Below are 144,179 nucleotides of genomic sequence, written 5' to 3'. Positions count from 1 at the left end.
TTTGATTAAAATTGATCATCAAAATGTGATCATTAGTTGAGTCAATGCTATGATGCATGACAGTAAATCAGCCGATGCAGCTCACACGATGAATTACAAGAAATAACGTCAATCCTTTGTCTCTGGAGTAAGAGACAAAGAGTAAGAGTAATCAGAGGCAGAGACACATCAAAGTAAAGGCAAACTCACGATTACAGGTTCCTATTTGAAAACAAACTTTCTTTCTGTTTTGTGATGGATCAATGGCCCGACTACATTGATTTTTGACATTTGTTTTTAAAAATGAATTAATAAATGTCCATCAGATTTGGAAATCTGCCAATAATGGGTTTTATTTAATTAAAAAGCTGGGAAAAAAACACTTTTTATTCAATTAATAATTGATAAATTGAAGTAATAATCAACAGTTGCAGCCCTAGACTTGCATACTATAAAATGTCGCTGCATACTTCCCTACATACGGTTTAGAATAACATAGATATTACTTTAGCTCCGATATTTACATATGCCTCTTTTAATCAACAACATCTAGCTTTGATCATATTGGCAGTTTCACATGCATCCGTGTGACGAGCCATATAAGGACCTGGAGCAAGTTTACACATGGTGCGTGTCAGCAAGAAAGAGGACAAGGGCATATCAGCTGCAAGGGTATTCGTAAACTGCCTCGCTCTTCTTTTTGTAGATATCCGTTTTAATTGGGTTTCCGTCATGTTTCCGATTGTTCTGTTACAGCAAGAAGCACTAATGGGCTTTTTATTGAGTGGCCTCTCTATCTCAGTGTTTTTCTTTCAAGTCTATTTGATATGCTGCAAGTCTGTGTTGTGTCATAACTGTTCATCCATATAGCTTCGACTCCCTGTATTATTCATTGTGAAAGGTTATTCATTTGTTCAAGCATTGTGCACAGATATATTTTGACAGCTTTGGACCATTCCATTAGGACAGACTGTATGGACAGACGGTCAATAATCTGTCCTTAAGTGGCCCTGACTGTTGACCCCTCCTGTCAACACAGCGATCTGATCCTGTCTAAACATCTTCCAGCTGTCTTCCGTCTTGCTCCTGTCTTTGTGGTCTCTGGCTCGCTAGCCACCAGGTTACATTGTATCCCTTCCTTTCCTTTTTATCTCCGATTTTGTGGAGCTCAGGATTCTTCCTGTCCTCGTGGAGCAAATGGAACAAATTCACGGTGGGAGGAACTCTTGCCACATTGTTTGGTCACAAGTTACTTGAACTCTCTGATGCTGAATCGCAACTGAAATGGCTATAATGTGCCTTTGCTCAAGGGTGGGAGTCATCTGCGAGCGTTGGATGAGAATGTTGATGTCACTCTCTTAGTCGTGCATTAAGTAGGGAGCTGGGGATAAGCTTATTTAGCTTAGATTAAAGACTGGAAGAGGGGGAAACGGCTAACCTAGCTCTCTCTCCAAAAATGAAAAATCCCCCCACCAGCACCTCTCAAGCACATTGTGTCTCTGTAGCGTCCCTGTTACGCCCCCTGACTTAACGATGCCTCTTTTCTAGAAGAGAGCTCTGTTTGTCTTTCAGGTTTGCCACGCCCCTCGGTGATCACTGAAGCACCCACACCTGAGAGTCCTCATTTCATCAGTTGAGCTGCATATCAACCCCCGGCTCCAGTGTTCTTCCTCCCCCGCTTGTTCACTGTTATTAGTTGGTTTGTTTTTGTTCATCAATCCTGTTAAATAAATGTAGCTAATTAGCTGCCTTATCCTCTTGGTTTTTGTTAAACTTTTGTGCCAAGGTTTTACCTTCACCTTTTATGTTACTTCCTGTGTACCCCTCGGCACACTATATAGGCCGTAACAGTCCCTATAGAGTCTAGGGAGGCAAGAGGGTGAACTCATCTGTAATCTGCATATTTTGTCACTTGGGCAGAAGCCCAAGGCCGTGGACAGTCTTCTGTGTGGTATCTTGATGCCGGAAGATTCGTGCATGATCTACGTTTTTGAAACTGTTGCGGCTAACGTTGTGATACGGTGGAGGTTAGGTCAAGGCAACAATAGCACCTGATGACGCTGAAAGGTTTATAAAATAACTGAAGCGTACGACATAACGCCGGCCCCCTGAGGGGTGGGATGCTGTCCTGTTTGTTTGACCCATCCTTCCCCCGCCGTTGGCAGACTTTCTCGCTCTTAATACTACTTCTGTTGTGTCTAATAATGCAGACGCAGAACGGTTAACATTGGAGTTATTTGGAAAGCCTGGTGCATCTCATACTGACGCTAAAGGGTGCCTGGTGCATCCGTATCAAGAGGCGGAGGGCCACAGCACAAGTGTTCATAAACCGGTGTAATCAGGTGTTTACTTAATCCATACACAAACAGAAATGTAAGCACTAGTTTAGGAGGAGTTAAATGCTTGTTTGTCAAGAAATAGTCACACCAAGTAACTCCCTTTAAAGCCACAAAGTAAAGAAACAGGATCCATTGTGTTCATTTGTTAGGTTGGTAGGTGTTTTGAGCTTGGGAGAGAGGCAGGCTTGCTGTTTCCCTCTGCTTCCAAAATGTAAGCTGAGTTAAGCTAATCACCTCCTGGTTCAAACTTTATACTTAAATACAGAAGAAAAAACATTGTATAGACTCAAAAAAAAATAATCCCTCCCAACCATCACCACTAAAACACTAGAACTGTGTGGCACCCTCTGCCTGTGTTGTCTCATCGTGCTGTGTCCTGGAGGTTTCTGGGTGTCAACCTCTATATAAACATCGTAACCAGGGGTAAGATCATAAGCACGCATCCAAGAGGACGCTACGAAAATGGCGGACACAGCGCCAAAAAACGCCAAGCGGATGAAGCTCGTTCCAAAGCGTAAGTGAATCTGAGGCTGGCGAGCAGTCGTGAACCTCCTTGAGCCAGGGAGGAGGAGCCACCTTTTGAATGTTGTATTTATAAACCGCAACCGCCAAATCCTACTCAGTGTGCCTTTAACGCACAGTAGTGATTTCTACCTTCTCATAGAACTCTCGGAAAGATCATGAATAAGCGTATTTCTCAAAATGTCAGAGTAATCCTTTAATATATAATCAGCCTGTCAGTGTCCTTATAAAGACTGTCCGGCCCAGAAGATGCACATGGTTGCTCTCTCAGTACAATCCGTCCAATAGACTCCGTTGACATCATAAAAGTATCACAGCGTGACCCTCTGGAGTCAGTGTTCAGTGGTTATGTAAGTCATCATTACGGTTGAACTGCAAGCTATGGGAAGGCCAGCATTAATGAGTTAATGTCAAGCTCTGTCTTTGTGCTCACCCTAGACTCATTCGCTGCTGTTTCAACATCCAGGCCAAAAGGACCATTCGACACTGTGGCAGACATGCAGAGAGTCCGTGGCCATTTACCCAGCATCACTCTCCCATCAGGCTGTGCTGCTGAACAATAGAACCAGCTTTTAGTTACAGATGATAGTATTTCATCAGACTCTCAGTGTGTCTTCAGCGCTGGAGGAAAAACAGCAAGCGGTAAAATCACAGTATCTATGATTGGGGCATTATGAGTTTCCTATTTCAGCTCAAAATAATGTTCTGTGTTTGGATTTGTAGTAATAATATGTTCATATATCATACAGTGTCTCTTTTTAATGTTTGTTTTTCTCGTTCTGGTGGGAATAAGAGAGTTGTCTGGTGGGATTAGAATCTGCAGAGAGATAAAACTACGACCTCCAGCTGGGCATCATCATAAGACAAATAATCACCAACATAAACATGAACCGTTTACACTCCGCTTTGAGACTGCAATATATTAATGTGCCTGACTTCTGCTTATGATTTACTGTTCTGATATTTATCCATTCATTCTCATTTGTTTATCTGTAAATTAGGTTGTCACAGTTGTGTACGTCATGCATACAATGACGTGGGAATAAATTGACATCCTTCAGATTCATTTCAGTTTACAACAGAGGCTACGCAATTGAGCAAAAGGAGCCTGTGTGGCCTACGTTCCCGGATCAGTATCGGCACGTTTGATTCCACACAGAACTTGTCTCGAGTTCGGACACTCTTGGCAGGTTGATGTGCTGATTCATGAGGGTCAAGGGAAGCGGATGGGATGATAGTGATTGCAGCATGCTGTGCGCTGATGACAGATGCAGAAATAAATGGTTCGGGCTGTTTTCTGTATTCTGAACTCAGACCCTGGGGGGAACCAATTAGTGGAGGCACATTAGCTTCTCTTCTACCTCATGTGAAATAGAATAAGTCTCAATCCTCAAGGTATTGGGCCGTGACATATTTCCTATGCATACTACATGTATATCTCTGGAGGCTGGATGTGTGTGATTGAGGTCGCCATATGTGACTAATATGCTTCATATCTGCCTTTAACCAATTCCCTCATGTCAGATTGCTTGGGATCATCCTTAACCTCGGAGAGAATGTAAACTACTTTCTCTGTTTTCAAAGAGGACACATGACAATGGTGCAACACTGTACTGTTGTGCAAGATAATGTCAAAGGAAGTTCTTCACAGGACATACAAATATGCACTAATCGTTGCCAGAGCAGTTCATCAGCATTATCTTCACATCCTCGGCATCTCCGCCATTGTCACAATACAGGTAGGCTTCAGTGGAGTAATTTGGGATTTGCTCTTGAATCTGAGCTAAACCACTTTTTTTCTGATGATTCAATATATATTTGTCCTTAAAATGTGATTGGGCTGCTGCCTCTCCTCTTGCAGCCTCCCATTTTGCAGGCTTCAGCGATTTGTCAGAGTTGCTGCCCAGCTTTCTGTGTGGTGTCTCTCTCTCTCTCTCTCCCCCTCTCGCCCTCTTTCCATCCCCTACTCCCTTCATTATCTGCTTAAGATATCCAGCATTACAGGCACTGACAGCTACAACTCTATTTCCTCCTCACATTAGGCAATTTCTTAGAGTTGGATGAAAGTCCATCAATCCCTTATGGATTTGGCAGGCCCACCAACAGGAAATAGAATATGACGTGTGGGATTTACAGTGCGTGAATTGCTCAGTTATTGTACGCCAGCATGTTTCTTTGGTTACACAGCAGTCGTGTACACATCGCAGTGAATGTTGACACATTGCTGCCATGTACACAACAAACAAAGCAGAAGACATGCTGCCAAGATGTTAAATTAGGTCATGTTATGGATCTCAGATTGTGCAGCGATACAGCGCTAATGAGAATATTTATCTGAAGCTAAATATCTCTGAGCTACTCATTTAATAATCTGTGAAATAAACACTTTAAAGCACATATTTTACCTATATGATGGCCGAGCAATCCTAGAAACTGCAAACAACCTTTGTCTCCATTTAAAAGCACACCAGAAGTTACATTTCTTGGCAGAAGACAAAAGATGTGCACACCGTACTGTTGACTCTTAATAAACTAAATTTAATAGAGCAACATTGCAAACTCAGAGAGGTCTTTGTCTTGTCAAGTCACAGTGCAGAACAGCCTCATTAGTCAGGTGCTTGCAATCTGCATAATTAATAATCAATCTTCTCCCAGACAAAACCAATCAGAGCAGCAGTAGACAACACTGTCTGATTCACAACCAGAGGAGGAACAATGTGCTTCTATAAAAGGACTACAAAAAAAACTATGAAAAACATATTGAATCTTAAAAGGAGCAATTGTCATTGAAAATAAAAAACATTAAAAGACAATTATAACAAACGGGAATAAACAGATGTATATTATTTATAATATACTAGTCATTAATAAATAAATATACAGATGAAAAGCAACAAGACAAGCCAGAATTACTACCTACTTCATGTGATTTTTTTTATTATTAAACTATATGTAAACAGTAGAGATGTTGGAGAGGTAGTCGATATGTAACCATCTTAAAATCAGTAAAAAGAAAAACAAGTTCTGTTAATCACACTCGGCTTGTCACAGTCGGATCTCGTGCAAATGAAACCGTTGAGCTGCACTTGTTAGATCCGGCTGACTTGCAAGTTTAGTGTTTAGTTGCCTGTTCAGGTCAGATTACTTTATGCAGTGGTGACCAGTCTCTCTCACACACTCTCTCACACACACACACACACACACACACACACACACACACACACACACACACACACACACACACACACACACAGAAGGAATGGGCATGTCACGCTAACTCTGGCATGGATGCTACTGCTTTCATCTAGGGGTCAGCCCACCTCTCTGAATGGGCTCCCCAGCACCAGCTGCATTGCCTCATATGGAAATAACTTGTGACTGTAAAACTGTTGGTGTGTAAGAGAGGATGCTTGTGTCTTTTTAAACCATCAAGCTAGCCTCATGTTAAAGACCTGGACAGCATAGGAGCAGTTCTGTTGCCATGTAGTTTGTACCTTTCCAAGAATGGCTGGGAGGGTTTTGTACTTGTCAGAATTAGCTGTGTTTGCACACAGGTAATAGCTAAACTCAACCATTAGCCTCTGATCTTTCTTGCTAGAAGTGACCACTTGACAGCAGTATCCTCCAGATAACATCGCGAGGCTCAGCTCTTCTTACATTAAAGATTTTTCCTTGAACACAACATCAAAAGATTTCTAATCTGTGATGACAAAGCTGTAAATTCTGAGCACTATTTTGCTCTGCTTTTAGCTGACACTGTTGCTGATACAAGTCCGACATGGAGCTTTTAATGGACTGTCTCGACTGTTAAATGTTGCTCTTTTTTTCTAAATCTGTTTTCCAGGACTATATGTCATGTTTGTTATTTGTTATTGGTCCCACCTGTGCTGTAAATCACAGTTGGTGAAACAATGGTTCAGCATGTGGACTGAAAAATGGAGGCTTGTATAAATACCTAAGCAGGATTTATGTTGGCCATCTGTCAGTTTTGTTTTGGTCTGTGCATTTTCATCCGAAAGGAATAGCGACCAATCAGATTGCAGAATCCAGTTCAGAATATAAACATTGACGTCATATTTGCTCTTTTAATGGATCCCAATGGAGGACACTGCAAATAAACAATTAATGGAATATTTGTACTCCGAAGGGTTTCCAGCTCTGCGCTCTCTCATCATCATGTCATTGTTGGGCCAGATGATCTAACCTTAGCCTCACGATGAGATACATGACATCCGCACACAGCAGCAGTGGCTAAAGGCATGGTGACAAGCTGTCTGCTGCTCTCACAGAGACTGAAGAAGGACATTGATGATAAGGGCCGAGCACAGATGTGTCTTTGTGCTGCAGTTGGGGACGACACGTGGAGAGGGGCCTTTGCAGCCTCCTGCCTCTCAGGGCTCCTTTGGCCTGTGTATAATTGATGAGTGGAGTGAATAAGAGATGAGTTTGTGACTGTCAGCCAGCCTGATGGGGATGGACAGAGCTCAAGTTTGGCTCTCCTCATCTGGCTGATGATGACAATGATGGCGATGATGACTCTGCCCGTGCTTCTTCCACAACACTGTCCTGGACTCTGGCCGGGCCGCGCATCACCGCTATCGTCACCGCTACCTCTTCTGGATGGCAACACAAAGACAGAGGGACGTGCCAGAAAAAGAAGAGAGAGGCAAGGAGAGGAGAAAGAGGCGGGGTTGACGTGTGGGGGAGACGAAGAGAGCAAGAATGGAAGTTGGATAAAAAGGAGGGCAGAGGATAGGAGTGGGGGAGGGGAAGAAAGAAACGACTAGAGAGCGGAGAAATTCACTCAGAAGACATGATGACATGCTGATCAGGCTTAGAGGGGGATTTGGTTGCAGTAGTGGCCTATAAACTGATCGGGCAAAATCATTTTCACCGATTTTTCTTCATTCTTAATCAATCTCTTCACTTTTGTCTCGGAGGAAATGGAGACAGTTTGTGTAAATATTGGGAGGTCTTGTACATAGGACATGTTTGGACAGGAGCGGACTGCCGTGGTATGAATATATTACTGGGGTCGTCCCTGAATCATTTTCTTTCTGTGTCCCCTTTTTAATAACAATTCTGCCATTCTGAGACAACAATTTACATATCAATGTGTTCCTTCAGAAAGGGATTACCAACAGAAATTGAACTTGTTACAGATTTGATGGAAAGAGGCATTCTACAAATGGCTCATTAAGGAATGCAGTTTCTCTCTCCCTGACATGAATGCTGATGCTAAGTCATTGTAGTGTCCAGCTTTAACTCAGCTATGTACAAAGCCGGGTCAAAACTGCGATGGAATGAGTTGTTGTGGTTGACATTGTAAGACATGTGTTATAAGCGTTAACGTATTTGAAAAAAAAAAAAATGCATCCACATGTAGAAGCTTGTTTTCGGCAACTAGCAAATTCGGGAGAAGAGCGAAAACATCTTTTTCATCCAGAAAAGCCTTCAGTGCTGTTCTTTGCTCTTCTATCAATGAAGAAGTACTTTCCAGTTCTGACATGACAGTTGCCATGGCCGCCTCTACGCTAACCTCTTCAGAAGCCGCCATTGTTGCTTTGAACGAACAGTCGCCTCTCTTTGTCGTTGCGTCACACAGCTAAAATGCCCACATTTTGTTCACAAGCTATATTCTGAGCTAAGGAGCAGACTACCACTGGCACACATTTATTCTCCCAAAGTGATAACCCATTTTGACTTTTATGAACTCGTGACCTTTTGTCTGTAGTGCCACCTTTTTTTCTTTACACAGTAATTCTCTTTCCACGGATATCTGATTTTAGATATTTCTGTTCCAAATGGACTCGCACGTATCATTTATAGCTGTCTGTCTGCCCCATCCTTTGAAAATGAAATGGAGACATGCTATGGGATTCTGCTGGTTTACTGGATAGCTGTGGTGGTGCCACGGAGAAAGAAAAGTCTGCCCTTTACACAACCGCTGGGACCGGGTGACTGACATTTCTGCTAATGCCATCACATGAGCCGTGCCATTTCAGGGAAGACATGGACAGATGCCACCCTCTGCTCACACCACTGTGACCACACCGGAAACTCCATGTCTCTCTGTGTTTTCAAGTGAAAGCCTACGGAGGTAAATTCTCATGGCCATCTATGGAAGTGCGCTGCCTCCATAAACGTCATATGTTGAATTCTTCAAATGATCAATGAGTGCAGGTGACAGCACGGAGGAAACGCAGGCGAGTGCAGTATAGGCTCGGCCATTGCGTGGCCTGCGCCAAACATCACATGGTGAAGCTTTTATGTGTTGCACTTTACAGCTTCAAATGAATCTCAGACATGTTGCGTGTCTGAATGTCATTTAGAGCCAACGTTTTGCAATGTGTTGACTTCAGACGGATCCCGTTCGTTAACAATGCATGGTCCCCTTTTACAGCACTCCTTGTGGTCTGAGGGGAGTAGGAGCTTGCAGAGCTCAAGGTCTCTCTCTGATAGATTGTACTCTCCCTCCTCTACTTTGTGTCTTTTGGGGGAAGGTGTTACTTAGATGTGAAGCAGGCGGCTAGGCAAGCAGTGTAGCGAGGGGAGCCGACAGTTTCAGCTGAGTCCAGCGTTTTTCTGTCCGCTCCCTGATGGCTCCCAGATGTTTTTTAAAGCAGCCGCTCTCTCTGCATTTGCTCTCTTTCTACCCCCCCCCCACACACACACACCCTCTGTGTCTCTCTTTCTCCCCTTTCACATATTTTGCCCCTTCTTTCTGCCTGCCCTTCCAATTTTCCCTCTCTTCAGGGATCACACCCTTCACATAAGCGCTTGCTTCACCGTGTCTGATCGTAATCACCCGTCGTCAAATAAACAGTCGTTCTCCACACTTGTTCTCTTTATTTCTCTTTTGCTTCTCCCTCCTCCGCCTTTGCTTCTTTCTCTCCTCCCTCATCCCTCTTCGTTCGTCATTCGTCTGGTCAGATCTTGGGCCTGTGCAATACGTTTCTACTACAATATACCGGACAGTGTTTGCAATGCAGTGTTTGACTACAGAACCAACTGTCCTCACCATCAAATGTGTTGCCCATGCAGAATTCATGTGATTCAAATGCACTCAAGCGCTATTAAGTTTCATTCACCAGGAGTCCAAAACATGGCAGACAATGACTTCAACCATTGTGTTTCAGAACTGAAAGGCCTTCGGTCGGTTCAGGTGCAGAAATAGCAGTTGTGCTCGACCTGTGAGTGCAGCGTGAAAGCACCTCTCCTCAAGCATGAATGAGTGTGTGTGAAAATGTAAAGATAGAGAGGAAAGGAAGAAAGTGAGTGAGGAAGTCGTAAATAAGAAGGCCCCCCCCCCACCCCCCCCACCCTCTTCCTGAGCTCTCTTGAGAAAACAGGAACTTTACTTCAATTTTTTCATTTAATCATTTACTATAAACATGTGCACACAGCCTTAAAGGAATACACCAGATTTTAAAATGGCTCTTAAATTAATTTACCTACAAAGTAATGAGAGAGCATCAATATCCCAAATACCTGTGGGGTCCTGCTCTTTAATAAAGAGAGAGAGAGAGAGCGAGAGAGAGAGAGAGAGAGAGAGAGAGAGAGAGAGAGAGAGAGAGAGAGAGCAAGAGAGAGAGAGAGAGAGAGAGAGAGTAAAATGTACTTATTTCCACAAGATTTGGATGTTAAGTAGAAAAAAAAGATAATCTGTGGCTTTGCTCCAACATATGAGCCATAAAGTCAATGAGGCAACCTACACTTTGTAATCACTTATAGCTCCAAGGGGAATAACAATGACTTTATAATCATTTATAATCATAAGTGACCTATTTCTTTGTTTTCCCTATTTGGGCTTTTTCACATTGCCTTGACCAAAAAAGAACGCTACATCATTTTGCTACGTGTTCCTCCTGCGCAAGATCTTTGATGTCAATGAGTGATGTCTCTAGTTCCAATATTTCTGGGTGCACCGATACCCTTTTTTCAGACCGTGTACAAGTACTTTGAGTACTTGCCAATACAAAGTACCGTAAGCTTCTACTTTAACCGGACACTCGCTAACGTTATGCCGGGCTTGCGATACACTGGTGGAGTACGTCAGGCAGACACTCAGCTGACAACCTCACAGCTAAACTAAGTGATGCGGTGGAGACTTACCGGGTGGTAAGTGGCTGCATGTGTCGGTGACGATGCACGCTGTGGTAACGGGTGCGGTCGTATCGGAGCAGATTTAGGAGTACGAGTACATGAGCACAGTATCGGACGGATACCCGATACTTGTATTGGTATCTGTGCATCCCTATAATATATTTTACTCATTGATGCACTTCAACTCCACAACAGTATTGGGCCTTTAGTCATTACTGCTGTCATGATTTTCAAAAACTGATTGCTGCAACAGTAGAATAATAAGAGGGACGTCGCCTTCAGACGGCCTGACCGCAGTCCCCCCCCCCCCCCCCCCTCCCTTTCTTTCTCTCTCTGTTCCACATGAGTGTTCACCGACAGACAGAGACGTTGACTGTAAACACTGTGATCTGTTTTGATGACGCACAACCCAGTGCAAGCTCAATGATATAGAGAGGGAACTGAGGGCAGGAGCTTCCTCATCAGCAAGCACATTCCTGTGATGTTGACCGAATGGACTGAAAACTCTACCGCATAAAATGTGTGTGTGTGTGTGTGTGTGTGTGTGTGTGTGTGTGTGTGTGTGTGTGTGCGTGCATTAATGGCACAAGGCCTAAAAGAAAAGTAAGTTCAGATGAACAACTCAAGCTGTTTTGCTCCACCCTCATAGTAGAGGAGTAGATCTCAAAGAGGCTTTAGTTGTTGTGGTATCCCTACCTATGGTAGCTGGCATGTTTTTTCATAATGTTATTATGTCTAGTTTTTTTGATGGAGGCTTGTATAAAAATATTTGACTGCATTTGGTTGATGTTTGGGTTCTCCCCAAAACCTTGTCTGCCTTATCACATCTGGACATAATGATCAGAATGTCACCAAATGTGGACTGGATGTTCACAGACAGCCATGGAGACCAATCCCCAAAACATGTCATCTATGTATACCAAAGACTGTTATCGTCAAACCATAGATGACATAATATAATATAACCATATTTTATAATATATGTACATGTCTCGATCATTCTAAATATATTCTGTCTTCATGTTATCTTTAAATAGCATAATCTATATGATGATGCTCTGAGCCAACAAGCATGACACAATATTAGATAGATTATGTACAGTATAGATATATGACACAATATTAGATAGATTATGTACAGTATAGATATATGACACAATATTAGATAGATTATGTACAGTATAGATATATGACACAATATTAGATAGATTATGTACAGTATAGATATATGACACAATATTAGATTGATTATGTACAGTATAGATATATACCGAGGTCCTCTGTATCACATAACTTGACTACTCTTCTTGCATTGTTGCAGAATATATCCAACTTAAAGGAGTAGTCCCACATTTTGGAAGTTACGTTTATCCACCTGCTTGCAGAGAGTTGGAGGATCAGATTATCCCTGTATGCCTTCAGCCTTTAGCTAGGTTTATTGCCTCTTGGCTCGAGAGTCATACTTGTATAGATCTTCTCATCTAACATGCTGATTTCCCAAAAATGTTGATTTTGTTTTACTCTGTGTCCCGGCCACTTCTTTGCTGCTGCTTCTGTTAATGACGTATTTGATAAACAAGCTTGCCAGCCAGCAGTCAGATGATGCCTGTCAGCAGGGTTTTTGGAGGTGAGAGTAGTGCTTCCTGCTGCTGCCGTCACAACCTCACATCTCTTTGTTGCTTCTTCTCATATCACCTGAAAGGCCAACATGGTTTGGGGTCATGCATTTCATAACTGACGTGGTGTGATCAGATTTATACACTCAGTGGCCACTTTTTTAGGTACACCGATACAATTTATTGCAATTTGATTGAACTGATCACTCATACATTGTTGTATTTGTAATTCTACCTTTACATGGTTAACAATGTTCAGTTGTTCCTGAGATTGTTAGAAATGTGTAAATTCATGTTTATTACTGAGGTCCTTTTCATACACGAGGGGGGCAGAACAAACCCCGCTGAGCTCGCTGGATGCTTGCGGGGAGTGACGAGCTTGCGGAGTCACTCACTGAACTCTGAATTCACATAATTTGTTTCGTGTGAGTTGCGTGTCTGAAATGGTGTCAGTGCAATTATGTATGTGTATTCACACAAATATGCAAACATACAAAGAGAAAAGGCTAAAATGTCTCACGCATGCCTTGAGCAATTAGCACTTTTTCTTTCTTTTGATTTGTGTTCCACATAACTTTATTCATATTTTTAATCCTCAACCCCAAAACCGTGAATGAAAAGCAGATATGTTTGTGGTCGTGTTGATTCCACAGTTTTGAGCAATGTGATGGGAGAACTCCGTAGGGAGGAATTTTCCTCTTCAAAAGAGACGGGCATGAATGTAATTATCACACAACAATGCTTATAATTAGCAGGAGTACAAGCTGGTGCACTTTGGCACAATGACGAACCTTGCTCCAGATTCTTTGAATCATATTGCTTTTTCTTCTTGTTCATTATCATATGATGAACTGTGGACCTGTGCTCATACTGCTCGCATATCACTCTGTTTATTTCTCTGGCACAACTGATAACCCCCTTCTTGTTCACTTCATTCCTTTTTTTTCTTTTTTGCATTTCTTTTCTTCAAACAGAGCCCTGCTGTTTTTTCTGCCCTCTCTCTCACTGATTACCACTTACCGTAAAGAGTGCTTTACACAATCTCTCCCGCTCCATCCCTGCTCCTCCCTCTGTCCCTCCCTATTCTTATTAAAAACTCTCCCACTTTAGTGTTGCCCTGGCCCAGGTCCCACTCGCCTCCACTAAATGATCCAAGGCTTCTCTCCTCCTTCCCTCAGTAACTCCTCTCCTCATCCACCCTCTGTCCTTCCTTCTCTCTCTCTCTCTCTCTCTCGCTCTCGCTCTCGCTCTCGCTCTCGCTCTCGCTCTCTCTCTCTCTCTCTCGCTGGCTCGGCATGTAAGGAATGACGCACAGCCCTGCTGTCAGGGAGAGATAGCAGACCTGACTCTGGCTGTGACGTCACCAGGTTATCTCCAAGCTGTCCTTCTGCAGAACTGCTACACAGGAACAGACACACACACACCTACACACACACACACACACACACACACACACACACACACACTTGCATTAGTATTTGGCTTAAAGCCGTCAAGATTATGGTGTTTCTGCTTGTACAGTATATGAGAAAAATGCACACACACACACACACACACACACACACACACACGCTGTCACGTTTCACACCTCCAACCTCCAACCAATTACCAGTACGCATGTGTTAGCGCCACTCTCCTGCACGCCAGTCACAGGACATATGTGTAAATCCCTTACAAATATATATATATGAAATCATTAACACTCAAGATTGATCCTTTTCCCATATGTGCAGCGACAGTGAAGTGCTCACAGTGATTCTTGGGCTTCTAATTCACCACCCTTGAATATATACAGTAGGAACCGACATGCTGCATATGCAAAAAGGATGACTTACTTTATACTACAAAATTCCTTTTCTTTCTTTCCTATATTTCCAAAGCTTACTTTTATCGTCATGTTTCATATAATCATTATCATTGACCTTGAATTGAATCTTATCAAAAAATAAATATCATTAATCACAAAACGAACAAAACAAAACAATTTTGAGAACCAGTGACTAATCACTAATATCCATAACTTTTCTTCAAATTGTTTGTAGTACTTCTGACACATATTAAACATATCTACATGCAGTGGTATTAGTATTTAATATTGTTTTATGTATTTATTGATATATTGCAACTAACAATTTTCATTATTGATTATTATGAGATTATTTTCTCAATTAATTGATCAATCATTTTGTATGAAAAGACTTCCCATCACAATGTCCCACTACCCAAAGTGAAAGCTTTAGACACTTAAATGGGCGTTGTTATATTCTAGTGAGCCTGCATGTGACATAGGAGGGAATGACACAACACACATGTTTTCTGATCCAGGCAGTCCACAAGACACTGAGTGGGTTGTCTTATTTCACAGTTTGTGGGTTGGTAGTAGGGATGGGCATTTAAATCACAAATATTATTCAATATTCACTGGGATCTATTCGATATTTATTCGACCCCTTTTTCATTATATGTCTCCTTTTTAGAGCCTGGTAGCATGGCATTTATTATTTACAACTGAATCAAGAGATTAATCAATGATTAACCAAACATTGTTGCAGATTTTCTGATGAGCAACCAATCTATTAATTTAATCTGTATCTTTAGCTCTAACACTAAATAAAACATATGAAAGAATAAACAAAAGTCAATCATTGGAGAATAACAAAGAAATGTTAAATAGGAACCAGTGTGTGATCAAATTGTACCATCAGAGAATACATGGTAAGCTGTCAAATGAGGCCCTGCTCCATAATGGAAAAGTATCCCAGCTGTTCGACCATTATTGGGGTTATTTTGGAACCAGTGAGCTCCATTGCTGCACCATCTCCTCCAGTAATGAGAGGAGAGCTGTGCTGTGCAGTGGACCCAGACCGTCCATGATGGATGAAAAGGGGCGTACCAACCGATGGACAGATGTTTGAGTAACACTCTCAGCTTGTAATATGTTCTATTGGATACTAATGAGCATTTACATTTGTAATTGTTTGTTTCTTGTCCTTTCTGTTTCCCTCAACGAATATAATTTTTCCAGTTTTGTCCCAAAATATGAGATATAAAACAACACCTTTAATAGTAATGGTTTAACAAGTCTAAGTGGGTCAAAATCAAATTTATTCAACGTTCTCTTGGGGATCAGTCCCTTTTGTCCCATCCAGTTTAAACCTTCCCGAATATGTCCTGCTTCTAATACAAAGTTATCAGCTTTGTTCCTGTTCTTTGTTAATGTGGCAGCATTTGTCCCTGAGGTGCTGTCAAAAGTACACCGGCTCCTCAGAGAGCTCTGCAGGAAGAGAGAGAGAATAAAATTTGCAATACCTGATTTCACATTTACAGTTAGCCTTAGCGTAAAACACAACCCCGGAGTCCCAAACCGATTGGAACCTTTACTGAAAAAACAGCAGAAAAAAAGGGCAACTCTCAAAATTCATTTGAAGTGGAAAATCAGGCGAAGTTCAGTGGGTTAGGGTGGGATGAATGAAATTGGACGGCCTGCTTTTTTCCATTTCATTGAATTCAAATCAGGACATGAGGCCAACTCTTAGATGTGTCGCAGAATTTGGCATCGCCAGTGATGGAGGAGACAGCTGTATCCAACAGCCCCCACCTCCATTAGAACTAGAAAACGCAACCTCCCACCACGCTGCTGTGTTTCGATCGTCCTGTTCTTTGTTATAATTTATGGATCCTTCTCCGTCATCTGATTCATATTCTCTGCTGCTTTCTCTGAAAAGAGTAAAGAGTGTTCCAAATGTCATGTTGCTGTTCTCATATTGCATACAATTGGTCTCTCTTTGTCATCATCATCTTGCCCAGCATTTGGCTGAAAGGGATTTGCAGTCTTTCCAAAATCGGGCCAGCCAGAGACAGGCAGATGTTTGGACTGGTGTCTGGGTGTGGCCAGGGACTGTATTACAAGACAATAGAAACCGCAGGACAGGCTTCCCCAAAGTAATGACGTAGAGCAAGAGCTCTCGTTTGTGTTCTCTAGCTTACATCAGCCAGCCATGATGCAACATGGCAAAGGATAGACATTGCAGTGTTGCAGAATAGCACTTTGAACATGAAGCTCAATGTGACAAAAACGGAAAAAATGTGTATGAATTAAGAAATGCTGGTAGCCGGTTAGCTTAGCTTAGCACAATGACTGGACACGGAGGCTCGCCTGGCTCTGTCTGAAGGTAAACAAACCTGACTTCCAAAGCTCATACATTATCACATCAGTTCCTGTTTGTTTAATTAGTTCTCAACATTATGAACTCTTCCTCTAAGGTTTGTGTAAATTGTAGTTTTTCTTGAGGATCTGTAAAGTTGAGTTGTTCATTAATGATCTTGGCAATAGTATCTTTACAACAGTCTCAACTTTGGAAGTGTTTTCCGAAGCTTTTCATGATCTTTATCCACAGATAGAGTTTGAAAAGTTAAAAAATGTATAAGAATATATCAACAGCTTTTTGTTTATTTAAAAAAAAAAAATCACAACCTGTCACTTAACTCTTAATCAAGCTCTCCATTCGTTCACCATGTGTGTCTTCAGTGTATTTGTATTTGTTCACTGTGTTTGTATTGTGGTTTGCTGCAGTCGAGCCATATTTGTGAAACACACACGGGATGAATGAAACAACTCTTTTACATGAATCATGTGCACTTGTGGTCCAGTTCTCTTTAAATATGCAACATGCATTGGTCTCTTCCATTATGGTCTTTATCAGTGCACCACTCATTGATTTATAGGACCCTATAAGTAATTCAGAAGCATAAACAATTCTCCACAAACAGTGCATGCGTGTCTCAACTGACAGAAGGGAAACGGCGAACTGATTACATGGAGAATGGATGGGAGGAACTCACCTGAGAATGCTGATAGTCACTTCTGATTACATTAAAGCTCTCACCGTCATAATATATTCATCATCTTAGTAGAAGCGGATATAAAGACGTGACACTGAAAATAGATTTATGGACTCAGATGAGGAATGCTTGTTCTTTCATTTTTTAATGCTTCACCTCGAGATTCAAAACACACTCTGAGCACTTCTGTCAGGATGGATTCAGGAATTTCCACAGAATTAGATGCCAATCCCAAAAAATAATCAAAATATAACAATCCAAATAAAAAGTGCTCAAGTTTGATCTTCGGAGTTAAATGGTAATTTTATGAATTTATATCATCCAATTGTCCTGTCACATCTTATAATGTGCAGTGCACCTTTGATGTTACTGAGGATGAGTTGGATTCTGGCTCTGAATTGTGAGATACATACAAATAGCATTATTATAATGCATGCAATCATATGTGATCTTTACTCTGTCTGGCCCACATGAACCAAAGAGAATAATTTAGGGTGGAAATGGGAATAGCTTCAAAGATGCACAAGTGTTCTTTTCATATTTCCTGGGCTTTTTCTTCCCGATTGGTCAAAACATGTGACGCAGCACCGGGCAATGTGCGGTGATAACACTCCTCTCTTTTTGGGCTCTCACTCGCTCCTGCTGGCCTGATAGGGTGATTCATAGCTCATCTGATAGTAAGTCAAAGGAAGGACAGAGCAAGGAGAGGGACGGCGACCACAATCCCTCTCTGGCCTCAGATGTGCCAACAAGTCTCCACTTCCCTCCTTTACGATGTGAAGTGAGAACTGGGCGATCTGAAAAAGGGAGTCTGTCTCTTGCGCTCCTGGCTGTTAACCTGGCAGACAGATGCGAGAGTGAAAAAGTGGTTCTTCGCAGTGATCAGAGGCGTCCCAAAAGACTCAGACAGTGCCAGAGCTGGGAAACAATCTCTTAATTTTCTCGACATCAGAAGAATGTACTGTCTGCAAAAGAAACGCCTCTAAAGAGGACAGGAGAGAGATTAATGCGGAGCTTAAAATGGGAGACAGATAATCGTGTCCTCAGTTTGCTTTGGCAAGGTGCTTTCCTTGCTCAGCCAAAAAAATCAAACAAGTCAATGAAGTATAGAGACAGATACGCCCCAAAACCCCAGTCAGTTTCAACTTACCTCTAACTGGGTTGTATCTTCATTCAGTTGCCCAGTTCACTTCATGTTGACAGATTCAAAACCATGTTCAAACATTGTGTTCTGACAACAAGCTATTATTCCAATTGAAGAAAGATGATATTTCTAAGGGTTTTTATTGACTATTGAAATGTCGCTGTGCTTCCTGTGCTCCTGCTGTCCTCTGTCTTGTAACAATACTTTTATTGTTTATTACAGATTGATTCCATATACTAGTGATTCAAACTACTGTGTAATTGATTCACAAGCTTCTAAATTATGGTTTTAGTACAAAGTGCAAGCGTGTTAATATCTGTTCCAAATGGCCACATTCGAGGGCGTGACGAAAAGCCTGCCGTCATAGAGAATCATTCAGTGAATAGTGTAAATGGGGATAATGGTCCATACTTTTGGGCAAACTTGTGTGTGCACCCTCAAACCTCTGCAGCTGCGTAATTGGGGCTGGCGCGCAACCGTGCGTGTGCTTTTTGAAAATTGAAACAGCCATCAGCGGCTGTGCCAACTGTTGATGATTGACTAGATTGTCTGTGGAACCCAAGATCAAATCACTTTCTTTACACGTTCTTCCAAAACCGAAGTAACTACAGAAATGAGGCATTTTTAGAAATACAAGAACAATTTAAATAAAAGACTATGTCAAATGTAAATAATGTACGTAATTGCTACATATACCACAATATATAGAGAGAATATAAGTAAATAAAAAAAGACATATAATACAAATGTGTATCAAACACATACAATGTAGTGTTGTGGTCAAAGCTCGCTGTGACTTCCCAAAACTTCACACAAACCTCTAACAGAATAAAAGATTGAAGTGATGACATTTTGGACAAACATGAATTTAAACGTAACTGGTTGGTGGAGGCATGCAACTGCAAGTTTATAAAAAAATCGTACATCTCAATGACAACTGAGCAAACTTCTTCCACTGTTGAAGACTCTAGGTGGACATTAAGTATGGGTTTGTTTGTTCTTTGATCCAACTATGTAAACGGAGGATGTCTGAGTAATTTAAACAAAGAAGCCAAGAAGTTTTAAATCCTGGTTTTGTTTACATTTCGAAATGTTTACCTGAAATTCTACGCGTTCATGGGCTGCCACCCTTCAGGTTATCCAATGATCTGGTAGATAATCCCCTGGTGTTGACAGCATGACAGTAGAAGGCCGGAACCCAGAGGTTGCTGTGATAGATTACCGTGGTGCCCTCTACACTGTTTATCAGACCTCTTCCTTTTTACTGCTTGCATCTATCAGGCTCACAGTAGTTAAATACTGAAGATAAAAGCATATAGCGCAGGGCCCACATAAAAACAGCCACTCAGTTGATTTATTAGGTTGTCCTCCACCAAAGAGCTGTGATTCTCAGGGCCACAGTGCAATGACTGCCCTGTATAACGGGCCTTGTTGTGTTGTATCCACGGACACTTCAATCCACTGTGCCTCCTGGCAATAATCGTCACCGCCTTAATGGCTCTGTTTTTCGGCGTCGATGCATTTACTCATGTTGGTGAAACGTGGAGCTACTTGGAACATGATGTTCTTTAGGTGGCTGGCTGATGTCCGCAGCCTAAACGCCAGCCTGTGGCACATGTTGCTTCACAGTTGGCTGTGCCACAAGTTTATTTTCTATTCACTCTGAGAAAAGGTTTTCTGGATTTGATAGGACTTGAGGAAACGCATCTCCTGTGTCCTGTCCGTTTGGTTGATCTGAAGCTGACACTACAGCGGTTGTTTAAAATGTGTCGCCTGCAGTTCTTCTTCTCTATTTGATTGACATTTGGAGATAGCAGCGGCTGATGGAAAGGTTGTGTTTGTTCACAGTGAGAGAGACGGGAAAAGATAGACGGAGAGATTGAGAGAAAATGGGAGAGCAGAGCATCCTGAACTACGATAACCTTAAGTCCTCCTCTGATGACACATGCTCCCATCTCTGACTGGGTTGATTATGGTGACAGCAGCCTTTGCTCATCTGAGTCGAGCCTCTGCATCACATTCCTATGATGAAGACACTGGAAAGGAAACACAGTCTTTGTTGTTGCTCTGGGAGAAATGCCTCTGTGCATCTTTGCCTTTATTATGTCTTGCTATTGAAGACGGGGCTCTTTTCAACAGAAAGAAAGATCTGCTTTTGATTCCATATTTATTAAAACAACGTAATAAGCAGGTTAAATCCCTTAACCTGAATTATTTATTTCAGAAAAATAAATAAAACATAGTAGAACAAAACAATTGATCACAACACCCAATTAACATGGATACTAGAATTGCGTAAGCTTCTAACAGTTGTACAGTTATAGTGTTTTTAGACTTTTTCTAAAAACTGACATTAATCTGTGAGAGAATAACCAAACAGCAACTTTATTTATGGAAGTCTAAGAGGAAGTGTGCCGTCTGACTGGAGTTAACTTTAACAGGCTGGCGACAGGAGCGTTTGAGAAAAAACTATACTATGGACTCGCTGAGAGTTTTATGATTTTATGATGACCTGCTGACATTACATTATTACTGTAATTTTCACTTATCTGATTTGATAAAATTTCTATAATCTCAATTATAATGTGTGAGATGGTTAGTGATTACTATCTACTGTGATCGCATGTGAGTCTAATGATCTCTTATAGATGCTGACGTACATATTTAAGGCCAAAGCCTGAGTTAAAGGAGCTGTTTTTAACATTCTGAGCGTTAATATAGCGGCAAACAAGTATCATCTATGTAAAGATATAGTGGAGAAATGTCTACCTGAGTAGAGACTGAAGTCATCTCCCTTTGTGTGTGTTGTTATCCGAGCTTCTCTGTGTTGTGTTTACATAGCCGGGCTGGCTGCGCGTGCATGTTAGTGCATGTGAGCGTGCCCAGCGTGCGAGCACCCGCCCTCCAGTTCCCTGTCAGGTAAACACTGTTAGTTCCATCAGCACTTTTTCCGTTGTTAGTGCCGTTAGTTCCGTTAGCTGTGAGCCGACAGCTCACGTTGTCGATAGCCTTTGAGAAGCTTCCGAAATGCTCCCAATCTGGGATCTTGCACCTTAAATGAATGGCGACAGTAAGAGTTTGTGTTTGGCAAATATGTTGAATAAAGCCGTATATTAAATGTAGTATTCAATCATGTGCATCACTGTTTTTTATTGTAGCTAGCTGGCTCCATCACATGACTGAAATGTTCTGTGTGTGTGTGTGTGTGTGTGTGTGTGTGTGTGTGTGTGTGTGTGTGTGTGTGTGTGTGTGTGTGTCATCATCGTTGTGAATATTTAGGTATGTGTGAGAGATGGTTTTGTCTTATTTTTTCTAGATTTTTTTTCCTTTGACCATTTAACCACGATGGTTTCTTGAGATTGAAATGTCAGCCAAAAAAGCATGTCACACAAACTTATACTTAAATATTGAAGAAAAGTAAGACGGGACTAAAAACAATACAAGAAATTATAAGACGTTAATGGGGCCATTCATGTGTACTGCATACACTCATTTGTGCACTTGACTGTTTTCGCATGCAAGCATGTCTCAGTCCCAAGAGATTCCTCACAGCCACTGGCATTTTGACATTGCATCATGTCGTTGAACGTTCATGCCCGTTACATTTAGTGGAATATGACTCTTGCATGCATTTTATTTCCATCTTGTTGCTCTTCTTATTGAGGAAATGTAACATACATCCTTTCAGCTGCAGTAGATGCGGCAGAGGCGATATGTGATAAAAATCCTTCATCCTGACCACAACCACCACTGTCGTCACCAGCGCTGCCACAGTGTTTCTAAGAAATAGATCACCTCCAAATATTGTGTTATGTAACCTTTAAACAACTGCAGATTTCTCCCTCTACTTCGTTCTTGAGAGCCACGGGACCACAAGCGTGCCTGGAGGCCAGATGCAGATGATGGTCTGTTAGTTTGCGGACCCATGGTCAGGCCATCGTGATGACATTAACACTCCAAGAATGTCTGTAGCACTCACTCGCAACCATCTTTCCACCCTCAGCTCGAGCAGTGTAGGCTAATTCTCCCCTGCAGAATGTGGATTGTTATGAAGGATTGCTTGTACAGTATGTTTGTTAAACCGCAGCACTCACTCTTTAGGTAGGCCTGCCTTTTCTTTGTGGTGTGTGGAACTCCTCAAATTCTTTATATAGTAGGATATACAGTATAGTATAGGCAAGATTTTTTCTTTTTTTTTTAAACCTTTAGGATGAAGCAAAAAAAATGTAAGATTTTCCTTTAGTCACCAAGCACTTTTGATTTGGGGTTTAAACATCTACTGAGTTATGTGTGACATGGTGGCAACAGCAAGCTATCAGCTAGTTTGGACCACTGGAGCAATGCCGTGCAGCATCGGGGAGTGTAAGTGAGGACACACGAAAAGACATTTTTCATGCATCAAAGAAGTCCCCCTGGATATGCTCATGACATGCACAACAGCTTCAAATACTTTGAGGGGGGGTCAAGCTCACTTCCATTGGCTCAATCTCACCAACTGATTCCAGTCTTCTCCTCCTTCCGCTCTTTCTCTCACTGACTGTTTTTGTGATTGCAGCCGCGATGTGACGAGGGTTTCATGAAAGAAATATTTAGACAGATCATAAGCTTGAGCCCGGGCTTTGAAGCCCACGATGGTGGTGTTGACAGCAGCTACTGGAGCGCCTAATTAGGCTGCAGAGACTGCACCTCTGTGAGGGCTTCTCTGATGCAACTTGGAAGGCACCCAGCTAATGCTACCACGCTGTAACAGTGTGGAGATCAAGGTTGCAAAAAATACCTGATTAGTGTTTATAATGTGTCACTTGCATCTCAAAGCATGGATGTCCAGTCAGGCTGTAATTACTGACCTTTTTTTGTGAGCTTGGAGAAGTTGTTAAGTTGTTTACACTGATCTGAAATTTGAGGTTGGCAAGGGTGCAAGAACTGGGCTTGTCATATTGCTCATGTTAAATGTACAGCCTGCTGTGCTGGTCATAAATCTCGGCTCGGAGTTTCGTCTTGATAAAATATCAGAGGCAGGAAACTGGAATGGCTGTCGCCTGTAAAGCCAGCTTTCTGTACGGAGCCCCGCTCTGCTGGGCTTGTATGAATTAAACATGGACCAGGGCCATTATAAATGACGGGGTCAGAACAGCCAAATAGGGATGTTGGAAAAACAATGCGACCAACAGAATCTATCATGTCTGCCAGCTCAGTGAAACTTTGTCTTGTAAGGCCAAGTCAGCAACTATAAGACTGCAGCTCCAGTGATCACTCTTGTGCTGAAATGAACAGAGCCTCATGACAGTAATGGTTGAAGAGGGGAGGAGTGCAGTGACGTTGGCTGTTTACTGTGGTATTGCTTACTGGTATGTTGTGAATGATAATCTGCTAGAGGCTGCTTATCCCCCTTTTATTAATTCCCACAAAAACAAAAAAAAGATGATACACTCCAGTATATCCCTGACAGGCTGTGCCCTGTGTGCTAAAAACCTTGTAGGTCACCTATATCATGTGTGGTTAAATATATAGATTAATGTTAGACTTGAATTTAGATATTTCCATATTGACTATCAGTCTTAATGTTTTCTAGGGTTGCAACCATAGACTGTGTAAGATATGTACTTATTCTCCTTGGCGTCACCCATAGGTTTCTGAGGTGTGTGGCTCCGACCACATGGAGCAACGTGGAGGTCTATTGAGGTTGACTTGCCTTGGAGCTTAAGCCTCAAGTGGCCGTTCGAAGAACTTCACATTTTGGCACTTCATTGTTGGCTTCATTATTCAGCACTAGAAGTTGTCGCTTAGTTGCAACTAACAATATTTATTTATTATCAATTAATCTCCACATTATTTTCTGAATTAATATTTTGATTATCTATAAAATGTCAGAAAGTAATGAGGAATGCCCATCACAATTTTCCTCAGATGTTTTGTTTTCTCTGACCAACAGACCACAACTCAAACACATTTATCATTATGAATTGCTAAAAGAAACAGCAAATAATTGCATTGAAGAAGAAGAAACTTAAGTATTTTCTTAAAGACTTAAATGTGAGTATTTGCTTTGTCATAAATGTAAGTAAACTGATTATATTTGGGTTTTGGACTGATTTTGGCCAATGCCAAATAATCAATAGTTTAATTTGACTTTATCTGTACATGTATATATTGATTGGGTCAAGCTCAGCTCATGTCCAAGGTCTTTGTAATATCTGTGCATGTGTTATTGTTGCAGCAGCCTTAAATGCACTGTGGTATTGTTTCCTCTCTGGACATCGGTTTCTCACATTCGTCCAGCCTCTCCCCTGCTGAGGAGCAGGACTCCGGGTGCCAAGAGTCTAGCAGCTACATCCAAATCTTCCACCGGATAAAACTCAGACTCCCTGTTTGTTTCAAATGCCTGAGCTTTGTTATCTGTTTTAGGAAGAGACACATTGATGAAGTGGACCCTTGAAAAACAGTGGAAGTTGACCAGAACGCATCTGTCTCTCTAGTCGTGGCAATAAACTAAACAAATATATAATTAACACGCAGACTGGGGTGATCCTTACTGAGCTTGGCTGAGCAGTAAACACTGTTGGATCTGTTTAATCCTGAGACATAAACAAACTACAATAAAGGAAAAAAAATCCTTCATAAGATGCCACATAATTTACCAGCTAAGTTAGCTTGACTTGATCTAGATCCAGGTCTATCTGTGGCTTTTGTTAGAGCGTTTTGCTTGACTTTAATGTGCAAAAGTATAGGCTGATTCAAAGTTAATTTCATCATGACCAATACGTTTATGTTTACTCCATCCCTGAATCCACCAATAGAGCTACGTTGCAGAGATTGTGGTTTTTAGAGAAGAAAATGTGGGCTACCAAGAGCTACTTGTGTTTGAAAGATACCTGTGTTGAATAATAACTATTTTGTTTTACAATAAAAATGCATACACATGGAATATATTTAAGAAGTCAACAGAATAAAACAATGAGGAAATCAATTTAGTCTGGGTCAATTTACCTTTATGACTCTGGGAGCATTTTAATATATATTTATTAGTTACATACTAATACAATATATTTTTATTTACAGTATAAATTGTATTCAGTCAATTTTATTCAATAACTTTAACTATATGTCAAATCAATTTTAGGGTACATTAAAAAACATAAATTAGATTGGTGTGTGTACACAATCAAACGCACACCTTTCCTCTCATGTTTTGATCTGTAGTTTAGAGTTCAGATATGATTTGGATAAGATATGTCCCTGAGTATAAGTATAATAGAATATAATAGAGTATAGAATAATGTGTAACTGGTCATGTAGTTGCATCTCAGACTGTAACTAGCTTTCATCCTTTACAGTATTTACAATACATGCTGGCATTTCCTCAGAAAGGTGTGCTGAAGTGTCTCAGAGCTAACAGTAGAAAGCTCCATTATAATAATAATCCACCAACAACAAAGATCTCTTTCATCCCTTGACTTTATCTTCTCTGTTTTTATAAATCCAGTCTCGCTCTCTTACAAAACACTGTTATAAACCATCTAATTGTACATTGCTAACCAAACAGATTCCTTTGTTGATTGTTGCACAGAGCAGACACACAGGCCAGCTGGAAAGTGTCTCTTCTAGACTTGGCCCTGAAGACAGAGGAGTGGAAACATTGGTGGGGTAACAGGGTGGCAGGGTAGCGCTGTGTTAAGAGATATCTTCCCAAACCGAAGGAGTAAGGATTTGATTTTCACTCCACCGCAAATGCAGGATCCCGTTTGTAAATGACTAGAACCATTCTATTGTGGCAAACTATTGGATTTAGATGATTTAATGTCTGATCATATTAAAACTACATGAAGACATCTACAAAGTGAAAAATACTGAAGGTGGTCCAAAAGGTTGGTCAGGCTAACACATTGTCTTAGTTCTTATATCTTATATATTTTATTCCAACTCTTATTTTCCTTTTCTGCTGTAACATTGTGTTATATGTGTATCACACTGTGGGTGTCCTGCAGTGTTAGCATGACTGTATCTCTCACATTCTTCCTTGTCAGATAGACTATCGTCTAGTGTGGTCTGAAAGGTAAACAGGACCCAGGGGGGTCTGGGAGTTCCAGTCTGTATTCACTCCTCAGTGTCAGAGTCAAGTGTCGGCTAATGGAGCCTGTCAAAATTCCTGTAGCCTAAAACCACCTGCCTTGAGAGGCCTTGTGTGTAGATGTCAAGTTACTGTAGTAATACCCACCAGCCCGGCAGCAAGACTCAATACTGTGCTGTCACACTTGATTTATACACTAAGTGGAGAGCGATAAATGCTACAATTAATCTTAATTAAGTCTTGGTAATCCTGACAGAACTCTATTAGCTGCGACTTGTGTGACCTCTAAATTGAAAATGCCTCTGTGTTGACTTGATCAATATGGTAACAGGTCCGCCATAATTTAGATATGAGAAGCAACTATGTGGCCGTATTTTTATGTTGTTTTTTTGTTGTTTTTATTTGATATTCTGTAATTATTTGATATTCATTTATCATTATTATTGAGTGCTTTATCAATGTCTGGGTAGATAGATACTTTAACTAGTCCATCATCAGAAAATGAATTGGCAATTATTTTGATAACCAATAAATTGTTGAATTGTTTTTCCCAACAAAAATATCATGAATTACTTGTTTATGGCGACAAAAGAGCAATTTCAAGATGTGAACTTGGCAAATTGTATTTTAAGCATTTTTTAGTATTTGGTGAAATTTTATAGAGAAAAAGAAAATAATAATTGGCATATGAATCGATAATGAATATAGATGTTAGTTGTAGCCCTAGTTCTGGTACTAACCAGTAGGATTCATGGCTGCCTTTATGTTTGAGGTGAACGAGCAACTTGGCTCAACCAAGGACTAATTATTCCCTCTGCTGTTAACTCAAATACTGTTGCAGTTTAAGGTTCGATATTCAGAGCATTAACATAGCAGCAAATTGTTATTTGCGATGTAAAGATATAGTGGAGTAATGTCTGCTGCTACCAGTTACAGCTGAGGCACTGCAGAAGCATCGCTCCCATCCTCGGGTTCACCCTCAGATAAACACTGTTAGCTCTGTTAGCACTGTTTGAGCTGTTAGCATTGTTAGCTGTGAGCCGACGGCTCTGCTGTCACCATTTTGAGAGTCATGGCTTGGCAATTCTTTCGCTCTGATAATTGAATTTAGCTCCTGTAAGATTCAGGAACCAAACTATTCCTTTCTTACCTCACTTACAACAGCGAATAGCTGATGTGTGTTCTAAAGGGATTATCAACTTTGTGCTCTGCTACCTACTGACTAGCATCTTTGTGTAATATCAACAACTCTTAGATATTTTGGGACATTATTATTCAAAAACGTATGTAGATAGAATCACAAAATCTACAAATTTATAAAATAGAATCTTATCATTTAAACAAAAGTAACAACTATTATTTGCATTTGGAATATTTATCAATATTTACCATATGTCAACAAGATCACAAATGAATATTATTGCACAATAACGAACTAGTTAATTATTTAACAGTATTTCAACGGTAATTGGGAGAAGCTATATCATTCAACATCACTGCAGTGAAGTGCCATTAGCGTATTGTATACATAACCCTTTTTCTTGTGTATTCATGAATGAAAGGACTTCTAGTTGCCTTTCTAATTTTTAAAGTGCTTTAGGCAACATTCACACACATGCTGCCATACAAAGGGCCACCTGCTCATCAGATTCTAAGGCACACTAACGCACAGCTTAGCCTTCGGGAGCAATATAAAAGTCAGTATCTTGCCCAAGGACATGGGGATTGGAGGAGCCGAAGATCAAACCAGTGATCTTCCAAAATACAATCTAGATCTGCTCTACCTCCTGATCCACACCCACCGACTCTTACAACTCTTTCTGTGACAATTAACCCATGAGTCAGATTATTTCCTCCTCAAGATTTATATCGTCTCTCTGCTCCCGGTGTTCACACATGCAGTGTTCATTCATGCTGCACACACACTGCCGGTCGGTTGACTGAACCTGGCTCTTAACTTGCATCACCAGCAGCTGTTATGTAAGCTGTAGAGTACAGCAAAGTAGCTGGTGTATGCTCAAAAAGTCGAGTAGTTGTAGCTGGATAGTTTGCGTTTACAACTTCAGTTAATTGTATTTGATTTGTCCTGTATTAATTGAGGCGAGGTTAGCTGAGCATACATTCTATTTTACAGCAGGGCTCTGGTTACAGAGTGGGAATTAATGTCAAAAGAACAGACAAAACATAAAGTTGTTATTGCTAGGTATGGAGTGATTATTGCACATCTTGTAGTTATGGAATAGTATACATGTTTTGATTTTAGGTGGTTTTGTAGATTACTCCATGATGTCAGTGTGCTTACAGTAAAAGCTATATATCACTTCTAGCATGGGCTCCTTAAGCATCAGACAATTATTGTAGTGAGTTAAGTATGGACCAGAGTTCCAAAATGGAGATAGAAGATGGCAATTTTCCGACTGGGGCTTTTTAGATGAATAAACACCAGTGGTTATTATGTCTCTCAGTCAGGGAGGACCAACCAACCTTGCTCTATAAAATGCAGTGGTGAGTGTTGCATTTATCTCCAGTAATGAACCTGACCATGTCTACAAAATGAGAGGAAAACTCCTTCAATAATAATTTTTCTACAACTCAGAGAAAGCTGCTTCTGTTTCTTTACATAAAGGCCAACTTCTTTTACCAACAAGTTTGTTTGTATGAAAAGTAAACTTCTTATCAAACCAGGCTATCCTCAGTCTCAATATTGAAACTTGCAATGAGGAACCCCATTGTCTTTGCACCTTAAGGTTCAATGACTCTCTGTTTACCATATCTCTAAGTATAAATCTAAGTATACCTTCAGCGAGGTCAAATGTCACAGTCAGCCATGCTGTAGTGTCTCTGAAGCAGTAAGGCAGACACGGCTGACAGTTTAAAGCTCTGACAGAGTTTAGCTGCCCATTAGAAACATATATCTCTGTATCTGTGGATATGGGTAGTGCATGAATGTTGTTTTATTTGCCTTAACTGCAAATTTAAGACTAAATAGAGCAACTTGCAGTTCATTAAAGGAAAGTTGTACTTTCACAAGGGCTAATTAGACAGAACAGCAGCACAGTATAAAATAGCATCATCTGTATATAGATGTGTGTCCTTCTTTAACAACTATTTGAATAGATATTTCATGTGGGATGTGAGCAAGACAGGAATGAGCACTTTTAAATTCGCAAACCCGCGTGCTGTATTGACGGTAGAGAAGTCAACAACTCCTTGGGGACACTTTGACAAGAAACATCCAAAACAAACTTAAACTCTGTTGCATGCAAGCTGAAGCTAAAGTGTGCAGTGTTCTGTTACTTTATGGCAAAGAGGGAGCTGTCAGAATTTCTGATTCTGATTCACAGCAGCTGAACCTTTTTAATGTCCGGGTATTGTAAGTCCATTTGCCAAGTCAAACTGACGGAAAAAAAACCCGGGATGAGTATTGTTGAATGGGAATTAACTGTTGGACAGAATATTTCCAGAACTAGCAATGGTGTCACAAGTGCAAGTATTAGGAAACTTGCCGGAAGTAATGGGATAGGAAGTGTGGAGGGGCCAACTGGCCCCTAGGGCAGTCACCAAATATTCTTAATAATTTGTAAAAAAAAAAAAAAAAAAAAAAGAAAAGAGATTTAAATATGAAATTAACATTTGATGGTGGAAAAATAAAGCAGCACTACCACGGCTTCCTGCCTTGCGCGCACTGAATGCTACGCATGACGGGAGTAACAAAACGTCTATTTCAATAACTGAAAGGAAATGTAATGTTAAGTCAAGCTGAACAAGGAATAATTCAACAACAACCGTAATGATGGCAGAGAACTCAGCCGTAGAGCCACCACGACCATTTCGTTGCATCATGTAAACAAACCATGTTCTTATCAGCTGTACCCTCGAGATCAGACTGGAGAAATGACTGGTGCTTGGTGTATAAACATACAAGTGACCTCACTCTACTTTTCTTACTACTGCTCTCTCTGTTCAAGATTGTAATACATAAAAGGGTTTGGTAGTTGTAGCGCTCATGATTAGACACAAATTAAATCAATGCTCCCTGTGTTCAATCAAAAGGATTGATCAATACATTTGCCAATGAATAAACTGAAGGATCAGCTGAAGTGTAACGTCCACTTGATTGATGGACGTTGACCTCCTCTTATTTTTTTAGGTGAATACTTGTGTATATGTCCTACCTCACCTTGGGTCAGCCCACGGTCAATGACTGAAGTCACATAATGTCAATGTCTACAGAGCACACTACACACCAAGTGTTTCTCCTTCCTCACGCAATGGAAACTCCGTACAGCTTCTCTGCCAGTCATGATGGATCAGCAAAATATTCAGCCAAGGAAACTTGAAAAGTGAGAGTGTGTTCTTCCCAGATGGTGTGCCTTCTGTATCAGCCAAACATGATGTGCGTGTGCCCTCAGCTGCACATATGAACATCTACAGATTGCTCTCATGCACATGCAAATAAAGCTGCAGGCTTGATTTGTCACACACACTCACGGTTACATACATCTATCCACAAGCATGTGTTTCCTGAACAGACTTGGTCTTCAGATTCCTGAGCGGTTAGTAAGGCTGTAGGGTTATCTGGCTGCTGAGGCCAACATCCGAGCACAAGGAGCACTTTCCTCTTGCACCGGAGAAATAGCAAGCTGTGCTGGGTTTTCTTGCCCAGCGCAGATTAGATCAGTGCCAGGACCTGATGGTTTGGTCTGTCTGAGAGCTCAGAGTCTTTGGCTTTTACCACTTGGACTATGTTTAGGCCCCCTCCCCAGGGAACTGTCCAGTTGAGGCCAAGCAGAGTGGAGGGCTGCAGGGAAAGTCCAAGTCCAACACACACACACAGGTCTGAGCACCAGACAGGAAATGACCTGTGCCTTTGGAAGTCATTAAACCCTTAATCTGATACCACAGGGCTAGGACACACTTCAGCAGCTCCCATCGCACTCTCCTGTAGATATTTTATTCAGTATTTCCAGTGAATGTTTCGGTCTTTTCTGCATTAGAGACTGTATTTGTTTTATTTGATTTGTCTAAATTATTAAATCCATTAATATGTTCTATCTTAATGCTTAAAAATCCAGCCCATAAGTCAGATAAGAATGATCTTGTCACCAGCACACTTCAGAGAAAACATTATCATAATTATGTCAAATATTGATCAAATAGAAAGTATAAGAATAACTTGCACATTAAGTCAGAATGAGAATTTTATAATTGTTTCCTGATGTTTTCCATTTCTTTAACTTGTCTTTTCATCTCTTTTCGGTTGTTGTGTGACAACAATGTTATTTGTGTCCTCTTGAAGTCGCTATATGGCGCATCCCAGCATGCACATGAAACTGGTAGGATAGTGAGAGGAACAGTCCAGTGCACAAGGAAGGCAAAAGGGGGGGGTGTTTAAATTTTTAAACATATGCCATTTTAGCACTTTAATTATTGAAAGCGCCCAGTGAGCCGTGAATAACTTGTGCATAATGCAGACCCAGAGAAATGTTTCAGCACCATATATTCTGAGAAATTTAGCTCATGTCTGTACTCAGTGTACTGTAGTACTTATTACAGTTTCCTGAGAGAGAGGAAAAAAAGAAGCAGTCCGGGGTTTGGGGCGTCACAGGGTTCAAAAGTCAACGAAATATTTTGTCAACATGAAAAAAAGATTCTTAGAGAAGACGACTGTGACTTAAAACTGATTCATTCATAAGTGCTCTTGTAGAGTGAAAACCATTGTAAATGTGTTGAAGCTCATACATTACAGAGGACACACAGGAGGATCTTTAACCTCACTGTAGTCCTACAGATTCAAACAAAATACTTACTGACTGTGATGGAATATTTTGCAAGGAAAAGTACACAATGTTTAAAGTGCAAAGTTATAACATTTTCTATATTTGACTTATATCCTGAGAAATGTATTACAGTGTTTCAGCTCGGGGCAACGCACACCAAAACATGTGTACCCCTCGTTCTCAATCACTATTTCAACAATAACACGTATCTCCGCAGGCTTTGCCTTTAAAGGGTAACAGGGATCTGTTGGTACAGAGTGACTGTGCACACGGTTCTTATAAACACTCCTGACACCAGCTCATGTTCAGTGTATCCCGGGGCACACGTGCCTTCTGTAAATTGAACCAAATCTCTTTTGCTCTCAACAAAAGAGAAGTCAGACAAAGCTTCTCATCCAGTAACAGCGAAAGAATACAGGAAAATAGTACAGCTTTGATTCAGGAATTTAAATTTTGGTGATTTTATGCCTTCAAAAATAGCAATGAAATCTGAAGTTTCGTGGTTAATTAAACACACGTTCTCTCTCTGTGCCAACTCTGAATCTCTGTTTAAACAACGTCGGTCTGAGAAATCCCTACTACCAACAAAGCACTGCATTTATAGATTAAATGCTTTGGCTGAGCTGCTGCTAACTGACAGTATTATATTTGTATCCATTAAAATAGCAATCTAAAAAACCTATTTAGGGGTTTAATACTTGACCAACTGAGAGAAAGTGACTTGACACGAGAACATGAAGAAAACAAATGTAGGAAAACGTGGGGAGGATAAAGTGCTTCGACAAACACGAGAAGTGTTTGCGTTGTCACCTCCATCAGTTTGACATTTTAGACAAAATGTTCTTAAAGGTTTCCCTTTTCCTGGGCAGCACCTTTTGGGTTTTGTGACTCAGTAATGCTTGGATTACATACAATTTGAATGTGGGGGAAGGTTTGCTGTTTCTCAAGGAGGAAATGTGAAGTAAAAATATAAAGGTGAGGTATATGCCCTCGCTCTGTCTTCTACTTCAGTCCACCTCTACTGCACATCTGGATTTGCAAAGCTCATTAGAACATTTTAACTGCTGGGGTCAAACTTTCACTTATGAATGCCATGATATTAAACATATCTGTTTGGATCTCTGAAACTATAACAGGGTGTTAAAGAATTATCGAGACGTATTTCATTCCAGTGTTATGAGGTACATAATTAATAGTCTTTAAGATTCTGCCGTGTTCAAACCTAATGCTTATATTGTACTCAGCAGAGGCTCATGAGCGGCAAAGATCCTGTACGACTTTTCCCTGATGTTTACAACGCTCAGGCTTAAACCAAATGACAACTGTAAGCTGTTAGAGAGGTTTCTCATTTTTGTCAGTTTACTTAAGGCAGCCTTTCCTCCATTAAATGACGTCAAATAGCCACTGGGAAGACTAAATAGGGCTTTTTAAAGTCTGTTGCCGTCTACACAACTGCCGTCACGCAGTTCTAATGGGACACTTTTAGTCCCTCCTACTCAGTTGATAAAGGGAGAAAAGAGAAGGGGCGGAGATGCTTTATATTCTCAATTTAAGAGGCAAAAACGTTGCCTTAAAAGTCTCTGTTCAGTGTATCAACCATGTAGGTGTTTCTCATAAAATGTTATTGATAGAGAAGGGAACAAGAGTGGAGAGTGAGAGTTTGTAAATGAAGGCCTCAATCTGCCTGCTTCCTCTTGAGGGACCACACACTTTACAGATCACTTCCTCCTCTTCTCTGCTCCAAGACAGGCCTGATGTGTACCGACGCCATGCTCTGTGATGGCAACCAGGATAAACGGTACAAACAGCGGGGGATACATGGCAGCTTAAAAGCCTCTGTCCCAAATAAAAGTCACACAAAAAGCAGAGAGAGGGGCTGTCAGAATCTCGAGATGAAGACCAGCCATGTGAGATTGGAGCTGATCGGACAGAGCCGGGATGAGGCTGAGGGGACAGGAAGTCTGCTGTGGTGTCCTGTCTTCTCTCTGTCTCTCTGTCTTGATGCCAGTCTGTTGTCTTTGTCTGTCTGCATTTTTTGAGCGCCAACCCTCCAAAGGTCAGCCAACATCGAGCTGAAATCTCATTCCTTCTTTTTCATCACAGGGCTGAATCATGTTTTACGGTAAATCACCTGACAAGTGATTCAGAAAAACTGACTTATTAATGTCTGAAGTTTGGAGGGTTTGGCCCCAGGAGAGGAAAGTTGACTTGCATGCTTCACTGAAAGCCCACAGCTGTTGGATGATTCTGAGTACTACCCTAAATTGTTCCGTAGGTTTTCATGCTTGATAATTGTTTGTGTCAGGCCTCTGAAAAGACCAACAACATGTTTTCCGGATTCTTCTGTGAATGAAGTCCTCCCTAAGCCGCCCCTTGTACACCTCACTGCACGGAATTTATTTGGATAATCCGCATGTAAGGTAACATGAGGCTGTAATGTCAAAAGACAACATTTTCTAGAAATGGTGACCGTCATTCACCATAAACCGCTTTTCAAACCTGCATTAACGAATGTTTTGGTGACTTGAGGCAGCAGAAACCAGCTGTGAACACAGCTTTAAACACTATAATCAACAACTGAAAACTTTTTAAGTTGATATGGCAAACATGCTAGCAAACCCTTACACATCCAACATCCAACAGACACAGAGCAACATTAGCATTTTACCATATCATTTAGAAAAAGAAACTCTAAGCATTTACATGTGTCTGTTCAACAGGTCTCAGATTATTTATCAATCAAATTTTGTCGCTACAAAGTGAAAACTTGGGTCTCTAAAATGTCAATCGCTCAAAGCCTAAAAAACAGGCTTGTTTTTAGCTTGACAGTCATTTCAAGCTAAAAACAGTCGAAGCATTTTTGACTTCATCCAGTTGGCTTGGAAAGAGTTTCATCAGTCATGGGATTTTGTCATCCCTTAAAGGTCCTTGTGATCTTTCAGTTGAAATAAATCATCTCAGTTTCTCCCAGCAGTGATGTATGTTTCAGGGTTGTTCCAAGTAATTAGTTATTTAAACATACAGAACAAGGCAGAAGTATGTTGCAGTCAATACAAATCTGACTGATTGTTTGTGATTATGCTTTTGGAAAAGGTTGTCCATTACCCTCATCCTTTTTTCCCGTCTGGAAAGTTGCCGTGAAGCACTTTACCCATGACCCCCTGTTTCCTTAACAAGTGAATAGAGCCTCAGGATCTGTTTCTGGACCTGAGCTCCCAGCAGCATTCCTCATGTTTAGGAAAACATGTAAACTGACGTCGAAAAAATAGAAGTGAGCAGTCAGCTCCCTTGGCCTTTCTCGCCTGGCCCAGATGCCCATATGAAAGCTGACTTTTGTGTGCTGGACAACTCTCATACAAGGTGGACGGCCGGTGTTTTTCCTGGCATGTCTTGAACAAACATGGACCAATTACACTGGGCTGCCTGGTGTGTGGAGCCCTGATCTACAGTTTTATTTTGCATTATTTGAGAAGGCTTAGGAAGTAAATCTGTACTCCACAGAACAAGAGAGACAGAGATATATAATACAAGTTCCTGCAGTATCCCTGTGTTAGCATAAATCCCAGGCTCAAGCAGATATCTAGTGTCTAAGACAAGCAGCACGTCCCACGCCAGCTAGCTGCCACATGGTCTGAGCGGGCTGTGGTGGCAGAGCAGCTTTGAAAACTTTGACATAAAATATTCAAAACTCATACATGCAACTCCCCTGCATATATATGCAATACAATTTGTGGCCCCTTTTCCACTCAAACCTTGGAATTACATTATTCATCTGAGACAGTGTTTCAACTTTCTCTCTTTCTCTGCCCGCAGTGCTCCCACCCACACCAGTGAATTAATAAGTACCCGTCTTCTAATTCAATCCCAATATTCTTCCCTGTCATTCTCCAAAAACTGAGCCCTACTAGTGTTCACACGTTCTGTCTGTGTGTGCACGGTGGGGACATATGAAACCTTTTTATCTAAGCATGCCACGTTGATGTATGACGAGTTTGTCCATAACAAAATGTATAATTGTGTCATATGTAAGTAGCAATACCACGCTGTAAAATGACTACTGTAAAAGAATAGGTGCTGCTACTGTGAGTGTTCTAGTGTAATGTATTATAATATTGGATTATAATACCGACGCATTAACGTGTAAGCAGCATTTTACTGTTGTAGTTGGGAGAGGGGGAGCTAACTTGAACTATTTTGGGAAGTGCAGGTTAGTTTATTCTATAAAAATGCATCATATTTTATGAGCTCATCGTGGGTTTTTTTAGGTAAAATTTTAATTTGTATCTTATAGGTGGAAAATAGTATAGTAATTAGACTTATAGTTTGAGCTTTTATTAGATAACAACCATCAAACTAATAAAGGTTTCTCCTGAAATAGGTTTGGCACATTTTCTTGATTTGTTTAGTTGTTCAATACAGTTTTCAACAAATATATTTTTCATTTGAAGTCTGTCAAAAATCTTACAGTTTGCTTTTCTATTAATGAGACGTTGAGCTGCCAAAATATGATGCTTTTCCTGTCATGAAAACGAACAACATTTAAGATACTGAATCAAAACCAAAACAACTATTCACAGTCTCCGTACATAGTACAGAATTTTTATTGGCATCAGTTTTCAGAAATCCATCTGCTATATCTGTGTGTGTGTGTGTGTGTGTGTGTGTGTGTGTGTGTGTGTGTGTGTGTGTGTGTGTATTAGTTTGCATGTGCCTGTACTGTATATAGACACCTGTTTTGGAGTGACATTTTATAACCCTCCTTTTAGATGCAGTATGTTACAGTTTGCCATGTCTAGAGAGTCAGCAGTTTTATTTACCAACAAACACAGGAGACAGAGCCTTTCCTCTTCAACAGTAGACTATAGTGGATTGTTTTAGTTATTGGTTCATCTGCAGATCATTTTCTCGATTAATTGGAATTTCCCGAAGATGATGGTGCAAGTTAATACATCAATTACCTTGTTTTGTATGACCAACAGTCCAAAAAACAAAGATATTCAGTTAACTATAACGTAAGACAATGAAAAGCAAGTCAAATCAAAATTGTTGCAGATTAATCTTCTGTTGATCGAGTAATCACGTTATTGTTGCAGCTCCAGATCACGTATTCTTGTATTTGCCATAAAACTAGAGGAGAATTACAGTTTGCATTCATTATATTGACTTTGTGTCATCATCTCTGGCTCAAGCATTTTATTTCAGTAGATAGAAGATTAATAACATTGTATCGAGACATCTAAATCCTGTAGCTATCTTGTGCCAATGAATCTCTGGGTTGTACATGATTTAAATTGGAATATTGATAGGAACATTTTGCCGAATGTTGAAATCATTGACCCAGACTCATACATTATGCAGTTGGCTCTGCTGTAGGTTCCTGCTCCGTTATTGCCGTGATTGTGTAATACAAGAAAGCATGGACTAATTACAGTTAGGGTAACAACGTACGGTCAGATCCATGTCTCTAAAGAGAAAGGAAGCTTTGTTGATTCCTGCGGGTGTCCAGCCTAGAAGGCCCCTGTTCTGTGGACAACAGTGTGTACACACACGGGCAGATAAATGACTGTGTCAGGAAGTGTGTGTGCACGTGCATGTCTGTGTATATGATGGCGGGAGACGGGTGTCCACAGTACCTTAGTGGAAACTTGGCCATGAGCCGACCGTTGCCCATGAGGGCTGGTAAAAACGCTGTGATGGATCTCACTCTGCACACAAGTGCCAAACACAATGTAAACTTGTTTCCATCACTCTATTCAGCCTCTTCTTTCCCTCTGATTTAGTCTTTCAACTCTGAATCACGCTGTAACCTCATTACAATTCCTGCCAAAGTGTGATCAAACAGACAGCTCCTCTTGATGGATAATTCTATTTCAGATTATTGAAAGCTGTTTACAACCAGATTTGCCTGAAGTGTAGATCAAGTGTGAGTTAGGTCATCGGTTCATGTTGGATATGAGTACAGCATGTAGTGGCTGCATGGTGAGGGGGTTTAGTGGTAAACAACTCTGCAGGACATTCACACTTCCTGAGTATACATCATATCTGTCAGGCGTAGTCCCAGAGGCCAGCGTAGGTCATCAGATGACTGCCCCCCCCCACCCCTCCCCCCCATGCTGCCCTCAACATCCAAACCAGATGTTTGATTAATTGCTCCTCATGAAAAGATTCCTCTTTTACAATGGACCGTGACATTGCCAAATAGGGTAAGACAGTTACGTGTGCATTCCCCAGTCGTAAAAATTCTTACGGGTATTTCAGAATGGCCTCTAGACGTGTGTGTAGAGACGACCAGGATTTTTTCATCCACAATGATCTTGGCTGGAGATGCTGCTTGCGGTGGTTGCTGAGAACTGTGGTGATTCATCTTCATCTGAACCACAAAGTGATGCTGTTCATGGGGGGAAGATGCAGGTTATGATGAGTTTAATTCATGGCCATTGACAGTTAGCAGGAAAACGGAAAAAGGACAGCTGTTGGCTTTCACAGTTAACAACACAGGTTTTGTTCCAGATATTTCACATCTGGCATAACTGTAATTTATTTCTTGTTTCCCAGCCTATAACATAACCTGCGTCATTTCACATTGTATCACCACACACTGATATAGTTATTTTGGACAACCTTTTGGCCCTCACATAATGGATTTGCCTCTGAATTGCAAATGACGACCAACAACGTCACACCATAAGTGCACCATGGTATCCTACAAGAAAAATGAATGTTTGTATCCTGTTTTCTGGCTGACTTCAACTCCTCTCTCCTTTGTCATTCTCGTATCTTCTGTTTGTAGAGGGAATGTTTCTGTTCCTGTCATCCATGAAATAAACCAGTCAGATGAAGCAGTATTGTTTAAACTCTTCCAAAGAAAAGTTACCCATGGGCTTTGATAAGATGGAAAAAAACCCGAAGATGTTGTCGCAAGACTCTGCTCCCACTTGGAGCCAGCAGCTGCCCTGTGTGATGCACTGCATTGAAAGAGCTGTCTGGCACTCAGTGAGCATGTGCTGAGAGGTGACGGACAGGACCTGGCCTCCTCCTGCTCCTATCGCTCCCTGTTAGCGCTTCTACTCCTCCCGTGCCTCCTGCTAATCACAACCGACAAGGGATACACAGGGACTCTGTCTACACCGATAGATAGAAGGAGTCCCGCTGACCTGTCTCAGCCGGGAATGAGCACAGGTAGAGAACATCAGCATCACAGAAATGAGTCCTAATTAGCTCCTTCTCTGTTTCGAAGGTTGCAGCAGGATTTCTATAAATGAATGAAGGACGTGGGACTGCAAAAGCAAGAGCGTGGCATGATAGAGCATTGTCTATTAGAACGCTCCGACCTCATTTAGATGCTGTGAGAAGACCAGATGTTGAAAAGCTTCAGGGCTAAAGAAAGTCGAGAAACAGACTGACTACACAGTATGTGCGTCAGCTTCTTTGTGTTTGCATCAGCAAACGTGAGCGAGATTACATGTGCATGCTTGGCTGTGGATGTCTAAACTGTATATGTGAGAGGGTGGGATCCCATGAGAGCATTGCACATGAGGGTACACATGTGTGCCTCCTGAACTGTGATGCACTTTTTGCCTACGGAAGATCTGTATGCTGAAACATTGATCGAGACCTTCCACTGTGACGCAACACATCGTCGGTGACACTTAAAGTGGGATGAATATTTCAATGACCCGGTAGAGTGGGGGCATCAGGAGTCAAGCTGGAGGGCACCCGCAAGAATTTCACTGCAAAACAGTTTGCATAAAGAGGTCCCATTTCTCATCGGCATCTATATTCTTCTCTCTAGTTAAAGATCAGTTCATGGCAAGACAGTTTAAAGCCCTCAGTTTGGCTCGGCCACCAAAATCACAAATCAAAAAGCACCCCATTGGGATAAAATATGGCCTTAAATGTTTGTGCCTAAATACACCATGTTTATTCCATTCAGAGTGGAACTCACTGGGAAAATATAGGTCAACTCCATTTGATACAAAAACAGGATTTTTTGCAGTTTGATTAAAAATGTCAACAACATAAGAATATACGGGTGTGTACATATGTATTTTTTTTTTTTTTTTACAAAAATAAGACATTCAAAAATGTTAAAGAGAAAAGCCCAATCTAGACCAAAATCAGATCTAATGACGACAACGCCTGCTGGTCTGTCTGAGGAAAGATATGGGGGGTTTCATTGCTGCTGCACTATCTTGCTCCCTGCGTGGAGTCGGAACTCGGGGGTGTGAATGAGCAGAAACTCGCGGCTGGTTGGAGAGCTGGTGACAAACAGTCCGGATTAGCACCTCAAAACGCCGAGCAAAAACCTGACGGACTCTATGTCAAACTGCTTAAATTCCTCAGCAGCGTTTATCCTCGAAAGTAAAAAAGGGAGCCTCTACTTTTTCCGAAGGGACCGGGAAGTGGTTAAACAATGGACAGGGAGAGCGCGTTTTATCGCTGAATGCTCACGGAACGGGATTGATGTTTTGTAAAGACTGCTGCTGCTGCACGGACCGGGCCGCGGAGGAGCCACAAAGCGAAGAAAAGGACAGCAGAAGTCAAAGAGACGGCGCTCCACAAAGGAAGGAGGGCAACGCAGGACGCGTGTGTGCAGAGAAGCAGTGCCCTAGATCTGAATAACTTCTGAGTTGCTGTCATTCAGGGCTCCGTTCATGCCGTTTCTCAACCCGCACCTGGAAAAACAAAGGGGATGCGTTCAGTGGCAGCACAGCTCCATGCGTAAATGGAGACCCGTCGGCGCGTATTCGCTGTACTTTTTCACTATAATAAATTACGGTTGTCACTAACTCTTGTCCTGTCCCATGACCACACTGCTATAGATGCATTATAGACTTCCTCATACTTCATATCTACCATGAGTGATGGCGATGCCTGCAGAATCTGACAGTGCCGGTGCGCAGAGCGCTCATGAAAAAAGCTTCAGCGCACCGGATCGCAATGGTTATGTGAAAACATGTGTCATCCCACTGTGCAGTGACCGAGATTACGAGTCGTGGGTGAGGCTAATGTTCACAAAAATACGGAGTTCCCAGAGACTCCGGAGTGCGGTGTGTGTGGGGTCGCTCTCTGTTTTTCTCGCTCTGTTGGTCAAATGTGCAGACTGGAGAGCTGAAGCCAGCAGCAGCGCTGACAACAGACCCTCGCATTCATCGTCTCCCCTTCACTTCGTTTCAGGCTGCGCGGCGGAGCTGTCGCAAACTTGCTGGAGTGTTGTTTCCTCTTTGTTCACCCTCGTCTGTGCCTTCTTTGGGGTCGGTGTGTACTTAATCCGCTGCGGAGTTCTAATCCAGACCGCCCTCTCCCTCCTAACCTTGTGCCACCTGGGCGAAGCAGCGGCGTGGTCTCTCCTGGACGGGACAGATGAGCAGCTGTTTTCATTCACGACAGCAGCCGTGGTCGTGCTCCTCTGCGTGGCCACCGGCGCACTCATGGTAGCGCGGCTGAATCAGGGCATATCTGTGGTCGTTTTCATTAGCCTAGTCAGGACTATCTCACTGTTCTCGCTGCACAAAGTACGGGCCACTTGGAGACCGTACGTAGCGTACCTGGTTGGAGTGCTGGGCATCCTTCTGGCGAGGTATGCTGACAAGCTCCTTCCCAACCAAGGGAGACACAAGGAGGGCTGCACCCCCGTGACTGGAGCTAGGGAAGAGATCCCTGTATTTAAAAGGCGCAGGAGGTCCAGTTCTGTGATAGCCTCAGACATGGCACACAGTCAGTCCAACAGTAAGTCACATCGCCGGACCTCTCTGCCATGCATCCAGAGGGACCAGGTAAGAAGTTTCTGTCCCATTCAACTTTTCTATTTCTGCCTTGTTTTTTTTCTTTCCAATGATGAGTTTTGTGTTTGAGGCGAGGCGAAAGGAGGGAGCAGTGGAATGGCAATTTAAAAAAAAAAAGACTGTTGGCCTTTTATGACTGATTCGAATTGTCATTATTATTATTATTTTAATTATGGCTGTTAATGCATATAATATTGAGGGTTGCAGAGTTTTTTTTAAATGATGTATGTCACTACCATGTGTAGTGTAACACACAACAACAACAACAACAACAACAACAACAATAATAAAGAATACAAATAATCATACAAATAGTAATAGTAATAATAATAATAATAATAATAATAATAATAATAATTATAGTTAGCTATTATTATGTGTTTACATGTCATGCTTCTGTTTTGCATTGCAGTGTGTATTATACAGTTGTGATTTGATCTCTGCTCAGTTGTTGTTCTCTGATCTGCACAGATCCTCTTTGGACTGATCTCTTTTCATATTCTGTGGAGCCACTTGCAGCCATTTGAAGGCAAACATGGAACTATAACACTTTACAATGTTTTTTCTTCTTCGTTACCCTCTCAGAAACATTGTTATATACAGTAATGCTTCATTAGTTGTTTTTTTCCATAAGAAAATGATACATTATCTCCTACTAAAATGATCAATTAGGCCACATTTCCAATTGTTTTCTCTAAAAATGTTGCACCCATTAGACCATGGTGGTAATTTATTCATGTAGATAAATACAGTATAGTTTACATTTGGTATTTTGTAGCTGAAGGGAGGCTATTTTAGTAACAGCTTTCAAGTGCTGATGAGAAAGGGAAGCTGAGGACACGATTCCAGTGATTCATCTCATCCCTAATTATTTATGTCAAACATTCTCCCCAGATGATCTCTGAGCCACTGCCACAACACTGACAAGTGCATTATTATCTTTCTGTCCTGGACTTTAATACCACTTGCTTCTCATCACTTATCGGGGATTGCAGTCCTTAAACTCCAGGAATGTAGCAGCTGGCTTTTAAACCTCCTGAGATACTGATACACATGCATACCTGTGTTAAAAGGAGAGGAGCTGACTCATATCAGCTCTCCAGCCCTCCTTATGGAAAATCAATGAGCATGCTGAGCATGTGAATTGGAAACAGATTTTTGGAGTGATCAAAGCTCTCGTTGTGACCTGTGAGTGCGGTTAGGTTGGAGATGAGAGGCTGCACTGTCGGCCCGGCCACTTGAAAGATGCCCTCAGCTCTCAGAGCTGGTTAGCGTTGTAGTGTGCTTGTTTGTTTTTCTTTGTGGTGTTGCTCACACACTCCTGCGTACACAAATAAGATATGAAAAGATTCTTCGATATTTTACAGTTAACACTTTACTCTGATTTAGGTTTGATGTCTCAGCTGAAGCTTGTTCAAGTGTCAATCATCATTCATTTGATATTCAGGCGTTGGTTTGCTGCAGTGATGGAGTGAGGATGCATCTTTGTTGTTTTAATAAGTGTCTGGCTGTATAGTTTGCATTGCAGAGTTACTGTATGGCTGTAAACAAGCATGTGCACAGATAGCAGATTGTTTTACACTCTGCTGTGTTTTAAAGGTCAATGTTGCAAGTGATGGAAAGAAACAAATGCTCCTAACTTACAAATATGTATTTACATACACAAAGAAAATATCACATTTTGTATACTTCTTTGTATATATTTGTTGGTGTTGTTGCATTAGATATTAAAGTTAGAGCTTTTTTCTATAATCTCTGTGAAACAAGATGAAAACTGGATATATGTGTAGAAACAAAGAACGTATTTTTCCACTTCACAAAGTAATGTTTCTATTATGGTAAGAGCGAACATAGGCATAAGACAACCAAGCTGCAATAAATTCACTTATTTTCCCTCGCAGCACAGCACTATTTCAAAGACACCAAATGTGTAAAAAACAAGAGGATGAATGCCATTGCTCTTGGATTCAGACTCCTTTACTTTAAGGACTTCAAGATGGAGTTACTCAGAGAACAATAAAAACAGCCCTAAAATCAAGACATTAGTCGTAAACAGCTACTATTGATGCAACTGTGGCAATTGACACGTTTCTTTTTGTGCTTCAGATTTTTTTTTTCCAATGAAAGCTGAGCAGGATGGAACCACCAGACAAACAATGTAGACAATATCATGCAAAGATGCTAAACATTTCCAGCATCTCTGACTCTTCTCTGCTCCGTCACCTCGGTCAGGCTGGAGCCCTCTGCTGAGTGATGATCTCTATTACATGTCTCTGTTGTGGCGCATAAAGACAGTGCTCTGACATTCTTGATAATACGTGCAACTTAAGAATTCATTCGATTTTCCCGAACGAAACTTGAGTGTTCTAGCGTTTGCGCTCATCTTTGGTGGCGGTGCTAAGCAGTTGAGCAGTCATGGCCTTCCTGTAATTGAGACACACATGGCGGACATATGCTGTCTTAACCGTGTCTTGTCTGTGTGGTCTGTAATGTGTAAACAAGCCCATGCTGACCCACACTAGTCATCACCTCGCTCACACGGGGCTCTGGCCTCCCTAAGGGGGGTCGACACACGTTTGGGGGCCACCATGCAACCACCACATGGAGACTGGAACAGCGCAGCATAACGTGCCTAACTGCCTCTGCCTGGAGGCCAAAATGTAGGCTAACTGCATGGCAGTATTGTGGCCAAAATTTCCCAAGTACCGCTTCTCACATGAGATGATCTAAAGCGGCTGAATGACGTTTGTGTTTCTGCTGTGTTCAATAGAGTTATGATGTTTTAAAGAAGCTGTAAGAGTGCCGTGACAAGGAGTAAATCTGCACTTTGTTGACGTGACAATGTTTGCATTAGTGCTGTCCGTCTGAAGTGTGTGAAGAATAGTGCGAGACTGGAGGACGGATTACATTTGATACTTGACTTTTTTCTTCTAAGGAAGCTACTCCCGCAGACCTTCGAGTCTTATATAAAGGCCCTTCAGATTGATAGTCACTGTGTAAAAACAGTTTATTCAGAAAATAAATAGAGCAAAGAGGAATCCTTCTGTCTCCTCTTCCTCACAGGCCTTAAAGCGGCCATGTTGCCCTCTGCCGCTCGGCCAAAAACATGCTCCGAGACTATGCTTCACTCTGCACAACTGTAGATTTAATAAACAGCCATTTTCCCTCCTTTTGATTACAAATTTGCTGCCAGCATCTATCAGCTCACTTAGTCGGTGCATTTCACAACGCTGGGGTCGTCCTTCCCATCATGAGCGTAATAAAAGAAAGTAATTATCAGCTGATCTGATAGTGGTTAGTGAGGGCCTCTGTGGGATGGTTCTTCTTCTTGGGTTAATACAAAATGACAGGCCGGTCTTCTGTATTTCAGCTGGCGATATTGAACTGGAGGAAGAGGTGTGGATCGCTTTTCACAGTGTGTCAGGAAATTTGAGTCCAAGGCTCTCCTGCTGCAGACATCAGCACTGTCATAGAAATTCCTCTCCTCTCATGCAGAGGAAAGCAGTCAGCCATGTTACCAACACACATTGAACGTTTTTAATGAAACCTACCTGAGCTGCAGAGCTGATTAGCCAGGAAGGGGAGTAGACATGAGCAAGACACTTCTGCTTTTTTGCTGATTCTCTTTAGGAGGCGTTTCGAAGCCACTCCCTTTTCTGTCAGTAACTCCATCCCTCTCCACAGCCCTCGACTCTCTGTCCTCTCACTGACACCAACACAAATATTATCCCACCAGAGGAGGAAATTCTTTCTTAACTTGGATGATAAAGATATTCTTGAAATCTATGGTAATGACTTCCTGTGGAATTGGATCCAAACACAATTACTGTTGCTGTTGTAAATGTTTCCTGTTACTCTATTTTTGCTGCACCGTCCATAATTGAATTGTATTTTGGATGGAGGAGGTTGTTGATAGCCTGTAGGGCAGAGATTTACCACTGGGCCACTGCACACTCTCATCCCAAACAGCTTGTTTGTATTCTAAACACATAGCCTCGTGGGATGTGATGTTTTTCTTTTTTTTTTTTTGACTGGACTGGCCTCTGGGTTAGAAACAGTCTCATTGAGAGCCTCCCCCTTCGTTTGGAAAGGAAGCTGATATCAGCATGGGGCTGTGTGTCTTGTGATTGGGCGATCCAGTTCACACTTTCAATCCCCATTCAGTCTCAGTCTATTCGCTGCGCTGTGCGTGTGTGAGGAGGCAAAGGGTGGAGGTACTGGGGTAGGAATGAAAGTAGGTCATTCAAGGTTTTGTTCAGTAGCCAGGCAATACAGCCAGGCTTACCCCCCCCCCTCCCCCAAATATGGTGGAAGAGAGGGTTTAAACCAAAAGTGAGAGCACCTGAATTTGGCATAAATGTAATACAGTGTTAATTAGTATGTTTTCTTTAGTGTATGATCACATGAAATAATAATCACTGTGTTTTCAAAACATTAGAATGAGCGCTTCATAGCGACATAGCGAGCAGATCCTCTTCACGGGTGTCCGCCATGTTTCTACAGTAGCCCAGAACGGACAAACCAAACACTGGCTTTAGAGGGACATTCTTATTTTCAAACTTTTTCCTCGAACCACAGTAGTTCTGCTACATGCTTGGCACACAAGAGGAGTTTCAGTTGGTTGCAATCTGCAACTACACCGCTAGATGTCGCCAAACCCTACACACTGCACCTTTAAAGCTGAACCATGAAATTGTCGTTAAACTCTGATAAATGTTTACAACTAACACTTCGTGCTATAATTTTACCATTAGCCTCTCTTCCCAAAAAGTCTAAAAGGGCCTGTTTGAATGAATAGTTCGACATTTTGGGAAATATTGTCATTAACTTTCCTGTTGTGAGTCAGATGAGAAGTTTAATGTATGAAATCTGTACAGTAAATACGAAGAAACAGTGAGTGGTTTATTCGTTTAGCTTTGCATAAAGATTTGAAATAGGGAGAAACAGCTAGCCTTAATTGTAAAGCTAAACCTGTATGATCATCTAAGGAACCCCATTTGAACATTTAGTGATGTGTTCCTAGATCTCATGCATTAATCATGTGAGAACAATATTGTTAAAACCAAGAGCAACAATGGGAAAAAACAAAAAAATAAGACCCAAGTTGTAGGAAAGCAGAATTATCCTGAAACTCTACATTACATAGTTTACCCATCTGTGTCCAGTTCCTTCATTACCTTAATTTACAGCAATAAGAGTAGCTCGTATTCCGGTTCTTGCCCTGTGTTTCTGATCCCCTATAAGCCAACCAAACCAGAAGTCCTGGCCTAAGCTGAGTGCCCCTCTTCCCTCTCTTCCCTACCCCTGGCGCGACCACGCTCTGGCTCCCTACTGATTACCATGGAAATTATGGAAGGACGTCTGTGTGAGCATGTGTGTGCATGTAAGCGTGTGTGTGTTGCCAGCAGCTTGATGGCTGCCAGCTGCTGCAGGCTGAGAGGTTGAATCCGCTCGTAGAAACACGGAGGGCCTCAAACCACAGACACAACCCAATGCAGCTGGAACTGCTAGACAGGCACAGGCCTCCAGTCCTGACACACAGCACAGATATTAACACCTCAGGATCCTCGTAACTGCCTCACATTTGAATAGAATAGTAGAATCTAAAGCAAAGTATTGATGTGTGTGTGTGTGTTGAAGGGTAGATTACACACTGTACTTTTTTTTCTTCTGCTGTCTGATCTAAACTAAGGCAACTATGTCACTCAAGTTTTCTGTGTTATGAGACTATTTCAGGGATGGAGGTGAACAGAATGTTCCTGGCACAAATGTGTGTATCCGTACAGTACGTGGGTGTGTGTGCTTGTGCATGAGTGTGTTTGTGAGGCAAAGATAGAGACAGAGAGGAGAGAGAGTGTGTTTGTGAAGAAATGGATATATTTGCATATGCACATATATTAGGTGTATGCATGAATAGGGCTGGGTATTGTTAGAAATGTGACACTATAGCCCGTATCGGCACCACTACCATAATGATACATGTGTTGATAGTTTGATTTAAACGTATACATACATATTTTACATAACTGGTTTTTTTTTGTCTTTAGAAATGTAGAAGCCAAACTTCTAAAATGTTAGATGTTGTTAAAACCCAAGCAGGTAGTAAATACATGAATAAACAAGACTACATGTATATGCAGACATGTGGCTTTTGAAAGTCAATTTCAAGTGTGATATGCCTACTACAAACGGTTATGAGTACTATTAATACTACTAAACTACTGTACCGCTCACTAGCAATAACAATCACAGCTTTATCAAATACACGCTTTAAAAATGTACAACAATATTCAGTAGAAATAGACTGTGAAAACCGACTGAAAGATCCAAGTCTTACACAGAAGCTACACATTTAGACAAAAAAGCAACACAGAAAGTGACCGCAGGAAATGCTTACAAAAAGTTGCGTCTTTAGAGTCAGAATACTGCAGCAGGAATACTGCTCATTCCAGCTTCACATGATGGTTGTGTTTGTTGTGCTGTACTGGAGGAGGTAGTCTGTCAAGTGGTCTTCGCTCGCTGTTCAACTTCAACGTTCATTCATTTCTGGAACCTCTTGACGAGGTTGTTTGAAACAATGCATAAAATTGGAAAAATTATACTCAAAAGGACATATCTGATCAAAGAATAACCATTCATTTATCCAAGCATGACTCTCGGTACTTGACAGTTTTAGATAGTTGGTGACGACCAGTGTTGTTGTTTTTTTTTGGTACGACTCATTTTGGTACGAAAAAGGACAGAAGTTTGATTCCCGGCTCTTTGTATGCGACAAGCTTGTGTTTGCGATGTTGAAGCAGTGTTTTTTGCTCTTTAAAGGATGGGCAGGTTGATGGGTGCCAGAAGGTATCCGGCAGGGCAGCACATCCCTTTGGGGAACTAAACGCAGCATGTTCTGCTTTCATCTCTATTTATCCTCCTGAAGGGCTTTTTCAATCACACGAGGAGCCCACCTTTAAGACAGTGATCCTTTACATCAGGGGACATTCCTGTGCTTGCCCCGGCGCTAAATGAACTGGAATGTGCAGGTTGAGCAGACCCTGAAGGACAGGCCTGTGGGCCCATTCACCCAGCATCCCCCTCCTCCTTTCCCGTTCCTCCTCTCCCCGCACACACTGACCTGAGCCAACACCACCATCCTGGGCTGTCACCAGGTGTGCAGCTGGCCTCTGCCGAATGAATGGACACTCTCACATCGCCCCGGGAAGTGTGTGCGTGAGTGTGTATGTGTGCATGTTTGTGAGAGGAAGGTAGCAGCAGAGAGAAGGGGGAGAGTAGTCCTAGACGTAAATAGCTGCAGTCAGTAGATGTGTGAAAAACAAATGGAAGAAACAACTGTTAATTCCCCGTTTCAGAGTGTTCACGTGAAGCGGTGTCCAAAAAAATTGATCTCATGCCCTGTGATTGGTGTCGGAGAGGAAGTGCAGCAAGTCCCTCAGGTCCAGTCTGGCCATTTTGTCTCCACTAGAAGCAGAGCAGGCCACAGTCACTGCTGCTGCTGCTGCTGATGCTGCTGCTGCTGCTGCTGCTGCTGCTGCTCATTCATTTAACCAGCAGAAACATTTTGAACCTCTCTGACTGGGGCCATCCACTAAATCCAAACATGGTCAGCTATTAATTGATTATATATTTCAGGAGCTTGAACAGGAAGGATGTTTTCAGTAACGGATGATTGTATTTAGTAATCCACTGCCTGGTTGGGTTACTAATGGCTTAATCTCTATGAACAGATTGTGCATATGCAAAGTAGTCTGTAGGCAGCTGGACAACATTTTGGTATCGGAAACGTTCAGGTTTCCGATTGTAATCCAAGTAGTATTGACCAATCACGTTTAAGAAAGCTTTGCAGAGGCCTTTGTGGAACCCATCGGCTATTGTCTGACAGTGATTTAGCTTTATATTGGCTTAAAGTTAGCTTGTAAACTGGCTACTTGTAAAGCAATCCAGTCCTACACGTCGTTTCTCAACTCTATTTTCAGTCTCAAATCACAATCGGACCGTAAAACAATGACAGTATGTTGTATCTCACAGAGATCAAGCTCTTTTTACAACTTATTATGGACTGTAAATTGGATTAATCTGACAGAATGCATTATATTTTATAAACTTTTCTTGTGTTTTGTATAAAATCTTGATCTGTAAAGTAACTAAAGTAGCTCTCAATTAGTGGAGTAAAACATATATATATATATATTTCCCTCTGTCAGCAGGCTGCATGTCTGTCTAGCTCGATGGTGTGGTGCGAGGAAATGTGTTATTGTACCCTCTGCCCGGTGAGCCCCCCCGTCCGTCCGTCCAGCCCGCTGCCTCACTGGCTCGCCATGAGCCTGTCTGTCCCTGCAGCCAACAAGGCTTCTGCTGTTCCCTGCTCAATGCCATGTTTTACTCTCTAAATATGTTAGAGAAAAAAATCTGTCTGTACATCTGTCTGTCAGTCGGGTTATTTCGCCCCTTGCAGCAGCGAGAGTCTTAGGGTTTGGGTTAAGGGCTGTTTTCGTGCAGTCACTTTCAATTAGTCAGATATCAAAAGCAGAATGTATAGCTGCAGTGCTGTGCTGGATGATGGTATACAGTGTCTATATGATTTAGACTTTTATGGAGACATAGTGTGTACGAACAAATACCAATGTTGGAATGCTGGTTATGATGCTGAGGTAAACAGTGTGACGTTATTTTTGTACTTTGGTCACATTTCTGAATCTACTCTGCAAACAGAAACCGCTTATGGTCAGCTCAAGAAAATGAGTTATTTCTATTAATTAAAAATAGCAATCTGCTTTTCTAACTTTTCCTATTTATCTGTATTTGTTAGCACCATTAATTGTAAAAAGGTCTGTGCACATTATCACTTATTAATATGCGGCACTAGAAAAAGTTTAGAAAAAGTCCCCCCCCCCCTCAATGAATATTTAATCATATTTTTAAAGTGAATGTCGTGTCAAGTTAACTTCCACGTGTTAGGTATTTGGTTAGGACAAGACATCCAGAGGGCCCTGAGATATTCCCACCACACTTGCAAGAGTTCAACTACACACTGTATTATTCAGTTTGAAAGTGTGAGTCTCTACTCGGTTGTTAGAGAATCGGTGACATGAAGGCAGGAGCTATGGCTCATCCTCAGTTCGTTTTCCCCTCAACCCTGCTTTGGCCCTCGGCTTCTTGTCCATGAGGAGTATGATAAAGTGCTGACCCCCCTCCAGTTTTTCTTTTCTGTACACTGTAAACACCTGCTAACACACACACACACACACACACACACACACACTCAGGGTCCAGCAGACTGGCTAGGCAAGGCCTCATTGATTTGTTGCTGCTATGCTCTGCATTGCCTGGTGACAATAAACGATGTCAGAGCTGACGTGTTCTTGTGTAGGTGACATCCGTTTATACTCGGCCACAATCGATGGCCATGAACAGCAGGCTCTTGTGTGTGTGTGTGTGTGTGTGTGTGTGTGTGTGTGTGTGTGTGTGTGTCTGTGTGTCTGTGTGGTCAGACAAGTGCTGTGTAGTGGAGATAGTGGTCTGTTGGTTCCAAGCAATCATTCCTGCCAAAGATAGCCAAGCTCACCCGCTAATTGCTTTGTGGAGTGCAAGCCATGGAAGCTGGTTCAGGTCACATCTCCGCCCGGAAAACAAGACGTGAGTAAAGCCATTGTTTTTAGAAAACTTCAAATGGATCCACAGTCCTTCGTCCACCCAGATAACTCATAGCCACATGCTGTATGTCTCTGAAAGGCCTCTCTGTGTTATGAAGAAAGGGACAGAATATGCGTACTGAGCCTTTATTTTAATGCTTATGTACCTCAGGTTTCTCTCTACACCATCTCTCTTTTTTCCATTAGCTCCTGTTCCATTCATACTCTCGCTGACCTTGTGTCGTGTCCTCCCGGGACTGGACAGCTTAAATGAAATCTCTACACCTACTGTAGCAGACCCCTCTTCTCTTCTCTCTGTTTTTTTTTTTCTTTTTCCCTGATCTGTCCTCTCCATGGACAGTGGAAAGAGTTTAGTGTCAGGTCTTCAGGCTCAGTTCAGCAGCCTCAGATCCTGGATCACAGCGATGGCTCTGAAACCGCATTGCAGGTTCAATCTTTTAGTAGAGTAGAGTAGTGTGTTGACATTTTTTTATCATGTTTTTTTTTTCCTCTGTTAATAATCAACCCTTCACCTTGTGTCTCGCTGTCATCGTCAGACCCACTTCAGTGTTAAGATTTGAGAATTGTTTGAGGTTTGGCAGGTGATTCATCAAGGCTTTTGGAGAGAGCGTTTCCATTGTCAGGACGAGGAATGGCATGCGGTGGTTTTGGCAAAGCTCCACAAACTGGAGAGGCAGAAGGACTTTTGACGTCATCGGGAAACGTGACCCACTTCTCAAGAGGCGAGGAGCCTTGGGCTGGTTGAGCAGATGTTGCACAGATGAGCCTGCGCACACTCACACACAAGCACACACACACACACACACACACGCCCTCACACACGCAAACGCGCACGCATGTGCACCTCCACTGTGTGCACACTTTCTACTCTGCCTTTATGTCCCATTAAAATGGCCACAGAATAAGAATCAAAGGCCCGGGAACTTAAACTGGGTCTCATTTGGGTTTGTGGTTGTGCTCAGGCGATAACTGGCGTGGCCGTCAGCGTGTGCTTTTGCAAAAGAGGTACAGCATAACAAAAGAGAGGACGTTAGTGGGTCATTTAGGTCGTATCAGGTGGGTTTTCACAAAACGGGTCTCAGAGGGGTTCTAAGGAACCTGAAGCAGCGTAATGCCTTCCAGCTACATTGCTCCTGTTATGAATGGTAGATGAAGGGAAGACAAGGTGATGACGGGCCAGAGAGAACTGCTAGTTTAGTTCTCCAGTGGCTCCTACTACCTGTCAGCCAGGGGCAATCTCCTCCTCCTCCTCTCTGCCATCGCTCTGGCTCTTTCAGACGTTACATAATACTTTTCTTTCTGGTCTGTCACTTAGTTTGACGTGTGACAGTGCAATAGGCTCTCTTTATCTCTCTGCTATTTTGCACCCTTTATTATCTTCGCCAGGAGAATCATGCAATCGCTCTCATGTGTGCGTTTCTGCTCGAGCAAATGGCATAATATTTTGGGTAGCCAGTTATGGCTGCATGCTCAAGGACCTCTCGTTATTGCGGTAGCTCATACTTTCTCAAAAGACCTGTTGTTGCTCGTTTTATACTGGCATTGATGCCGGCTGTCTCCTCGCTCACTACTCTTAACCAGCCCCGGCCAGTAGGGGATACAAGCGATCACACAGCTGAGTTCAACGCCGGACCCCCAGCCGCTGCTCTGCAGCCAGAGAGCAGTCTTTTTATTGAGCACCTAACATTTACACCTGAGTTGTAAACATTGAAGCATTTAGCATTTAAAGAACCAATTATTCACCTCCGGATTTGGTAGAGACCAAAAAGAAAGTGTAAAATATGTACGCAACATTCACAAACATGTTCAACATATCAATTTAAATGGTGATAATATGTAATTACTGTATTTACAGCTTGTTGCCCCAAGTGGGCAAAAAATATGATATTGCAGGATTTAGAAAAAGTTCTACTTTATTGTTATTTATTATTATTTTTCATGTGCCAACATGTGAATCAGAACTCAGTCCCCTGTGGGAGATGATAGTGTTTCATCTAATCTAATTTCACCTCCTAAACCTGATACTCACGTCACAATTTGTGGTGTAACCGATCTTTTATATAATTTGTGGTAATGAGGAGAAAAAACTCTCTGGCATTTGACAAATTTCTGTTGATTAAATCAAATTGTGGATAAAGTATGTTCACAATGCTTGCAATAATTTTGTCTTTGTTGGATACGGTAGTGGGCTGAACGGTCCAGCCTGCCATCTGAGAGTTCATGATTTGTATATGAACATCACAGGTTTGACGTATTCTCTATACACACAACTCATTTCGGGGCATTTTCCCTCAAATCTTTCTTTACAATCATTTGGAGCACTTTTGCTAGATATTTTGGGATTTCATCTTAGTTGCATGTAAGTCTCTCTGTCCATAATGGGGTCAGAGCATTTATCCATTGCAAAAAATTAATTTTTTTTTTGCACTTTCTGCCAAGCCGCAGCTGGCAGTCCCATGCTAATTTCTAAGAAAACTCTGATGAATATCCCGGATCTATGGAAAAGGGAAACGTCAAAGTCTATTGCTCTCAACCATACGCTTGGCTGTGTGCTATTTATATGTTGACATTGTTTCGTTTTCATTCTAGCTCCTTTGGCAGCCGTGTCCTCTTCATTTGTTATTTATTCCCCAGGGACAAGTCAAAGGCTCTATCGTTTCAGGCAGAGGTCGAGTCAGGCCCTTTTTCTATGTGTTCAGAATTCAGACAAAGTCCAGAAAACAAAATGGTGGCTCCTCCAGTGAGAGGATGCTCACGCTGTCTATGATGAGCTCATTATTTCTGAAATGTCAGTGGTAATGAAGATTGGTCACCTTCAAGAAGCAACCCAATTTACTGTGACTGAGGTCTTTACGTTTCTCGTCACGCCCTGTTCCTCGCCGTTGTATACTCTGTTGCTGAGGCACAGTGAGCTTAGAGCAGACCCGACAACATTTCATGCTTATAAAGATTAGCCCTGCTCCATTTCACATGTGCCGATATTATTGCTTGACGGCAGGAATGCGCTTGGATGTCGAAGGAAGTAAAAACATTCATGAAACACACATTCATGAAACACACACACACCTGCGTAAAAGGGGGCCGGAGCCTGTGATGTTGCCACAGATGTAATAAGCATTCATTCATTTCCACGTTGGCAGAATGTTAAGACTGATTCAGGGACCGGTAGATGAAAAGGTCAGCGGGCTTGTTTTGAGTGAGTGTAAGATTTCCATCATCACGCCGCACGCTCTACCAGGCCCAGTCCAAACTACACAAACAGTGTCTCTAAAGCCCTCGACAGCCTCGATTCTGCCATTAAGTCAATAATCGGCCCTCGCTCTCTCCTTCTCGTCCTGCTCTCTCCTCCCCTCACGACTGACCTGCTGTTAGTTTACGTACTTCCCTTTTTACTTACCCTCAACAACGCTTGTCCAAACAGCAGCATAACTTTCCCCCTTATGTCTTTCACTTTCTCCCACCGTGCCATTTTCCACAATTCTTCCACTTTTTCTCCCCTCCCCACTTCTCACCCAGCACCGTTCATTGTTTCCAGACAGTGGTGAAACATATTGAGGGAAATGTGTGGAACCTTCGAGTCTGTTTGCACGGAGAAAGACAGGGACACACACACACACACACACACACACACACACACACACACACACACACACACACACACACACAGGAGTAATTGTTCCAGGAAAGTGGCATCTGTGCAGCCCATTAGACAGGGATTCAGTGGACCGGTGCAGGCCTTTTACATATGGTGGTCAGCTGCTGGAAAGGAACTGGAACCAGGGGTCACATTTGAGAGAAAACATTAGGGGAGATGATGCATGTTGGACACAGTCACACACGCACCCTTCAAAGTCCTGTGCCCTTCACCGCGTCCCCGGTACTGTAGCATTTCTCTGGCCAAGTCGTTCATATCCGCAGGGCCTGGCTGCAGGTCGGAGCAGACAGCTACCCGGCGACCTGCAAATAAACTCTCACTCTCACATTTGGAGCCTCACAACATTCTAACACTCATCTCCTCCAGGGTCACTCCTTGAATCAAAAGCCCTGAAGAGTTTGACATTTGTTCATGAGTAAAGGGTGTGGGAGAAAGTGAACTCTGAGAGGCCTCATCAGTAGCAACACAGTTATTATTGCAGCAAAAAGTCCACCCTACTGTAATGGCTGCTGAAATGGCTCTCTAGAGTGCTGGTCTACTTGACTTTAGTGAGAGAAGAGGAGTGATTGAAGAAAGGAGAGTGAGGGAGTATTTTGTAAAGATTTTTTGGGAAGTTAGGTAAGGAGGAGTCTTTGTCTTTGGATGCTACAGCTGTGATTCATTAGTATATTTGTGTTGCTAGGTCTGAGTTGACTGGACCATGTATGGACCCAGGCCAGGATACTTCCTACTGGGCCAACTGTTCTGCCCCCATATATTTGAACTTCCCTCACTGTTTTTATACCAGAGCCATAGAGACATTCCTATTAAATGTGTAATGGATAAAACATGATGATCTTTGCACTGTATTTATGGCTCATAATTGAGTTTCTCATCTACTGAACATGACATATTTTTTTATATATTTTATGTGACATATTTGTTACTGCACTGGCATCTGGTGAAAGGAAGGTTTTTGTCTCTCAGCTCAGTTTTGTTTGTAAATAAAATTGACTTGACTTCTTGTGGAGCAGTGAGTTACATGGTGATATTACAGCATCGAACTGAGCAGATGTTTGGTTCCTCCTACATTGGTTAATCATAATGTAATAATTTGTTACACTTTTTAATGCAACATTTTCTACGTATTATTGTTGAATTGGAAATCTGGTTATTATAACATTGAATTGAGTGTCCAGAAACATAAAGGCACCGATTAAAATATTATAGACATACAACATTTGGCATAACTTCACATGAATACGGTTAGCTTGGTAGTAGCAGTTTGAGTACCTTAAATAATTTTACTCCCATGAAATTGGAATGGATTGCCCATTTAACTTAATATGCTACAATTATAAATGCAGTTGAAAGCAATACGATCGTATGCAATGTGGTTATTCTTCTCAGAAGTTAGTCAGTAATAAATTACATTTGGAAAGGTAACTCAATCACCCTTTTTCCAATAATTTTTTGTAGAGCCTCCAACATTTTAAAAAGTTAGTTATGGTGAGTTCATGCTATTAGAGCGAAGGTCTAAAGAAAACTGCTCCTTCTGGGTGGTATGCTGTTGGTCACGGTGATATTACGGGAGGTACAACCCTCTGGGAGGATCCTGCTCACGTTGTTTGAATGTGGGTTGTGTCAGAGCACCTGGTCAGAGCCTCAGGCAGCGGATGTGGCTGTGCATGCTGCATGAATACGAGACTCATTAAGTTCACTGGCCTGCCAGGTGGACTGCAGCTTGTTCCAGCACATACACACACACACACACACACGCATGTGGTGCACACACACACATCCATGCACCATGATGCATGGATGTGTACATGTGTGCCTGTTAATGGTTGCACAAGTAAGACCCGTTCACACACTTTGCAGGGACAGACGGAGGGAGGGAGAGCTACTGGGCTTGTAATTAGATCAACTCAGATATGGTATCATTGTAACCAAATTAGTGATGATGCAGAGTATAGTATATCAGGTTTTGGCCAGAGCTCAGTCACATTTGTGGCAGAGAAGTGACACGGAGCACTTGTGCCAAATGCAATAACTGAACTTGCGTCATGCACATTAAGGACAGTTGAAAATACAGATACTGCAGAGGAAGATAGACTGACGCTGGATGAAGCTCACTCGTATAACTTCACATACAAACAGAGAGAGACAGATACTTCTGACTGGAGCTGCAGTTGCAGTGTGTCTTTTGATCAGTGCTAATCTGTTTCCCTCTTTCAAGAAAAAAATTAAAATGAAGAGTGTCATTACAAAGAGAGGCATCAGTTTGCAGTATTTGATGTGTTTTTACTGTAAAATGACACTTAAAGTTAGAATAGTATTGATGTCCTGGCAAGACATTTGCTCATAATTAGAGCTCATTGTTTTTATTTTAGCGTTTGAATTCACTTTTCAACTCATTGCTTTTCTCCAGCACTACGTATTTCATGTCCGAACAAATCTTTACGTAGCTGTTTATCAAGATATCATGCATGTGCAGCTGTTTGGTGCACTGTGCATCAGAGAACATTATTTGTCTCGACACCAGAGACACACACATTTAGGGTGAAAACACAGTTAATGTGATCACAGCTGAACCTACTGGAGCCAGTCTGGCTTTTTGAGTTCTGGTGACCCTCCCCGTCTGTCTATTCCCACCTAATGGTCTTTCTGGTGGGAATGCGTACGGCCCCAGTAATGGAGTCTGGATCCCATGTTTGTCTCGGCATACTCTTCTCTGATAGGCCCGTGGTTCTTAATTACCAGAGTGACTGTTTATCCACACTGTTTGCCTGGATCCTTATCAGCCCTAACAGTGTTTTAACTCCCAGTGGAGAATGTGTGGGAGATGGCGAGAGGAAGTGAGCGTGTGTGTGTGTGCGTGTGTGTGTGTGTGTGTTGTGACGCACAATAGTGTACATGTCAGCGTGCATGCTTGATATACTTTGTCAGACATGGGTCAGAGTGTGTGGAATGCAGAACACGCAGATTCTGCCAGCGATATCTTGGTTGTGCCGATGAGGTTGTGTTTGCACTCCTCGTTGTCGAGACGGAGAGTCAGACTTGTGGTCTGCAGTCATCGAGAGGACACTCGTGTCAAGGTTTTAGCACTGAGGGATGAGTGTTCAAGTTTTGGCTTCATTCCTCAGCACCAACGGTATCAAGCAAACGGTGAATTTGCACGTTTTGCATTCCAAATCAGGAGCCCTTGTAAAAGTGTGACCAATTCACTGTGTCTGGATTGTAAAAATGTTCATGCACTTTATCATCGGTCTGCTTTTCATTAAAGGTGGAGCTGCTAGAATGAGTTGGTACTTTGTGTGTGTACACAAGTGTGTTTCTATATGCTTTTATTTGTGTGTCTAGTGTATACATGTGTGTGTGTGTGTGTGTGTGTGTGTGTGTGTGTGTGTGTGTGTGTGTGTGTGTGTGTATATATGCAAGCATGTGTGTAACCTGAGCTCTGGCCATCTCCCTGTGTGTGAGTAATGGTCCCTGTTTTATTGGCCCGCTCCTCAACAGACTCTATGAGTAATCACATAATGCCTGCTTTGACGTCAGAGCAGTTTCCATGACAACACAGTGCTCCCCACTCTGGGGAGGTGCGTTAGTTTTTTTTTTTTTTTTTACATCTCGTCCTATGTGCGTTCAAAGCTCCGGCTCCGGGTGGAGACATTACTCCTCGAGCTAAAATCACCTCCCCCTAATCTATAGTTCCACAATGTGCTCGTGTGATTAGAGCGGCACACTTTCCTCTTTTCTACCTTCCACTGGTCCATCTCTCTGTGTCTCTCTGAGCCTCTCCCTCTCTCACTTCACTGTCCCTATTTTAGTCATCCTCTGTCTCCTCTTGCCTCCCAGCTCTGTCCCTTTCGTGATTAGCCCCCATTTTACTCTCCGTCTTCTCCCTTCCCCTCTCCTTTCTTCTCTTCTCCAAACTCTGTCATGCCCGACAAACCACCTCTCCTATTTCCACGCCAGATGTATTCGTTTTTCTCCCTGCCTTTCATGCACTGTTGAATTCCAGTGAACGGCCGACCCCTCTCTTTTCTACAGGCTCTTCCTCTTCACAGTTTTGCCTTTTCCTTTCTCATTCCTCGCTCTGGTGAGAGGACAGGCCCGGATGAAAAGGAAACATACTCCCTTGTGTACCTGTACCTACATAAGATTAATACTGCTCCAGCCATCCTCCAGGGAGCCAGAGGACAATATAGCAAGTTCAGGTTTAGTTTATTACTGAATAGAAAGAAGGAGCATCGTTAAAAATGATAACTTGCTAGAGTGCACAGATCTATTAACTGCACTCTGTTAATTTGTTTGTATTGAGGGCAACCAGGGCAACCATTTTTTAACACAGAAAATAGGGACAGTACCCCAGTCTCTTCAGCTGTATGTGTGAGGACAGATTGGAGGATTTATCTCTGAAAGTAGAGATGACTTCAATGCTGAAGGGCCAATCGATCTGTGGAAGGAATAAGCACAAAGGTCCAGAAAAAACTAATTTTGAAAGGGAGAAAATGGATGAAAAAGCAACCAGTGACTTGTTGGATTCATTTTTGAAGGTTCTTTGAAGAGCATGCACTACTGATATTTTGTATACCAGAACTTGAGGCTATACAATAATTTTGTCTAGTTTCTGTAGTAAAGATTTTATTCCGTTATTTCACATTTTCATGAATAAGCTGACGTATAACTGCAGAGTATCTATTACTAAAAATATAACTTGGCTAAAAATGGCAACTATATTTTCAGTTACGGCAACCACAGCTGATTTTGCCAACTTTAAGTCAGTATTAATCCCTGGTTTCACATTAAGTCAGAAACATTTGGATGCACCATTCCAATAACCATTGTACATCCGTAATTCAAAGTTCAGCTGAAGCTTTTAAAGCGTCAGAGTTAGTTTTACTTTTTCCCAGCCTGAAAACCATCAAAATGTCAATAATCAGGCCAGCCTCAATTTCTAGCTAGCAGCGGACGGTCTGTCTGGCTAGCCAAACACTCACACAGTGACGCCGTTAATGGCTCAGTGTTATGTCTGTTGTCGTTGCTCGGAGAGGCTGGGGCTGAAAGCATTACATTGCCTATTTCCAACCCATTTCCTTCCCCTATTGAAAGTGGTGTATCGCTGCTCAGGAAAGGGGTATTGCTGTCTCCCAAACCAGCGGTGATCTACCGCCCCCGCCGCTCTGTCATGTGGATACTCGTCTCTGTCAGTCATCCAGTCAGGAGTGTGATTGGTGACTAACAATGAAGACAGACTGGTTGTCTGGGTGATGTGTTTGGGTCGGGAGCAGGACCACTGTAATAGACTTTGTGTCTCTTCAGCAGGGCTTGCCTCGTACAGGCGTCTGTCTTCATTTTCCAATCAATTAGACCCCAGTGGAAAACAGGCCGTCTGACACAGGTGCATGCGTGTGTGCAAAATGTCCCTGTAGATGTGTGGTTGTGTGTTTGAGAGAGGAAAAAGAGGCAGACAGAGGAAACATGAGGGGTAGTGCATGAGTGTGTGTGATTCTGTGCGGTTTGCCAGAAAGGCAGCCTTACCAGATGACGGCCATAAAAAAGTGCCGCCTTGCAGCTCAGCCCCGATGTCACGGCTGTGTTTCTGGCTGACTTGCCCTTGACTTGTTTCTGAGGCCCAGGAACAGACAGAGCCATACCCATTAGTGCGTTGTGAAGTGCATGTGACTGGAGTTTTGACCCGAGAGTCTGGGAGCACTATCGAACCGTAACCCAATGGGCCACAGTTGAGAGCGTTATTGCCCGAGGCGAGGTCCATTCTGCCAACACAGGTCCCCTGGTTTTGCACAGTTTAGCGTGGCACTGCCAGCTCAGCAGAGGGATCGAATCCAGCCAAGGACGAGGACAAGGTGAGAGTCAGAGCCGAACACTTTCCCACTGCAAAAATGTTTGAATGGTGGGGGAATAATTGTCAAAGAAATAGTTAGACAATACAGTTATCTGTTTCCTTACCAAGATATTGATCTAAAGATCAGTAGAACTCTTATGTTTGACCGTTAAAAATAGTTAGCTTAGCTTAGCATAAAGGCTGTTAACATGTGACTCTGCTATCCTGGCTCTGTTTGTCTGCAGCATCTCTTTAACTCATTAAATAACGTTAAATCTAATTTGTTTAATCCATACAAAAAAAAAACACATTTCCAGTCTTCATTCTAAGCTAAGCTAACGTGTCCTGGTTGTAGCTTCATATTCAATGGACATATACCAAAGTGGTTCTAATTAAATTCTCTGGAAAAAAGCAAAAAATAAATTTTGTTTCCCAAAATTCTGAACTATTCCTTTAAGTGAACCCGTCTCATCAGCAGTGCTGTCTCGTCAGAGCCCATCAGTGTTAATCCACCAGTTGGTATAACAGTGTAAAAAAGATTGAAATGAAATGTGACACAAGGAAAATGCACTGTCCTACTAAAACAATCACCCTTCGACCTGACAGGAGTCACTTAGCCATTGGCTTCCAACTGCTGACAGCTCATTATTGTTGCTGTGATTAGTTCTGTAATGTTGTAATCACTGACAGCAAATGTTTTGGATGTGGGTGCAGGTTGGGCGAGATCTGTCTCCACTTTATTCCTCCAGTGTTCTACAGTGTGACAGTGGCAGTGGCAGTGACGGCCAGATCTGAGACCCCTCTGTCCACACCCCATTCCCCCCTTCTCTTTATCCCCGCTGGTTGTCTGCACAGATCCATTTGCTTCAGGCTGGAGCAGCTGTACTAATCAGGTTATATGGGGAGAACTAATTCTGTTTGGGGTCTGTTTTCCATTAGATTAATGCACACATGCAGATAATAAACATGTAGATTTTTTAGATGGAAAAAAAAAATATTTCACAGTTTTTAACTCCAAGGTGGCCATTTTGTATTTACAAGTCTTGCACAGTACAGCCTTATCAACTGTGCTGTTGTAACTGTTTATGGCTCAGTTTTATGATTCCTCTCTTCTAGTCTACCTCCCTAATTAATTGAACTACTTCCCATTATACTAGATTATCCTTTCCAATTGGGCATTTTCGAGCCAGGTTTGTGAAAACAATCTTGGCTGATGGTCATCATTTATCCAGAGTTGCAGCAGACATTATTTGTTTCTGCTTTTACATGGTCTACGGAAAGTGCAATTACAGCAATTACAGATGAGGAGTCACACTAGCTTCAGGCTATAGACCCATTTTGTCGGACTAATACGGGTTGTGAACCTCTGTTGAACATGATGTTAAAACCAGGATTAATCTTTCTTTTCATTGTTTGATTAATTGTACTGCCACCATTACTGATTGGCCAATTAAGAGTATAACAAATGAGGATTTGGACAGTGTAATGGTTGAGTGAGGTTAACCGCAGCCTCCATCACACTCTCCGTCATGTTTTCTCTGCTTCTTCAGATGGTAGCAAGATGAGCCCGCTGTTCTGCGGTGTCTTTGGATCATGTCGCGGAGAGCAGAATGTGAAAGGCAAAGGTCTCAGCAAATTGTTTCCTCAGCTGTGCTGCAGAGGGGACTGTTTAGGATAGGCTAAGAATGGAGAAGCCCTTTCAAAGTTGTGTTGTCTTAAACTTTCTCTGCTGTGAGAGTTTTTGGGGCTTTCAGCAACAGAATGCAAAGTATGCCACCATTTTGTGAAGGAGAAAAAACTGTCAGGAGAGGGAACAAGATGTTATCAACAAAATCTCAAACGCTGGTGTTTCCTGTGTTCATGATCATATATCTTACACATACATATTACCAAATTAGATAAATGACCTTTCTATGTCACACATTTGTTATAGGATAACAAATTATGATTTGGCGATTTTTGGGGAGGTAAAGGAGGTGCTACAAAGACCGGAATTTGCATCCTGTGTCCCGAGTGGATTTGGATTTGGCAACAAAATCATTTTGTTTAAGGCTAGTTGTGGTTTTTGTGTGATGTTAAAGGAACAGTGTGAATTGCGTGGCATCTAGCGGCGTGGTCGCCACTGCGGTAACGTGATCTGCCAAGTGCAACACCTTGCTTAAGCCATTCGCCTTGCTCAGGGGCCATCCATACAATAATAACACGACTTTAAGATCATCGGCAGTTCACAGTTTTCTCTCTGGCTCATGTTCCTGTACTTTCACAAGCGAAAGAAAGATGCTCTTGCTAGAAACATGGCGATGCAACATGGTGAACTCAACAGTGAAAATGACCCGCTCCCAATCTAGATATGAAGGGCTCATTCTAAGCTAAAGGAAACAGAACAATTCTTAGTTTCCGGTGGTTATACCCCAATGAAATAGTTATGAATATTATATTCCATTACTGCAAATAGATCCCCCGAAATGCTACACACTGCTCTTTTAAGTAAACACGTTGTGTCTTGTGCTTCAACTCACTGCTGACTTTTTCAGTATTAAACAAAAACCACCATCTGTCACTTGTCACTTAAGTGCTACGAGTGCCTGAACCGTTGACCTTTGCCTCACATGTTACAAGTTGATATTATATTGAAATAGGGGATAAGAGCAATTTCCTTGAAAACATATTTCATGTTGCAAAATGAATGTATATAAACATACAGGGACAGGGTTGTTATGAGCACATGGTGCAAAGCTAAACCTTTCAGCAAACAACATAAACAAAATTGCATCAAACACATAACATAACCTTTCACACTATTCGTTATGTAAATGATTTAGCGCTACAGATTAAAATGTTTCATTCACATATACATTATCCTACATACCTTATACTGTGAGTTCCTCATTTCCACTGTTGTCCTCTATAATATTTGAGAGAAAAATACACTAATTTAACAATAAGCCTCAGACACGACACCAAACAAAGCATATTGTAGTTTAGAACTGAAGCGTTCATGCATATTTATGTAGTGAGTTGTTTGTTCCCTGTATCCATCTCCTGACAGCAGTTTTGCAATTATTTATGGATTCCATGTTTTAAGTGGAACAGGAAGACTATTTCAGGCAATAGCTTTTCATGAGCGCACAACTGCTTATGAAAACAGATGGCAAACACAACACAGTGCTTATTTATTTTATCAGGGAAGATGAATATAGCAAACACAGGCCCGGTGAATGATTGCTGCTTTTATAACTGTGTGATCTCTGCTCCCTCTGTTCTGCAGCATCTGAGACAGTATCAGTGAGAACTGAGACTGATGAATGTGAGGAATGTAAGCTGACGTCACTGCACGCACCGTAGCTTCAGTCACATGGCTAGGTAAACACAAGTAGCCGTTTGGCCTGATTTGTGTGTGTGGGTGGGTGTGTGTATGGGTGTCACCAGTGGCTCTGATCAAGAAGATCCAGGAGCAAAGTGTTCCTTTAAGAGAGTTTTTGTTCCATGTTTTGAAAAAAGAAACAAATGCTTTGTGTATTTTTACTAGGATTCCTTCTATGTTTGAACAGCAGCCCAACTAAGTTTTTTAACAATGTTTTTCTAGCTCGTGGTTGGCCTTAATGCTGTTCTAGATCCTGAGCACACATGCATACATGGACACTATTACTGTACACGTCTGTATGCACACACAGACCTGAACCCTGAGCCACGCCCAAGCATATGTATAGGGACATACTTAATGTTTATTGTACATTTATTGGAGATAAACTTACAGACATACAATGTAAAGACACAAAAAACAACTTTCTTGTATATACAGAGATGTACTGTAACACACAAACATGCATTTAAACTCAGTCATTTGCTAACAACAGTTGTAGAAAGTGCATCATATCTCAGATACATTTCAAAAGGGAAATATTGCACTTTTTACTTAACTACATTTATCTGACACCTACAGTTATTAGCTACTACGATGATTAGGATTGTAAATACAAAACATATATGGAGATTGTAATGTCAGATGCAAATAGGTACAATTAGTTTGCTCATTCATGCAACAATGTCACAACGTTGAGGAGGTAAACAGCAGAAATATGCTCCGCTGGTCTGGCCTCATTCAAATGAATGAGAGGGCTGAGCTTAAGTTGGTTTTAACGTGGCCTCAGAGCGTTGTACTTACAGCTTTTTACTTAAAGCTACACTAGTTAATATTTTTATATTAACAATGTATCAAATGACTAAGTAATGTGAAAGGTGTCTCTTGTGGTGACAATGAACCCACAGACAATTATCACCTGACTCTGCAGTTCTTCTCTGTTTTAGTTAAATCTCAACCTCTAGACATAGCACCCAGTTATTTTCAGTAAACAAGCTCTGATAAAGCTACTGTACGCAACTTGCCCAGCACCAAATGGCAGACAGGCAAAGTAAGTTACAAGCTGGTTAACATAATGGACCATTTAGATATCTTCTCCAAAATTTGGTGGAGACAAAAATACAACTTAAAGGAAAGTGAATTTTGGACAACATTTGAGCTTGACTTTAGCTCATAAATCTGCAACTGTTTCCTAACATGTACACCATAACAACTTCATAAGATATTAACATGTCAGTGATGTGTTATAAGCCTTTTGTGATACCCCCAAGTGGCGAAAAAAAACATGTGTCCATTTACAAATTCACAGTTTGAAATATTTGTGCCTCCACAGCGGGCCCATGAACAATCACTCTGGGTGGTCCAGTAGAGCTCTAGTGAAACCATACATCATGATATACCTTTGTTAAAGGCATAACTGCTGCACGGCACAGTGACAACATATTATTACCACTGTATCTTTGGTTATTATCACATCATTCATCACTTTTTGATAGTATATGTTGTGTGGTGCTTGTTAAGAGTCCGTGAGTCCCAGCGAAGGTGTGATCAAAGACGATGGCTTTCCTTTCACTCATGGAGCCTGCAGCCTATTTCCCCAGAGGACAAACCAGCGTCTCCTATATATTATCCTTGTTTGCTTTGCTCTAAGTCAGGTTTCTGGGACAGCTATCAGCACCATGGTCCATTCCTAATGGCTCTATGTTGGCCTCACCGAGAGAAGCCCACCAGAGTGTGTCAGAGAAGGCCGTCTCTTGTTCTCCCGTACGTTCATGGTCCCCGCCGACCCCTGCATTCCTTCTACATGGGGAAATAGACCCCTCTGGGAGTTTCACTGACAAAGCAAGCGTTTAACAAGCTAATGGTGGAAAACCTGCCCATGGGGCTGACCTGAACCTCTTTAAGGGGAACAGGCTCTGTAATGCAAATCCGTCCACCTGCAAAAAGAGGAAGCAGAGATTTATGCTCGCACACAGGTACACATGCTGTTTATTAGCGGCTGGCATTCACACACTTCCATGCATGCACACGCACGCTTTGAGTACATCAGTCAGTACATGGAAGCTGTCTTGATTGTACATTTATGTTTCTACAGCAGTGATTTATAAAAGATGTAGGGATGTGATTTAAAGGCATATGCTTGAGCGGGCAGTCGCTGTCTGTTTGTTTACTGGAGTCCTGTGGGAATCTTGATGGGATTGTAAATGTTCTACGTGCAGCTGAAATAGTGGGGGTAGATGTGTGTGTGTGTGTGTGTGTGTGTGTGTGTGTGTGTGTGTGTGTGTGTGTGTGTGTGTGTGTGTGTGTGTGTGTGTGTCTGTATGTATGTGTGTGTGGTCCTCTCTCTGATGAGCACAGACAAAAAAATGAACACAGACCTAGCTGAGTCAGGCCTGTGAATAAAAGATGAAATAATGTATGCACTGGAGGCATGCATGCACAAATTCCCATACTGCTTTCATAATGTTGCCGTTGACTGACCTCTGTGTTCTCAGAGTCTCATTCCCTACTCACTGCATTGTCTTATAACAAAGCTTAAGTTAGATGCTAAAGCTAGATTGGTTAAATATCAAATATAGTAGATTTCAGATGTCAATGCCAAAACTAACTCAATTCAAAAGTTTATTGCATTTGCTTCAGTTCTCATGTCAAGATCAGGTCCAAATTGTTTTGTTATTCAACTGTTCATTAACTTTGAAATCCCCTCTTGACATAGGTCGCCTCCTCCAAAAGAAATATTGCCTTCTGTCCCAGTTAGACTTATGGCTTCATAAAAACATTTTACAGTGGAACTGTAACACCCAGCCCTGTTGTCTGAGACCTGCACTGTGCACTAAACCAGCTCACATCCATCCGTTGCTCATTGCTTAAATAAGACCAATGAGCAGCAAAATACAGTAAAATGTGGGTTAACCCTTTTATCAGCCTACGCTCCTTATCCTCTGGCCTTTCATAATGTAATTCATAAATGTGACAGAAAGTCTTTAAGATGACACATAAATCAATATTACCATTTCCATTTTGTAATGAATGCTCAGCTGGAAAATACCCAAGTGGCTGAAGCAGGCTGAAGGGCTGAATCACCGTGTTGATGGATGATGAGGAAATGCACTCTTTATCTCAATGCTGTCCATCTTTTTTGATGAACATGTAGCTGGGCCAATGACACACACTTAAGAGATAATCTGTTGTCCCCTTAATGGCTGTGTAATTAGCCAATCAACAAGCAGGTGCAGTCACCTTTGGGGAAATACGTTGAACACAGAATGAGTGACAGCGCAGCCTTAATATAGTCCAGAGGAAGAAAAGTTAGCTTGCATTTAGTAAATGAATTGCAGCACACACTATTTATTGTGACATAGCTCTTCGAAACAACTGTGCTGTGGCCATAGAGTAGCCACTAGTGTTGTCACAGTTTGAAGCAACTGTGAATTAAACCACACAAAGCCCACTGGCACCTTGCAGACTGAACAGAGCAGAAGCCTGTAAAACAAACAAACTAGTGAGTGCTGTGTTCCCTTCTCAGCTTTCCAGGCCCCAGCAGTAATCCTGACTGGACTATTATACACTAATGGCGTTGGCATGCTGTTTTGAGGTGGGCTGCCAGGTCTACCCAGCCAGATCCCCCCTTTCTAACCAAGTTGAATGTGCAAAGCTGGGAACCTTGAGGAGGAGTCGGCCAGAGCTCATAAGCTAGGAAAAGCAGCGTGTACACAAATAATATTACAAAAGAATAAAAGATTATGCTTTTTAATTATTTAACCACATGGATGAGACTTTAAAACATAGTTTTAGTTTAGTTTAATAGAAGATTTTCAGTTTGTCGTTGGCACATTTCAGGCCGTCGTGTTTGATGATTTTCGAGGTCAGAATATGGGGTACTCCCATAGAGGCTTTCTCTGGGCCACGGCATCCTTGTGGCCTGTGCTTTCACCCTTGGAGACTGACAGATCTATCTCTGGTAGAGCCTCAAACACTGGGTTTCTTCAAGGATCAGGCTAAGTCTCTTCCAGGAAACGTAAAGATAAATCCCATTAGTCACACTTCTGAAATTAGTGGAGTCTGAGTAAGAAAGTGTGAAGAGTATGGGAGGGCTAAACAGAGTGCAAATGCAGTTCTGGTGTGTGAACTACATCATGGGATCATATGTATGCATGTGAGCATTGTTAATGCACATGCAATTGTGGTTTTGCTCATTAAGCGTGCGTGTTTGCTTTGCAGGCCGGTGCATGAGACAGAGAATGTGAGAGTGTGTGGATGCCAAACAGCTTTTAGGTGTGAGTATGTGCTAATCTCTGCATTCACACAAGTGTGTTCCTCATTCCCTGCACATGGCCCGCTCCGCTTTGGCAGCCCACCTCAATAGTTCCCTTCCCTCCAGCGATGACGCAAATGACCCACGATGACTGACCCCCACAGTAAAACCTGTAAAACATTAGCCAGCTTGAATAGGAATGACTCTCCATACTCTATACTCAGCACGCAGGCACTGAAGGATTTATTAAATTATTTATTTATTTATTTTAAGTGTCCTCCCGGCGGACTGCTGCCGTGCTCAAAGAGGATGTGGCAGAGGAGAAGGAGTCACCTGGACAAGGAGCCGGGCCGTTTGTGTCACAAATGTGTGTCTGCCTGTACTTGAGTCTTTCCACACTCTTTTCCTGCAGTGTATAGTGTACGGGGAAAATACCCACCCCTATTAATTCATAGCACTTAATGTCTTCTTTCCTTTTGCCTTATAGCATTACTATTGCCTTGTGTCCAATTTAATTCAGAACAGCTTATGAAGAGAGTTTTTCAAGGAGGATGATAGTTTATTTCGTGAAAATGCAAGACGGGGAAAGTACCTACATTATGGATCAAAAGACGATGAAGACTCACACGTTTCCACTTCTCATTTCTATTTTTCCTGTGTTTGTTAATCATATGGAAATGTAATTTTGAAAGATTTTTTTTAGTTTGTTATAATGTCAGTGAAATGTATGTAGCCGACTTGGGCTGTTTCTGGAGTCCAAATGCTAAATTTAGATATCTGAAGGGCTGACAGTTATAAAGAAAATCTGTATCTGTCTACACCTCACAGAAAGAAATGGATGAAGAACACCATGGTAGACCAGAGGGTCCAATTATCAAAGCTTCCTGCACTCAAAAGCTTAGGTAGCAATTAATGGAGATGTTAAACATTAATGTACACTATTATACTACATAAGTTTCTCCAACTGGTACAGAAAAAAATGCTTTCATTAGAAGGGATATTCTGTAATTATACAGTCATGATTCTGTAAAAAAAACTATTAAAACAAAAAAGACAGTTTCCCAAAGGGTGCTTTATGGCACTCATCATGAGAATACCTCCACCTGTGGGTGCAAAAGAAGATTACAGCTCACTTTCAGAGCTGTGATGAGCAAGACAGAGTTTACTGTGGCGCTAACAACCATGAAAGTGAGTACAAGGATCTTTGATTGTTGCTTTGATGGTGTCCTTACAGCTAAGCCGCTGTCATTTCCGAAGCCTTCCTATAGTGAGACTTAGTTGAATCTGACCTAGTTTCTTTTTGTCGGCTGAAATGAAAGTGAGCGCGGGGATGTCTGAGTCAAGCATTGCAGACGTCAGAATATCTTAGACAGAGAGCAGTGATAAAAGAACAAAGGAGGAATAAGTAAGAAAATATTCGGAGACCTCGAGGCAGCGAGTGTCAGTCTGAGTGCATGCGTGTGTGTGTGTTCACTTATGTAAGTAGGCATATGTGTGAATTCATGACTTTGCAGACCTGATTGTAAGTTAGAGCATAGTGAGTTTAATTGGACAAAGAGGTGGTGCATTAAACCCCTTGGGTCAAGCTGATTGGAAATCCTGCGGACTGATCTGCTGGCCCTTAATTAACCCAAGCATACTGTAAGATCAGCACTCTCTCTCTTTCTTCATCCCTTCCCTCAACCAGGAGATCTTTAGTTGGCACTTCTTGTAACCATGTCCTCAATTGAAACTGCATTTGGGTCCCAGTAAATCCAGTTCACTAACAAGCTAGCAGAGCTACTGAAGATCCAAGTAGACAGACATCAACTCCACTCATATGAAGCCAGTAATGAGGGTCGAAGTAGGACGCGGGAGGCGGAGAAAGAAAGAGGGAGGCAGAGAAGAATGAAGGCCCGATCATGAATGAATGATTAAGAAACACTGCTAGCAGTTATCATGCACTGAGCTATATTAGGACGAGGCAGTTTCCGGTTCCCTTTCCAGACACATTTAAAAAGGTACTCGGTAGTAAGTCGATGACAGTGGGTCAGACTCATTGCGAGGCTTCAGAACTATCGGTGTGAAAGTGGAGCTCCACTATGGGTTGCTGTCCGCCACTTCACACTTATAGGGAAGTGGTTCTCTGGTGGGAGCAAGTCAAACAACAAGCATATTCCAGTAGTTTGTTTGTGCTTTGACACTGTGGTGTTTACCCAGCACCTCAGAGGCACGGCAGCTTGCTGTGGGCCGTGGCTCGGAGCCATGGTGGTGGACAGGGCATGGCTGCATACTGGCATCCACGCTGCTGCCCTCTTAACACTCTGGGTGAGAGGAAGGCTGGGAGTTTACTCGCCTGGCACTATTTCATTTTGAGTCATGAGAGTGCAGCTCATTTTCAGAGGGAAAAGGGTGTATTTTGGCAGGCTGCTTTCTTTGTATGTGTGACAGTTTTTTTATCATCTACTGTATTTAGGAGTGCCCTTTTCATTATTTTCCTTTGTGCCTAAAATCTAAACAAACTGTCATCAAGCTTGGAAGTAAAAGACAGGACTTATTGTTATAACACAGGTTATAATCTAAGTATGTAAACATCCCTCTTCTCCTTAAGCGATTCCATCAGAGTGAATACACCGTAAGAAATTTGGACAGTGCTTGTTTGGGCAAAAAGACAAAAATCACCCGAAACTAATATGAGTCTGAATCCAGTCTGTATCTTTGTCCTGGTAGTCTTGTGAAGGAGATTTTTCATTGTTTTGTCTCTGTAAAAACCTATGTGTAACTACAGGAAGTATCCTTCTGCCTCAGCAATGAAACAACATCCAAGTTCAAATAAAGAGGGAATTATGCACTAAAAAGACTGTAACATTTGGAAAACACTCCATTTGGCCAACTTGCTCAGACTGGAGTCTTCCTCAAGAGGTCAGTTAATCCAAATAATAAAAAAAAATAGTAGTTTCTCACTTACTTTTAGTGGTATGTAGCCACACAGAATATACTAGTTAAATTTGTCAGTGTTTAAACACATAAATCTCTGACATTTTTTCCTTCACCCCATCACTTTGAAAAGTTCAACAGCAACATCTCTTCCAAGGACCAATGTCTCGGTAACTCTGTGTGTGAAGACTTCAAAAGCAGAAAACAGTTCCAAAGAAAACTATTGACAGTGAGGTCTTTGGGCTATCCACAGTAAATGGGACGTTGTTCCTGGAAAGACACATTGTTGTTAAAGTTTGAACCCTTGAGGGTTCCTCTGCAGTTGTAAATTGAGAGAATACAAGAGTGTGAAAACTAGTTAGCAAGTAATAAAAGCAATGGAAAAATAGTTCAAACTTCCAGTCTTGACACTCCAAGAGGTAGTATGAATGCAAACTAGGCCAAACCTATCGGAAAAAAATAACAAAGGGACCAAACCTTAAAGCTGACAATGTTAGAATCCTTATGCCTTTTATTCTTTGTTAAATAACATCCAGTTTGAATTTGTTTGAAATGAATTCAAATTGACACATTTAAAACATGACCAGTGGTGCAGATGAGGGCTGAGCTCAGTATGATTTTATCATTTTCAATTTAGTTTATTGAAATAGCCTTTACTTGGCTGCACCTTCTCAAAGCTGACACCATTATAATTTCTTTCTCTTGTTTTTTTTTTTTTTCTGGAGAGTATCACTCTGGATCATGGAAGTACAGCAAATCTTCAGAATGCATTCACAATGGAGCCAGAGTCCCATAAAAATACCTTTGACCTTATTGAGTGTGTCATGTTACTCTGGTAGCTATTGTGCCGTGATTGAAAGACGTACTTCCACTTTTAAAGACGCAACGCATTTTTTCTCCTGAAGACTGGTTTCAGTCTCTTATAAATCACCATCATTGCTATGAGTGAAAGCCACTGCTAGACCTGAGTTATGGGGCGGTAATGAATCTAGCAGAGGGTGAAACAAAGGGCATAACTTCTACAAAGTTGTTATTTTTCCCAGTAGGTGCACTGGAGCTTTAGGACAAAAACAAATCCATTTGGAAATTGTACTGCTTCGGCTGTGTTGTGCTGCCTGGAGGGTGTCCATGAAAAACCAGGAGATATCTAAGAAATCATTCATGTGTGGTTTTACCTCTTTAGACATAATATTGGCAGTGAACTGTCATATGTTTTAAGTATAATCTTCGTTCTCCTGAAGCAAAACAAGGTAATAAAGTTTGAACAAGTCTTTTTGTTACCAGCCGCGACAGCATGTGGCTGGTATTGTTTTCATCTTGTGAGTCTGAGTGTGTATTTTTGTGTGTGTGTGTGTGTGTGGTGTGTGTGTGTGTGTGTGTGTGTGTGTGTGTGTGTGTGTGTGTGTGTGTGTGTGTGTGTGTGTGGTGTGTGTGTGTGTGTGTGTGTGTGTGTGTGTGTGTGTGTCGTCATGGCAAAATATGGTCATGGAGACACCTACTGTCGCAGGAACTACCACAGAGGCGGTTTTGAGTACTTTGCCAGGTGTTTATATTTGTGTCTCTCTGTCTGTGGACTATTAACGCGATAATGTCACAAGTGCAAGATGCAGCCACGAAACTTTATAGGTGTGTAGTTGAGCTCAAAAGGAATGCCAAGTGTGAAGATGGGTGTGGTAACAAGGTCGGCGGACGATGGGCTCTAGTTTTTCTTGTTTCTTATCAATGTTTATTCTTGTTTGTAAAGGATTAACTAGCTAGCTTTGATTCATCATATTTTTGTCATTGGCAGTGTACATTTCAGCCTCTGTGAGGTTATTATCTGGTTTTACTGGGTTAATTTTGACTCTTGTGACGGAAATTTCAGCTTTTTGTCTTTGAAAAATAGATGTTTTTGTTCTACAGTAATGCCTTGTTTGTTATGACACCGGTGATTTGAAGGCTGGAAGCACTAACACCAACATTTTTTGTTTACTGATTTTCCAGCACTGGTAAAGAACATTCAAACACAGTGGCACCAGACTGCATCCACTGTTTGGTTTAGTAAGTGAGTAGCACACCATCCACATGTATTTGTTGATGAAATGTTTTGAGCTAGTCTCAGAGGAAATTAACTCTACTGTGGCCTGTAAAGTCACTCTGCGCAAGAGGCTATCTGCGGCGCTCAAATTTTATGCTCAGCTTTGATTTTTTGTGGGTTTTTTGTTTTGGCACATCAAAGGCTGCATGTAGACTTCTGTGTAGTCTGGGTCTGTCTCTCAGTGCATGGAGATGAAAGGTTGGGTTACATAAGACTGTAAGACCGAATAGGCTGTTTATGTGTGTGCGCCTGGAGAGCCTCACTGATACTAAGACCTTCTAATGGAGCCGGACTCAGCCGTGACCATTGAGGAGCTGCTGCCAACTCCTATACTTTAAAAGCAAAACCCCGTCGTCAGAGCAGTAAAACGAGACAAACAGCTCACTGGATGGCTAATATTATCATTCACAGTAATTTACATCTCATACATGGGCCTTTTACACAGATGGTTGCCTGTTTAACTTCCTTTTTTATCGAGTATGGTTATTTTAATGCATGAGAAGGTACACACACGCTTGACGGAGCTTTAAAGTGACTCACAGATATTATCATGCTTATGATAGAAGAATCCAGGCTCTTCATAGCTGCAGTCCTTGGGCTAGAAAATGGAGCATGAGTGAAGAGAATGTTGAGAAAGGGCAAATCCCACATATTGCATTTAAATAAAAGAAGATCCTTAATGTCAAACTGTGGAAAAGCCGTTGTGCTTTATGAATGGATGTGCATTGTGTTGTGTGTGATTGTAATGATGCCGCCCTTGTTTACTTACTGTCAGGGTCACCGCCATCTTTGTGGAATCATTACCAAAATTGAGAATCAAGGCCCTGAAAACATTCAGCGATGCAGTTAGCTGCGTGTGTAGTTATGTTGCTGCTAGCTGATACCCAAATACACCGTCCAATACAATAAAAGTGGGCAAAGTGCTTTTCTTACTGTGTCTCACTTGCCTTGTCTCACCTCACCTGCCTAGGTAGGGGCTGCAGAGTAATGCAGTATCAAACAGGCAAAATAAAGTGTTTTGAGAAAGTGTGAGTCACTGCAACCCGAGAGTTCCTTGAGCATTCAGCCATCAATGAGCACTCAAAATATTTTGCGGTTTGGTGCAACAGTATGCAAGTTTAGCCGTGGACAGACACAGAGATGCACACACATTCAGTCACGCAAACACAAGACCAAACTGATTATCTCCAGGCAGAGATTATGATAAGGCAACACAAACAATTTGTTTAGAACTAAGCAGCACTGTTGAAAAACACGCCACAAAACAACACTTCTGTCCAGACGGACCAGTAGCACAGGCGACCGAAACCAATGTTTTCCTAATGTTCTCTCTCACAGCATGACACAACTCAATGACCTCCTCTGACACAGTAAATTACACCTGAATTATCAATTTGGCTCTTATACTGAGCCCCTTGCCTCAGTGTTTGCAGCCGCAATTTGTCACAGAACATGCTGCGTTTCTCAGGGCTTCTCAGTTCTGGGGCAGAAAGCCCGAATAGAGGCACGCGCGGGGGACGGGGGGGACGGGGGGGACGGGGTAATGTTGACTTGGCTCTCCTACAACGTGCTCACCAAAAACCAGTGACAGAGCTGCACTGATGCATTCGGTGACTCCCAAGAAAGTGGAAAACGGGTTTACGAGGCCTGTGGGAGGACACAGTGGCTGGTAATTAGACAGCGTAAAAAATGTCAGCCCCCACCAGGCCCTTAGGCAGTGAATAGGAGCTAAAGTAAACCAAACCTGACTGTGAAATTGCATTAGACGTCTGCGCTTAATGGAAAGTGAAAAAAAATAGACAAAACCCATTTTTGCATGTATGAGCGTTTCCATTCCCCCCCCCCCAAACACACTTCTTCGACTCTTTGCATCACCATCCCTGCTCCTCCTCTTTTTTGCTACAGCACAGTAAATCTCAATTATGGTGTTGCCTTTGTGCAGAAGTTCTGCTGTAGGACGCTAACAGGAACAGGATGTTCATGACTGTGGTTTGAACATGTCTCTTTTTTTCCCACAGATGCTCCCCCGTTCGGATTGGGACCACAAGAGAGGCTCCCGGGGATCACAGGTTAGCACTGTCCACACAAAAAGAGACACACTAGTAATAACAATAATGTTTAACAGCTGACAGGAAAACACACACACACACACACACACACACACACACACACAGGAACTAGTTCCCTGATCTCTGTCACTCGCCTACACACACCTTATAAATGACGCAAATAGCAGAAATCCCACCGCTAACAGGCCCGTTCACCCACTCATTTCAGCCCTGGTTAAACAGCATGTCCAGAGGTGTCACTTCCCACCAGAGTCCTTGTTGTACTCTTTTAGTCTAAAGGACGCAGGTCTGTGATGTAGGTGCTGCACAAGCCATTAAAGGCCAGGGAATTGAAACTAGAGGGACTCAGGTGGCACAGGTCGTAGAGGGCAGACACACACAAACACATCCTTGAGATTACCTTTTTCCATCTTTGGAGGGGAGAATGTGTGTGCGTTTGGGGATTGGTGTATTGAGGTGCCACAGGGGCAGAGCTGAAGAACAAACATTGCCCTTGGTGTTGACATGGCCATAAACAGTACGTTCTGCTATCAGGAGGATATCCTTTAGAAATGAATAGACAATGCGTTTGTGCTGACACTTTATGCTGGGGTAGCACTAAAAAGTTGTGGTTGGGGGTGAAATTGGGGCATTTTTTATGAATAGCGTGTGCAGCGCAGGATTGGCCTTGAAATCAAATTACACACTGTAATTTCCTAGAGATGCTAAGTCTCGTATAGCGGTATATCTGTGCCCAGATCAGATATACAATATTATCCTCTTTGAGCGGAGACATTTTCAAATAGCATGTTACCCTTTAGAAATATTGTCCAAGGCTCATATCAATTTGTTATATGGGGTTAGTGCTGTAGGCAAGCACATACTTTTTGATTGATGCATTCCCTAAGCTGCCATTTAGACTCAGTGGTCAGCTCAGTTTTTTTAATTTTTTTATTTGGATTGGTGCTCTGCGTTCGTCAGTGGAATCCTGTAATAGTCTAAAGACTGACAAGACGTGTAAGAAGTCAAGGCTTATGTTGGCATCCCTCTCCATCTCATGGCTATTTTCCCTTGGCTCTGCTCTCTTGGACCAGGTTGTTGGTCAGAGTGGCTGGTAGCGCTCGACTACGCCATGGCACCTCGTAGAGTGTGTAAATCACACACTCTGCTCTTTAGCCGGTGACCAGAGCGTTTGATTGATCTCCACTTTGTCATAGTCGCCAACATGCACACATTAGCAGTCTCATTTTCCAAACCGCGTTTTTTTTTCTCCCACCCGTTCGAAGCATGCGGTGGATGTTTTACCCTAGGAATTGACAGTGAAGTTATGTATGGAAAGAGCTATTTAAATATTTGTATTCGACTTGAAAACACATTGGTTTTGGAACATTACCCGGGGAGATTATCGGAGAAAAGAGTGTCTGTAGGCCCCGGATCTCAAGACTGTTATTCTAAATTACAGAAAGGCTGGAAGAGTTGTCTGTGAGGCAGACAAGCCATGACATTGCAGTCATGTTGAAGATTTCTCAAAATCACTCTGAGCACTTCAAACACTTGAGACCAGCGTTTCTTAAACTGCGGGTTCTTCGAGTTGTTAAAGGTCACTGCCCTTCTTCTGGTTGGCCCCGACATGACAGTCCACTAGAGTATTTTCTCATTAAATTGGGTCCTGTGGCATGACTGAATTTAAGGCTGAAAGAGACTGAAAACATTCAACTACCTCTGCCTGGTAAACAATTGTATCTGCAAATGATACAGAAGCATTAGCAGTTTTCAAGCTCCTACCTTTTATGATGTGTGACATTAAAACACCTCTGAGCTGGTGCCATTTATCAGAGAGTAAGTGATGAATAGAATGACATTGTAACTTGGTTTTATTTATAGCATGCCTGCTCAGTTTGCAAGATTTTTTAAATCTTGTGACTGTGCCCGCTGCATGAAGGATGTATGTTTAACCACTTGTATCATGTGGTAAATCCTCTCTCAGTGTATGCAAACTGTTTTTCGTTTGCCCTGTCCTTTATGCCAGCATTTCTTGCTTGCTTCTGCCTCTCCCGGTCTGTTTGTGTGTCTCTCCAGCTCTGTTTTTTTAATCTTACTTGGTTCCTTTGTTGGAATCAAACCCCCTGAAATATGTGTAAGGAAAAACAAACCTCTCCTTGGAGATGAGATGGCTGCATGTTAGGGGTCAATTGGCTTGACCTTTCCCAGTAAATCATTAATGAGGCAGTTATTATTGTTTGTTTTGTGTTAATACCCCTCAGATCCCACAGCACACCCCCTTTAATAAAATATGTAATAGTATGTAATTGTATCCTGGCTGCAGCCGAGGACCTGGCTCAGCACAGCGTTGGTTTGAGTTGACAGAGGGGTTGTGAGGGGAGTTGGGTCTTGGTGGGGGTTTCGTTGGGAAGTGGGAAATACAGTTTTGGCCGTAGGAGCTCAGGCGAGGAGCAAAGCGTGTCTCAGTGGAGTTTTCTGTTACCGTTCTGCTGTGAGTCACACTTTATCACCGCTTCGTTAATTCAAGTAGAGAACATCACCAACTCCCAGGCTTCTCTTCAGCTAATCCATCTGGACAGATGTAATCAGGGCCATTACTGCTCTGCCACTGAAATAGAAAACTGCACGGTAATGATTTTTCAAACATGCAGAGAGTTCTGTGTAAATGAAATCAACCTAAGAAAAATATAATATAATGCACTTAAATATTTTTTATCTAATATATTCCCCAGCTTCTTGCTCAGCAAATTCCTGTATATCTCAGAGTGTGCGGGGGTTAATTGCAAACAAGCAGCACAATGTGTGTATCTGTGTGCTTTATGAAGATCCAGAGTTGCTTACATTATTGAAATGTGTTTACTAAAAGAATCAAATACCTTTCGTTCTCCAGTAAGCCCCTGAGGCATTTGTCCAGTCTCTAGCTCTCCTGTGGGATACATTATATTCTCACCATTGCACAATTTTAAGAAGCTTCACATATCACTGGTATTTTACTTGAGGCTTAGAGGGCTTCATGTTTAGATGAGGGAGCCAAGGGGTTAAAAGTGCGTTAAGTGGACCGTCTCAGAAATTGCAAAAATGTGACCTCCCTGCCTCTGTATCCCATTAATAATAATCATTAGACAGAAGGATCAGTGATTTGTTTGTTGCATCAAATGCACTTCATCTGTCTTCTGCAGAGTTATTGGCAAAAACATGTGGCTGCAGCAGGAACACCAGCAGTCATATTTCAAACACTCAGTGTTTTTGCAACAGTCAATGTCCATGTTGTTGTTTGTAATGTGTCACATGAAAAAATGTGTGCATACACATGTCTGACGTTTAAATATTGTAAATGCATGTATGCCTACCAGCATTTAGCAAAGCATGTCCAGCATTTCTTTATGTATATTTTGATATAAAACAGGTGAGGTTTGAGTTATTAATTCCTCAAAAACTTTTAAATTAAATGTTTCTGGTCAATGACTCCGATTTCATCGATTTGGTACAATATCCAGACTAAACCGGCACTAAGAGTTATTTGTAAATATTATTTGGTCAATCTTTGGTGCAAATTACTGCAACTAAAGGTACACATACAGCAGAGTAGGGTCGAGTACAGAGAAGCTGTGTGGACAAATAGCTTTTCACTCTTCAGGAGTGATTTCTGGTTTGTTTTGACTGGCCCTTGGTTTGGTTTACATGAACTGCTGCGCGGGTGTTAATCTATGGCATGTCTATTGATGTAGTGTTCCAAACTGTTATTCACTCATACACTGTTGTTATTCATAGTAAAATGTCATAGCAGCACATGTCCACGCAGGGTTTAGTATATGGCTTGGCTCGTTGGAGAATCATAAAAAGTGTTTGTTAATGCTGGTAGTCAGTTTTATCAAATGTAGCATGTCAACAAATGCTGGGGGCTTGTGACCGAATATCGCACCGATTCTGCGGTAAATTTGTGACCAGGGGTGCTTGGCACAGGGGCCGGATTAGGAGGATCAGTGGGTGTGTGTGTGAAGGGCTGGCATCAGTCGAAACAGGAACTTTCTTGCCTTTTAAAATCAACATGCCTCCTGGCAGTTAAATGCAAAAGATTGGCCAGCCACAAAAATACCAAATGGCTGCAAGCGTGAGAGAATCCACATGCTCCAAAAATATTACTTTTTGAATTGAAATAAATATTTTTCTAAATGACTTGAGCAATGTTTGTAACTGCTATGAAATTGTAATCATCATTCGCATTTCATTCGTTAAGAACACCAGCCCACAGGCTAAAGTGCAGAGCAAAGTGTTGTATAACTGTTTCATGTATTTAAAGTGGAAGCACACAACTTTTCAACTTCCCCCCTAGCGTTTCCAAGTGGTTCTAGACAACACAGGACACACTGCATTTTGTTTTCCACGGTTACTTTGGTTGTTACATCTTCTGGAATTTCCGCTGCAAATGAGAATACCTGCAAAGAACTACATTGATACTTTTTGGCAACTGGGGATAGCTAATGATAGCTTCTGGGTAAAACAAAAGTGCTATCCATTTCCTGTTTTAGTCACACAATGGTTGATGCACCTTCTTCGGGCCGTGAATCAAGCCTTCATTATCCCAGGAGATCGAAACCTGTTGGCAGATAGAGTTGCATAGTGAAAGCCAGGCTTATAGGAAGCCAATCTAAACGCAGATGGTGTCATTATTCTGTAGCCATTACATTGTGCAATCATCATTTACTTCATAATGAAAAGTTAAAAGTACAGTTTGTAGTATTTGGTGGCATCTAGCGTTGTATCTGTGTTGCAATCAATTGAAAACACCTTTGCTCACTCCTTCCTTTCCAAGACGGCTCCCTATGTAGATATGAAGGGTTCATTCTAAGCTACAACATGTGATTCTTAGTTTTAGGTGATTATACACTAATGAAAACATAGTTATGAATATTATATTCCATCACTGCTAATAGATCCACAAAGTGCTACACACTGCCCATTTAAAGTCCAAAACTTGTTTATTGCCACTTTAAAGCAATAATGTAACATCTTTGGAAATACCCCTGCTACTGCCAGCTGTTTTCATGGCCACCAAGTAAGATTGATACATTTCACTTTGATGCAGAAGAATGATGAATCATTTTCAAAACAAGGAAGCTGTTGTTTCGATGATCAAAGAGACAACCTTTGTCTTTTTTTCCTCTATATTTTAAGGTAGTTATTCCCAAATCTCCTCTACACAACTCTCTGAGGTGCTGGATCACTGATTACCCCTGAAGGGTGTATTTCTCAGAAAACTCTCTACAGAGAGGAGTGTGAGCCAGACAGTTGTTGACAGTTCCCAGATGTGAATGTGTGTTGCTAGGGCTGCATTAAAAGAGCACATATGCTTATGGAACCGTTTATAAAAATAATTCATTAAACATATTCAGTATACAGCTTCACTGGAAGGTGTTTAATGGAGTTTACAAACACTGCAGACGTGACCGAGGAAAGAACACCATAGTGCTTTCAGAAAAATGTTACGAATTTTTAAATGCTCCATCATAACATCTGTCCAAAAGCTTTTTTCTATGATACTCACAGTGCTGTTTCCCCAGACAGCGGTCAGTGACTGGGGCTTGTATGAGATCTATCCTTACACAAGTGAAGCCGCTACAGAGGTGTCTGTGGCTGATGAATGAAACCGATCATCTAACCTGACAGGAAATGCTTATATAACCTTATGAAATGATGTAACTTGCTCACAATTCGATCTGTTAGAGGACGTCCATTGATGATTCTTAAGTTTTAGTTTGCAGATTGTTGGAACATCAGGACTTATCGTCCAGCCAAGACCAACTTGCGCCAGGGATGGTCGGGACTTTACCGTCTTAATCTTTCCCTGCAATCAGCTTTGTTTGATAGCTCAAAGCTCTTGCTCCTCGTCTCACAAACATTCTTTAGATACCTTTAGAGGGAGGATTTTTAAAGATAGAAGTGTTTTTGGCAGCATGATCTTTCAAATTAAGCAAGATCTAGGCTTGTTCTAGCAGAGCAGGTGTTGCCATTTTTTCAGGTCAATAAGAACTGTACAAATTCAGTGGAAGCAAGATCCCCACCGTGTCCCCAAATCTCAAATGCTACTCATGCACCTGGAGCCTTTCACCACACTTTGTTTTCCAATGTCATGCTTTGGGCATTAAGTGGCTTGCCCCCAGTGCAAAATCAAACCGTGCACATTCATCCTTCCCTCTTCCTATACGGCCGCTTCAGTCCAATTTTTTAGGTAGTCAAGCTTAGTGACACAATGCTCATCCTGCATAGTGTGTTTAACTGGGTGCACATGTGTCTCTGTGCTGCATGCTCAGAATGATGCCATTTTCACTGTATGTTTATGTGTCAGTCTTTGTGTATGCAGCGTGTGTTTTACTTAACTTTTGTGTTGACTGTGGTGTGAGAACTAGGGGTTAAGTTTCTAGAAATTGCACAACTTGTTTGTGTGTGCACGCATGCGTGGTTGGAGATGCTCTGACCAGACAGATGTTCTCCAGCAGCTATATTCTGCTTAAACCCTCTCTTAAGCAAACCTCCTAAATCCGCCTGTAAATGAGCTGAGAGACAGGTGTTTACATCTTATGCTCACAGCATGCATTAAAGCAGAATATGGGAAAGAGGAGAGGGAGGATAAGAAGAAGAGAAGTGGAGAGGAGAGGAGAGGAGAGGAGAGGAGAGGAGAGGAGAGGAGGGATGAGGGGGGTACAATAGCCTTCTGTCCAGAAACGTTCCATCAGCCATCCCACAGGACGTCTCCTTGTCTTTAAAAGGGATTAGCTTGGTCCCAGTGCTGACCATGTGTCAGATTTATCAATAAATGTGTGTCATTGTCATGTGTGGATCACCACATGTGGAGGAATGGCCTCACACCCGTTGAACACACGGCTTTTGTCCTTTTGCAGACTAAAAGAAAAAGTGCATAAATACAGTGACTTATCTGATATAACTAGAAAAATAAAACGCGAAACCGTCACTGTTCCCACAAGTCAAGACGAATGAAAGGTGTTCACACATGTGTTGTTCAGGTCAACCTCTTGCCACTTAGCCAGTGTAAACAGTATAATTCTGGGTGCCTGGCAGCTGGTGTCAAAGTGAATGGGACATTGGGGGAGAAAAATCTGATAACATTCTTTGGTGAAAAAGGGAACTCGTGAGCTTATTAGATAAACTTGTTGGCAGCCAAGACTGACCTGTGTTTAGTTGTGGTTGTTCAACTGCTCTAGGCACAGCAATCAAGAGTGGGTTGTGAACGTTTCACTTCACCCTGCAAAAACAGGGCCGGCTCAAGCTACGCTGCTGCCGTCAAAGCACAGGGCAGACGGTCAGAAACAGACGAGGGCTGTTGGCCGTCTCAGGGGTCAAGAGTGAGGAAGTCAAGGGTCGGCTTCTAGCTGAGACATTGCTAACAAGTCCATTCATTAAGCATTAAGTATAGGACAGCTGTGCTGAACATGGTTAACCTCGTGTTGTTGTTCACACGTCTAAAAGTATGTCAACTCTTGCAGCTGTGAAGTACCACTCCCTGCTCCTCCTCATGTTTTGGCTTTCCCTGAGCTGAAAGGAGCCATATAAGGTGTAGATTGAAGCCTTTGATGTGTGAGTGGATGGATGTGTGCATGTGTGTGTGATAACACATTTAAAATACACTTTACAAAGCTTGGCCGGATCTCAGTCTGACACTGTGATTGAATATGTCTCCTATGATAGTGGTCTAAAGTAAATTGTCTATTGTTTTCCTTCTTTCATATTGTTGTGTTTGGGTATTGTTTATAGGTATCCTTTGTGCCATGTTAGTTTTCCACTGAGCTAAGTGCCCTATTGAGACACAATTTGGTGATGGCTGTGCTCACTGTCATTGTCCTCTTATAATGCATTCTCAATAAACATGGGACAAAGCTGATGAATTTTAATCTTTGCTGCTGGACAATTGGCCTCCCCAGGTCATGTCTGAATAGAGACTGTAATAGTTTTCAAATCAGTCTTTGTTGCATTAGCTTCTGCTGTGATAGAATTATTTTATAGTAAAGAATGACTAATGGTGAAAGACGTATTCAGATCCTTTATTAAGTAAAAGAAGCAATGCAGCAATGTAATAACACTTACATTACATTACAGTCATTTAGCAGACGCTTTTATCCAAAGCGACTTACAATTCAGTATCTATCTACACACCGTAGACGCAGCTACGGGAGCAATTTTGGGGTTAAGTGTCTTGCTCAAGGACACATTGACATGAGACGAGGAGGAGACTAGGCAGAAGCCGGGGATTGATCCGCCGACCCTCTGATTGAAAGTTCTGCATTGAAAATGCTACGTAAAGAAAAGTTATCAGCAAAATGTAAATATAATAGTATCAAAAGTAAGAGTAGTCATTCTGCAGGTGGAAGGGCCTCCATCAGTATTATATTATTACATAATATGATATTTGACTATCATCACTAATGAATAAATGTGCGTTTAAAGAGCAACTTAATATTTAATAGTGTGTATATCTAACTACAGTTAGCGTTACCAATGGGTGTAGTAGTGTGCTCTATTGCACTTGTAATCTCATCTAACAATGACATCACTGTGCACTGACACACCCTGGTGTACACCTCGACATCACTGCAGCAAGATAAGAATTAAGTTAAACCACTGGAAGTCAGCAAAAACAAGAGTTTGAGCTGCTGCTGAGTTGCTCTTTAATCTTGAAGCCATTTTATTTACTTGAAAACGTAAACTTTATTAGAATCAACATATAAAACAGGTACATGCATGGAATTTGACCTCTGCTTTAACCCATCCTGAACATGTAGGAGCAGTAGGCCGCTGTAAAGCACCCAGGGAGTAATCAATGTCTTTCTCAAGGACACTTTGACATGCAGACAGTAGGAGCAGGGGGTTGAACCTTGTGGTTAAACGACGACCTGCTCTACCATGTGCTTTTTCTGGGCACATACACTGATAAAGTTGTTATTGCAAGCCCAATAGAAATTCCTGAATCCTTGTGGTTCCATCTTGTTCTCCAGTGTAACATATCTGGCTCTTTAGCTGCTAAATGCTCCACTATGTTCACCAACTAGTCGCTAACTCTGTCCGTCGGTGGTTTGGCGCTGGGCAGGAATAGTATAGTGGGTTTGTTAGAGCTAGCAGCTTTTTGTCGATGGGAGCAGTGAGACTGAACCAAAACAATAAAGGAAAAACATTGAACTTAAGGTGCCAAAACACTCTGTAGAGTTGAAGGAAAATGTAGAGAGAAGTTATAATTCTTTGTGAGTTTGCTTCTATGGTCAACATCTTCTAGTAATATGACCCAGTGTTTGTATAAAATATGAATCAGTGCAACTTAAAATACAAATACCTCAGAATTATACAAAATGAATTAAAGTATTTGAGTATACACACCAGTTTCCACCACTGAGAGAGTGAGACCTGTTTGTCTTTTACGTAGAGACATAACTTCAGCATAGTTTGACTTCCATTTCGGTAGAAGTAACAACACAAGTGATGCCAATGTCACCTTTAAACACATTATGTTCTCACACACGAGCTGTTGACACTTTACACACCTGCTCTTCACACCTGCCACCAAGAAACTGCACACAGCCACTATCAGATCCAGCCATTAATTAGCATCGACTCACATTAGCCACTGCAGCAGTGATGTTTATTTCTCCTTTATCTTTCTTCCTGTCACCCCACAGTCATCCGGCACCACTGTCATGGTGGACATAGCAGTGATGGGAGAAGCCCACGGACTAATCACAGACCTGCTGGCTGACCCCTCTCTGCCCCCCAACACCTGCACCTCACTGCGGGCCGTCAGCAACCTGCTAACCACCCAGCTCACCTTCCAGTCGCTGCACCGGCCGCGCCCTGCTCCACTGCTTAACCCCGGCGATGCCTACACATTCTCCGACTCAGAGGAGGGACCAGAGAAAGGAGAGAAGACGTCCATCCATAAGGTAAAGACATAAACGAAGATCATGTGTCATGATTTTTTAAGATATGCAGTAACAGGAAGTCTAGATGAAAGTGAGGATATTTCATCCACATATCAAAAGTCATAATTGTTAATCAAAGGTAGTAATAAAAACGGCAGAAATAATGGAAATGCAGTTCACTTTATTAGGGCCAAATGATTTATACACCACACAGCGCTCCACACACATGTTCATCTTTTAGCCCATGTTTCAGCTAATGAGTGCTTCCTGCTCTCAGAGCTTTTAGCATCAAATGAAGGAGCGTGTTTTCATAGAGTTGAGTGAAGAAAAATAGAGCGTGTCTACTGCTCTGAGCACTGTTCTCCCTTTCATTGCCACAGCTGTGTCAACATGACAGATGTGCAGAGCCAGACAGTGTGTATGTATATATGTGTGTGTGTGTGTGTGTGTGTGTGTGTGTGTGTGTGTGTGTGTGTGTGTGTGTGTGTGTGTGTGTGTGTGTGTGTGTATGTGTGTGTGTAGTCGAGAAAAGGGAGAGGCAACATGAAGGTGAACGCATCTCTCAAAAGGTTACAAAGAGGGACGTCTATGTGTCAACAAAGCTGGACACCTCACCACAATTACGGACCCAGTTATTAATCTGAGGAAGATTCCTATCCCGGCTGTCTTAGAAGCTGCCGTGTGGTCGATGGCTGCCATGCCATCAAGCCAGTAATTTGGCTGACAGGTGTTGTTTTTTTTTACATCGTCTAAACTTTGTAAAAGTTTGTAAAAGACAAACTGTGCCTGTGGAGCGGCCGGTGAGGCTGCCCTCATTAAGACTCTGCTCCCCAGAGATGACGTGCAGCCTTTGACTGCCCAGGAGGAGAATAGCAGGAGGAGTGAAGGTGGTTAATGCAGGAGTGGAAAGCCCTGCGCTTGCTTTTCTGCCTCCTGGCTAAGAGTTTGATGTCCATCGTAGTGCATACTGATGCCTTTCAAGCACTTTTCCAAAACCCATTTTCTGTTTGACAGCATGTTCTCTGTGCTGCAAAAAAGGAGAAATACATACTGTACATGAATAAATTCAGAACCAATTATGAAATATTTGAAGTTTCATCAATCTTGCTTTTTTTACTAAACAATTATAGAGATATGTTCAGTTATAGACTTCAACCAACCCTGACTTGTTTTGTGAGGATGGCCTAGTTTTTGCCTTTGCTGTTGCTGATGGTGATGCGTGTGTTTCTGTGATGTGTTTTTTTTGCTTTTGGCGTGCGTCTGAAGGACATTCATTAAAGAATGGAACTACGGTGCTGCAAAATCATACCAAAGAACCATTATTCCGCTTTCAAAATCAGGATTTAAACGTATATTTTTCTATACGTATAGTATAGTTTTAGTATATACTGTACTGTGCAGAACATGTGTGTAATACATTTCTCTAATCGTAACAGCATCATACACAGGATGTTTTCGGGACAACCCTGGTATGTCATTTTAAATGAAATTTTGTGTCGGTGCTGTCTGTGTGTGTACATATAGTATACGCTAATTGGCCATTGTTCTTTTGTAGTTGTATGTGTGTGTGTGTGTGTGTGTGTGTGTGTGTGTGTGTGTGTGTGTGTGTTTTCTATGCATTTGCCTTCACAAATTGTTTAATCTGCAACTGAAATCAGCAAATGCTAAAATCCGGCAATTTTATTGGTCTTAAATTAAGGTTATGGTAAAGCCTCAAGAGAAAGCCAGTGAAATGTGTACTAAAGTGGTTAAACCGACGGCATGTTTGAGTGTGTGTGCTTGCACTCAGTAAATGACGCCTTGCTGTGAATGGGCTCATTCAGGATTCTGAGGCGATCTTTACTAGGTCACCCTGCAGAAGACTGAGAGAGAGAGAGCCTGCCATGTTTAGCGCTGCTGTGCCAAGCTGCTGCACAGCACCGAACAGATGGAGGCACCACAAGGGCACAGACCACTGGGAATCCCAGAGAAAGAGCAAAGACGAGACAGATTAAAGAAAGAGACTGAGAGAACGAGACAAAAGAGACTTACGGAGAGAATAAGAAGCAGAGAGGCAGAATCCCTGTGATGAAATATATCTGTGCAATGCAATACTGACATTGTATCTAATAATGTTACCATGAGGGGCATCGTTGGCACAGCTGCCAGACAATATCTTCTCTTCAGTGATTACTGTGTTGATTCTCTTTTGGTGCCAGATGAAATATTTTTCTTTGTTCTATCAGCTGCATCATTTGTTTTTATCTTCATCTAGATGATCAATTTGACTGCAGACGAAGCAAATAAGCATTAATCTTATCTCCCAGGTGGGAGTACTTTAGGAACCAACACAATTACAGCCATGTTTTTTTCATTCCTGTGGTTAGGTATGCCTGAGGATTTTATTAATTTTTAGAAAAAGGAAAATGTTCCTGTGTGTGTGTGCAGCGTCTGAGGCGGAGTCTCCACCCTGGTCTTCTGAGGAGGATCTCTTCCACGTGGACCACCACCACCTCTGCCACAGGCCTGCCCACCATTGAGCCTGGGCCCGTACGAAGGGACCGCAGCGCCAGTATCAAACCCCACCACGAAGCACTCACCTGCAGGTACCTGAGCTACAGTTGAACAACTGATGTTTCATTCTTCTCTCAGCATCCTATCCTCGGAAACTTACTTTTTCTTGTGCTCCAGTTGCAGCTTTAGCAAATGCAGTCTAATTTTTACATTACTTTTTGCCTGCCGTATTATTTTTTCCTCCCCAGAGGGAGCTACATGGAAAAAAAGAAAAAAGAATTTTGTATTTCAGTACACTAATTAGGTCCTACTGTGCAACATTCTACCATAGTTATACACAACTATGGTGCAAATGCTTTAAGGAGGACTCCTACAATCGCTAGCACAGTATGACACATCACTCTCAGGGTTTAGAGGTTTATTCCCAGCAGTGTGGCTGTAGTTATACCAAAGACAGCTTGAGTGAACAGTAATGGCGCAGCAGTTCGGAAGAGGATGTGTGTGCATGGGAGCCAGAATGGAAATATGCCCCACAGGCGAACGCATTAACCTGAATAACTAAGACACACAAAAACTCTCTGCACGCTGTGCTGAAGATAGCACGAGACTCAGGCTACACAGAAGTATCTGACATGTCTTATGCTCATGCTCAGGATCATAGTGTGTTATTGTAGATCATAGTCTATAACTCCCATAGTTGTAATACATTCTAATCACTTGTGTAATGCATTACAATGTGATTATCAGTTACTTTAAGTGGTGACTGTGTTTTCAAGTAAAGTAACAATTAATTTGAATATATATGCTGTATATATATATATATATATATATATTTACATTTTTATATATATATATATATATATATATATATATATATATATATATACAAAATGTAGGAGAAAAAAAATAAATATATATATATATATATATATATATATATATATATATATATATATATATAAAACATGTTGTTGTGGGGTATAGAGAAGGTTGCAGGATATGTGTAAGTACTGATGAGCGTTTGTGTGCATTCATGGGTTTGTGTGTGCATGAAAGCATGTATTTTTGTGCTGGGGTTTATGCTTGGCTGCATTTTGTTTTGCGTAAGCTGTTGAGAAAATCTGGCCCTCTTGTTCCATTGTGTTCAGACAGGACTAATACAGATGCAGTGAATCAGTAGAAATGTCAAGACACAACAGACCCATATTGTTGAAAACACAAATAACAACAAAGAATAATTTCATATTTAACTAGAAAATCACATTGATGCATTGAAACTAGAATAAACACAATTTGTTAGAGTAGTTTTGATTACTAAGTAAAACATTTCAGCATAATTTACTGTGATCAGTGCAGAGATTGCATTCCTGACAATTACTTTGTGATTACTGTGACGTTATGTTTGGATTATCTTAGAACAGCTCATGTTTTTTATGAATTTCAAAAGGGGCAGAACGTTGGAGATTCAACTTGAAAATGTTCAGCTGTGCATGTTCGTGTGTACTTGAATATGAGTTATCGTGCACACAATGTTTTTATGATGTGGATGCACAAGCAGCACCAGACAGCACATGCTCCCTGTCTTTAAAATATTAAGTATCTCTCAACAAGAAAGAGTCTCTTCGTTTTTCATCTACCTTATTCAGTTTCTCCCTTGTGGAGTTAGTGTCACAGGCATGAAAGTCCTCGGATGAAGATCAGCGTTAGTCTACAGACGCTGCCAAGCAGCGCCACAGATGCTTGTCATGTGCCGAATACTGGGACAGTTAGTACATGGTGTAGGTTTGTGTATATGTGTGTATGTGTTGTTGTAGTTAGTTTGTTTGATTTTCAAATGTTGCAAAAGAACTTTTGTCAGATCTCTAATCTGAAGCTGGAGCTCAATTATTAATGGGAAAAGAACTTCAGAAAGCCACGTCTGATGCCTGACTCAAAGACCTGACTCAAAGACACTCTGAGCAGCCTGCTTGGATTCAAACAACACAGTTTCAGCTGATGATAACCTTTGTGTTGTTTGGTTGCATTTGCTTGGAAGTGTATGTGCAGACATACAGAACAACAATTGATTTTGTTTCTTGCTTACTGTATTCAAGGCTAGTTTTAGGACATATTTAATTCTAATAAATGAAGATTTATACATAATAAAACTTGTTAATTTCAGACAGAATACATCTCACTAGCTTATTTTTCACTACAATTTATGTCTGCAACTTCATATTTAAATCAGCTCGCTCACCTACATACTGGACCAGTTAGTGAACCTTTAGATAAAAACTAACTCACTGCTGTAAAATGAGGCATGACTCTGCGACTGCATGGCCTATTTTCCACCTCAGATTAATTGAGAAATTATTTTTGGGCGGGTAGTTTTGCAGGAATTTGATGTTTCCAGAAGAGTTTCCATGCTTTTTTTAGTTTGGAAAATTAGAAGTAAAAACCAATCACAGGGCAGCAGGTGATCATTTTATCCAATCAGGATAAGGAGGATATTGGCTCAATGCACTATTAACTATTGTTTGTATAGCTTACATATACACTCTACAAATCACTTAAAGTGATGTCTGTCTTAAGTTAATTCATCCAGTTGAAGAGGCCAGCCTACCATTAGTTATGTATTGAAAAGTATTTTTTGTTGTGAGGAGATTATGGCTGCACTGTAAAACTGAACTGGTCCCGTTAAAACATGTGGCTCCTGTCTTCAAAGGTGATTGTTTAAGCCGAGCTGTCTGGAGAAACATGCTAACTAGTCAGACAATCTTTGCAGCTCATGGTACATGTAGAACATGTAGTACACACAGTACTTGCTCAGTTTATGATTTTTACCTGACAGTCATGTAGTGTTAGATTAAAATATTGGGTGCAGTTATATTTCTGGCTTTTTACCTTATTGGCAGTACAGTACTTACATACAGTAGAAGGTCCTCTTTCTAAATGTTCCCTGCAAACTTAGTACATTCTTTGCTGACCATGATAAAACACATCACTTGCAGATTCTGTGGATTCAGCTGAGATTATTTAACATCTCTCAACACTCTGCAGACAGCTTTCCAGACACGTTTCTCTGTATTCAACTTACCAGAACGTATTCTTTGAATTGCAGAAATGCTTTATAGAGCTCATGGTGACGTGTGGCATCCTCATAATAAAAACTTGTACTAATGATACAGCACTTTTACTAAGACTCACCTACCAACTCACTCTTAAGATCTGTGTTTTAAATTATTTATCAATATCTGTTACTGAACAATTAAATCTAAAGTTAAAATATATCAAGAAAACTTTCAACAAGGTTACAAACTTTTAAAATAGCTTCAGTCAGGGAGGAGTCTTCAGTACACATTCTGTATCTGTGGACAACATAACTGTCACATTGTGTATCTGCTGGTTAATAAAAAGCTAGTGGTTTGTTTGTTTTTTATTCATAAACAATCAATACATAACACACTTTTACAAATATTTACAGACACAACAAAAAGGTGGAACATGGAGATGCAGAGGCAAAAATTGCATATTACACATACAAGGTGTCATGCAAACAATTGAGACCTTAATGTTAAATTACTGTAATAGAATAAATTAATTAATAGAAAAACTGATATAAAAGTCTACCTCTGTTGACTACAGTATATCCAAACCTTCAGCTCAAAATTGTATTGTTTACTGCGCTTAGTAAAGGAATGCTATGCCCACTGTTTTGTCTTGTGTCTTGAGCCCTCCAAAGATTTGCATCTGTCAGTGACCTGTTTGGGTCTGTTTGCACATTGACAGTGTGATACTTGAACAAGTTCTGTAAATGTAAGCACACTGAGCAGCTTCTGTACACAAAGCCCTGTCGCCTGGTCTTAAAGCTCAGCCTAGCCCAGCAGCAGGCCCCAGCTATGGCCACTTATGGTGGTGTGAGTATAAACAAACACCTGGGCCTCTCCCCAGTCACCGCAACCTCTCAATTAACACACACACACGCACACACACACACACGCGCTTAGACACACTTTCACAGCTGCTTCTTTTGGCAGGGGTTATACAGACACAATTGGAGAGAACAGAGAGTCTCTGGGTTTAGTTTACTGCAGCTGAGAGGACTCTCTTCGGAGCAACACTTCATTTGCATTTTGTTTTAGGCATTTGGCTCTTTTCCAGATGCTTAAAATTAAAAAGAGAGCTGGTTAAGGCTTCCGTGACGAACTTAAACAGGGCCAGTGCCTTCCGACAACCACTTGCCGTTTTTGGGGTTAAAACTGTGATGGTTCGATGAGCAATCGGCAACCTGCCAACACATCATCTCTTAAGTGGGCTTTAACACAACAATCACAAGTTTTGGGAAGTACTAGGGAGTGTTTTCTGTAATTTATGTACTTTAACCTGTATTTGTTATGCTTATCGAGACCTGGCCAAGACGCAGTGACATCTAAATGTATTCACAGATCAAACAAACCATCAATAATCATTTATGATATGTAATGGGTCCCATCAGAAAAGTGAGAAGCAGAAATTGTTGGGTGAAGGGAGAGAGAACACATGGAGGGGAGAAAATGAGCACATGGCTTCAATTGTCTTCTCTCTGCTCCATCATCAAATCTGTACAATCTTAATTAGGACATTAGGCTTCTTTTTTTCTCCCTCCTTTTTCCATCATGTCAGCTTTCAGTGACGTACGTTGTTAAGATGGAATAACACCAACTTCAAAGCTACAATATCGCCTTTTTTATCACACAGACCCAGTAAAAAGGGGCGATTGAATACCTTCCATTTCCCTGAGCTCCGGCCTCTGTGCTGTTATCTTCTTCACGTCATCTGGCTTGAGACTAGGTAGATTACTGGAAGCAGAAATAATGGCTGCTGTGTTTATCCTGGCTTGGACACTGTCCGTTTGGGCTGTGAACCAAAGGTAATCTGTCAACCTGCTGTGAGTGGTTGAGTATAAAATCTTGGAGTAAACTGCAGCGGATAGGGGAGCGGGCAGAGGCCAATTGGAGCTTATTGCATGACTCGAAACTATTCAGATAAGCAACATGGAAAATGCAGACAATGTTGCAATTCATACAGTATTTCCTATTGCAGGATAATTAACTTGATGAAGGTTTATTCTGGAGAATACCAAGGTGCTTTTGTATGAGAACAGAAGTCATTTTCTACTTCAGAGAAAAACGTAACTGTCGACAATTCACATTGGCTGTATTAACATTTGTTAAAATGATGTGTGAGGCAAGAAACCAATTTTGACCTTTGACCTTTGCATTCTTAGTCTTGTGTGTCCTACAGATAATGTTTGTATTCTGCAAATTTTCTTCAACACAAAAAAGCACGTTTTGAATAAAAAAGTGAATTACGTTTTATATCATTATAATGAGGAAATGTTTCATTTACTTAATAGAATTATCTGCAAAAAGATTACAACGAACTTATCTAGAGCTGAGAAGATCAATTCATTTTTCGATCGACAGAAAAGTCATTCACAAATATTTTCATGCCAGATATCAACTCTATAATGCTTCTCAAGGTGAATATTTGCTGTAAATAATAGTGGATGTAAGCATTTTGGTTCTGTTGGTATGTTGTACGCACAATGAAGCAATTTGAAAATGTCTTCTTAAACTTTGGGAAATTGCATTTTTTCCACTATTTACTAGTTTCTATTTTATAGACCAAACAATAAATCGATTAATTAAAGAAATAATTATCAGATTAATTTATAATACAATAAAATGTCAGGTAGTTGCAGCCCTAATTGTATCTGCAAAACATTGATTAACAAAGTTTTTAATTTGTTAAATTCGGTAACAACTTGTAGCAACAACATCATAATTAATGTTTGTTGGTTGCACTGACGGCACTTTGTTAAGGTTGGAGATTGTTGTTGTTGGTTAAAGAATGAAAAACTCCACACTGACTTGTGACATGTTTTTCTTTTTTTCAATATCTGACCAAAATGTCAATCTTTTTGTTGTCTAATTCTAACCACACAACAGGATGAAGGTTGTTTTTTTGACCGAACAAACATATTTGCAGACACCAGTTACATTCTTCCCAAAGTTATCAGGCCAAAGAAATTATTTTCTTTGAGAGACGGTTGAAACATAAACAAAGGATAAGTGTATTTTGTCTTGGTACTGTAGGTACATCTCACTGGGACAGTTAAATTACTGTAACTACAGTGCTAACCACTGTAACTACTCTTAAGAAGATTTTCTGCGATAAAAGCAGAGTCACTCGATACGTGAGTGACAGATTCCTCGAGTGAAGGCGGCCGGCTTTCTTATTTACATTCAGTGCCGAAGGCTCAATGTCAGTAGCTGAGGTTATTCTGCTGCATTAGCAGAATAGGAAGAGTGTCTGCCAGTTCTTCAACTTTCATTAAAAGTAAACCTTTTAAGCCAAGCGCTGCTGCCTGCCCAGACCCCCCTGACAATAATGTACTAACTGTTCGCCCGCCAAACTATCAAACTATTTTATATTCCACACCTGCTAGGCATTACATACAGTGGTCCAACCTGGCCATGCAAACACAACAGAACTGCCTTTGTTGGGGCCTCATAGCCATTAAGCAGGGTGGGTACTGCTCAAAAGTGTTCAAGAAACAATTTATCAGAAGGAGATAGACACACTACGGGACTTTGTGCTCCCTGTGACACCATGCTCTAACGGCAGGCATTTCCTGCCCCGAAAAGGCAGGTTTTACAACATTTAGAGAGAGGTATTTTAATTGGAAACACCTACATGTACAGCTTGACAGTGGCCTCAGTGGAGAAACCTGGAGAAGCTGTTGAGAGCAGCTCGGGAGGCTAACACTGATTTGTCATAAAGCTCAAAGAGCTCAATTTCTTATGATTTATTTATTACAGCGCCAGTACCAGCAACTGTTTCAAATTGGTTTGGTTGTTTATTCTCATTGCATTGTGTTAATGTGTGCATCCATTAAGTTCATTAATGAGTATTCTTCTTGAAGCATCTGTACAACGTCTGCTTCATGTGGGGATAGCACAGTAGGAATCCCATTAAAAAATGTTTCTTGACAACTTCTGCCAACCGGTTAGACATCAAAGACAGATGTAGTGAATGGCGTTATTCCCAATTCTTTGGCGTAGCTACAGACAGCGAAGGCTTGCACATTTTGCTCTCTACAAACAAACACACATGTACCAGTCTGCATTTGTCCCCCAATGTTTTTTATTTTAACATTTTCTGTTTATTTGGGTTTTTAATCATCTGTTCTGAATTTTATCTCATCCTACAAAAACTACATTACTTATTCTAGCATTTGATTTGCAGATGTTTTAATACACATTTGGATGCAATATGTCTTAAAAGAAGATAAATTTGACCCAGAAAATGTTTTGTTTTTTTACATTTAGCAGTCTTTCAGTGTGTAGTTTCATAGCATTGAGGTTCAACATGTTCTTCTTTAAAGATCATTCAAATTGATTCATTCTGACATATATATGCAGTAGTCGGAGATGCAACACAGCACCAGCTACAAATACCACAGAATTACAACAGGGAACGTCAAATATAACATTTCCCTTTAATGCATTTTATCTCTAACCTGTTAAACACCTCTTGTCTACAGCTGTGGGAGACCATACATCAGACTGAGCCATGGGGAGGGTTCTATAGACAAGGGAGACAGGATACCACGGTCAGGTATGCTCTCAGTCTTCTTCCCTCCTATCACTACCTCCACTACCTCCCATCAGCAAAGTAGGCACATATACTTTATCTCTTCTCAGACTGCCTGCCCATTACAATGTGCTGGTATAGGAGTCAAATATATACGGTAGATATATTAAAATAAATAAAAAATATATGTTCCAAAACCCTCAAAATGAAATTCCATCCCAAGTATTACTTTTGTTGTTACAGGAAAAATATAAATAATTCCAATGTATTTTGTGTCTGTTTATTTTAATTGTTGGTTTTCCATACCTAACTGGACTAACCTAGATGTCGTAATGTCAAATTAATTTAATTTCAAGATAATAATCATTTAAAGGTGACCATTCGATTTTGGTTTCAATCCATTAGTCACAAGGCATCAGTTTGAAATCCAGTGCTGAAAAAAACTGTTTTTCCGATGATACGAAGTCAGATTCTGTATAAAGTACTTCTGCCATCGGACACACTATAAGACATGTTTTGAGTCAGAGGCATGGTAGCAATCAGTGAGACGTGTTGTGAACAAGAGCACCCAGCATCTCTGGGAGTGTGACAATTGCAGAAAATAACCAGCTATAACAAAGTGGGATTATAGGAAGGGGATTTACCACAGAAGTAAATTCAACACCCCTCAAAAAGCCGGATGATATGCATCAGTTTATCAGTTTCCTCTAGGCCGCAGTGTGACATCTCTTTGTTTTTGTCTTTTACTAGCGGAGGACCAAGTGGTGGCGTCATCAGACTATGACAGCACCCACGAAGCCAACCACAGTGACAGCAGTGATGTAGCACACACAGAGGAGGACACAGAGGAAGGAAAAAACCCTGCCCAGAATGTCATCCTCCACCCACTAATACCTCCTGAGGTAAGGCGAGGCAGACCGACTGCTCTTACAGAACTCTGTTAATAAGACACAACAAACCTGCAATCGCACTCGTCATATCGGGACATGCATTATTAACATTGTATCTATTTGTCTCAATGCTTTTCATCACTTGTCACAGGACAAACCAATTCTGGCTCCAGAGCCGTTAGTTATGGAGGACTTAGAGCCTTTGATGAGTCAGCTAAATAATTGGAACTTCCCCATCTTCAGTTTGATGGAGAAGACAAATGGGAAATGTGGACGGATCCTCAGTCAGGTGAGCACATCTGAGAACACCAACGATTAAGGTCAGAGGTCAGCCAGAGTGTCAATAAAACTATTGATTATTTGCATCATGATGGAGAAATTTCCAGCAATAAAATGCTTGAAAGTATTAAAAACTGCTGAGTAACATTATGTTTTTTAGCATTTAGAAATGGACAGACTAGCGTGTAATTGCAGAGAAGATTATACCGCTCTTAAATGTGATGTGATGGTTATCCGAGCCTTGTGATGTTCACAGGCTCTCTTTTTGTCTTTCAGGTCTCCTACAGGCTCTTTGAAGACACTGGCCTGTTTGAGACCTTCAAGATCCCTGTAAATGAATTCATGAACTACTTCCATGCCCTTGAGAATGGTTACAGAGACATACCATGTAAGCTTGAACAACTCTCTCCTCATGTTTCTGAGTTTTCTTCAGTTTTCTTATAGTCTTGTTTGCAGCTGTAACAATGAAACCAGCCACTAGAGGGACATGTTATACCGTCATATATGACTGTTTGCAGCCTTTATGTTGTGACGAGAAACATAAGCAGCCTAACAGTGCGCCCTGGTGGGGAAGATCTGACAGACTTTGTATTTTCTGACCCAGATCACAACCGGGTCCACGCCACAGATGTGCTTCATGCGGTCTGGTACCTCACCACGCAGGCTGTGCCTGGTCTGCCCAGCCTCATTACTGACCACGGCTCTGCCAGTGACTCAGGTGAGTCCGTTAGTACATGCATGCAGACATTTGCATGTCCTGGTGGGAGTGGTGGTGTGTATGTGAATCCATAATCAATAAAAGTGTGTTAGAAGTTGTCACATTAAGAACATATGAGCTCTGCATACCTTTTTGTCGAGTTTTCTAACTTTTAATAAGCCATGTATTATCATAAAGACTGTCTATATGTAGGCCAGACTTTTTTATTTATTTTTTACCATCTGCCTGCAGCTTCACTGTGAGCCATCTCATTAATGTCGGAGCATCAAACCTGCAGGAGTGTGTGTTCTTATCCTACTCAGTTTGTCTTATCTTACTCAGGCTTTTGGCACTTACAGTTACGTACCAAACACTATTTGAAGTCTAGAACTCCATGAAATTGCAGGCAGATTAGAGTTCCCTCTCACCCATATTTCCATAACCTCATTTGTATGCCTTACTAGGGCCATCCCTTTGATCCACATATAAGTGGATTTGAATGTTCAAGTGTGTGTTACTGCATGTGTGTGTGTGTGTGTGTGTGTGTGTGTGTGTGCGTGTGTTTGTGCTCCAGAGTGTGTGTGTATTTAGGAATGCGCACATGAAAGTACATTGTGTGTTTGTGTATATTCTGCCACCCTGTTCTTCAACCTCCTCTCTTTGTCTGGTCCCCTGCGGCTAGACTCCGACAGTGGAATAACACACAGTCATATGGGCTTCCTGGTTTCAAAGACCTACACTGTGTCAGAAGATGGTTACGGCTGCCTGTCAGGCCTCATACCTGCTCTGGAGCTCATGGCCCTTTATGTGGCCGCTGCAATGCACGACTACGACCACCCTGGGCGGACCAATGCTTTCCTCGTGGCCACCAGTGCCCCACAGGTACTCGTGCTATTCAGCCAAGAGAATGGCATCTGATTTCGAGCAAAGTCAGTAGAAGTCTAATCGCTTAATTTACTGTTATACACTCAGTTTTTCTTTGTAATCAACACGTTGATCATTTCATTGCCAATTTTCTTCCACTTTGTCTAATTCACTGCCAAACTGCACTGGCAAACCTGATGCAAATCATCAATCTTTTCAGCATAATCAGACAATCACCAGTTACAGTAGCTTCCTGTGACTTTTAGAAATTGACAAGCAATTAGGAGGAAATTGTCAGTGTTGGATTTGTAAAGTTCTGTTGAGATTTGCAGAGTATTTTCTGTCTAGACATGTGTCCTAAATGTAGGTAAACATGCCGTCACAATACTGAAAGATTGCTTATTTATCAGAAGGTAGCAGTGTAGTGCAGTGGCTCTATTCCTCTTGACAATACTCACACACTAGAAACATTTTAATCATCTACATCATCCACTCTCTTAAGTATTGTATATGCAGGACTGCTGGATTCACATAGAATAATTTCTGTACTTGTTCATGTAAATGTAAAGTGTTTGTGTGTTTGCAGGCAGTGCTTTACAATGATCGATCCGTTCTGGAAAACCACCACGCTGCCTCCGCCTGGAACCTCTTCATGTCGCAGCCGGAGTACAACTTCCTCGTCAACCTGAACCACGGGGAGTTCAAGCGTTTTCGTTTCCTGGTCATTGAGGCCATATTGGCCACTGATCTGAAGAAGCACTTTGACTTCCTAGCTGAGTTCAATGCCAAGGTAGTTCTACAATCAATTGTTTGACATTAAATGTTCAAATATGTGACTTTTAGATCTGAAGAGTTTATGAATGTAGTGATTAAATCCTATGAAAATGTTAAGTTGACAACATCATGAACTTAAAAACTTCTCAGATTGTTCATTGACCTTTGATTTAAGTCATTTGGGGGGCGGGGGGGGATTATAGGTCAACTCTATGAATACCTTTCCTCACATAGTAAAATGTTTACGTTGTTTTTGGAAACTAGGCTGAATGATGAATTTTCGGGACAAACCTTTAAATTGTAGCCGTATTATTCAGTTATATGAGTCCAAAGTATGAGAGGTGCTTGTCTCATACATTCATACCTCAGCTCTTTTAATATTGAAAAAAAAAGATTTATTGAAAGAGAAATGTCCAGTGGTTTTCGAAGAACAGGTCTGTTTGTGTGGAACATTGCAGCACTTGGAGTATGTTCCGCTCAAGTTAACGACACAAAGCGCCCTGCAGCTTTTCAAGAACTGCAGACAGAATGTTGGCTTTGGATTTGAGGTTTTTCCAGTATTAGTACAGTGGTGGTGCTCGATGGCCAGGGCCTGTCAGCTAGCAATGAACTTGCTGGCTTGGCAGCAAAAGTAACAGCAGTGTATTTCACCCAGCTCTGCTCTTCCTTGAAGCAAATTAGCTTTCTGTGAAGTACCCATCAAGTTTCTCACTTGATCACTTCAGCTTCTTGAATTATTAGGTGAGAATGATAAGACTGCTGCTCCTTCTTCAGATCTGAAGCTCATAAAGCAAATCTAGAAATAACAAATTTATTCAAACAGTGTTGTTATCAATGCAAGCGTTAAGCTCATGTGTTTGAGAGCTATGGCGTCTGTAGAAAAAAGTTAATAATCAAAAAGTGCTTTGCAGTTCTCTAATTTAGTTTAGAGAACTGCAAATTTAGTTATATCTTACACAAACTATGAGTGGTCAAAATGTATTTAAAACATAGTAATGAAAACCTCCACTTTATCAGGAACAAGTCTCATAATGACTTATGTAACTCATAATAGAAGTGGGAGGTACAATTAAAATGCCTTAATACACCTTCGAGACATTAAAGTGAATACACAATCTTTGAACAACAGATTAATGGCATCACATTAACATAATATCCACATTTGAATATGTTAAATATTAAATGTCTGTGTGTCGATCCCCTAGGTGGGTGATGATCCATCCAGGGGTATTGATTGGTCTAATGAGAACGACAGGTTGCTGGTCTGCCAGATGTGCATTAAACTGGCTGACATCAACGGGCCTCTGAAGCACAAGGACCTGCATCTGCAATGGACCGAGGGCATCGTCAACGAGTTCTATGAACAGGTGTGTGAACTGTCTCCAATGGGAACTTAGACCTTGTTTGTATTTGTTTAAGTAAAGATCAATCATACCTTTGTTTGGATGAGTAAAATGTATTGGCGTCATTGTAATTTCTGAAGATGTAATTTTATCATTTAAAATTTTGGTTTTATAAATATTATAACATATATGTTATTCTGTCTTTAAATTAGCTCCAACCCAAGCTCCTCATCATTTAAGTTATGGCATGAAGAATGTCACACTTTAAAGATCTATTTTATTCTGAAAGCCTTTATGTTCAGTAAACAAGAAATCATTTCAGCAGCTTTAAATGTACCACAATATCAAGTTCTGGCAGCTGTAGTTTAGACCTATCGCATGACTTGAAACACAAACATACAACACAGACAGACAGTACAAGAATGAATGTGAAACTTGATAACAATGGGTGGATGTGCATGTTTGTATTGATGTACTTGTGAGGATCCTCATTGACAGAATTCCGTCACTATCCACACACCCTTACCTTGAAGGATACGTCTGATGTTGCTCCGTCTGTTTATTGGTGTCCATGAATGCCATTAATAACAGATCAGAATCTACAATGAGTTGATCCAACTAGCAAGTGTTGTCTGTGTTTCTATTAGTCTGATGTATCTGATGACTTTGTGCCATAGACCTCCATTGCTGACTAAATACTAAAACTCATACAGGCAATGAGTGTCACTATTGCACTATCATTACTATTAAGACGATGTCAAGTCGATCTCACATACAGTACGCTGTTCTGTTGCCTTGAATACTCACTAGGCCACCAAATGTGAATTAATCCATAGCTGAAAATAAACCCCAACAAATACACAATTTTCTCCTGTTTTAACAGGAGAACATTGTGTTTTACATTTGTTAAGAAATTATTTGCTATTTATTTTGAAATGAAAGTGCATTATGTAAGAAATTTAGGTATTTGTGATGTTTTTTGTTGTTGATTTTTAAGATTTACATTGTGTAGAAACAAATGGGCAGAACACATTTATAGTTTTGATCTTTTCATGGGATTTGTTTAACAAAAATAAAGAATAAAGACAACACATAGAAAATAAAGAAGCTGTATTTTAGAAACTAAAATACAGTCCTCCCCTCTTTATTTTTTCCTCTATGTAGACTTTGGACTCAAGCTTGATTGATTTCGCTCCCTTTAATTCATTTTTCATTAAATCTTTCGGACATATTATATTGAGATATATATGGCAGTGCTCCGCCTGAGAGCTGTTATTGTGTGAGGTGCTTTCATAATTCCATGGCAAGATTGATGCATCTGTTCAGTTATGTATTCTACCTTTGCATTTAGATGTTATTTACATAAGTAGAGACAAACAGTAGCGATAGTAAAGGACTCTTGTAGTTTGGGCTTTATTGTCAGTGTAATAAAATAATGTGTTGAATATACTTTCAGTGAACACCTTATTAGGTGCATTTGTACAATCTATTGCGATTCAACACAACAGTTCTGCCATAATTACCTTGAGTAATTTCAACTAAGTACAACACCACTACTAACTATGACTACAATGCTTAAACGTGTAATTCAATTAAATTCAATTAATTCAGGTTTACCTAATAAAGCGGCCACAGTGCTGCTTCAATCAACTGCATCTAATGCCATGCTCAGTGACCTTTGTTACAGTACAGTAAGCTCAAGCTCAGGCCCTTATGTACCCTGCTAGTTCAGATAGGTGACACAATCAGCTTGGTACAAGCCTCTCTGAGGTCTTTGGGGGCGGACTCACAGACCCTGGGGGCCTCGCAGAAGAAATGCTCTTCAGTGACAATAGTTTCAGGGCTGCTAGATGTGGTGACACAAGCCAGCTGCCCGGGCAACCGTCGTTCAGGTGGAGCAGAAGCCTGTGATTACACTGACCTCCTTGACAGTCCAACGACTTGAAAAAATAAAAAAGCGGCAAAGCAATACGACTTCTCCTCAATACAGAACACGTTCAGGCATGCATACAAAGCACACACGCCATCAAACACATACACAAATACTTTGTCATGGAGCACAAGAAAACATGTCGACAGAGCCTTGAGGATAAGATTTGTTCACCAGGCTGACAGAATCGCTGAAATTGATTATGATGTGTGAACTATGATCTGGGTGTCTTGAATCTGAAACGCAATGCTGGATGAGTCTCTGGGCTTACAGTGCCTTACACGTAACATATACCCAAAGTCCTACTCCCAAATATGAGCAGTCTTTGGATAGCTCCGTGAGAATACAGCTGACCACTGTATTCGTAACACTGTTTCTTAAACATATCTCATAGACATGAGATAGCTTTAACTTGCAATGCCTCTGAAATCTATCCATCTGTTTAGGACGTAGTAATGGTGGCAGCTGGATCTCAGAGCTCCTCCTCCTCTTCTTTTATGTACGCTCACCTGTCAAGAAATTCCAACAAGTTGCAGATCCATCTCAGATCCCTTCTTTTGATGACTTTCATTGTGCTTAACATGAAAAGCTCGCTGTTCTACGGGAACAAAAGCATGCTACTGTAAAGTGTATGGGATGACACTTGAGGTCAGTTTCCAAGGGAACCAGGAAACCTCTCTATAGCTGTTGTTTATTCCCATCCATACAGACGTCATAGACACATGCTGCTGCCCCACAGCCTTCCCACTATTTCCTATATTCTTTGGGCCTTTGTGTGAGTGACTTTCATGGATGCTTTTGACTCATTTACATACACAGCTTTAAAGGAGTCATAATATAATGATTTCTAGGTTCTTTCATTTTATAATTGGTTTCTACTAGAACATATTTACATTCAGCCTTTGTCTTAACCCGCACATATCAATCGCCCTGCTGGGCAACAGCTTGGGTCCATGTTAACTTCCTGTTACCTGATATCATTCACATACTCTGCAACCGTAAATAAACCGGGACACATTTACAATGTTTGCATTTAAAACTGTGAGATGGTCTACATATTGTCACATCAAATACAGAAATCCTGACGGCTCGTTTAAAGGCACAGTTTCTCGGCCTGTATGTATTTTTGCCATGGTTTAAGCTTTTCAATACTTTCACTGTATTTATATAGCAATTAGACCTGCTTTATAATATAAAAGACATATAAATCACACGTTTTACATTGTGGGACCTAAAGCTTCCCCCTTTTGTACCACCTTTATATGTTTTGAGAGCTGACAGTGCCTCAAATTATTTTCTTTGGTCTTAACTCTCTGATGCAGTTGGCACTGTACTGCACTGTTAAAACTACCATTCTTAATCTTATAGTGAAACAAATAATTCAATAGACATTGGATTGACATCTTTCCCACGTATGCATTTCAGCCTAAGTGGGGAATCATGCCATGTCTTGGCATTCATGAACTAATGTGGGCCATGCTTCATAGGGCGATGAGGAGTCCAGCCAGGGCCTCCCGATCAGCCCCTTCATGGACCGAGCGGCACCACAGTTGGCCAAACTCCAGGAATCATTCATCACACACATTGTGGGACCGCTGTGCAACTCCTACGACTCAGCCAGCCTCATTCCTGGAAGATGGGTGGAGCCCAACCCAGAGACAGAGGAGCCAGAGATCACTGAGAATGAGGAGGAAGAGGAGGATGAGGACACTGCAGAGGAAGACACGTCCACCAGCTCAGAAGCATCACGTAAGAACTTGTCTAAAATGAAACTATAAACCTGAAGTAGCAAGCATAAACTTGTAATCAGAGACATGTGAATTAGAACGCCTGCTTTTGCATGAAATTGCTTGTTATAGCCATGCATTCTCGTCAAAGGGATTTGATTAAACAATATGATATTCAGGACATTAAACAGTGGTTTCTCATGTGAACGATGGGAAATACATTGAGCAGATTTTTGTATCTTATAAAACATTGCAATATTAGATTACAAAGCCTCTGATCAGAATACTGTATGTTATTAATGCTAGTGAGAACTCATTAGAAAGCCAAAGTGAAGTGCAATTTTTAGTAAGCCTCTTGACCAGACTGGGAGTACATGTTGTAGTGTGTATTTGTACAACATATCAGTCCCCTCCAGTTTTAATAATTATATGAAATACAGAAACAGAGAAGAAAGACATCTTAAATGGCTGTACGAGTGGTGAGTGACACTGGTTGAGCTATTTGGAGCTGCTTTTGTGTTATGGTGCTAGAGGCGGTTGGTTTGCTTGCTGATGAATGACTGCATCTGTTAGTTACTTTATCATTCGGACAATGTGTAAAATCAGTTGAGAACATTTTTTTAATCACGCTATTTTTTTTCCAGAGAAAGGAACATCCAAGAACAGAAGGAAAGTCTTCTGCCAGATCACCCACCACCTGCTGGAGAACCACGAGATGTGGAAGAAGGTGATCGCAGAGGAGGCCCAGAAACAGGGCCAAGGAGCAGAATCTGTCCATTTAAACAATGTAGCCGAGCCAATCCTGGCTATTCACGAGGAGGAGGAGGAGCCAGGCAGCCGCGAGGAGCTAGTAGAAGGAGAGGATCCAGAGGAGGGGGTGGAGGAACCAGAGTGGCCCGTTTCTCCGCAGGAGGACTCTAAGCCTCCAGTGGAACTAGCGGAGGGGGACCCACAGTGAAACAGCCTATTGGAAATATGGCGCCAGTCAGGGCAAGGACGTGAAGAAGTATTTCTTGTTTTTTTATCCTATAAACTGACTCCTGTCTTTGCCAGCACTTCACTTTGACACAACACTGTAGATGTTTGGGAAATGTGTGCCTATACAGAAAAAAAAACAGGGTGGGAAAATTTGTGCTTTACACATTTTATCTGAATATCTGGTTTCACCAAACAGTTAAAGGAGCTTTCCATTTTGCAATACAGGATTATTTGTGTACTTTGGGATACAGACTCTTTTGCTACTGTCAAGAGAAGAGGAAAACTGCTTGCACAGACCTCAACCCAATGTGGTAACACAGGACTGCAGAAATTTGCTGCCAATTTATACATAATTATTTTCTGAATGCAATTATATATAGACATCACAGTTACTTGTACTTGTGTTTCAATTTTAGCAAGAGTTTTTGAGGTCTCACATGGGCCATAATATGTTTTCTTTTTCTATATATGGATTATAAAGGGAGTCAATCAAATGAGGAACATTGGCGTATCATTTATTCCTTCCAACTTCAGCCAAAATGAATCACTCACCCATAAGATTTAGCAAATGAAATCAAATGATAGCACTTTTTTGTCTTACCTTTGTTGCCAAATTAAGTACTTTATACAATTTGGTGTAGCCATATTACTTTATGGTTGGAGACTCGAGGCTCCTTACACTCTGTATTTGTGTGTGTGCGTGTGTCTGCTTGTTTAAATTAGTGCGCTCAAATGCACCATCCTTCTGCAGAGGACATAGATAGATTTAGCAGATTTATCCGTGCCATCGCTGGTCTCCAGCCCCAAGGTGAATATAGTGGTCATTACAGGGTTCACTGTTTCAAATGCAGTCCAGAGGCCTGCTCTGATGAGGCAACAAAGGGATGTTGGAAATTAATCTGTGCTGAATACAAAACCAAAATGGGAATATAGTGAACAGAACATACAGTAATAGTACCAAAGTGTTAAGGGACAAACAACTGCATTGTTAAAACACAAAGAACTAACTAAATATATTCAACAAAAGTCACTGAAATAAATGAGATGTAAAATCATACAAAGTTCTTTGAAGATGGCCATAGGTAGACTAACTAATACACTGTCATACGCGTTTTGTCTTTTTATTTGTTTTTTTCTTGCAATTTTTGACTCTCTGACTATGTATTTGGATTCAGTGTGCTGTATTATAGTCTTTATTTACTGGTTGTCATTATGTAAAAACCTGCAAATGATGCTGACCTTTAACCCTCAGGAAAAACTGAACTGTTGAAATTCAAAGTAAACATCTGTATCACCTGTGAGGACAGTAAGTTACAGTTACGGTTACAAATATGCAGGGATAGTAAGCTAGTTTTGAATATGTTCATAAAAGGCCAATAGCCTATATGCCACAACTCCTGCATCTAAACACAGTGCATCTTTCTGAATTCTTCTCCTGGCACCTCAGGGAGACATTTATTCTCCTCGAGTTAAAATTAACTCGAGTTAATCCAGACAGGACTCTAGAGTTCTTCTGGAAGTGTAAGTCCAATCTGATGAATGAAATTTGTTGCTGTGATAATACACAGGGAAGTCAAGGTTGATAAAAGTGTGTTGGTGCAAGACTGTGAGCTGCAACAATTCTCTGAGGCTAAATACTATAGCTGTCTGATGCCAGTAGAAAATATTGCTCTTAATGAAATGGATATACATTGCAGTAAAAGTTACATTTTCATCAATGGCCAAGATGACGGTGATGGCAGTAGTATGTTTTATTTAACTTCTACTCTTTGAAACATCAAGTTTGTCATTTGGATTTTCTCCCAATGTTCTGTCTCTTATACTTAGTCCTTGTGAATGTATCCCAACATTTGGCCCTAAAAGTTTGTGTCCCATCACTTTTTATGGTGGAAAATAATTGCATTCGTAGAACAATGTGATTATATTCAGAGATGATATTGTCTACCTATAATGCAAATCTTTGGGTCATTGTTTTCTTATTGCTTCACGATCACTGTGATAATAACAAAAAAAGGTAGTGAGCATAGTTGTATAGAGTATAGAGTTAGTTGTAGCAATCGTCACTCCAGACATTTAATTGATTAAATCAATGAAGCAAAGAGAAAGTGCACTCCAAGAGTTTCCAACAGACATTAAAAACATTGTTTCTAAAAACATGACTTGTAAATGTAACTTTACATGAAAACATTACTGACTTGAAGTCGCATGACATCCCTTACTTTCAACCAAGAAAAAAGCCATCAGGTAAACCAATTACATAACTAACTGCACAGTAGCTTGAGTAGGATGCAAAATGTCACTGAAGAATATCCCACTTTGCTTCAATAATTCACATTCACATAGAAAAAGTCTTTGAGATACCATGAGTAGATCTTGAGGTGAACACGTAAAGTGCTCTACACCGAGTTGGCAGGTCAACTTTCTGTCACATGCGAGTGCAGTGAGGCAATATGTTCTGATGACCTACATGTACATTTTAATCTCTTGTGCCCTGGTATCTCAGCTCTGTACCACATCTTTCCTCCACAATCTAATTTCTTTACACTGATCTATAAAAGGCTGCACAGAACACAAGTCAACCTGTAGACAGGCTATGATAGAGCTTTCCTGTGATGTAAATTGCAATGGGTGTAGATCTTCAGGCCCTTGTATCCTGCATTGACATGCTCTAATATCACCCAATGTTCCCAGCTATGGTGACTACATTCGTAATGGCCTGTTAACTGCTGCCCTGACCTCTCTGCTACAGTGTAAAGGAGAGGAGGACGAACTCAGGAACTGCAGCTTTTAGGCCAAACAAGCTGAATATAATTGGTTGACCCACTGATTAGAAAGGCATTAGACAGCAAATCAGATCAAACTTGAGGCAGCCACTGAATCAGACACTGAATGTGTTGACTCACTCATTGTATTTTATATACAAAATCCCTCCTGTTTTCTCTATGTTGCCTGCAACTCATTCCCAATGAGCTATATAATCATCATGACATCTACAATAAACACATTTTAATTAGCATTTTAAAAAACCTGATGCGGTAAAACAAATGGTCCAGAATTATAAATATATATAATTACATCAACTTAAACTCTTTAAACCTCCTGCTTTGTGAATGTATAAATAACTTATACAGTGTGTGTGTGTGTGTGTGTGTGTGTGTGTGTGTGTGTGTGTGTGTGTGTGTGTGTGTGTGTGTGTGAGAGAGAGAGAGAGAGAGAGAGAGAGAGCAAGATAATGTGTGTTTGTATCTGTGTTTGTTTGATTTCTTCCATTGGCCTCTCTAATGTGACTTTATTTGGCTAGCGTTTACTGTTGAGTAGAGGCCTACTCACGAGTAGAGGTGATGAAGTAATGAAGGGTAAAGTGATGCAGGAAGTAGTTCTTCAATTCTGCTCAGATGCTCAGATGAAATTGTTATTCACAAAAGGTCCTATAGCATATTTTTCCTTGTGCTTCCTCTTTGATCTGCCAAGTGCTCAGCGTACAGATCAGAGATCCTCACTGGCAACAGCAGTGGAGCATGCATCACACGTCTCTCATCTTTAACGGTGATGAGATTCTGTTCACTGTGTTAGTTTGTTGGGGGTCTCTCTCTTTCTTTTAGTGATGCATTTTGTCCCCTGTCACATCAGTCTGAAGTCAATACTTTTGAACTGATCCAGTATATCAGGTTTGACAGTGTATTTTTTGTGTCTTAGTTGGTTTTATTTCATTGTCATATACTTATTCACACATAAAGATTAATTGTAACCATGGGAAACAAACAAGCTTTACAATTATGTAAAACAAAATGAGATGAGTATTTTTATATAGTTGACACATGATTAAATAATTGTTTTCTTCTCACTAGTACCTTGCACTTATCACATGTACTAATACTTACACAAGGAAGAATATGTCCAAATACACAGTATTTGTGAAAGTAAAATAATTTTCTTGCAGGTTGACGCTCCATTTTGTACAATATACATATATGCTGTACAGTAGAGAAATTTTAAAACTACAAAAACTCTTTTAGATATACATTATTTATTTTTACCATTTTGTAATTTAGACACTATACTGTAGCTTCAATATTGCCAGACTTACTGGAAGTGCCTATATTGGTATTATGTATCATACAGTGAATATATTTGAAGATCATTAGAAGTTGTCACAAACTGAACCATGTGGATGTTGTAATGTGAATACATTGAATTACAAGACTATAATTTCTGTGGTATCCCCGTGTCTGTGTTGTTTTTATTTTCCATCTTTGATTTAAGTTTAGAAATGGCTCTATATTAAAATCGATAAGGTACATCATGAAATCATTCCCTTTGAAGATCTAGGTGTTGCGCTTCATCAAGAGCTAGATCTTTGTGCTAGAACACAGGTTAAGTCTAGAACCTATAGAGTCTTATCCATTTTCTAATCATTTTAATTTTAAAGTGTTATTCAAATGCTTTTCAGAAATATTTGGCTATGTTGAATTGGTCAGAAGCAGACGAAAGATACTCCACAAGTCCATCTCTGAGCACAGATGGAGTAAGTCAGTCCATTATTTTAATGAAGCAATATACAATATTCAGGATATTAGTATAGCAGCACACAACTATTATCTATGTAAAGATATAGTGGCGAAAAGTCTACCTGAGCATAAGTCGCTCTCCCTCTGCATGTGTGTTGTTTCCCAAGCTTCTCCTTGCTTTGCTGACAGAGCCCTGCCAGTGGCACATGCGTTTAGTGCATGTTAGTGCATGTGAGCGTGCCCCAATGGTTAGCTCATGGCCGCCACTCTGTACTGCTCTCATATGGAGGTTACGGCTGATAATGCTGTCCCATCTAACAGGGAGAGTACAGGGAGAGAGGAGGATGCTATACTTCCGTGGGAAGTATAGCATCCTCCTTCTGGTTCCCACTAAGGTAAACATTGTTCGCTCTGTCAGTACTTTTGCATTAGTTTTGCACTGTCAGCCACGAGCTGCCGGCTCAGACGTCGCCATGTTCAGAGCCGTTGAGAGGCAATTGAAATATTCCCAATCTTGTATTATGCTCTTTTAAAGTGGAGGCAATGAATAGAAGATGAAGATTTTACTTAAGATAAATTGCCTAAACAGTTGTGTGTATTATTCCCTCTTTATAGTGAAGCTTAACCAAGGACACACACATCCTTGTATGTTGACAGCATGTTGTTGCATATGGCAGTGGTGACGACCTCCAAGACAGGAAGTGACAGAGAGACAAAGATGTGGAAAGACCATTGAAAAAAAAAGGTAAGGATTATAGACTCATATATTATACATAAACATGAATAATAATAATAATAATAATAATAATAATAATATATGAATTGTTGAACTGCCTGTCCAGATGATGACATCATTTTTTTCTGTATTTATCAGATATATTTTTGAGTTCAAAACTTGCTAAAATTCACAATAGTAGGTGGAATTGATAAAACCCTACTGAAGACATCAAACAGTAATAAATAGTTTTATATAACTTATTAATTAATAGTGCAGCTATCTCCTCTCTTTGAGGATCTTCACTTTGAAGACATCCATGACCAGATTTTCTAAATAATGCAATAAAACAATCTAATGTCGTTACTTCACAGATGCTAAAGTTCCATAACAGATTGTGTTTTTGAACTGGAGAGTGTGCATGTTCTCTTCCTGCTGATGGTCTTTATCATGTTTATTGAATGCACCTTCAGCTGTACACACTGTGTAATCTCACTATGGGCAATGCTGAAGATCAGAAATCAATACTGCTTTGTGTAAATATTGGATTTAGAATGTAGTACCTTGATTTGTTAAGCATTTTATTTTCTGGATTTGCCAAAAACAAACATTCCTGTCTGCTGATTTTTTCCTTGAAAAGGTTCTCAATTGATTTTCTGGAAAATGTATCAGAATATATGGCTGCTGCTATTCCAGTCTAAATTACATGTGCAGTGTTTGAAGATTGTAGTTGACATTGCCCAGTCCTATAACAACATAATAATTCACTCTTACTAAGGTAACAGCCAATTTAGCATCTAATTAGGTGGTTAAAACAGTAGGTTATGTTTACCTGTATAGAGAGCGGTATCATTCATAACAAGCGGTCTGCTGTACTCATGGCAACAGAGAAACTTGGAAAATGAGGTCTGACCAGCTGCTGTGTCAGTAGGCTCAACAGAGGAATATTAAGACCTTATCTATGTCTATCTATGAAGCATTAAAGATGCATTGGCACCCACTTGGTTTTGAAGGCCTTTAAAAACGTATTTCATCTGACTTTCTTTCGTGAAAATTGTCTCTGGGATGAATTGAGAAAAAGTTGAAACCAACAACAATCCAATTCATGCAAAGAACTTGACTCCATTTTGAAATTGGATTGAACCGTAAGGGTTTGTGAGCCTTCATGACTCATTTTATTGAAGCTTACTGCAGTTAGATGATATTTGTTCAGTCAAACTTAACACATTTCAAATTTCACGGCTTTCCACAAAGTTTTATGACTTGTTAAATTAGATAGCGATAGAGCACGGCACTCACTATATTTGAACACAGGTTTATAGAAAGGCCAAGTCCTTACTATTGACCACCATGGGACCATGTTTTGGAAAAATTAGGTACGGTAATCAACTGCGAGAGAACAATATATTTTTTAAGATGTTTGAATTGCACCATGAATTACACATATGTTTCTCAATTTAAAAGATAATTTTGTAAGTCAACAAAGTAGAGTTTATTTTAACCCAAAACATGATCTATTCCGAAACCTAACCCAGTAGGTTTGTTGCCTTAACCTAAGACGATTTCTGACAGAAAGGGCAAATTTCTCCTAAGTGCATTATACTTAGTTCATTAATCTTTTAAATTGGCAAACATCATATGTGTAAATCATGCCACAATTCAAATGGGATCAATAAAATAATAGTCTCTTGCCATTGACTATCGTACATATTTTCTCTATAAAGCCATGGATTAGCAAGAAATGTTGCAATGATGAAAATCTGCAACATTATTACAGTATCTGGATTGTTGAGGATAATTGATTTGCTGATGGTTCATGATGGAAGACAGTTTGGCTAAATACGCTTATCAGTTTAACTGAGCTAAATGATACAGTCCCTCTAGTAAATGAATGCCACAGCATGCTGCAGGGCTAATAGATTCGTTATTTAATACGGGAACTTGAATCATGGCTTTGTGTTGAGGGTATACCGACACATTGCAGATGTTTGCATTGACACTTCACCGCTTAAAGCTTAAGTCTGGCTTATGTCTGGACATTAGTTTTCGCAGCTCTTTTCAGCACATCACGTGTGCTTCCTTGTGAACACGGTGCGCTCTGTTCACACCCTGTCGCCTCCGGTGAAACGCAGTCGTCTCCGCCGCCGAGGAGCGTGTCGGCTGCAGAGTGAGTAGGTGACTTTATTAGAAGAGGATCACTGTCGGTGAAGCCTTTCGAAACAACAGGATCCTTCTGCCTCAATTTGTATTTTAGAATAAGAAGTTAGCGACGTCTTTGAGGGAGCAGGTTGAAGCTTCGAGTTGGGTAAGTAGCATGGTTTCCTCTGTCACAGAAAAAAATCATCCGCATTATGTTTTCTTGACAGTTTATTTTCAAGATGCAGCGATGTGATTTGAGATGACTTGTAAAGGCAGGTGATCGACCGAAACTACCCCAGTTTCGGTGCGTTTTCGTCCACCTGTTTTTATGTGCACATTTTAAATTTGAGCATGATAACGTCAACATTTGTGAAAAAAAGACTAAAAACTTTGCAGAAAACTTTTTACGCTTGGCTGATGTTGAAATGGTGTCGTATCGACAGAAGAAAAATGCAAAAAAAGTGCAACGAAAATAGGGAATTAATCATGACGCAGCCTATACGAAGCATGTGACATAAACGTCACTGAAGAGACGAAACATGGCGGTAAACCATATCATATAACTTTATGTTTATGTTTATTGCTTTTAATCCCTATATATCTATATATATATATATATATATATATATATATATATATATATATATATATATATATATATATATAGATACATATAGATTTTTAGTTTAGTTTAGCTTAGTTTTTTTATATTAAATATATTAAAAAGGCTATAGGCTATATAATATTATAGGCTATAGGCTATATAATATTTATTTGGATGGAATCCTGGCTAGCGAAGCATCAACTCTGCATCAACAAACACTTAACCAGCAGTGCACAGATGTACATTGATGCTTATCACATTACTCAATATGCATTGGCAATTAACCTGAGTGCATGTGGTATTACCATTGCCCATAATTCAAAAGAGATTATGTGATTATCTTTGAACCCAGCACAAGTTTACACCCTGTTTCTTGGTGTATTAAACATCAGAGTGTCTTTATCACTCGCTTTCAAAGAGTTTGTCCCCCTAAAAGATGTTGATTTGCTTTCATGCAGCTGATTCTCAACAGCGGCCACACATTTATGGATTACCCTACTGTCAAGAATCTTGATTAGGAAGTCACTACCTTTTAAAGGGCAAAAATCACTCTAACAATTATAATTAGGGTATAGACATAAAGGACACTTAGATCAGTTTACCAAAAACACATTTCTAATATTTGGTGTTAAAGGTGCACATTTTATTCAGCTTGAACACCAGGATTATAAGAGTGGGATTTGTATTGACACAAATATCCCTCCTGTGTGGACTTGAATAGGTAATATTTTCTCAATCCCATAGTGGCCCTGGAGAGAAGGCAGTTTATTTGTGATTGTGGGTCATTAACACTCTCTCTTGGAGCAAACGGCTCAGTCAGATACAAGCTTCATAACAAACTGAAATATGTTGACTGTTGTGTTTGAAATACTTGACCCAGAATCTCCACATGTGGGCTGCAGGTCATAATTGTTTACGGTCTGGTGTATATGCAGTTCTGCTGAATGCCTATTAGATGAGCATGAATGCCTTTATGTCATCATCTACAGCTACATTTCTTTATTGCAGAGTTCAAAGCTATGCTGTGCTTTGGTGTATGGAGGAGGAGTCCATAGGGAGTTTTCTTGTCACTGAATAAACATTCTGGCTTTTAAACAGTGTTACAACTGCTCTACTTTCTCTGACTCTGTATTCCTCTATCTCTCTCTCATCATGTCCTCATTCACAAGCAGACTAAACAAACTTAATGCAAATATCAGTTATCTCATTGCATTCCTACTTTGCTCTCTATAACAAGTGGTTACAATTTGTATTTACGATTTATACTTTAAATATCACCATGTGGAACTTGCTTAATGTTTGTATGTCTCCAAGCTGGTGACAACCATGGCCGGAGGCATTATGTTTTTGGGTCTGTCTGGTCCATTCTCATGAACCCAATAATTCAGGAAAGTCTGGAGGGAATGTCTTCAGATTTGGGAAAAATGGTAACCTGGACTCAATGATGAGCTGATTAGAATTTGGCAGTCAAAGGTCAATGTGTTTGGCCATAACTCAAGAATTAAGATGATAATTATGACATTCTCACACAAATGTCAATTTGGATAAAACGATGAAGTGATGACATTTTGGACAGACATGGATGTAAACTGAATCATGACAATACAACCGCAATGCGCAAATTCTAGTTTCACCTTATTTTAGTCCAAGGAAAATGCTATCCCAAATACATATAACTTATGATCTCTGTGAATAATAGTGCTGTTCTAAACAAGTACTATAATTGCTGTTGAGCAAAATGGGCGTGACAGATTTCTTAATCTAAATTCCTTCCAACAGTTGTGAGTGAGAAGACACAGTCAATCATCTAGAGAGAAACCACAGCTCAGGCAAAGTACAGAAGGAAGCAGCCATGAAGAAAATGGACGACACATCTACAGGCAGCTGGACTCTAAACAACAACCCTACCTCCTCTGCAGGGAAGAACTCCTGCCATCCCAATCTGAAGGTACTGTACTCCCCTGACAAACCCTTGGTTTGACCCTTTGCCAAACTGTATCTCATTTGTTACAGTTCCTGAATTCATAACAAAATCTTCACTAAATGCACGTCGTGAATTAAGGTTTGTTGTGTACTGGTACATTTAGTCAAAACTGTGGCATATTGTAAATGGCTTTCCTAGTGGTGTGATGACACATGTGTTCTAAAGCTCCTTTGTTTTCATGTTTTGTGTAAAGACAATACAAACCTCCAATAATACAGAAAAATGTACTGCAAAATACCTTTACAGTATTTTCACAATTCATATTTCATATTTTGTAGAATGTGTTTTGTTTTTTTTTGATCCAGAGAGGGAAAAAGTACTACAGTACAGTTACTCAGGCAAATGGGTTCAGTGTTATATATCAGAGAACATTCATAACAACATGTATCATATTAAGTATTTCAGCCTGAAATGGCAGAAGGACCACATGTCTGTCATTTGATTGGCCTCAAGGGGGGCACAAAAATATCTCTCCAATTACTGGGATCACATGTACTGTATGTGAGCAGCACAGAGTGCACATGTTGATGAATGTACCCTCCAGTGAATATCTAAAAGCTATGTTGCCATTTCTGCTACAGCGGGATTTTTTCAAGCAAGTGTTTTAAAGTTTAAAATGTTTGGGTTTTTTTCATGGATTTCTAGCTGCTTGATTGTGTGTGTGTTGATGCAAATCAATGAGTGTTTGAACACCTACTGAGAGTTTGAGTTGAGCGTGCTTCGTGTTTCTGGGAGGCTTAGTTGATGACTATGCAAGGTGTTGAGTGCAGCAGCTCTCTCTAACCTTTGGACTGGGTATTAAGTTGCTCTGAGAAATTCCATAGACAAAGTTTGTGCTTAAGTAAAAGAGGTCAGATTGGACGTCTTTATTGGATTAGGAAGCACATTGGAGAAAAATTAAAAAGCTGCTTAGTGAAATACCAGGGCAACTACAAGAAACATGCCTTTTTATCCATGTGTGTGTTCTCCCTCCGTGTAATCTTACAATGAACCTCTAAGTGAGGTGCTTTGACTACAACATGCATTCTAGAGCAAGTGTTTTTGTCTCTTTGTAGCACACACGTGTTGCTACTATTCACAGCAGTACTTTGAACGTTGGTTGAGCCCACATTAGGGTTGAATTGCATTCTGCAAATGTATCTTTTCATTTCATTTAAATTATGACGTCTGAAGAAAATGCAGACATCATGATGGTGGTGTAAAGTTTCTATAATGCAGTCATATGAGACCTACCATTCCTCAGACTTCCTGCACAAGCATTATGACCACTTATATTCTGTGGCATGAACGGTGATTATGCACTTGACATTATAGCAAAGCCAGCCACTGCATTGAGAGTTTATTAATCAGCTGCGGACCACCCAGGTGGTAGCCATAGCAACACTGATACCTTGTCATTTACATAATCTTTAAACAAGAAGTGTTGAATGGATGCTGAGGAAATGCCATTCCACACTTCATGTATTTTAGATTCTTGCTGAGCTGGATTGTGTTTGGACGAGCTTTGGGCCAAAGACAAATGGGGTTACAGTTCACATGATGAAGTTTGAGTGCATTGCCGTCCGCTGTACAGAAGCGATGCTGACAGATTTCAGGTCACTGAGGTTTCCATAAGCATGCTGGTTTTTGAGCCACTCTTAACATACTATTAAGCCTGGCTGAAGGTCCTTACTCATGTTGTTTAGCATCTACTTAGCCAATATTGCATGTGGTATGTGGCATGCTTAATTCTTCACCATCTGCTAATTAATTTATGCTTACACTTGGAGTCATGACCTGAAAATATAACATCTGTTTTCAGTGTTATTTGAATGGCACCAAACCTGTGTGTCTCTTACTGCAGCTGATTATAGAGTCCCTCACTCACTCACATGTTGGTATGTATCTTTAAAGTAGGTTATTAATTATAACACCATTATTGTCAGAGCCAGTGGTTTGTGAAGTCATAGTTGTTTGTTAAATAGCAATGGAATAAATTCATTTGACTGAAAAAAAAGAGGGTTTTTTTTGCATGTGCTTCTCTTCCAAGCTATTTTCATCCCCAAGAGTGCAGGCTATGGTTACCTCTCACCTGTTTCCAATTATGCTGCATGTCAGTTGGTCTCAGCTCATAGTGCAGTGGATGAGTCTGCATCCCAGTGGGTTTGGCTTCTCTAATCCTCTCTTTGTTACTGACTGTCAGTGTCCACAGGTGGCTTAGCTTCATACACTCTCTGGCCAAAGCTCTAATAGCCAGCTTTTCCTTTTACAAATGTGTATCTGCCTTGCAAATTCACATCATACAGTACAAACATACACATTCACTCACTCGGAGAAAAACATGCTCAAAGCCACAAGCTACTGCTTAAAAGTTATATATTTTTTTTGTCACAAAATCCCAATATTATTTTTTCTTTCCAGGCTCTGGGTGTTTGAACTACAGTGTTTGAACTGCCTGAACTAAATATAAAAATAATAATAATACAGGTTGATTTGTTCTTTTGAAATTAAAATGTAGAGGAAAAGTGCAGACCACATAGTTTGACACAACGTCTTCTCTTTCTGTATCTCTCTAGATGTTCCTTGCAGCCCTGTCCTTTGCCTACTTTGCCAAGGCTTTATCTGGCAGCTATATGAAGAGCACAATTACACAACTAGAAAGGCGATTCGACATCCCCACTTATCTGATCGGCATCATAGATGGGAGCTTTGAAATAGGTGAGTCTCTCTGTTAGCTGGCTAAAGCTTTTCGATTGAGATACATTTTGATGCATTTAGATCCTTTATGTCTAATGTTTATAGTTTGTTATCCTTTGTTTATATAGTTATATATATAGTTTGGTATATTCTTCATGTTGTTTATTCGATAGATGTATATCTCTCTAGTTGATATGTATATGTATATATAATTTCCCAATTTGGGATTCATTGAGTACATTTTTCTATCTATTGATCTATCTATCTATCTGGAAGCTACTGTAAGACAAGAATATGTCCCCAGCATGCCAGCAAGCTTGAAACCATAACATATATGCATCCCCTTTGAGCTTTGAACAGTCACAGTGGTCACATACCTAATCCTCCTAATGAGTGAATAATGCTTTTGAAGAGCGCAGCATGTAGGCTTTGAATAGAGGGATTTTGTGATGGTTTTAGTAGTTGCACAACAGACTACGGACAAAATGTCTGTGTATGCCTCAGACAAATCTTAATTTTCACACTGACTTTGATCAAAATCTACACAGACCTCTTGAATGGCTGTTGTTACTATAAATTATATTATATTATTATAAGCTGCAGACTGTCTGCTATTATATCCTCAGTTCAAGCAAGTGTGTTTGTGGTATGGTTGTCTGAATATAAAGACCTTTCCTCTGTATTTATATGTCTTGAGGGTAGCGATCTTACAGCTGTCAGCGTAATCAAAACAAGACAGTAACCTACTGTACACCTCACAGATGTATTCCTCCATGGTGTTTCTCCATATCAAAGATGGATCAGGGTCTATAATGTACCATAGGATTGACGAGGATCGATTCAGATTTTTTATTTTTTTTAAAATGAGTTAGATGTTTTTAGATACTTTGTATATCGCAGACCTTTTCTCATATATATACAATCTGTATGGAATACAGCCTTTGAAGAATACTACACTAATTACAATTCTCTCAGCGGTAGGTCTCGTATTTTATTGATTTTCTGATCATCTCAACCTTGCAGGGAATTTGTTGGTCATTGCCTTTGTGAGCTATTTTGGTGCCAAACTCCACCGACCTAAGATCATCGCAATTGGATGTATCTTGATGTCTTTTGGGACCTTCTTGATCGCCATGCCTCATTTCATCATCGACCGGTAGGCAAAGTGTCATGTCTGAATGCAATCACTGCAGCTGACAAACTCTGTTCATGATGATTTTTGTCTTCAAGCATCGTAAACACAATGTATTGACAGTATTCCTTGCACTTTGAAAATGATATATGTATTTGTGCTTTATGTTGTGAGTATCTAACGATACCGGATGCTTTCTCCCTTCCCTTGTTTAACAGTCAAATTGGTATTTTGTACGCAGCTATAAGATCGAAACATCAGTTAGATGGTCTGTGAATTCAACCAATAACCTCTCTCCATGTCCAGCAAGCTCACCTGAGTCCACCAGGGCAGGTGACAGACCTGCTGTACTGCCCTCTAGAGGTAAGAGTGGGATTAGTGTGCTTGGTCAAAAAAACACACACATTGCTTATTTCTTTATTCACAATTTGCCAAATTACCAATACTATTTGTGTATTGTTTCCAATACAATGCCAGACAGATCCCAAGACAAGATTTAGACAACCACCGTAAACTATTCTACTTTGACATTGCTGGAGTTGTCTCGGTGTGATGTTAGACCAAAACCAGTTTTCTTATCATGGTTAATAAGAATAACAAGAATGTAGTAATATTAAATATACAAAGATAGTCAAAGCATGCATTAAGTTCATTTTATTTATTATTCATATTTTGTACTTTTTTGAAGGTTTGAATTTTAAATTCTCATTTTCCCTATTTCATTTTGAACTGTAGGCTGTGAGCGAGAATCCAGTGTTTCAATGTGGGTCTATGTTTTTCTGGGAAATGTCCTGCGTGGGATTGGAGAGACTCCAGTACAGCCTTTAGGCATCTCCTATATTGATGACTACGCACAGTCAGAGAATGCTGCCCTCTATATTGGTAATGCGTTTTACTCACTGGCTATAGCGTTGCACCGTACCAAGATTACTACATAATCAATATGTAATTCATTCAGGAATGGATTTTCTTTGAATTTGTATAATTGAATAAAATGGTTTTATATTAAAGTAACTAAGAAAGAATTACGATTTTTTTGTATGTATTGGTAGGCATAAAATACCAAATAAAAATAAATCTTAAAAATCAAAAAATTGCTGAATTGAGTCCAAACATTTAATGTTTTGTTTGTATGCTAGGAGGTGTTGAATGCGGCTAAATGAAAATACACGTCTTTGTTGGATATTCTAGGATGTGTCCAAACTATATCAATCATCGGTCCTGTCTTTGGGTACCTGCTGGGATCGCTGTGTGCTAAGATCTACGTTGACATTGGTTATGTGGACATGGGTGAGTAAGCTGTCATCTCACTGATAAGTTGTTAATAATTTGTTCACACTGCAGAAATGCACTCACACTCCTCCGTGGAGAGTTGGATTTAGAAATTGGCTGTTGTACACAACGGTGTTAAAGCTGTGTAAGACACAATACACCTGGCATGAGGAAATGAATTATGGCAGTGTAAATCCTGTGATACAGTGTAATCTGACTGGGAAACACTTTTACGCTTTTGTAAATAAAAAACAAGTCAGGAGACGTCTCTTTGGTTCTGAACCAATTTGAATGTCTACCGCAGTCTAAAATGCATAGCGTATATGAAGCGTGTTGAAACGGACTCTGTATAATTCACCTTGCCTTGCAGTAAAAAAAATATAACTAAAAACAATTACATTTTTTGGTAACGTAATTATAGTAAATGGTAAGCAAATTAAACAAAATTAATCTGCATCCTGTCCTGACATGGTTCTTTTCTCGTTCCAGAGACGGTGACCATCACCCCTGGTGATGCCCGCTGGGTGGGGGCATGGTGGCTGGGCTACCTGATCGCTGGTACCATCACCCTCATGTCTGCCGTTCCTTTCTGGTTCCTGCCTAAATCACTGCCCATGCCTGTGGATAAACACGATACCAGCTGCACTCCAGAGCAAACCAGGTTTATCAAAGATTCCCCAACCATGGAGCACAAGTTCAGACCTGAGGAGCCGGCTAACTTACATCAGATGGCCAAAGGTATGATTATAGTCACAGCAAGTTGTAATGTTGGAAGATTTGAAGGTTAAGTAATGGCATCGTAATCTGAATGCAGTCCAGGGAATCTTTAGTGATGTTAAAACTTTCCCTTTTACTGCTATCTTTTGCAACTACTTTCTTTATTTCCTTTATTAACCCACAGTATTCTTACATTTCTACCACAACCCAACTTTTTAAAGAAATGTATTTCTTCTCATGAATTTAAATTGTGTTCAGAACAAATTGTCCTCAGACTAATAAGGTTTCGTCATTTTAAGCATGTTTGAAGGTGTAATTTTGAAGACCACATGCTTGTTATAAAGGCAGTAATCTGTGAATTAAGAAAAACATAAAACAAATTCTCACGTGTTTGAAGAGGAAAAGCCTGCATTTTAAGTGGTTTTCATAAACTTCCCACACAGAATTTGTGCCCACATTGAAGAGTCTCCTTGGAAATCCTGTGTACATCACTTTTTTATGCGTGACCATCATTCAGTTCAACTCTCTCATCGGGATGGTCACCTACAAACCAAAATACATCGAGCAACACTATGGCCAGTCAGCATCAAAAGCCAATTTTCTCATGGGTGAGTAGAGTGTTTTGATAATTCATAGTGTTTACCTTGTTTGAATGACTTTTGTTGGGTCATTTTATCCTTGTAGATGATTTACATGCTTGTCCAAAGCCTGTGTTGCTTCATGGAAAGAAAAGTATTAAAGGATGCAAAGTGATGTGAGCTACATGGTCATCATAAGAGTTTCATGAGCCAGCTTTTGATGAATATTTTATGCTCCAACTCCCACATCCCTCTTAAGGAAACGCTGCAGCTTCGTCAGGTTTACTGAAATCATTGGACAGTTTTTTTTTGTTTTTTTTAAATCACACAGATTAATGAGACCAGTTATAAGGTCAATGTTATGGATTTGGAGATGATGTAATAACAGCATTTTCCTCCACGTAACAGAATGAGTGAGGAGGGTGTTGCATGAAGAGAAATGCATTTCTATCCTCTCTACCAACAAAAGTCATTTTCCTGTTTTACAACATGACTGCAGTACACTTTACATGAAATATGAATGAGATTACTTTCATATGAATGAGTGCTCTTTCTTTGATCCCTTTTGGGAGCGATGTTGATGCCTGATGTTGCTTATTCCTGTTGTTTCTTGACAAATCTGTTTATATTCTCCGTCTTGGCAAGGCATGATCAACATCCCGGCTGTGGCCCTTGGTATGTTCTCTGGAGGGGTTATCATGAAGAAGTACAAGCTGGGTATCATGGGAGCAGCTAAATTTACCTTTGGGACCTCGTTGCTGGGCTACTTCCTGTCGCTCATTTTCTTAGTCATGGGCTGCGAGAACTCCAAGGTGGCCGGTATCACAGTGTCATATACCGGGTATGTGATGTCTCAATGCATTTCCCTCATATGTGTAGTGTAAGGTAAACAAAGGTTAAAAAATAAATAAAAGGTAACAAAAGAAGGAGCTAGCTTTGGATTTAGGGAAATTCAACAATAAATCAGTACAGCTGAGACACTTTCTGTGTCTCTATTTTCATATTCCATGCACATTACTGTGGTTGTGGCTTCCATATTTGATACATTTTTTATGAGAGCTGTCAATAATATATGCATATTCTTCATGTTGTCATACACAGAGTGGAAGGCTTGTCTTATCAAGAACAGTCTCTCTCCTCTGACTGTAACTCGGGTTGCTTGTGCTCAAGAAGGGAGTGGGATCCGGTGTGTGGAGAGAACGGGATCACCTACATGTCCCCCTGCTTGGCTGGATGCACCTCCTCCACTGGGGCCGGCAGAAATACGGTCAGACACCCACCACTGACTACATGCCACATCCATATTTCTCAGTTTAATGCAGCTTAATATTTCGGCTTAATTGCTGTGATTCTTTCCTATCATGCCTACGGATGCCAACAGAGTAGCACATGATATTTCAGTTGTATTGGCGTGACTATTTCCCCTCAAGACAAGAAGTGTTTCCTACCTTGCTGCAGCTCATCTATCATTCTTCTTTGTTAGGTGTTTGACAATTGTAGTTGTGTATTGCTGGCTGACACCCAACAAGGCAACTCAACGGCCACTCTGGGCCAGTGTCCACGCAGAGACAGCTGTGACAAAATCTTTCCTTACTTCCTGGCTCTGTCTGTGCTCAGCTCCTTCATCATCTCTCTTGGGGGAACACCCGGCTTCATGCTGCTTGTCAGGTCCGTCGACAACCCCCCTTGTGGAGTCACTAGACTCATTACACATGCAGCCTGTTGTTGGAGCAATACATCATGTTGGCATTCTTGAAAAGATGACACTTCCTGCCGTACCAGAACATTTTTATCATTTATTATCATCAGTGGAGATATTTCCAGAAGTTTGCATTAAAGTAATATTTTTACTTTTGTGCTTTCAAGTGTAAATCATTGTTTTTCTCTAAGTGTTGCAAGGTTTAGTCTAAGGTTTAGGTTGAGTCTCCTTAAACCCCTCAGTCTTGTCTCTATAGGTGCATTAAGCCTGAGCTAAAATCTCTTGCTCTTGGAATCTACACGTTGGCCACTCGCACCCTCGGTGAGAACCGTGTGTGTGTGTGTGTGTGTGTGTGTGTGTGTGTGTGTGTGTGTGTGTGTGTGTGTGTGTGGAAATTATTACTCACCACCTTTAATTATTTCTAAAAAATATCAGGATCCTATGTGAACCATTTTTATCACCAAGTATTTTGAAACTTATTTTCTTTTAAAAAAGCATCACTATAAGCTTTACAATAACATAATTATTTTTTGTCATTTTATCAAAGTTCCAAATGATTGATATCTCACCTTTGAAGCAACCCTTAAAGTGCTCTTTGTTTGAAGTAACAAGTTATTTTGAATTTTGAACAGCTGGAATACCTGCCCCAATATACTTTGGAGCCATTATCGACACAACATGCCTCAAATGGGGAATCAAGATGTGTGGCGGAAGAGGAGCATGCAGAATATATAACACCTCAGCTTACAGGTGATTTGATAGGGCATTTGTTATGACATGCTGTATGTAATATCCACCAGGATGCCTTCTACAACTAAAGTTTACTTTCAAACATAACAAAACATCTATAACCAAGTTACTTGCCCTGCATGGCTGCAATGCTTATGAACAAAATGATTAGATGGATTAAAAATAGAGAAACAATGTTGCTATTGTTAGACCCTTACCACTAGTGGTACAAATGTATAACGCATAAGTTTGCCACTTGTAGCTCAACTCTTTCCCAGTTTGTCCCTTAACAGTACAGCCTCTTTTTTTTTTTTTTTGCAGGATAGTGTACCTGGGCCTGACTCTGGGCTTAAGGACAATCTCCTTCCTTCTCTGTATTTCAGGCTTTGCTCTACTCAAGAGACATATAAAGAAAGAGGAGAAAAATGCTCTGACCAATGGGAGTACAGAGTTGGAGTCACTAAGGAAAGAAGAGAAGGGTTCCATACACTGTGAGCAGTTTATACTGGCTTTGGACTGCAATCCTGACAGAGAGACTCACTTGTGAGCCTCAGCACAAGCTCTTCTCTTCTGACTCCGCTCCATGGAGCATCTCAGTCAGATGCATAGAGAAACACAAACTGTGGACACTTTTAATAGCATTCAGAGTATATATTTGAACAGGACTTGCGGAGATGACGAGTCATTTTAAAAACAAAATATACTATTTCTGGAATGTATATATGTGTGTTTTTCATGATTGGAAGACTTTTGTAGAAAAAAAGAATGTAATTGTGCTGTATTTTCTATGTTGGTCTTTGTTTTTATGAATAAATTTGATGAAATACATTTTTGGATTCAACATATATTAAAGGTGCAGTGTATAGAATCTGGCGGCATTTAGTATTGACGTCGCAGATTGCAACCAACTGAAACTTCCCCTGTGTGCCAACCGTGTAGGAGAACTACGTTGGCTGACGCAAAGTGTCTTCTGTGAACAAATAAGGTCAACAAGCAGATCAAAGTTTAAGCAGCACAGCAGCAGCTAAAAGACTTTCCCCTTTTCAAACTGGGAAACTTCCTGTACAGACGTAACAAAAAGCATCCCATCACTTAGATTAAACCATTGTTTCTGTTGAGGCGGTATCAGCCTTTTCAGTGACTTCATTTTTTACATCATCATGACAATGAGAGAAGCACTATCTGGGGTTTTAAATGTTTATTTTTCATGCTCATGTTCATATACCAACCAAACTGTCACAAATGTCAGTGGCAGGAAATGCCAGGCCAACTCTAAATTGTTTGTCAAATTATGCATATTAAGGTTTTAAGGTAGATCTACCATTCCAGGATGCGTAGTAAGGTTAAAAGGCAGATTATTTACATTATTTCTTTATTATCTGTTAAAACAAAGACGCTGATAATCAGCACATCAAGTCAAGGGACAAGTGTGCTTATCTCACTGAAAGAAATTAAACAACTTTCGTTGCAAATCTTTGAGGAAACTGGTGCACAATCTCTCTACATTGCAATTAGTTCAGCATAATGACATAATGTATTTCTGGGATTATGTCAGGTATTAATCATTATTAAGAGTTAGCATAAGCATGAGCCCCTGAGCCAAAATTGAAATCAATTCGAACACTTTTAATACTGAAGAGTAACAACAAATACATATTTGATGTTCATGGCAAAGACTTTAGTAAGATGATGTTTTCAGCATGTGAGAAGTTGACATGCTCCTGTTTATCCGATAACATGGTCTACTGTTTGTTTAATCTCACCAATTAAAAAATGTGCCTCAGCTTAAACTTAAAAAGAACATAACATTTGTAAAATATATTACAAACCATTGCCTCTGGTGGCCCACTGCATATGGCATACAGTTTTAGTGTCATGAGAAAAAAAGTATCCATGTAAAGAGGAGGAATATGAAAACAATTGTCACTGTGTTCCTGTGGTTACTGATCTTTTTTGGCTGCAGGACTCTGGAGATTCTGTGGATCAAGTACAAGATTAAAAACTCAAATACACTCCAGTATTAGGTGGGTTAATATACTGTACAATATGTAGCTTGTGATTTGGTATTTGGAAGCAAACTTGTGTGTGTGTGTACATGTGTGTGTACGTGTGTGTGTGTGTGTGTGTGTGTGTGTGTGTGTGTGTGTGTGTACGTGTGTGTGTGTGTATACTATACCTGGAGTTGATGATGTTCTGTCAATAGTCTGTCATACTCTTGTGCCAAACCTTTGGCCTGCCTCCTCATGGCCTCCACTTCAGCATGAGACTTGCGGACAGCTACACACGCAAACAGTACTTTGTCTATCAATTGCTCTTCATATCATCAATGCCCCTTAGAATGAGCTTCTAGTGTTAGTCTATATTTTTTTCTCATAATTATAGCTTTTCATGAACATTTTATTGTAAGAACATTTCTTTGTTTTAAAAATAATTAACTGCAGATCTGTATGAAGGAAGTGATGATCACTCACCCTCCTGAGCAACCTTTACTTGATCTGCCAGCTTCTCAGCTTCCAGCTTCAGTTGCTGGTTTTTTACTGACATGGATTTTTCCTCATCCAGGAGAGCCTGAGCACAAAATATTCTCCTTAATTACTAACAGCAGACAACAGAGCACATATAGAATACAAATCACAGAAACAGTTCTCTGTGAAAATACAGTATGTAACAATGCCTACACACTTTAAAAGTTGAGTCACAAACATTCTGAAAATGCAAAGTAATGTTATACTAAATGTACAACATGAATTGCAGTAGATATTACACATTGGGGAAGTTCATGTGTAAAAAAGAGTTTTATCTCTGCCGTCAGACTCTGATTAACTCTTACTTTTGTGAGCATCAAGTTGTCGTCCTGGTGCAGCTTGGCTGCTTTGACAGCACTGTCCATCTGTGCCTGAAGACCAGCACTGTTCTCCCCTGTGACAGCAACCTGGTTTAGCAAGGTGACAATCCGACGCATGATACTGTGATGGAGGACAGGAAGAGATGAGAATCGGAAGAAAAGTAGACGGGGCCTCAGAAAGTGAAGTGGACAGTTGTGTGGAATGGTAATGTTTGTCTTTGACGAGGGCCCCAAACACATTCTGTTAAGCTGAATAAATGTGGAAGGAAATAACACTAACAGCCAGAGGAAGAGAGAGAAGCCAGATATGTAGAGGTTCCTCTGGGCTCTGAACAGCTTCATGTGGACATTGTCGTACAAATTTGGGTTCACCTTGGCATCGTGCATTGGGTCAGGACCTGAGTACTTCTGCACCTCACGGAGAGCATCTGAGGGTGGGCAGGGGGACAGACGCATGAATGAACTGGACTGACAACATGCTGTCAGTGTACTTAGTGTTATTCAATGTCAGCCATAGCAGGTTGCTTACCGAGGAAGAGAACAATGAGAACCATGATCATGGTAAAAAAGCATTTGTTCCAATATGGAGATAACCAGTTCCATATTCTCCAGTTAAAAACTGAACACCATCTACAAAGTAGGTAAAAAGGCCATTGTGAGTGAAACATAATACACAGTAGATCTACCCTGGAAGGACATACATGCACTCTGCTGGTGATTTGTGTGAAGTGGCTCTTTCATTTTTCTTATTTACAATCAGACTCTTGCATAGGACTTTTTCTTTAAATTATTGGTTCAGAAAATGGGCCTCTGCACAGGAAGCTGAGGACGAGTTGCTGAATGAACTTTTGATTGTGTTTTGGGTTTGTGAGTTAAATTGCAGTACCTCCGTGCTGATATGAAGGGTATACACAAGATTAGGTTGACTGCTATCTCTGCATAAAGGAAGAAAGCCACAGCAGTCCACTGGAGAGTCATTGTGACTGTGATGTCCTGAGGAGATATACAGCTTTCATTAGCTCCATGTGTACAATTTATTACATATCTGGATTGCATATTTCAAAGCATAACATCTTTCAACATAATATCTTTTCATGTCGTTCTATTCCTCCATTAGATAGTAGCAACGAATGTTAGATTACAACAGCAATCATTCCCACATAAACAAATGGCTTTGGAAGAATACATATTAAGGTGCTCTTTGCCTACAAAACTATATACAGTATATTGTACTATACTACTCATATTGTAAAGTGACTTTTTGAGCACACACAAATGTTTCTTTAAGACTACTACATGAAACAGGCAATCTGCAGCAGGCATTCACAGCCCATTTTCTATTTAAAGGCTTTTACCGCTAAATATATTTTTACTGCTCAGCATTAGTATGAGTGGCTTATTCTGTTTAAGAGCAGGAGGTGGTTAATCTATTCCAAGCAATGAACAGAGTTGCTGCCTTACCAGACAAAGTTGTGCGATCAGAAGAATGAGAAAGTCCAGACACGCATGCGCTCACACACATTTACAACAGCTGCTGGTGAGCATATAAGGGGCTTCAGCCCCTAAAGAATCCTCCACTGTCGAGATCATTGGTCTGCCACTTTGGAGATCACAACTTAACTGATCAATCTAACCAAAGGGTTTGATTTCAGTTAGGAGTGAGTGCAAGACTTGTCTTACATGATTTTTTTCTTCTACTCCACTTTATCTTTTGTCTGAGCGTGTTTGTTGATGTCTTCTCATGTTTCATGTCATGGTACAAAAATAGTCATGTGAGGGAGGGACACTCAGTCTCTTTTTTAAAATAATAATTAAGCCTTGGTGTTCATTACCTATCACTGAACCACTAAAATAAACAAGCACACTTACATTTTTCTATATCTCTTTGGTTATGCTGTTATTCGGACTGAGCTTTTTCTACCCAGAAGAAGCCAAATAAATGTCCACAAGAGGGCAATGGTTATCCAATGACATAATATAGCTTTTGCACAGGGGCTGGAAGCTGCAAGTCCTGTGTTTTTTGCAGTTATTGCAGTGAATTCAATCCAAATATTCCCTGTGTGTCAAGGAGATATACAGACAGCTGACAGTGTGGATAAAGGGTTCACTGTGTACACACCGGCTGACTAAAAATAGTTGTCACTGAAATAGCAGATATAAACTCATTACAAAAGCGTATTCATTACAAAAAGACTTGAAAGGATTGCTCTTTTTGTGACTTTGCGCGCCTTTTGAAAAGGAACATAAACCTCTATTGGCTTGCTCATCTTGCACATAAACAGATAAATTGCATGGGTGTTGCACATCAATAACAGAGACTGAGGGAACTCTGGGGTGCAGCCTTCAGTACAGTCTTCTCCCTTTCAAAAATTTGTTTTTTTGTTTTTTTTTCACAGAATTCAGCTCCAATGACTGTTCTGTGTGTTTTCCCCCTCTCCGCTGTATTCAGCTTGCAGAGTGTATTCACACAGGCTTCCTCTGTGAAAGAGACTGATAGCTGCTATCCTCTTTGACTGCATGTCTCAGGAGTGCTGAGGAGCAAAATGTTTACAGCTGCACCCTGTGATAGCTTTTTGAGAGTGGCCAAATGACTGTAGCAGAAACTGAATGCGCTTTGATTGCTCTCCTCTCCTCACCATCTCCGAGGTCGCAGCTCAGGAGACTGAAGAGTCATTACAGCAAAATGCCTGCAATAAGCAGATGGTCAGGCTATGGTGATAGTGTGCTCGCTGGAGTGTTGTAACCTGTGAGCTCCATTCATTTTAGTTATTGCCTGTCTACACACATTTGACAGGTACAGTAGTCAATGTGACAATGCATATGGGCATCATAAATTATCTCTTAAATATTACCTATACAGTTGTTTTCATATTGTTTTGTTCTTTTCTTTTGATGCAGGGAAGTATACACAAACTCCTGCCTGATTTGTGAACCAAGGGCATTCTGCCAACTGAGGAAATATAGGCCCTATTGAGCATTTTGTGTGTAACATGGGGTCTACACTGTGCTGCTTGTGCCCTAAATGCCTCCACAGAGAGGCGACCAACTTTTCTCATGTATATCACAATCCCTCACCTTGTCCCAGAGGAGTAGCACACTACGCTGCCAAGAATTTCTCATTTCAGCTGCTTGTATCCTTGGATCTTATCATCCCAGTCACTACACAAACTTGTGACTGAAGGTTGGAACATAAATCAACTTGTAAATTGAGAGCTTTGCCTTCAGGCTCAGGTTCTTTTGCAACTATAATAGCATGGCATCCCATACCTTATGCAATTTGGTACTATTTTGACCTATCTCAGCCACCATGTTGCCCTCATTTGTGAGCAACTCAGTCAACATTGTAGAGTTGGGCCTACATGGGTTGGGACTATCACAAGCTCCATATTTGTCACTAATGGTGCCAAGAGTGGACTTCCTTTGGGGCCCAAATGAGCAAACACCCCCAGGTGACAGAAAGATAACTTGTTTTGGTCACTTACATGCAAACTACTCGCACGAGTTCCTTCAAAGTGCGCTTTCTTTCTTTCTTGTCCTGAGACATCTAGTCCATGACCTTACCAAGAGCTTTTGCTTCTGCACCTGCAATGTTTGTAGATTTTCTGGCATGTTGGTACTTGTGAGTGAGACCTGGAAAGAGGATACACATACTGCAAGAGAGACAAAATACAAGCACAACATTCGCATCGAGAGACGAGACAATGAAACCACACACAGAGAGGGAGAGTGAGACAAGGACATCATTCACATACATGACGAAAGACAAAAGGTGAGGACCAGCCTCCAAACATCTGGAGTGGGGCGCCAACAGACATGGTGGTATACCTTATTAATGTACATACATAATGCTTACTGGACAAGGTAAAGTGGCTAGACTAAAAGTTGACCTATTCAAAAGAGTTAGTGGTTTTCTCTTTGACTGACCCCTTCTGCCTGCAACACATACAGTATACAAGGCCCCATCAGAGTTGAATGACATGAACATGTGCAAGCCTAAAACTAGTACTGTAATTCTTATCCTTGGCTGTTGGTGGCGCATGTCTAGAAGTGCATGCTGCTGGAATTTACCAATTTACCAGCCAGCCACAGGTGTGTGAAGATGGATCCAGACCGATGTCTGTTGGGCTTTCTCTGGAGCTGCATCATGAGGATAGCCTTGGACTCAGGAACTTTAAAAACACTGGACAAAACAGAAAGCATGTGGTACATTCCGCTGTGAAAGAACTAAGATCACATACAGATTGTGAAAAGCTCATCGTCTGTGAGGACACATTCAAACAGGTCAGTGTTTTAGCTAAAGTTAGCTGTTTGGCTAACTAACTTTGGTTGGTTGCTCGTTTTCCTCCTCAGGTGTTTCAGTGTATGTTTGTTGTTAATTGTGTGTTCATGAAAACGCAGTCACGTGTTTTATTAATGTTACATATAACCTAACTTTCATGTAAAACAAGCTATAAACGTGCAAATATTATTTAGATCTTAACTGCCCTTACCATACACTACAACTAGTTGATGCTTTACTTGTTGGTCTTGATCATACGCTGTAATTGCATTATCTTGATAAAGTTTCCGCATTTGTCTTGCTAACTCTAATTTCATTATACAGCAGAGCTGTAAAGTCATTATGACTGGGATGTACTAGGTAGTGAATTCCTAGAAATAACCATACTATTCTATAGTTTAAACTCCATCTGATAGGCTACTGGATTTTTGATTATCAATATTTGAGAGTAGAAAAGAGAATATACTGTCGTGTCTAAACCATTATGGAGACTTGAAACGTTGACTTGGACTCTAACCCAGAGACTTGAGACTTTTTGACTTGGACTTGTTGAAAAGAGCAATAAGACCCAGACATTTCCATCTGGTTATTGCATCCCTTTGAACTGAAAATGGATCATGTTAAGAATTTAACACTTGCACAATTCTCACAACGTTGCATCATTTTTTTCTTTTTTTAAGATCAAACTTAATGTATCCAGTCAGCAGTAAAACAATGACCAATCTCTTTTAACCCTTCTTGCGAACATCCAGTGAGATTCATCAAGCTACAGATATATACTTGAACAGACCATTAAGCATGTACATGAAAATGTTGCAATTTCTTCCATTTGTATCATAAAAATTGCTTTAGATGTGCAGGATGTGAGTGATTTTAAGACTCAGACGCAACCCACTGTCAGTTACCTTTGCAGTTTAAACAATGCCTCTTATTTGGATTATAATATATAGACTGTTTGTTTTATAATGAAATAAGGCCACATGATTAATTCACAGTAAATTATGCCCTTGCTGTATCTGTTTCCAAGCAACACTATTTCTAGATGCACGTATACACATAGCAACGATAAGAGCAGTTGAGGAGGAGTTGTTGTGCTGTTAACTGTGGGAATCATGTTAAATGATGGGTAGGAAATGTATCAAAGAGGTTAAAATTCCTTTCAGCACAGAGTGTACAATCATATGCATCCAGAAATTTCACCAGAAATTGGTGTGGGAAAACCTGGTTTAAGGTGAAGCAGCACACTCATGTTTAGTTTAATTACAAGAGTATAGTTTTCTTGTGCCACATGGTGAAATCTGGTATTTCAGGCTGAAAATTTGGATAGAGGATGAATAACTTCATATCTTGTTAGTTAGAGCTGCAGTATCAGCTGTCTACTGTAAGCTGCATACCTAAAGAATATTACAAAAATTAAGATACATCTCCAAAACAAATTTACTTTAAAAAAAAGAGTTTCTCAAAATACCAACATCAAATGCAACTAATGATTATTTTCATTATCGCTTATTTTGAAGATTTTTCTCTCGGTTAATCGTTAAAATATCAGAAATTACTACAAAAATGACAAATACTTATTATATTTAGTTTAGTTAATATAGTCATATTTAATTGACTATCAAAAAAGTTGCCAAACAAGTATTAGTCAATAAGCATAATATTGAAGCTGTATTTTGTTGATGCCAATCAACAAGCTACCATGACGTAACCGTGTCTCTACCCCCACCCCCTTTTTAATTAGATAATTCAAATATATTTTAATGACAACCTCAGAGTTCCCCAACACAGAAACACAGAGTCTCAATGCTACAAGTTTATATTCTAGCTATCGGTGTTAATTATTTAAACTTTAGTTTCAGCTCCATGTTGGCAGCACAACAGAATTTCAAGTATGGAGGTTGTTTTTTTGTAAAGAAATGCACATTGATAGTTGGAGTGTAAGAAAATATATATAGATACACTTGAGTATCACGATATTATGTTTTTATGTTATGTTTTGTGATATTTTTGGCAAAAAGAGGCATAAATAATATGCCTCCCTGGGTGGAAGGACTGGGATCGTTATTTTACATGTACTTGCTTTCATACATTTGCAAAACAAAATGTAACAAATAAATAAATAGACATACATTTATTACATTTTTATTTGTTTTGAAAACAATGAATTGGACACCAGCAACTTGATACAAAAATTTCAAAATTAGCAGGAATTACAGTTTAAGTGTACATATTTTTAATCTAACAACCATTTGGTCAAAATCCAGTAAGTAATGTACATATTGTATATAAACAATTCAATTTAATAGATCATTGTCACTGATACTCGATCCAGCTTTTTGAGTGAGTAATGGTCCAATATCGGTATTGGTGCATCCCTATATCGTGGTTTGTTCTTTATACTATAACAGTTTTCCAAACAATTTGACTTAACAAGTCGGAATATATCGCCTTGCTTACAGTATTTGTAGTATGTATGTATGTACAACATGTATGTATCGCAATACATTGAATCGTAGCCCCTGTATCATGATTCATATATCGCCAGATTCTTGCCAATACACAGCTCTAGTTGGTAGTCACAGTTAACTCCTCTCCTTGAGTTTTCATATATTCAGGCTTGTGACTTTCATGTTAAAGAGCCAGCTTGTGCTCAGCTTTTGTACTGATGATTCAACCATAATGAGTCCATTCAAGCCCAACACTGTCTATGAAAATGAATCGGACCTTCACTTCAGTAGCCCTGGACACTCAAATCAACGTCTGCCACTTTGCAATTCTATTGTGACATGAGGATATTTGAAAGAGAATGGAACATATTTAAAATGTATTGGTCTCTTTTGGCTTTAATAATACCAATCTTCACCTTGTAGTGTCTCAAGCTGCCGGGCTGTGGTAGTGAGCTCTGTTGTGGTGGTCCCATTCATATCTTTTCATGTGGAGAGAGAGCTGGAGGGCAGTAATCTCCTCTCTGCTGTGTCACCTCTCACACCGATGGTTGACACTCTGTCACTGCCTGATAAAACAATTGGAATGACACATAGCTGCATGCACGTACTGTTTGGACATAGCTGCACTTGCTGGAGTATGCACACGTTGCTGAATAGATGCACACACAGACAATCACACACTGACTGGCAGGTGCACACACACACACACACACACACACACACACACACACACACACACACACACACACAGGGTCTGGGCATCCAGCCATGTCGGCACTTCTGACTTTGTTTTGTCCTTCACATTTTTTGGTTTAGTGAGATAAGACTATGCTAGTCGTTCCCTTTGTCTGATTCACATTTCCTAAAGGAGGATTTCACAATATAATGGCACATTTCATCAAATGTAAAATTCTTACACACTAAACAGTCTCTAGTACCATGCTTCATAACATAAGCATTTATTGTGCTATGGACAATTTGTGTACATATAAATTCCAGCATTTTTTTTTCTTCTATTACAATACAACAATATTCTATATCATCCACTTTGGCATGCATATAAGCAGCTTTTTCGTGTTTGCCCCGTAGGATAAAGGTGTTCTCTGATGTAGACTGCATATTAAAGGAGAACACTTCATTTATCGTTGAACATCTGTGCTGGACTGATACTGACAGAGAGGAGTATTCTACACAGCATTGATTTAGACCAGTGTGTTATTTTCCTTCAATACCACACAATGGTGCCATTAAGGTCACAGGAGGTAGAGGTTATACCCCGTTGTCTGCCTCTGATTCCTAGTTTCTATCTGAGTCATAGATTTTCTTGTACAGAGCGTATATATGTTGTAGATCAGAGTCATATATCTTCCGGCTCTGTAAAGTGTCCTTCCATCTCTACAGTACATGTGGCTTGGTGAGAGTAACATTTGGAAAATGACCACGAGCAACAATTTGTCAAGCTGTGCTGGCTGGTGTGCTCAATTCACTTTCTTCTTCTCTACGATAGCAGAATTACAGTTGAGTGTTGGCTGACCTAATGCAATAGAGGCTCTATACGGACAGAGTAATATGATTTCCCGGGCTTTTATTCTGTGTCTGCGGCTGGATAGAGAGGAGCCCGAAAGAGATGGCATCTGAAACTGGGATGGCTGCCTGAGCGAAAGGGGGAGGGACATAATGTATGTGAGAGGGACAGCACTAAACACCAGCCTTATTGTGGAGTATAGGGGAGAAGGAGAAGGACACATCAGGGTCAAGTGATTCTATTAAGGCTCACAGTAAAGAGTCTTTGAAGCTTTGCTATTGAGTATGGTAGTATATTGACCTATTTTTTTCTCTGCAGGTCACCTCGGGTTAGAGGTCTAGTGGCAGCCTGCTAACCTGTCCAATATGCTAACCAGCAACGCTGACCTTGAGATGGTTTGTAAATGTCTACATTAAAGTGGTCCCATGTGGGCCAAAATGAAACATGAAACTACACACGGTCAATATAATAGCAATCACAACAATAAGGGTAGATTTCTGCTCAGTTCAGAGTATGAACATAAAAGACAATGCTGTAAATGCTTGCCCCTCACAATATTATTTATTTGGAATGATACACATATTAAAAGGAAAGAGGAGACACATGAGATTAGACGATGGTGTAAATTGTACAGCTTTTGCTTAAGTTATTAGACACATGCTTAACAGGGCATGTTTATGTACGTCACAGTGGTTTTAAGCTTCACTAACCTATATTTTACAACATTATAAGTCCTTAATAAGCCATTAACTCAATAAGCAAGGGTATGTCAACGCTCTGTTGCATTTTCTTTACCTTGGATAGTTAATATCCATAATTCCTTAATGCAGCTTAGAAATGAAATGAAATGTTCTCATGATAATGAGATTGAGACAAAATTAAGGTCACCGGTCATTGTCTAATGTTCGAAACAACATTTTACAATACAACTCAAAGCTCTGGATAGCGGTTTGGTACAGATCCGGTATTTAAGCTGAATATTTCAAAAGCGCACTGGAGCACATTGAGGGCTATTTTAAGTAAAAGTGCATCCACTCTGATATTGAATCAGTGTTATTTGTGGCGTAAGAGGTTTAGAGTTGTTGTTGCTCTCATGAACGGATTTTTCCCCAGTTGGAGAAAGTACTGAGCCTGTTGGTGCCGTTTATAGGTTGGGCCAAGGTTAGGAACGTCATCTACGTCTGCCAGAGCCAGAATCCAAACAAATATAGCAACAAGCGTCAATAAAAAAGGTGGAGCTATCCAGCTTGTGAATTTAGACCGCCATGCGTTAAAGGCATTTCTTTAAAAGAAAGGAGTATGTGCCATTCTCCCCAAGAGAGTCAAGGAAAAGTTTAGTGCTACAAGATTTAGTACTTTCTCTCTTGATGGCCTTAATGAGGATCAAGTTAAAGAAGCTGACAGGTTCGGCGTGTCACGTAGCTCGGTGTGCAAAGTGGCTATAAAATAGCAAATAGTTCATCAAAAGCATCATTTCACATCAATGAACATGATAATCTTATAGCTAACTACTCTTATGCAGTACTCATCAGTTCAGTTTTGGCTGAAAATGACATCAAGAGAACGGATACATCAAGCTCAGTGATTAGTGAGAGCAAAATACCCCCCCTCCCTAACAGAAAAAGACGAGAAACAAGAAGCGAATGTTAGACTGAATAATGCCGTATTAACAACGTGGCAGTTCAGTCAGAACATCATGCTATGTTGGTTGTGCTTGAAAAGCCTTCTTTTTTTTTTTTGCTTAGCTAGTGCCGGCTGCACCCCAGGATAGAAAACAAATTGTGACCTAGATACTGTAAATTGTATTGGTCTTTGAGAGGTCATTTTAAAAAGGTAATCAATAAAAGAGATTTTTTTCAGTAACACTGATTTAAGTTTGGATTAGTACCCGACATTTGAGCAGAGGGCTAAAAGATATATTCAGTAGTGGAACACAGCTGTTAGTATAGTGAATCATTGTTATGTTGGCAATGGGAATAAGCCTATACATTTGTATATTGATGCACCGCCTCAATATCCTACTAAAAGTTGGACTCATACTGTTTACATGTGTTTGTTAAATATATCCTCTGGCTCGATGTTTCATCTCATAGGTCATTTCCCTCCCCTGTCAGCTAATCTGTTGCTGGCCCTCATCCCATTTCCTCTCTCAATCACAGACATGCCCTCAAGGTACCGTGACATCCACACTGCCTATTTACTACAGGGTCATAAAGAACCTTGCCTGCATCAATATTCCCATATCAGCCCTCTCTGTTGTGCTACAAACCACACACTGGTCTGGCAGCCAGAGAAGCATCTGATCAAGGTTGTGTAATCGCTCTGGTAGCCAGTAGCCCTGTGCTCTTAGTATCTAAAGGGCTCTTCAATTTTGTTTTACTGTCCCTGAGACAGCAAAGCTCACTCAATAAGTTCATTCCTGAGATAAACAAGCATACAGTGTGCATATGCATTTGTGTGTGTGCACCTTTATGCATGCACGTGACTGCACTGCACAGTATATGTCCACATCTTAGAGAGAATGTAATACTTGACCCAGGGATTGTAATGAAGTGAGCTGCCAGGCTAGCTGAGCATGCCTTTATATGCTAATGGACATTGTAACTTTTCATCTAGATTCGGTATTAGAGCGCAGCCTGAATGTAATAAGCTGACAGCTTTTTTTCTTGTTATTACCACTGACATTTTTCTGCATTTTTATGAATATATTATTCCTACTTATTTAGGACAAGTTGAGCCGAAAATATTAGGCTGGCTGAATTATAATCTACCACCAACAGCCACCTGGGAAATACAGTTTCACTATCGTATTCCTTGATAAACAAAGGAGGACACGCACTACTGGTAGACATACAAAGGCAGGGAAGAAGAACTTCATTATCTGTTATTGTGGATTGTAAACAGAATCTTTTATAAGGCGTCAACATTTTTGCAGTAGTTCTTTATTGCAGTTATGGATTTGCTTATTTGGAGAGCATTGTTGTTCGGCTTGTGTTATTAAAAACAGACACTTTGATAATACAACAATTTTCAACATTTTCCTCTAGTTTGATTAAATAACCTCTTTATGAAAACATAACCTCTGAGAATTCACTCAGGTTTAAAACAATATTTGTCATTATTTTGTTCACTGTGTTTAATATGTGCTCTGCCTGTCTCACTGTAAAGTCATGCTCAATTCATCAAACCAAAATAAGGCAACTGTATATTTTCCGTTTGGCTCCAAGACGCGACTGGTAAAGTAAAACAGACTTTGCTTTGATTATATCTGTTTTTTGTCAAAGAGGTGATGAGAGCCATGCTCTTCTGTTGTGTCTATGGAATGTGAGTGTTCTTCTTTAACTCTAAAAGCAGTGATTGTGAACAGTACCCCATAGCTTTACGGTTATAGCAACATAACATACATTACTTTTGCGGCTTCCTTTCCATGCCTGTCTCTTTCCATGTGTGACCTGTCTGCCTTCCCTCAGAGGGCTCCCAGGCAATAAGGTCAGTGGTCACTGGGAATTGCAGGTCTGGTTTCAGAGCAAGTGGCATGGTGATGAATGGTTGTAATCTCACAGTTGTTACAGGAATCGCAAACATTTAACTTGGGGGAGGGTATAATAGGAAGCTTTTTGCTGCGTTGGGTAGGTGAACACGAAATTTATTATAAATATACATGAACATAGTACTTCCTACTTCTTTCTCTCTATTTAAATACCTTGTTTACCCTATGCTGTACATGTATATGTATGTACACAATGCTCTGTATGTTGCTACCATTACAAAAAGCCATGCAATATCTACAGTACAGTATATAGTCTATCTATGAAACCTACATTTGTTCTCAATAAATAGTAATAAATTATCCACCTCTTGTTTTTGTACATTCTATTGCACATATTATTTACATTACTGCTTTGGATTAACATGTTCCCTTTTTCATCATGACCTGATGTCAGTTTTAGCTGCTTTTATTGACTGTATACCGTAAAGACAATGAGATCATTCACCCCACGTCCTCAGAAGACAGACACTTCTGTCGGGCGTCTTTGTCCTCAAACGTCACCTTTTTGTTCCTCTTTGGGTCGATCCAGGAGTTGTGAATAATGGCATTGTTAGGGGTAGGATCCGCCTCAATGATCGACACTACTCGCTTCTTCATCTTGCTTTTCAAGACTTTCTGGAACTTCTGCCTAGTGAAGGCATAGAGTAGAGGGTGAAAGATAGTCGTCCCATAAGCCATGACCAGGAAGCCCAGTCTCAACTTGACCATTAGGTCACTGGGGCCCACACTCAGGATGACTGTGTTGAGCACTGTGATGGGCGTCCAGCACAGCATGAAGGTAGACACGATCAGGAGGGACATTCTGAAAACCCTCTTTTGGCGCTCTCGCCTTTCTCTGTGGCGCTTAACAGCCCTGCGCAAGGCGATGATGACAGAGACGGAGGTACGCATACCCAGTGTGGGGTTGCGGCTGCCACTGCTCTGGGATGCATCTGTGGCCTCATGCTGTGTTGTTGTCATGGCTGTCATGGATGGACTTTTTTTCCTGCGAGCCTTCTTCTTCTGTGAAGCGTGGAAACGTGTGCCAATGCGAATGTTGAGTGCCTGCAGGATCTTTGAGTAGGTGATGAGCATGACAACGGCAGTTAAGAAGAAAATGGGAATCTGAGCAAGCAGGTGGTAATAGAGCCCGAGTTCTGTGTAGTACTGGTTAGTGTGGACCACATTCTCCACCACTGTCTGGTTCAGATCAGCCTGGCCCTGGGCGAAGAAGCCCACCTCAATAAAGGGTACGAGGAAACTAACAAAGGATAGCACCCAAATGGCAGACAGCAGGGTCAGGGCGCGGCCCATGGTCAGCACCCGGTTGGCTGGTTTGACTGAAATGTCGTAGCGATCGAGGGTGATGGCAAGCACGTTAGCAGCAGTAGCGACACTAGCAAAGGAAACGCAGGCTTCATGGAAGCAGCAGACGAGTGCAGTGTCTCCCTCCAGGGAGAGCAACACCACCACGATTGTGAGGGGGATGCAGCACACACAAATTAGCACATCCAAAACATGGAGGTTCATAGTGACGATGTTACTGACGGAGCTAATGAGGTTCGACTTCATGCAGTAAAGGGCAAGCACTGTGAGGTTAGAGCTCATGCCCAGGAGGATTTCCAGCATGAGGAAGCCAGTCAGGGAGACCTGGAAACTAACAGGATAGGGATAGGGACTAGGGCTTGCCGGACTCATGGTGCGGCTGATGGGCTCAGTGTTGTCGGTGACCGTGACGTTGCTCATGGTGGCTTCTTGTTCAGGGCAGGGAAGGATATGCATTATCCTGCGTGTAGAGAAAAGAGAAAAAGAGAATTCATGAAGAGGAAAAAGAAGAGGTCCATGTTCATGTGCATCCCTAGAAAGTCGTAATTAACACACGCATCTGAGAAATCTTGTCAGACGTAGTGCTGCCAGTTATCAAATGATAGGAAGCGTATTGAGTTTTAAATAAGAAATGCTGAGATCAGACTCTCAGACACAGTGCTGGCACTTGTTTCCTATCATGCCCTGCAGATTAGATTGTCTCACTACGTACATGGCATGACTAACTAGTAACTATCTTGCCTCAATCAGCTTCTGCTTTTGCTATCACCATCCTTGATCAGACAGTTGCCTCCCCAGCGAAGGCACATAACAGAAACACTTTGGAAGAAATTAAATTCTAATAACCTCATAGCCTTAATGGCTTAGTATGTTGAGGCTTTGTAGTGGCTTAGCTGTGGCTTAGTGTTCTTTTGAGCCTCAGCTGAACAGCACATTCAAGCTGACATAGTTTTTTAGCATTTACCGTATACATACTGAGCATAAACCAGAGGTCATGAAGGCCATGATAAAGAAAGCTTATTTTAGCCCCAATTGGCTGTGATTAATATGATAGGGTTGAGTTTGGAAATAACATACTTTGTATGTTCCACGCTAACTAAACTCGTCGTTTCTGGCAGCATTTCAGTCATTGCCAAATTAAAGGAGGTGGTTCATAACTGACAAGAATATTCTGCCAGAAGATTATGTTAAGTTTGTCAACAGCACTCGTCCAACTTTAAGAGATGCACTTCAGAATACAAGATGTTTGTTCAGACAGAACTTCAATAATTGTAGGATCAAGTAGTGCACCAAAAAAAGGAAACTTATTTGAAGCTGTAATCAATAATGGGTTAGAGGAGAAACATCTATTACACATGCACTCTATAATAATGATACTAATAAAAGGTGACAGGGAGAGAAACAAATGTTTTTTTTATCCATATTTACCCTTCCCGCCAGCACTATCTGAATACCAGGGCTGTGTAATCAGGCCATAAAGTCCATGTTGCATCCACAGAGACAAGCATCACATCCAAACATAGCCCTTGGAAAAGAGTTTCCGCTCCAGCAGAGCCCCCCAGCGAGGCCTTTCCTTTCACTAGTCCTCCCAGGCTGACAGCCAAAAAAACACCTGTCCGTCTCACCAAAGACTGTCTATGGGCAGCCAGTCTTTTCTTCCTGACCTCAGTGATAAGAAAGCTAAGGAATCGGCCACCTGCACCCAGTGGATTTTAGAGTATATAGGCTAATGTCCTCTACAGACTTTTTTTTTTCAGATGTCTGGTCCGTTTTCTTTGGTGATGGTGGGAGCTCTGATGGATGAGTGGAAGAGGGTTAAGATGTTGTAGCCACCTCCTGTTTATAATGTCATGATATTCCCAGGCAGGAGAGACACAGCCAACCAAGAAAACATAGACACACAGTCTCTTTCCCCTGCGCAGGGCTGGAATGTACTGCTCATTGTGCAATGATTCAAAGCCTTGTCTTTTTGTCTTCAATAAGAAGGTAGTAGTTAGATCTGTAAATACAAAAAAAGAGTTACATCCATCGGCTTGTACTCCAAGAGGCAGAGTTTGTCAGTCGGCCATGTAGATTCCCCCGGTGTACACCATAGTATTGTCCAGAATCTGTCCAGGAGAGGTCAGTGTGTCCGGGCAGCATTCAGGCCCATGTCCCCCCAGGGACCACTAATGGAACAGACCTTTATTCTCCACCTTTCTCATCAGTCTCTGTACGCCTGGCTCCAGCTGCCATTGACATGTAAATCGAGCACAGGTCTCCAGTTTGCCCTCGACATGCTGAACCCTCAATCACCAGAGATGGCGTGAGTAGAGCAGATTATTAGAGAGCATGTGTGTGTCCAATCACCATGACATGTGTGATCACTGAGACATTTCTGATCACCACTTTTTATATGTGCATGGTAGTGGGGGGGTTGATTCAGGAATTCAGGAGAAGGTCATCCTCATGAGGTAGTGGGAGCGAGTTCATGGGGCAGAGAGAGTGTCTTGTGGTTTTGCAAAAAGATCCCGGACTAAGGAATGGACTTCAGGTAGCAGGAGCTGCATCTGTCCGTCAATTCCACATCTTTCGCTCACAGCGACCTGAAGAGAGAGAAAGGATAGGGTAATGGTCGAGAGAGAGTAGGAGGAGTAGGAGAGGGATGTGTGGGGGATGCGTTATTGAAAATAAAGATATCCTCAGCAGCGAGGCGACAAGGAAACTCTCATTAGCATAGCAACAAGCCTCTGATGTCTTATCATGTTCCTGCGTATCGTCTGATTCACTTTACATCTTTGCTTTTGCATTAACATAACAGTAGCACTAATTAAGGGCTTGCAATAAAAGCAACTGGTATTAGATAATCCCACCTTCCCGTTTTTCGGATTAACTGTAGTAATATGTTGCTATTCTTGTTGTTTTTGAGTAAAATATTACAGTACCATGCTAAGTGGTAATTATTCTATGTCACTTGTACAGCAACAGGGGTGCTAAAAGGGTCATACCATTTTCATGATAGGCCAGACTTGCTTAGAGCTTTGGTGCCGTGTGATTCCTCTGGGAACTTGTCATGAAGACATAGATGCCCTCTCGTGTGTCACTATATATTATCCATGTAATCTCTTCAGAGGAACATGTCGGTCATTTTTCAAGGTTGTCTCAGTGAGGGATGCCATGCTTTACTATGCCACAATGTCAGCAGAAATGATCAATGAGTACCATGCTTCAGTACTAGATTAAAGAGAGGATCATGTATGTCATGAAGATCTTAAAGTGAACAATTGCATATCAAGCTTCTCCTATATTCAGCCTGACAGTTTGGAATATTTATGCGTGTGTAGGAATAGGACACAAACAGATCAGCTCACAGCATGTGAGGTATTGTAGTGCATAAACAAATTCTCAAAAGCCTTTTAGAGTGTGATGTTAACATTAACAGCTACATGGAATTACAAGACAAGCTTTTTTAATCAGTTACTAATAGGTTTCACTTGAACCACAACCAGTGTTTCTCAATAAGTCAACAATGCATTATAACTGAAGTTATTCAGGAAATAATATTGATAGTTTTTAATCCAAAGCGTTTTTTTGTGGTGACAGAGCTGTTTGGCAATGAGTTGTCTTTGTCATCACAGACCTTCTATGCCACTTATGGCAGAATATCAAACCAATAAACAACAGTGCCCCATCAAGACACGGCAGAGCTCACCATGCAGGGTAAACACAGATGCTTCGGAGCTGGTCCAAACACCACGCTGTCCCCTCTGCTTGCAGCCCTGCAGCAATCTAGGTCGACCGATTTGAAACTGCTGGTTGATCTCCTGCTCCTTCAAGCAGTAATCCACGAATAGAGATTGAATATTGATGAACATGCAAGGGTCACACAACTGAAAGATGTTCTTTCCCTCCGGAGTCCCAGACTGAGGAAAAAAAAGTCCACAGAGATTAGTCCTGACAGGGATGTTGGTGGGATTCTTCTCCTCCCTTTAATTCTTAATC

The 144,179-nt window shown here is 40.8% G+C and overlaps 4 protein-coding genes across 6 annotated transcripts in view; 2 read left to right on the top strand and 2 right to left on the bottom strand.

Moving 5' to 3' along the window:
- The first annotated feature begins 40,545 nt into the window (after nucleotides 1-40,545).
- LOC137881295 (cGMP-inhibited 3',5'-cyclic phosphodiesterase 3A-like) lies at nucleotides 40,546-109,714 on the top strand. Its single transcript, XM_068723178.1, has 14 exons — nucleotides 40,546-42,172; nucleotides 75,947-75,997; nucleotides 85,663-85,923; nucleotides 88,330-88,487; nucleotides 95,963-96,036; nucleotides 96,763-96,914; nucleotides 97,054-97,191; nucleotides 97,458-97,569; nucleotides 97,786-97,899; nucleotides 98,561-98,760; nucleotides 99,329-99,532; nucleotides 100,722-100,883; nucleotides 104,277-104,538; nucleotides 105,161-109,714. The coding sequence occupies exons 1-14, from the start codon at nucleotides 41,261-41,263 to the stop codon at nucleotides 105,472-105,474; spliced, it is 3,114 nt and encodes a 1,037-aa protein (XP_068579279.1). The 5' UTR covers nucleotides 40,546-41,260; the 3' UTR covers nucleotides 105,475-109,714.
- A 3,104-nt stretch (nucleotides 109,715-112,818) lies between these two features.
- Nucleotides 112,819-125,013, top strand: LOC137881155 (solute carrier organic anion transporter family member 1C1-like). 3 transcript variants are annotated; one of them, XM_068722944.1, is made up of 15 exons: nucleotides 112,819-113,022; nucleotides 115,240-115,408; nucleotides 118,000-118,141; nucleotides 119,144-119,276; nucleotides 119,494-119,615; nucleotides 119,988-120,134; nucleotides 120,444-120,542; nucleotides 121,014-121,262; nucleotides 121,685-121,849; nucleotides 122,465-122,660; nucleotides 122,921-123,086; nucleotides 123,303-123,487; nucleotides 123,775-123,839; nucleotides 124,151-124,268; nucleotides 124,631-125,013. In XM_068722944.1, exons 2-15 carry the CDS (start codon nucleotides 115,313-115,315, stop codon nucleotides 124,740-124,742), a joined length of 1,995 nt encoding a protein of 664 aa, XP_068579045.1. In that variant the 5' UTR covers nucleotides 112,819-113,022; nucleotides 115,240-115,312; the 3' UTR covers nucleotides 124,743-125,013. The 3 variants fall into 3 exon arrangements, with proteins under 3 accessions (XP_068579045.1, XP_068579044.1, XP_068579046.1); XM_068722943.1 differs by having other exon boundaries at nucleotides 124,569-125,013; XM_068722945.1 differs by lacking the exons at nucleotides 112,819-113,022; nucleotides 115,240-115,408; nucleotides 118,000-118,141 and having other exon boundaries at nucleotides 119,250-119,276; nucleotides 119,559-119,615; nucleotides 124,569-125,013.
- Nucleotides 125,014-125,440: 427 nt separating this feature from the next.
- LOC137881458 (B-cell receptor-associated protein 29-like) lies at nucleotides 125,441-128,707 on the bottom strand. Its single transcript, XM_068723412.1, has 8 exons — nucleotides 128,554-128,707; nucleotides 127,979-128,085; nucleotides 127,622-127,722; nucleotides 127,373-127,520; nucleotides 127,078-127,213; nucleotides 126,719-126,815; nucleotides 126,424-126,524; nucleotides 125,441-126,223 (listed from the first exon to the last, which is right to left on the bottom strand). Exons 2-8 carry the CDS (start codon nucleotides 128,068-128,070, stop codon nucleotides 126,188-126,190), a joined length of 711 nt encoding a protein of 236 aa, XP_068579513.1. The 5' UTR covers nucleotides 128,071-128,085; nucleotides 128,554-128,707; the 3' UTR covers nucleotides 125,441-126,187.
- A 9,560-nt stretch (nucleotides 128,708-138,267) lies between these two features.
- The window catches only part of LOC137881584 (G-protein coupled receptor 22-like), a 6,076-nt gene continuing 164 nt past the window's right edge, over nucleotides 138,268-144,179 (bottom strand). Inside the window, exons 1-3 of the mRNA XM_068723582.1 lie at nucleotides 143,890-144,179; nucleotides 141,627-142,783; nucleotides 138,268-140,658 (exon numbers count right to left, since the gene is read on the bottom strand). The exon at nucleotides 143,890-144,179 is cut by the window's right edge and continues 164 nt beyond it. Of these exons, the coding sequence (XP_068579683.1) occupies nucleotides 139,335-140,654 (1,320 nt within the window). The 5' untranslated portion in view covers nucleotides 140,655-140,658; nucleotides 141,627-142,783; nucleotides 143,890-144,179 and the 3' untranslated portion in view covers nucleotides 138,268-139,334. The remainder of the gene's footprint in view (nucleotides 140,659-141,626; nucleotides 142,784-143,889) is intronic.

Source organism: Cebidichthys violaceus, unplaced genomic scaffold (genome assembly GCF_023349555.1).
Source record: "Cebidichthys violaceus isolate CVI_PGR_0920_01 unplaced genomic scaffold, fCebVio1.0.p SCAF_3, whole genome shotgun sequence".
Lineage (NCBI taxonomy): Eukaryota > Metazoa > Chordata > Actinopteri > Perciformes > Stichaeidae > Cebidichthys > Cebidichthys violaceus.
Note: the sequence above shows the minus strand (reverse complement) of the source record. Positions and strands in the feature narration are given on the sequence as shown.

Coding starts and splice junctions, on each gene's coding strand:
- LOC137881295 (XM_068723178.1), top strand. CDS start 41,261: ATGGCGATGCCTGCAGAATCTGACAGTGCCGGTGCGCAGAGCGCTCAT. Junction 97,570..97,785: donor TGGTTACAGAGACATACCAT/GTAAGCTTGAAC, acceptor TTTCTGACCCAG/ATCACAACCGGGTCCACGCC. Junction 97,900..98,560: donor CGGCTCTGCCAGTGACTCAG/GTGAGTCCGTTA, acceptor CCCTGCGGCTAG/ACTCCGACAGTGGAATAACA.
- LOC137881155 (XM_068722943.1), top strand. CDS start 115,313: ATGAAGAAAATGGACGACACATCTACAGGCAGCTGGACTCTAAACAAC. Junction 121,263..121,684: donor CTTACATCAGATGGCCAAAG/GTATGATTATAG, acceptor CTTCCCACACAG/AATTTGTGCCCACATTGAAG. Junction 123,488..123,774: donor GGCTTCATGCTGCTTGTCAG/GTCCGTCGACAA, acceptor TTGTCTCTATAG/GTGCATTAAGCCTGAGCTAA.
- LOC137881458 (XM_068723412.1), bottom strand. CDS start 128,070: ATGACTCTCCAGTGGACTGCTGTGGCTTTCTTCCTTTATGCAGAGATA. Junction 127,214..127,372: donor TTCTCTCTCTTCCTCTGGCT/GTTAGTGTTATT, acceptor CCTCCATCACAG/TATCATGCGTCGGATTGTCA. Junction 126,525..126,718: donor AGTAAAGGTTGCTCAGGAGG/GTGAGTGATCAT, acceptor TTGCGTGTGTAG/CTGTCCGCAAGTCTCATGCT.